This window comes from Staurois parvus, unplaced genomic scaffold (genome assembly GCF_062004578.1).
Source record: "Staurois parvus isolate SC_StPar_1 unplaced genomic scaffold, SC_StPar_1.0 ptg001495l, whole genome shotgun sequence".
Lineage (NCBI taxonomy): Eukaryota > Metazoa > Chordata > Amphibia > Anura > Ranidae > Staurois > Staurois parvus.
In genome coordinates this window covers 381,636-516,969 of record NW_028319291.1, presented here as the reverse complement: position 1 = coordinate 516,969, position 135,334 = coordinate 381,636, and the positions used below count along the sequence as shown (strand labels likewise).

Genomic DNA, 135,334 nt, shown 5'->3' with positions numbered 1-135,334 from the left:
TTAGTGGCCCACAGCAACAGTCGATTTATGAGTGACCATCGAATTTGAGTGATCGGGAATTCTGGAAATTTTTTGAAAAAGGAACGAATTTCTAATAAATGATGGGGGAATCGTGCTAGAAGTGTAATCAAAAAAGAAATGAGCGGGAGCGGTGACCTGGAAATAAAACAAAATTCTTGGCCACGAAAATTCTTTTCTGTAGCCACATGAGGTGAAATGAAAAGCTGGCCACACACGGGTCGAATTCCGAATGAATATTCTTTCAAAAATCTTTTCTAAAAATTTTCATTCCAATTTCACACCATTAGTGGGTCACAGAAATGGCCAATTTTCGTGTGACCATCGAATTTGAGTGATCGGGAATGTTGGAAATTTTTTGAAAAAGGAACAAATTTTGAATCAATGATGGGAGAATCGTGCGAGAAATATAAAGCTGTGACTTGGAAAGAAAACAAAATTCTTGGCCACGAAAATTATTTTCTGTAGCAACATGAAGAGAAATTGAAGACTTGGTTGCTTCAATTTTGAAATCAATGGTGGCACCATCGCATAACAAAACGCACTAAATTTCCGATTTTCTAAAGAAAAGTTGTTCGGAATTCGACCCGTGTATGTCCTTCATTAGTGGCCCACAGCAACGGATGATTTATGAGTGACCATCCAATTTGAGTGATTGGGATTGTTGGAAATTTTTTGAAAAAGGAATGAATTTTGAATCAATGATGGGAGAATCGTGCAAGAAATATAAAGCTGTGACTTGGAAAGAAAACAAAACTCTCGGTCACGAAAATTCTTTTCTGTAGCAACACGAGGTGAAATGAAAAGCCGGCCACACACGGGTCGAATTCCGAATGAATATTCTTTCGAAAATCTTTTCTAAAAATTTTTGTTCCAATTTCGCACCATTAGTGGGTCACAGAAATGGCCGATTTTCGTGTGACCATCAAATTTGAGTGATCGGGCATGTTGGAAATTTTTTGAAAAAGGAATGAATTTTGAATCAATGATGGAAGAATCGTGCGAGAAATATAAAGCTGTGACCTGGAAAGAAAAGAAAATTCTTGGCCACGAAAATTATTTTCTGTAGCATCACGAGGTGAAATGAAAGGCTTGATCGAATTTTGAAATCAATGGTGGCGCCATCGCATTACAAAATGCACAAAATTTCGGATTTTCTAAAGAAAATTTGTTAGGAATTCGACCCATGTATGGCCTGCATAAGAATGGATTTGATAAGTAGGAGGAGGGGAACCTGTGTGAACGTCAAACATAACCGAGGAGCCCTGAGAGGGGGCGGAACGCGTCGAGGAAGGAGGATCCGAGCTTGGGAAGTCATGTCGCCGCCATCTAGTGGAGCGGAGAGCTGGATGTGAACTGATTTTATGTGATTTTTATATCTGTAAGTGTATTTTTGATACATTTTTGTTACATGAGACTCTCCCTGCTGGATGTCTGAGCAGAAAGAGGGCGAGAGGAGCGAAGAGGAAGATTTGGATCTGAATTCGGAGAGGCTGAGAGCAGGGGCGGCCTTATTATTTGAGCACTTAGGCACTGCCCGAGGGCCCGGGGTCAGTAGGGGTCCCCAAGAGATGCCCCTGGTACCTTTCATTGGCTTTTTCATAGGCTTTTTTTGGTGTGGGCGAGGACACAGGGGCCCCATGATCCCCTATTGCCTGGGGGCCCCATGAGTTGTCAGTCCACCCCTGGCTGAGAGTATCCTGATGGGCACATATTACTGATCTCTGAGCTGAGCAGGTTTTTCACTGAACATTGGAAAAGAAGAAGATTCACCTAGAGGCACTTCTAGGACCCCATTGGGTGGATTTACGGGACTATACGATCAAGATTGGTATTATTTAGAACTGTCAAACTTTGAGGAATATACATATAGGGAGAGTGAGGTGTGATGCGCTTTATTGGTGTTCAGCAAGCGACAAGGGGGTTGGTTGATGTTCAAGTTGGCCATACACGTGTAGATTTTCGGACGAGAATATTCGTAAAGTGGTACGAAAATTCTTTGAACATTCGAAAATCGTCTTTTGCGTTTAACATTCGACTTTAACCGCAGATACACTGCTACAGGGCGGCACGGGTGTGCAAAATCACTTATATATGTGATTTTGCAGATCCAAGTAGGGGGTGTGCGCAAAGTGCGTGCACGCCCTACCCGCGCCACCATTCGTGGCTGCCAATCACGGTGATTACTCGCCGGCGCCCAGTGATTGCTGAGTATCTCTGCCGGAGGGAAGAACTGTTAGTTCTCCTCCCTGTCAGCTCCTGCACTCTGCTTTGCATGGCTCTGCCTTAGATGATCTCACACTGCGGGTACACATCTCCGAGGCTACAGAACAGGAGTGCTCAGATTCACTGCTTTCTTCCAGGTGGAATTACATTGTATTTATTTTATATTAGATGATCTCATTGCTTAGGCACAGTTAAGATGGGACACAGGCTCAGCTGCCGCTCCTGGCTCCAGATCCTGACATCATCCAGAGGAGCTGCTGCTGGACAGGTAAGAGCTTGGAGGACAGGCGCTTCCTCCCTTCTGTCATGCTGCCCCCCCTCATGCTGCCCCTTGCCTGTCCTGCTGCCCCCCTCCTGTCCCACTGCCCCTCTCCTGTCCTGTTGCTCCCCTCCTGTCCAACTGTCCCTCGCCTGTCATGACACCCCCCTCCTGTCCCGCTGCTCCTCTCCTGTCCTGCTGCCCCCCACCTGTCCTGTTGCCTTCCTCCAGTCCCGCTGCCCCTCACCTTTCCTGACACCCCCCTCCTGTCCCGCTGCCCCCACCTTTCCTGTTGCCCCCCCACCTTTCCTGTTGCCCCTCTCCTGTCCTGTTGCCCCTCTCCTGTCCTGTTGCCCCCTTCCTGTCCTGCTGCTCCCCTCCTGTCCCGCTGCCCCTCTGCTTTCCTGCTGCCCCTCTCCTGTCCTGCTACCCCCCACCTCCCACCTGTCCTGTTGCCCCCCTCCTGTCCTGCTGCCCCTCGCCTTTCCTGACACCCCCCTCCTGTCTCGCTGCCCCTCTCCTATCCAGCTGCCCCCCAACTGTCCTGCTGCCCCTCGCCTATCCTGACACCCCCCTCCTGTCTCGCTGCCCCCCACCTGTTCTGTTGCCCCCCTCCTGTCCTGCTGCCCCCCACCTGTCCTGTTTCCCCCTCCTGTTCCTCTGCCACACACTGTCATGCTGCCCCCTCCTGTCCCAATGCCCCCCACCTGTGCCGCAGCCCCCCGCCTTTCCCACTGCCCCCCTTCTGTCCCGCTGCCCTTCACTTATCCCGCTGCCCCCCCTCCCCATCACGCCTGTCCTGAAGGGGTGGATCTTAAACAGGAAGAGGTTGGACACATTTAGATGGGGGCAGCACAAAACCTGGGTGCCACCACATTGGGTGCTGCACCGCCATCTTGGTCCTCTTCAGCTAGCCGCCTCTTCCAGGTTTAGGCAGCCAGCTCCAATGACACGGTGGGCCCACCCCTGGCCTGCCCTGCCCTTTGGACCACCTCTGAATGCTTTGTGTGTAAATCCTGAGAGATGTGACATGGGTAGCCCAGGTACATGTCATCCTGGCCTAGGCTGGAGGGGGAGTGGGGCGGGGGTTGGGGCTAACAATTAAAAAATTTTTGAAAAACCAAGAGGGAAAAAAATTCTGCTCTGACAAATAAAAGCAATGCTACTGATGAACATTGGTCTATCTATACAAAGTGTGAGACTTAGAATTCAGGAAAAAAGTTGAATTAAAGCCAAATGCCGGGCTAAATATTTCATTTCATAAAAAGGTACACCAGATGTAGGTCAATCCAGAGCTGTCCTCCGCAGTACTACGTCTTCACCACAAGATGTCCTCAGCCACTCTGAGCTGAATGACTCCCAGTGTTACCCAACCAGGCAGACTGAGCACATTCAGTGAGTACGGGGTGCCAGGCCTGAGGGGGGGGGGGGGGTAACACAGGACCCCTCTGCAACATTATACTGGTGCAGAAAGTGGAGGTTGGCAAAGCCCCCGAATCACGCCTTTTTTACTCCCATGATAAATAACCAGGTGGCCAGTACAGGCAGGAGCTTGTTGTGGAAGAAGGACCCTGGGGTGCACTAGAGTCTTGGGGTGCACAGGAGTCAGTAGATGATACTGGATACTGTGGGGTGCGCTTGAGTCATGGGGTGCACTGAGGTCAGTAGATGGCACAGGATGCTCTGGGGAGCAATTAAGTCTCAGGACAGACTGGGGTCAGTAGGTGACACAGGATGCTCTGGGATGCATTAGAGTCTTGGGGCTCAGAGGAGTCAGTAGATGACACAGGATGCTCTGGGGGCACTGGAGTCTTGGGTCACTAGATGACACTGGATACTTTGGGGTGCACTGGAGTCTTGGGGTGCACTGTGATCAACAGATGACACAAGACGTTCTAGGGTGCACTTGAGTCTCAGAGTGCACTGGAGTCATGGGACAAACTCGGGTCACTGGATGACACAGGATGCTCTGGGGTGCGCTGGAGTCTTGGGGTGTGCAAGGGTCAGTAGAAGACACAGAATACTTTGGGGTGCAATGGAGTCTTGGGGAGCAATAAGATCAGTAGTTGACACTGGATGCTCTGTCGTGTACTGAAGTCTTGGATCACTAGATGACACTGGATACTTTGGGGTGCACTGGAGTCTTGGGGTGCACTGTGATCAATAGATGACACAAGATGTTCTAGAAAGCACTTGAGTCTTGGAGAGCAATAAGATCAGTAGATGACACTGGATGCTCTGTCATGTACTGAAGTCTTGGGACACACTTTGGTCACTAGATGACGCTAGATACTTTGGGGTGCACTGGAGTCTTGGGGTGCACTTTGATCAATAGATGACACAAGATGTTCTGGGGTGCACTTGAGTCTCAGAGTGCACTGGAGTCATGGGACAAACTCGGGTCACTGGATGACACGGGATGCTCTGGGGTGCGCTAGAGTCTTGGGGTGTGCAAGGGTCAGTAGATAACACAGAATACTTTGGGGTGCAATGGAGTCTTGGAGAGCAATAAGATCAGTAGAAGACACTAGATGCTCTGCCGTGTACTGAAGTGTTGGGACACAGTTGGGTCACTAGATGACACTGGATACTTTGGGGTGCACTGAAGTCTTTTTGTGCCATTCAAACTCGTGTGGCTCTAAATTCATTTATATCTTACTATATGTTTTTTGTGTAATGCAAACAGTGTAACTACCTGAATTTGACCTGGTATCAGCCTCCCAAAGTTTATAGCAGGGCTGAGAGGGAAAGAATTAAGCAGCACAAGGAGCCAATCAGTTCATGTACTGGCAAGGACCTGTGCTGCTTCTCCTTTCACTGTCCAGTCACAGGCTGGGGGTGTGTCCAGGATAACAAGAAGCATGATAGAAGGAAAAAGCAGAGTGATAGAGGGATGAGTCCATCACTGTGCTGCTTCTCCTTTCACTGTCCAGTCAAAGGCTGGGGGTGAGTCCAGGATGACAAGAAGCACACTGATAGAAGGAAAGAGCGGAGTGACAGAGAGATGAGTCCATCACTGCGCTGCTTCTCCTTTCACTGTCCAGTCACAAGCTGGGGGTGGGTCCAGGATGACAAGAAGCATGATAGAAGGAAAGCGCAGAGTGACAGAGAGATGAGTCCATCAGTGTGCTGCTTCTCCTTTCACTGTCCAGTCACAAGCTGGGGGTGGGTCCAGGATGACAAGAAGCATACTGATAGAAGGAAAGAGCAAAGTGACGCAGGGATGAGCCCATCATTGTGCTGCTTCTCCTTTCACTGTCCAGTCCCAGGCTGGGGGTGGGTCCAGGATGACAAGAAGCATACTGATAGAAGGAAAGAGCAGAGTGACAGAGAGATGAGCCCATCAGTGTGCTGCTTCTCCTTTCACTGTCCAGTCGCAAGCTGGGGGTGGGTCCAGGATGACTAGAAGCATGCTGACAGGAAGAAAGAGCAGGGTGACAGAGAGAAGAGCCCATCACTGTGCTGTTTCTCCTTTCACTGTAAAGTCAAAAGCTGAGGCGGGTCCAGGATGACTAGAAGCATGCTGATAGGAGGAAAGAGCAGAGTAACAAAGAGATGAGCCCATCACTGTGCTGCTTCTCCTTTCACTGTCCAGTCACAGGCTGGGGGCAGGTCCAGGATGTCAAGAAGCATGCTGATAGGAGGAAAGAGAAGAGTAACAAAGAGATGAGCCCATCAGTGTGCTTCTTCTCCTTTCACTGTCCAGTCACAGGCTGGGAGTTCAGAGAAACTGGCTGTCATTCAACACAGAAGACTGAGGACATCTGGTGGCAGAAAAGAAGTACTGCGGTAAACAGAGAATTTTAGATATGGTGGCTGCATTAGTTTTATTTTTTAGGCATTTATCCACCTTTTATCACTTGGTGATCTGGCCAGTAACACATCAGCTGTATTAGAATGCCTCCACTCTGGATGAAGGAGCACAGGAGGCACAGCAGACAGCAACACTGTCAGTCTGTGTTAAGATGTACTAGCAGATTTAGATACACTAACAAATTGAATCCAAACTCCAGCTCACACTTTTAATCAGTTACAGTGGCTAGGGATGTCAATCACCAGCATTTTCCCACCAGCACTTGGCAATCGTCGGACAAAGCTGACAGGGGAGACCTGTGTATAAACAACACAGGTCTCTCTCCTGTCAGCAAGGACATACTGCTGTGTATCTCACTGCACAGCATGTCTCCCTAGTAAAATGGCACACAGTTAACCCTTTGATCGCCCCAGATGTTAACCCCTTCCTGCCCAGTGCCATTAGTACAGTGTCAGTGCTTTTTATTAGCACCGATCACTGTATTAGTGTCACTGGGATGTCAGTGGCAGTTAGTTTATTCCCCCTCCAGTGTCAGAATGCCCTCCGCAGTCCTGCTATAAGTCGCTGATCGCTGCCATTACTAGTGTAAATAAAAATCCCAGTATCTATACTGCCATTTATAGACGCTATAACTTTTTACATAAACCAATTAATTTACACGTATTGGGATTTTTTTTTAGCAAAGACACGGAGCAGAATACATTTTGGCCTAAATATATGGCGAAATTAGATTTTTTTAGCCACAGTGAAAAATTATTTTTTTTTTTCAAAATTGTCGGGCTTTTTTGTTTATAGTGCAAAAAATAAAAACCGCACAGGGGATCAAATACCACCGAAAGAAAGCTTTATTTGTGGGGGAAAAAATACATAAATTCCATTTATGTACAGCATTGCATTGCAGCGCTGTATCGCAAAAAATGGCCTGGTCAGGAAGGGGGGGATCCTCTGGAGGGCAAGTGGTAGCCAGTGCTGGGAGGAGGTCTCTTTTGTCTTCTCTTCTTGGACATAAACATTTTCTCATGGCCAGGGGCGGACTGACAACTCATGGGGCCCCCGGGCAATAGGGGATCATGGGGCCCCTGTGTCCTTGCCCACACTCAAAAAAGCCTATAAAAAGGTACCAGGGGCATTTCATGGGGCCCCCTACTGACCCCGGGCCCTCGGGCAGTGCCCGAGTGCTCGAATGGTCAGTCCGCCCCTGCTCATGGCCGATCTGTTTATGGACACACATTTAGGCATCTTCACTGGCAATTCTTGCTTTTCAAGTCCTGCAGCAGGTTACTTCCCACATTCTTGACATCTAGATTCTCAGCAATTAGGATCTCGGGGCCCCCCAAACTGTGATCTAAGCCATGTCTCTGCAAGAGGTTCTGCAGCAGCTTACCTCCTTCCCTGTCTTGTGGTATCAATCTCTCCAGAGGTTCTGCAGCAGCTGCATCCTTTTTCCGTTTTCAAGAGGTTCTGCAGCAGCTACATCCTTTTTCCGTTTTCAAGAGGTTCTGCAGCAGCTACATCCCTTTTCTCTTCACAAGAGGTTCTGCAGCAGCTGCATCCCTTTTCTCTTCCCAAGAGGTTCTGCAGCAGCTACATCCCTTTTCTCTTCACAAGAGGTTCTGCAGCAGCTGCATCCCTTTTCTCTTCCCAAGAGGTTCTGCAGCAGCTACATCCCTTTTCTCTTCCCAAGAGGTTCTGCAACAGCTACATCCCTTTTCTCTTCCCAAGAGGTTCTGCAGCAGCTACATCCCTTTTCCGTTTCCAAGAGGTTCTGCAGCAGCTACACCCCTTTTCTCTTCCCAAGAAGTTCTGCAACAGCTACATCCCTTTTCTCTTCCCAAGAGGTTCTGCAGCAGCTGCATCCCTTTTCTCTTCCCAAGAGGTTCTGCAGCAGCTGCATCCCTTTTCCGTTCCAGCTAAAAGTAAAGATATAAAAATAAATGCCTATAAGAGGTGAAATGAGAACCCAGTTGTTGTGGTAATGTTCAGCATCTAGTCACAGATGTTTCCTGCAATATTTTTTTCTGCCATTAGATCCACTAGAACCACCTTTCAACCCATTTCCTCTGAGCCCAGGTCATCCTGCACCTGCCACCAGCTTATGACCGAACGATAAAAGGAGAAGCAGCTTGGTAATTAGCTCATCCCCCTGCTGTCACTTTGCTCTCTCCTCCTGTCAGCATTCTCATTGGTTTGGTTCCTTGTGCTGCTTCCTCCTCTCACACTCCAACCCTGCTGTACAGGGACTACAACAGTAGCTTGCATTTAAAAATGATATTTGACAAAGATTCCCTCATTTCTTTGAGTATCTGTGATCCTCCATATATGATAGTCCGCACTTTGAAGGACAATGCCCGGTACACACCGGATTGGATCGTTTTGTCCAATTCTTTTTTGCCTTGATTGTATGGTTTTCCTTTTTGTTGTTTACTTATGTACTAAAAAAAATGAGTGCAAAAAAAAGAAGACGTTTAATCGCTTACAGCGCCCCATACAGGCATAGCGACATACCTGTACGTGGCCGGCCTCTTCTGGGTACAGGACAGGCATGCACGCCCCCACCTGCCGATTCCCAATGTGCATATCCACAGACACAAAGAGATCATTCCCTCTTTACAGAGCCCTGTGTTGATTGTCAACACAGAGCTCTGGGCTGTGAGTGCACACAGCTGATCAGCAGGTCCATGAATTCCCGGCCAAGGATTCATGGACCTGCTGATCGGCTGTGTCCAATCCAGGGGCAGACTGACAACTCATGGGGCCCCTGGGCAATAAGGGATCATGGGGCCCCTGTGTCCTTGCCAAAACTCAAAAAAGCCTATGAAAAAGGTACCAGGGGCATCTCAGGGGGCCCCCTACTGACCCCGGGCCCGAGTTTCCAAATGGTCAGTCCGCCCCGGTCCAATCACAGCCCAGAGCTCTGTGTTGACAATCAACACAGTGCTCTGTACAGAGGGAATGATCTCTTTGTTTCTTCTCCCTGCAAAGGGAAAAGAAACATAGAAATATTTAGTACAAAGCAGCACACATTACACATCTTAACTTTGATTACCCAAGATGCTAGAGCAGAGCGCCACCCAAAAGGGGAAGTTCCACTTTAAGGGCTTGCCCCCCCTGCTCCCAGCAAGTGGGGGCGGGTACCTGTTCCCACTTCTGCTGCAACCACCTAGGTGATTGGAAGCAGAGGTTGCCCCCCCCCCCCCCCCCCCGTAGTCTTCTGGGACACGTGACAGATCCCAGAAGACTACAGGACCATTCACAACAAGGCGCAGCACTTCTCACGCATGCGCAGTGAGCACCTGGCTGTGAATCCGCAAGCTGTCACAGCCGGCTGCCCACACTTAAGATGGCGGCACCAAGGAGAGAGGACAGCTGGTGACACCAGCTGTGGTGAGCACACTGCTGGATTGAGGGATACAGTTGCAAGAAAAAGTATGTGAACCCCTTGGGATTACATGGAGTTTTGCATGAATTGGGCATAAAATGTGCTCTGAACGTCATCTAAGTCACAACAATAGAAGAACACAGTCTGCTGAACATAATACTAATAATCCTGCAGCAGCTGAACCCCTCTTGTTCTACCAAGATGTCCTGCAGCAGCTGAACCCCTCTTGCTCTACCAAGATGTCCTGCAGCAGCTGAACCCCTCTTGTTCTACCAAGATGTCCTGCAGCAGCTGAACCCCTCTTGTTCTACCAAGATGTCCTGCAGCAGCTGAACCCCTCTTGCTCTACCAAGATGTCCTGCAGCAGCTGAACCCCTCTTGCTCTACCAAGATGTCCTGCAGCAGCTGAACCCCTCTTGTTCTACCAAGATGTCCTGCAGCAGCTGAACCCCTCTTGTTCTAACAAAATGTCCTGCAGCAGCTGAACCCCTCTTGCTCTACCAAGATGTCCTGCAGCAGCTGAACCCCTCTTGCTCTACCAAGATGTCCTGCAGCAGCTGAACCCCTCTTGCTCTACCAAGATGTCCTGCAGCAGCTGAACCCCTCTTGCTCTACCAAGATGTCCTGCAGCAGCTGAACCCCTCTTGTTCTACCAAGATGTCCTGCAGCAGCTGAACCCCTCTTGTTCTAACAAGATGTCCTGCAGCAGCTGAACCCCTCTTGTTCTAACAAGATGTGCTGCAGCAGCTGAACCCCTCTTGTTCTAACAAAATGTCCTGCAGCAGCTGAACCCCTCTTGTTCTACCAAGATGTCCTGCAGCAGCTGAACCCCTCTTGTTCTACCAAGATGTCCTGCAGCAGCTGAACCCCTCTTGCTCTACCAAGATGTCCTGCAGCAGCTGAAACCCTCTTGCTCTACCAAGATGCTCTGCAGCAGCTGAACCCCACTTGTTCTACCAAGGTGTTCTGCAGCAGCTGCTATATCTCAGTGTCTGTTTCTCTTCTGCTTATAAAGTCTTTTCCTTCCACAAGGGAATCCAAGATGTTCTGCAGCAGCCCCCCCCCCCCTTTACTAACCATCACTTGTTCTACCAAGATGTTCTGCAGTAGCGGCTATGACTACTATTCCAATAGGTTCTGCAGCTGTCGAGTCCCTTTTCTAACACAAAGCCGTGTACTCCCAAAATATTCTGCAGTAGCTAAAGCTCCTAAAAGACTCCAAAAAGTTCTGCAGCAGTTCTATTTTTAAACAATGTAAAACCATGAAGTTCTGCAGCAGCTGAGTCCCCTTCTTTTTTTTCATCCCTTGTTCTACCAGGATGTTCTGCAGCAGTTGAGACCCTCCCCTGTGCCCAAACATTTTAATCTCATTAAAAAGGTTCATCAGCAGTCGAATGTCTTCTCCATAATGGAGTTCTGCATTTCACAAAGAGGTTCTGCAGCAGCAGGCTGAAATCTTTTATTTTTAACTTTGCTATCCTAAAGAGTTCCTTGGCTGTTTCTTCCCAAAATGTTCTGCAGCAGCTGAACCTCCTCTTTTCTTACCAATCCTTGTTCTACCAAGATGTTCTGCAGCAGCTAAGCCCCTCCTCTATCCAAGCTTTTCTGTCTCTTTTCTGTTATAGAGCCTTTTTCTCCATCAGCTGGAACCATTATTTTATTCCAATCATAGTCAGAGCAAGATGTTCTGCAGCAGCTGATCCCTCTCTTTTCTTTCTGTCACTTGTTATAGCAAGATATTCTGCAGCAGCTCAGACCTCTTCCTTACCATAACTTGTTCTACCAAGATGTTCTGCAGCAGCTGAGACCCCCTCTTTACTTACCATAACTTGTTCTACCAAGATGTTCTGCAGCAGCTGAGACCCCCTGCTTTCCATAACTTATTCTACCAAGATGTTCTGCAGCAGCTGAGACCCCCTTCTTACCATAACTTGTTCTACCAAGATGTTCTGCAGCAGCTGAGACCTCCTCCTTACCATAACTTGTTCTACCAAGATGTTCTGCAGCAGCTGAGACCCCCTCTTTACTTACCATAACTTGTTCTACCAAGATGTTCTGCAGCAGCTGAGACCCCCTGCTTTCCATAACTTATTCTACCAAGATGTTCTGCAGCAGCTGAGACCCCCTCCTTACCATAACTTATTCTACCAAGATGTTCTGCAGCAGCTGAGACCCCCTCTTTACTTACCATAACTTGTTCTACCAAGATGTTCTGCAGCAGCTGAGACCCCCTCCTTACCATAACTTATTCTACCAAGATGTTCTGCAGCAGCTGAGACCCCCTCCTTACTTACCATAACTTGCTCTACCAAGATGTTCTGCAGCAGCTGAGCCTGTCCTGTATCTCAGTGTCTTTGTTTCTCTTTCATTATAGAGCCTCTTCTTTTCAAACTGGAACTCAAGATGTTCAGCAGCAGCTGAGCCCTTCACTAACCCAGCTTCTATGATTCTCCTCTGTTTTAGGGCCCTTTACTCCCATGATGGGGCTCAAGATGTTCTGCAGCAGCCCCCCATTCCCCATCTATTTACCATCGCTTGTTCAGCACGGAGCCCCTCCTCCTTCCCAGCTTCTTCTGCTATAGAGCCTTTTCCTCCCAAGAGGTTCTCCAGCAGCTGGAACACTTTTTTATTCCAAGGTTTATCAACCCAATTATTAATTGATTAATAATATTATTAATAATAATAATAATAATAATAATGGCAAGCATTGTCGGCCCAATATGTTCTGCAGCAGCTGAACCCTCTCCTTTCTTAGGGTCACTTATTATACTAAGATGTTCTGCAGCAGCTGACCCCCACCTATATCCTAGCTTCTGTTTCTCTTCTGCTATGGAGCCTTTGCTGAGTTCCAACCATTGTCAGCCCAAGAGGTTGGGCAGCAGCTGAATCCCCTCTTTACTTTTTATTTCTTGTTCCTCCAAGATGTTCTCCAGCAGCTGGGCCTCTCCTCTATCCCGGCATCTCTTCTGTTACAGAGCCTTTTCCTCCCAAAAGATGCTCCGGTAGCTGAAACCCTCCTTTATTTCCAAGCATTGTACACCCCAAGATGTTCTGCAGCAGCTGAACCCCTCTTGTTCTACCAAGATTTTCTGCAGCAGCGGAACCCCTCTTGTTCTACCAAGATGTGCTGCAGCAGCTGAGTCCCTCCTTAGCATCCATAGTTAACCCCAAGATGTCCTGCTGCAGCTGAACCCCTCTTGTTCTACCAAGATGTTCTGCAGCAGCTGAGTCGTTCCTTATCATCCATAGTTCTCCCAAGATGTCCTGCAGCAGCTGAACCCCTCTTGCTCTACCAAGATTTTCTGCAGCAGGGGAACCCCTCCTGTTCTACCAAGATGTGCTGCAGCAGCTGAGTCCCTCCTTAGCATCCATAGTTAACCCCAAGATGTCCTGCTGCAGCTGAACCCCTCTTGTTCTACCAAGATGTTCTGCAGCAGCTGAGTCCTTCCTTATCATTCATATTTCTCCCAAGATGTTCTGCAGCAGCTGAGCGCCTTCCTTATCATCCATAGTTCTCCCAAGATGTTCTGGAGCAGCTGAGCGCCTTCCTTATCATCCATAGTTCTCCCAAGATGTTCTGGAGCAGCTGAGCCCCCTCCTTACCATGCCCTGTTCTCCCAAGATGTTCTGCAGCAGCTGAGCCCCTCTTTATCATCCATAGTTCTTCCAAGAAGTTCTGCAGTAGCTGAGCCCCCTCCATCTCATGCCCTGTTCTCTCAAGATGTTCTGCAGCAGCTGAGCCCCTCCTCTATCCCAGCTTTGTTGTAGAGCTCTTTCCTCCAATCTGTTCTTCAGGTAGCTGGAACTCTTTTCTACTCTTACATATTGTCAGCCCAAGATGTTCTGCAGCAGCTGAGACCCCCTCCTCACTTACCATCCCTAGTTTTCCCAAGATGTTCTGCAGCAGCTGAAACCCCCTCCTCACTTACCATCCCTAGCTCTCCCAAGATGTTCTGCAGCAGCTGAGACCCCCTCCTCACTTATCATCCCTAGTTCTCCCAAGATGTTCTGCAGCAGCTGAGACCCCCTCCTCACTTATCATCCCTAGTTCTCCCAAGATGTTCTGCAGCAGCTGAAACCCCCTCCTCACTTATCATCCCTAGTTCTCCCAAGATGTTCTGCAGCAGCTGAGACCCCCTCCTCACTTACCATCCCTAGTTCTCCCAAGATGTTCTGCAGCAGCTGAGACCCCCTCCTCACTTACCATCCTTAGCTCTCCCAAGATGTTCTGGGGCAGCTGAGCCCCTCCTGTATCCCAGCCTCTCTTCTGTTATAGAGCCTTTTTCTTCTTAATAGTTTCTCCAGTAGCTGGAATCCCCTTTTTTCCAGCCCAAGATGTTCCGCAGCAGCTGAGCCCTATCTCTCTCCCAGCACAGCGCCCCCTCAGCCTGTAGCCGGTACAACACCACTACACCTGCGGACACGTCCGCCAGCGCAGCGCAGCGGCCCCCAGCGGGAGCGGGAGGTATCGCCGCTTTAATGGGGTCCCTTGAAACCGCCTCCGGGTTCCATGTTTGTATCGGATCAGAGCGGAGAACTCCATGTTGTAACAAAGTTTCCAGCAATCTCCCCTTTTTGTTTTTTTTTTTTTCCTTTTATTTTTTTTCCTCCCTTCCCCTCTCCCCCTCCCCAGCCCGGTGCGCGCCACCCCCCCTCCATGCCCCCCGCCCTGCCCCCTTCCCGGTCTGGATTCCCCACCATCGCCCCGTCCAGCCCGACACCCGGCGGGAGGAAGAAGTGAGCAGAGCCCGGCGGCAGGAGGACGAGGCTGGCCCGGGCCGGTGTGATGGACACCCCGTCCTCCATCTTCACCCAGGTCCAGAGAGAGGATGTCAGCTCCCCCCTGCAGGACAAGGGTGAGCCGGGGGGGCACACATGGGGGTCCGGGGAAGAGGGGGGGGGGGCACACATGGGGGGCACACGTCCAGCAGGTTCGGGGATCACATTTTGCTTTCTATGTCTTTGTGCATTATTATTTTTTTTTTTGGGGGGGGGGCACCTAGAAATCTCCCCCTGTACCCCCATATCGGTATTGAATATTGGGGTGTGTGCATGCTTTAGTGTCATTGGCTGACCTGCCCCCCCATCCAGTGTTGCAGGGGTTAATAGATGGAGGTGAAAGAGGGGTTTGACAGCTAGGGGGGCGGGGCACTCAGCGCTGTCACATTGCCTGGACCCCCCCCTGTCAGGCTTCTCCTGATTGGCCCTGTGACTATTATTATTTTTATTAATATGATTATTTTTATTGATTATTATTAATAATAATTGTTTTATTCACATTATTATTATTCAGGACTTTTATAGTGCCAACAGTTTGCACATCACTTTACAATATATTCTACATGATACACAATCCTCTAAAAAAAAAAAAAAGGGTTACATTACCTGGACCCCCCCCCATCAGGATTCATCTGATTGGCCCTGTGATCGTTATTATTAATAATAATTACAATAATTATTTTTTACATATTTGTATTTTAATTTGTTTTATGTTTTTATTATTATTATTCAGGATATTTATAGTGCCGATGGTTTGCACTTTACAATATATTATACATAACGCATATTCCTCTAAAAAAAATGGATCACATTGCCTGGACACCCCCCCCCCCTCCCCACATGTCAGGACTCATCTGATTGGCCTTGTGAATATTATTATTATGAGTATTTTTATTAATTATTCTTATTTGTGGTTTTATTCACATTATAATTATTCAGGACTTTTAAGGTGCCAACAGTTTGCACAGCACTTTACAATATATTCTATATGATGCACATTCCTCTAAAAAAGGGTCACATTACCTGGACTATCCCCCCCCCCCCCCCCCCCATGTCAGGATTCATCTGATTGGCCCTGTGATCATTATTATTAATAATGACTATGATATTTTTAAAATATTTTTATTTTAATTTTTATTATTAATATTATTCAGGATTTTTATAGTGCCGATGGTTTGAACAGCACTTCACAATATATTATACATGATGCATATTCCTCTAAAAAATAGGTCACATTGCCTGGACACTACCCCCCCCCCCCCCAAATGGCCCTGTGACTATTATTATTGGTTTTATTCACATCATTATTATTCAGAACTTTTAATGTTCCAACGGTTTGCACAGCACTTTACAATATATTCTACATGATGCATATTCCTCTAGCAAAGTGTCACATTGCTTGGACCTCCCCATGTCAGGCTTCATTTAATTGGTCCTGTGACTATTATTATTTTTTTTATTATTCAAATTATTTTTATTTATTTATTATTGTTATTGGTTTTATTAATATTATTATTCAGGATTTGTAATGTGCCAACAGTTTGCACAGCTCTTTACAATATATTCTACATGATGCATATTTCTCTATCAAAGGGTCTTATTGCCCCCCCCCCCCCCCCGTGTCAGACTTCATTTGATTGACCCTGTGACTATTTTTTTATTATTATTATAATTATTTTTATTTATTATAATTACTATTTTTATTTTTTATTATTATTATTTTTTATTATTATTATTGTTATTGGTTTTATTAATATTATTATTATTCAGGATTTGTAATGTGCCAACAGTTTGCACAGCTCTTTACAATATATTCTACATGATGCATATTCCTCTATCAAAGGGTCTTATTGCCTGAACCCCCCCCCCCCCCCATATGTCAGGCTTCATTTGATTGTGACTATTTTTTTTAAAAATTATTATAATTATTTTTGTTTTTTATTATTATTATTATTACTATTTTTAATTATTATTATTTTTTATTATTATTAGTGGTTTTATTAATATTATTATTCAGGACTTTTATTGTGCCAACAGTTTGCACAGCGCTTTACAATATATTCTACATGATGCATATATCTCTTACAAAGGGTCACATTGCTTGGACCCCCATGTCAGGCTTCATCTGATTGGCCCTGTGATCATTATTATTAATAATCTACTACTATTCAGGACTTTTAATGTGTCAATGGTTTGCACAGCTCTCTACAATATATTCTACATGATGCATATTCCTCTATCATAGGGTCATATTGCCTGAACCCCCCCCCCCAGTGTCAGGCTTCATCTAACTGGCCCTGTGACCATTATTTATGTATTTTTTTTTTTAAATTATTATTAATATTGTTATTCAGGATTTTTATAGTGCCAACAGTTTGCACAGCGCTTTACAATATATTCTACATGATTCACATTCCTCTAACAAAGTGTCACATTGCCTGTACCCCCCCCCCCATGTCAGCCTTCTCCTGATTGGCCATGTGGCTATTATTATTAATATTATGTTTTTATTTTATTATTATTATTATTATTATTATTATTATTAAGCATTTTTATAGTGCCAACAGTGTGCTTTGTACAATATATTCTACATGGTACACTCTAACAAAGGGACTGTCCCTAGTCCTGGACATTTGTCCCTGGAAATGGTCTCCAGTGCCAATCACCTACCTGATCGCCGTCATTCTGGCAGATGTCAACTGCCAGCCAATCGCAGGTGGTTGCTCTGTGTTGCAGCACATTGGCTGTCAGCATGCATAATGAATCCTTGGAGCCGTGGCTTCGGGGTGTATTCTATCCTGTACAGCAGTACGCCCCAATGCCCGGCCGGGAGTAACAACCCATGACTGTTTCTTAGGTGTGAATAGATGCTTAAAGGGGAACTCCAAGTATGGATTTTATATCATAGCTACATTGTTTCAGCTTGGGCCAATGTAACTATGTATATACCACTGGAACCACTGTAGTAGTCGCCGCTACTATAGTGATCACTGTTGTCTTCCAGAAGCAGTACTGAGAGGCTGTCCTGCCGCATAATGATCCCAGTGGGTCGCTCACTCGGCACAGGCTCCATTCACAGAACGCCTTGCATTTTTTTCAACTAATGCAAAGTGTTCTCTGACTGGATGGAGATGGTAATGTCACCACCCTGCCTGTCCACCTTTTCCAATCAGAGAACATTTTGCATTCATTACGAAAAATGCAAGGCGTTTTATGAATGGAGCCTGTGCCGAGTGAGTGACCCTCCTGTGTTCACCATGCAGCAGGGCAGCCAGCACCTGATTTATTGTAGTACCGCCAACTACTACAGTGATTCTCTTCTTCCACAGGGATCCCACAGGTACGGCATGTACATACTTACATTGGTCCAAGCTGGAACAATGTAACTGTGATATAAAATCCATATCTGGAAATCAGTTTAAACAGCTCAATCGTGCCGGGAGGTGCGTCCCTGCCCTATATTCCAGCAATGCGCAATTTTTTAAAATCACGCTTGCACCAAAACACATGGCACTGCAGGACCATGCCTTTGGGTGGGCACAAAATCCTGCACATTTGCCAGATGCATGAGGGTGTCATTAAGAATGGATATGCCCTGGCACCTGCGTGCGTCTACAAAAGGCAGTGCAGGAAAATGCGCCATATTGCGCTTGAGTATGAGCAAGCCCTAAAGAAAACCTCCATGAAAAGTAGAAATAAAAGTATATTCCAGATTTACAAACAAAGCAATATATATATATATACAGTTTTTCCCAGAAGTGTGTCCACCCCTCCCCCGGACTGTATACAATGTATATATATATATATCTCCCAGAAGTGTGTCCACCCCTCCCCCGGACTGTATACAATGTATATATATATATATATCTCCCAGAAGTGTGTCCACCCCTCCCCCGGACTGTATACAATATATATATATATATCTCCCAGAAGTGAGTCCACCCCTCCCCCGGACTGTATACAACATATATATATATATATATATATATATATATCTCCCAGAAGTGTGTCCACCCCTCCCCCGGACTGTATACAATGTATATATATATATATCTCCCAGAAGTGTGTCCACCCCTCCCCCGGGCTGTATAAAATGTATGTATGTATATATATATATATATATATATATATATATATATATATATATATAATCTACCAGAAATAAGTCCACCCCTCCCCCGACTGTATACAATGTGTGTATATATATATATATCTCCCAGAAGTGTGTCCACCCCTCCCCCGGACTGTATACAATGTACAGTTGTGGCCAAAATTATTCAACCCCCAATGCTGTAAAGGGGTTTAGGGACTATAGTGTACATTTGGAATTGTATTCAGAATCAAATCCTACAAGGACGTTGTAACTACCCAAATGCAACTAAAATGACATCAATTGTTTATGTAATACAGTAGTAAATGGTTCTTATGTGGTTTCTTCATTGCCACAATTATTCAACCCCTTAAAGACTACCACTCTGAAGAACAGAGGTTCATACAGGTGCTTTCCATCAGGTATTGAAAACACCTGTGGATGTCACCGAGCAGCAATCAAGCATAATAAGCACCAATTAGGCAGCTTTAAAATGACTGTGATACTCAGCTCCTTCTAGACATTTACTGGTGTGGTTACAAACATGGTGAAGGCAAGAGAATGGTCCAGGAAGACAAGAGAAGAGGTGATTTCTCTTCACAGGAAGGGCAATGGCTATAAGAAGATTGCAAAGATGTTAAACATACCAAGAGACACCTTAGGAAGCATCATTCGCAAATTCAAGGCAAAGGGCACTGTTGAAACGCTACCTGGTCGTGGCAGAAAGAAGATGCTGACTTCGACTGCTGTGCGCTACCTGAAGCGTAGAGTGGAGAGAAGTCCCCGTGTGACTGCTGAGGAACTGAGAAAAGATTTGTCAGATGTGGGTACAGAAGTTTCAGCCCAGACAATAAGACGCACACTGCGTAATGAAGGCCTCCGTGCCAGAACTCCCAGGCGTACCCCCTTGCTGTCTCCAAAGAATAAGAAGAGTCGACTGCAGTATGCCAAAAGCCATGTGGACAAACCACAAAAGTTGTGGGATAGTGTTCTGTGGACTGATGAAACAAAATTAGAACTGTTTGGGCCCATGGATCAACGCTATGTTTGGAGGAGGAAGAACAAGGCCTATGATGAAAAGAACACCTTGCCTACTGTGAAGCATGGTGGAGGGTCAATCATGCTTTGGGGCTGTTTTGCTTCTGCAGGTACAGGGAAGCTTCAGCGTGTGCAAGGTACCATGAATTCTCTTCAGTACCAGGAGATATTGGATGGAAACGTGATGCAGTCCGTCACACACCTGAGGCTTGGGAGACGTTGGACCTTTCAACAGGACAATGATCCCAAGCATACCTCCAAGTCCACTAGAGCATGGTTGCAGAGGAAAGGCTGGAACATTTTGGAGTGGCCATCGCAGTCACCAGACTTAAATCCGATTGAGAACCTCTGGTGGGACTTAAAGAAAGCAGTTGCAGTGCGCAAGCCTAAGAATGTGACTGAACTGGAGGCCTTTGCCCATGAAGAATGGGCGAAGATACCCGTAGATCGCTGCAAGACACTTGTGTCAAGCTATGCTTCACGTTTAAAAGCTGTTATAACTGTAAAAGGATGCTGTACTAAGTACTAAGATTGAATGTCACTTGGGGGTTGAATAAAACTGATAATGCTGTGAGCACAGAAAAGACATTTGTGGTTATTTCATTATAACTGTTATGTTATATTTGTCTGACCTACAAGTGCCTCTTTAATGTAAATGTAAGCAAGATGACTGAATGATCAAAAGCAATGTCAAACTGGCCAAAACACTCAATTTCAGTGGGGGTTGAATAATTTTGGCCACAACTGTATATATATCTCCCAGAAGTGTGTCCACCCCTCCCCCGGACTGTATACAATGTGTATATATATATATATATATCTCCCAGAAGTGAGTCCACCCCTCCCCCGGACTGTATACAATGTATATATATATATCTCCCAGAAGTGAGTCCACCCCTCCCCCGGACTGTATACAATGTGTATATATATATATATATATCTCCCAGAAGTGTGTCCACCCCTCCCCCGGACTGTATACAATGTATATATATATATATATATATATATATATATATATCTCTCCCAGAAATGAGTCCACCCCTCCCCCGGACTGTATACAATGTATATATATATATATCTCCCAGAAATGAGTCCACCCCTCCCCCAGACTGTATACAATGTATGTATATATATATATATATATATATATATCTCTCCCAGAAATGAGTCCACCCCTCCCCCGGACTGTATACAATGTATATATATATATATCTCCCAGAAGTGTGTCCACCCCTCCCCCAGACAGTATACAATGTATATATATATATATATATATATATATATCTCCCAGAAGTGAGTCCACCCCTCACATGTTTGTAAATAATGGATTCTATCTTTCATTGTGACAACACTGAAGAAATGACACTTTGATACAATGTGACGTAGTCACATTAGGCCCCCCCCCCATGTCAGGCTGATCCTGAGTGGCCCTGTGACCATTATTTTATTTATTATTATTATTATTAGTGGTTGTATTAATATTATTATTATTTAATTCAGGACTTTTAATGTGTCAACGGGTTGCACGTCGCTTTACAATATATTCTACATGATGCACATTCCTATAGCACAGGCCATGTGACCGTTATGGACAGGACTTGGTGGCACCAGCCCTTTAAACCTCTCCCCACCCGTGCATGCGGCCCAAGCTGGCCAAGGACACCCAGGGATCAGCCCTGACCTTTGAACCCTCGCTGTGCACAGAGGTAAAAAGAACAACTTCCAACCTTTCTTAAGAAAAAAAAAAAAAATGTCCTTTGAAAAGGTTGCCCCTTGACCTCTGATCACTCTGGGTGTGTAGACCTCATTAACCTGATCACTATGCATGCCTTGAGTGCCTGATCTGTGTAGGGGGGGGGGGAGCCACCCGGGTTGTGCGGCCCAACAAGAGGCTTCCTGTGCTCCACGCAAACTTGTTTTAACACCACAAATAAAGTCGCAGAGGAATCTCTGGCATGAGGGCCGGGACAGCTGCATCCGAAACTGCAAGTGGAATGGATTATTATATAAAAAAAAAAAAGAGAGAAAAAAGAAAACGCAGCAAAGAGAACCTTCTGCTGATTCGTTTTTGATTTCCTGGGTGGAAAATAGGAGACAAAACAGCAGCATGTGCTGAGGATCATATTGACATTTGTTTGGGAATGTGTAGAACTGATGTTGTCACCGGTTGTCACATGTTGTCATGGGTTGTCACGTGTCGCTTTTTCCCAAATTTAAACATCTTTGCACCAGTTCTTTGACTTTTTGCGTTTCTTTCCTTAAAGTATCTTTAAGTCCCTTTAAAAAAAAAACTTCTTTCATTTTGTTATTTATTTATTTATTGTACTTGTAAAGCGCCGTCGGTTTACGCAGCACTCGGCGTATTTTGTGCATTATTTATTGATTTCTTTCAGGTACTTATATAGCGCCATCAATTTACACAGCACTTTACATATATATTGTACATTCACATCAGTCCCTAACCCTCAAGGGGCGTACAGTCTAAGGTCCCTAACCCTCAAGGGGTGTACAATCTAAGGTCCCTAACCCTCAAGGGGGGTACAATCTAAGGTCCCTAACCCTCAAGGGGTGTACAATCTAAGGTCCCTAACCCTCAAGGGGGGTACAATCTAAGGTCCCTAACCCTCAAGGGGGGTACAATCTAAGGTCCCTAACCCTCAAGGGGGGTACAATCTAAGGTCCCTAACCCTCAAGGGGTGTACAATCTAAGGTCCCTAACTCACATTCATACATACACATACTAGGGCCAATTTAGACAGGAGACAATTCACCTACCAGGACTGTGGGAGGAAACCGGAGTACCCGGAGGAAACCCACGCAGGCACAGGGAGAACATGCAAACTCCAGGCAGGTGGTGCCATGGTTGGGATTTGAACCAACGACCCGAGTACTGCCAGGTGGAAGTGCTAACCATTTAGCCCGTGTGCTGCCCTCACTTCATTGCTTTGTAACGTTAAGGAGGAACTCCGGCTTTCCCTTCAGTCTTGCACAGTGGTACTGCCTCCCGTCCTGGACTGGAATGGCTTACTTTGGTTTCACTGCACACTGTGAGCTGCTCACAATGTGCATTAGAAGCTGCAGCAAGTCAGACAGGCTTGAAGGATATCCAGCATCATCTAGCTCATTCCTCCCCCGCCTGTCTGTTCCTGGCCCCGCCCCTTTTCTTTTGCTCTTGGAGATTCCGCATCACATGTGCAAACGCAGCCTGCCTAAGAACACCCACTTCTCCAGACTGACGCCCACCCATCAAGCCATTTTGATATTTGCAAAACTCCTCCTAAGGGCTGTGATGTTTACAAGAAGCTATGTACAGCACCCTGCCCAGCCCCTCCCACCATGATCTGATTGCATTGCCTAGAGAAGCACAGTGACCCAGTGATGACATCACTGGGTCTAAAATTACAGTTGTGCTCAAAAGTTTGCCTCCCCTTGGAGAATTATTTATTTATTCCAGGTGCCTATATAGCGGAAACCGGAGTACCCGGAGGAAACCCACGCAGGCACAGGGAGAACATGCAAACTCCAGGCAGGTGGTGCCATGGTTGGGATTTGAACCAACGACCCGAGTACTGCCAGGTGGAAGTGCTAACCATTTAGCCACTGTGCTGCCCTGCCTGTCTTTTTCCAGAGCAGCCAGTATTTCTTCTGAGGTGACCTGTGGGGTTTTCTTTGTATTCCGAACAATTCTTCTGGTAGCTGTGGCTGCAGTCGTTCTTGGTCTACCTGACCCTGGCTTGGTATGCAGAGATCCCCGAATTTTCTTGGTAAGTGATTGAACAGTACTGGCTGCCATATTCAAAGCTTTTGATATATATTTTATATCCTTTTCCACATTTGTTAAAGCTCCATTACCTTGTTACGCAGGTCATTTGACAGTTCTTTTCTGCTCCCCATGGCTCAGTATCTAGCCTAGTCAGTGCTTCCATGTAAGAGCTAACAAATTCATTGACTATTTATACACTGACACTAACTGCAATTTAAACAGCCACAGATGTGGGACATTAACCTGTAATTGCCATTTTAACCCATGTTGTCACCTTGTGTGTCTGTACCAAGGCCAAACATTCCAGGGGGCGGAGACTTCTGATCCAGGGGGCGGAGACTTCTGATCCAGGGGCGGAGACTTCTGATCCGGGCCATTTGGGTGATTTCTGTTATCATTATGGTTTCAGAAGTTGCCAAACAACTGTGTGATAATAAATGGCTTCATATGATCACTATCCTTAAAGTGTTACTAAACCCCCAACAGTACAATCAGTATGTATTTGCAGTAAAGCATGCTTGTTATACTCGCTGTGGAACCTAAGGTTTTAATCCTCTGCTTTGTGTAAAAACACTGTTTGATCCTGTCTTCTCTGATCCTCCCCTTCTTCCAGTGTCCCCCTCTTATCTCCTGATGAGACATATTGTGTGAAGACGCTCTGCACTTGCTCAGTTTGGTGTGTATTGCTAGAGAGTTTTTTTTTCTTGGGAGAGTGCATGTGATCAGCTCTGTCCAGACAGAGGTCAGGGGTCATGCAGCCTCGTTGGACAGTCAGAGGAGAATGAGAACTCCACCTACAAGCATTAACCAATGCTTAGCTGGACACTGATAGAAGTCACAAGACTGATCTAGACTGCTGATGAGAAAAGGTATTTAGCAATTTATATTTACTAAAATAATTGCACTTCCATGTTCTGTGTAATGTGGGAGAGCGGATATAGTGAATGCAGGATCCGGGGAGACCAGATATAGTGAATGCAGGGTCCGGGGAGACCAGATATAGTGAATGCAGGGTCCGGGGAGAGCGGATATAGTGAATGCAGGATCCGGGGAGACCAGATATAGTGAATGCAGGGTCCGGGGAGACCAGATATAGTGAATGCAGGGTCCGGGGAGAGCGGATATAGTGAATGCAGGGTCCGAGGAGACCAGATATAGTGAATGCAGGGTCTGGGGAGACCAGATATAGTGAATGCAGGGTCTGGGGAGACCAGATATAGTGAATGCAGGGTCTGGGGAGACCAGATATAGTGAATGCAGGGTCCGGGGAGACCAGATATAGTGAATGCAGGGTCCAGGGAGAGCGGATATAGTGAATGCAGGGTCCGGGGGAGAGCGGATATAGTGAGTGCAGGGTCCGGGGAGAGAGGATATAGTGAATGCAGGGTCCAGGGAGAGCGGATATAGTGAGTGCAGGGTCCCGGGAGAGAGGATATAGTGAATGCAGGGTCCAGGGAGAGCGGATATAGTGAGTGCAGGGTCCCGGGAGACCAGATATAGGGAATGCAGGGTCCAGGGAGACCAGATATAGGGAATGCAGGGTTTGGGGAGACCGGATATAGTGAATGCTGGGTCCGGGGAGACCAGATATAGGGAATGCGGGGTCCGGGGAGACCAGATATAGTGAATGCAGGGTCCAGGGAGACCGGATATAGTGAATGCAGGGTCCGGGGAGAGCGGATATAGGGAATGCAGGGTACTGGGAGACCAGATATAGGGAATGCAGGGTACTGGGAGACCAGATATAGTGAATGCAGGGTCCGGGGAGAGCGGATATGGTGAATGCAGGGTCTGGGGAGAGCGGATATGGTGAATGCAGGGTCCGGGGAGACAAGATATAGGGAATGCAGGGTACTGGGAGACCAGATATAGTGAATGCATTGTCCGGGGAGACCAGATATAGTGAATGCAGGGTCCGGGAAGACCAGATATAGTGAATGCGGGGTCCGGGGAGAGCGGATATGGTGAATGCAGGGTCCGGGGAGACCAGATATAGGGAATGCAGGGTCCGGGGAGACCGGATATAGGGAATGCGGGGTCCGGGGAGAGCGGATATGGTGAATGCAGGGTCCGGGGAGACCAGATATAGTGAAAACAGGGTCCGGGGAGACCAGATATAGTGAATGCAGGGTCCGGGGAGACCAGATATAGTGAATGCAGGGTCCGGGGAGACCAGATATAGTGAATGCGGGGTCCGGGGAGACCGGATATAGTGAATGCAGGGTCCGGGGAGACCGGATATAGTGAATGCAGGGTCCGAGGAGACCAGATATAGTGAATGCAGGGTCTGGGGAGACCAGATATAGTGAATGCAGGGTCTGGGGAGACCAGATATAGTGAATGCAGGGTCCAGGGAGAGAGGATATAGTGAATGCAGGGTCCAGGGAGAGAGGATATAGTGAATGCAGGGTCCAGGGAGAGCGGATATAGTGAATGCAGGGTCCAGGGAGAGCAGATATAGTGATTGCAGGGTCCCGGGAGACCAGATATAGTGAATGCAGGGTCCAGGGAGACCGGATATAGTGTATGCAGGGTCCGGGGAGACCAGATATAGGGAATGCAGGGTACTGGGAGACCAGATATAGTGAATGCAGGGTCCGGGGAGACCAGATATAGTGAATGCAGGGTCCGGGGAGACCGGATATAGTGAATGCAGGGTCCGGGGAGACCGGATATGGTGAATGCAGGGTCCGGGGAGAGCGGATATGGTGAATGCAGGGTCCGGGGAGAGCGGATATGGTGAATGCAGGGTTCGGGGAGACCAGATATAGTGAATGCAGGGTCCGGGGAGACCAGATATAGTGAATGCGGGGTCCGGGGAGAGCGGATATGGTGAATGCAGGGTCCGGGGAGACCGGATATAGGGAATGCGGGGTCCGGGGAGAGCGGATATGGTGAATGCAGGGTCCGGGGAGACCGGATATAGGGAATGCGGGGTCCGGGGAGATCAGATATAGTGAATGCAGGGTCCGGGGAGACCAGATATAGTGAATGCAGGGTCTGGGGAGACCAGATATAGTGAATGCAGGGTCTGGGGAGACCAGATATAGTGAATGCGGGGACCGGGGTTTAGAAACACTTTAAATGCTTATCCTTAAAAAAAAGTTTTTTGGCATGATCAGTCATATTTTCAATATTAATGCCAAAATGTCATGATTTCTGCCAGGGGATGCAAACTTTTGAACATAGCTGTAAGTATTTAATGAAAATGGAAAGTTTTTATGTAAATGATGATGAGGAAGGGGGGGGGGGTAAAACCTAAGTACTGCAAGTGTTAAGTGCTCGCTATGGGTAGAGGAAGTACAGTCCTCAGTCTCTGACCATCTACATACACTTTCATTGTACTCTGTTGTTTCTGGGAAGTTGTGGGCTATAATCTGTCAGTTGTGGCTTCTTAGTTCCCTATGAATTGTGGTCTCTCTAAGGCCGGCCATAGATGATACCATTTTCTTTCCTTCCACCACGGGTGGAAGGACAGAAAATCACTTGATTCCCCCATTGACACAGTCAGTGCTGGTGGGGGAATCCCTCCTGCGTTGCTGTATCATTCTCCCGGCAGGTTCAGCCTTCTCGGCTGGCAGAACGCAATGATCCCTGCTGGCAGCTATAGCCACCAGCGGTGATTGTATGCAAAATATCTGATAGGCTGGTTGCACTGAAGTCGATCAATGGATCAACTTCAGGACAAGCAGCCTGGCCATAGATGGATCAAATGTTGACCGGAATCCATCCATGACCGGCTTAAGGCAGCCCATAGATATTCATCTCGTGGGTTGAACAAAAAAAAAAACCCTGATTGCCCCATCCGCACATTTGATGTGGATGAGGGAATCCTTCCCGCTAAGTGATTGTATTCTGACCGCAGGAAGACTTCACAATATTTATTCCAGGTACTTATATAGCACCATCAATGTACGCAGCACTTTACATATATATTGTACATTCACATCAGTCCCGAACCCTCAAGGGGTGTACAATCTAAGGTCCCTAACTCACATTCATACATACACATACTAGGGACAATTTAGATAGGAGCCAATTCACCTACCAGCATGTCTGTGGAGGCGGGAGGAAACCGGAGTACCTGGAGGAAACCCACGCAGGCACAGGGAGAACATGCAAACTCCAGGCAGGGGGTGCTGTGGTTGGGATTCGTACCGACGACCCGAGTACTGCCAGGCGGAAGTGCTAACCATTTAGCCTGTGCTGATCAGTGCTGCAGGCCATAGCCAGCGGTGCTGATCGAACGAGGAAAAATCTGACAGGGTGGTTGTATAGAAATGAATTGGTAGTTCAGCTTCTGTATAGCCAGCATGCCCACACATGGATCGAAATCCGTCAGGTTCAGCAAGGACCGGCTCAGTTTTGATCCATGTATGGCAGGTTTAAGGCTGGCTAGGATCACAGAGGTGAATGTGCGTTTCTGAATGATTTTTTGCGCATGTTTATTTTTAATGGTCCGCCCTACACTCAACAAATACACCGGACCAGGGGCGGACTGACCATTTGGGAACTCGGGCACTGCCCGAGGGCCCGGGGTCAGTAGGGGGCCCCATGAGATGCCCCTGGTACCTTTTTCATAGGCTTTTTTGAGTTTGGGCAAGGACACAGGGGCCCCATGATCCCCTATTGCCCAGGGGCCCCATGAGTTGTCAGTCTGCCCCTGCACCAGACTAGCTTTATGTACCTTTTCTTGGGCATTGAGCTTCGTGCGGTTTTTAACCGCGTCTTTTGACCTACACAAAAAACCCACGTCTGCTCATGGCATCTGGGAGGCCACTAACGATGAATGGCACTGCGAGTGCGACATGCCGCTTCGTGAACAAAACGAGTCCCCATCATAATCCCAGCTTACACCGGAGTCCCCATTACATCAGGGTCTCCATCAGAATACCCCTTTAATCAGAATGTCCATCAGAGTCTCTTATTACATGAGGGTCCCCATCAGAGTCCTTGCTTACTTCGGAGTCCCCTTACATCAGAGTCCCTGTTTACATCAGGTTCTCCATCAGAATACCCCTGACATCAGTGTCCCCATCAGAGTCCTCCTTACATCTGAGTCCCCATAAGCGTCTCTGTTTAAATCAGGATCCCCATTGCAGCTTCGTGAACAAAACGAGTCCCCATCATAATCCCTGCTTACATCGGAGTCCCCCTTACATCGGAGTGTCCCCATCAGAGTCCCTGTTTACATAATGGTCCCAATCAGAATACCTCTTACATTGCAGTCCACATCAGAGTCTCCCCTTACATCAGGGTGCCCATCAGAGTCTCCCCTTACATCAGGGTGCCCATCAGAGTCTCCCCTTACATCAGGGTGCCCATCAGAGTCTCCCCTTACATCAGGGTGCCCATCAGAGTCTCCTCTTACATCAGGGTGCCCATCAGAGTCTCCCCATACATCAGGGTGCCCATCAAAGTCTCTCCTTGCATCTGGGTCCCCATCAGAGTCCCCCCTTACATCAGGGTGCCCATCAGAGTCCCCCCTTACATCAGGGTGCCCATCAGAGTCCCCCCTTACATCAGGGTGCCCATCAGAGTCCCCCCTTACATCAGGGTGCCCATCAGAGTCCCCACTTACATCAGGGTGCCCATCAGAGTCCCCCCTTACATCAGGGTGCCCATCAGAGTCTCCCCATACATCAGGGTGCCCATCAGAGTCTCTCCTTGCATCTGGGTCCCCATCAGAGTCCCCCCTTACATCAGGGTGCCCATCAGAGTCCCCCCTTACATCAGGGTGCCCATCAGAGTCCCCCCTTACATCAGGGTGCCCATCAGAGTCCCCCCTTACATCAGGGTGCCCATCAGAGTCCCCCCTTACATCAGGGTGCCCATCAAAGTCTCTTCTTACATCAGGGTCCCCATCAGAGTGTCTTGTTTTTTGGAAAGGGTCAGGGACTTTTTTAAACGCAAAATGTTGCGCTTTTGGTTCTATAGACTTCAATGGAGACGCTGCAGAAAAGCATGTAGTGTGTTTTTGATGTGTTTTTGATGCATTTTTGATGCATTTTTGATGCGTTTTGTGTTTTATTCTGCCCAGCAACAAGTTGAAAAAAGAAAAAAAAATGCGAAACACATCAAAAAACATATCAAAAACGCAAAACGCACTGCATAAACGGATCAAACGCAAACTGCATAGGTGTGAACCTACCCTAATGGCTTTCTGCACAATAATAGTTGCTGATCCATTCTCTGCGCCTTTGTGACTTACTAGCAATTACACCTGTCCTGTGTGAGCTCATGGGACGCGTTCCGGGACTTTTATCCTTTTAACATTCTAATAATGAAACAAACGAGCTTAGCGCTACCCCCAGGCTGTTGTCATCATACAGCGGTTGTCAGCCTCCCAGCTGGACTCCATCAGCCCCATTCACTTGCTTCTCGAAAAAGTCAACGCTGGCGTCCATACATAATCCGCAGATTTCATTTATTAAAGCGGTATTAAACCCAAAACCAAAAATGTCATATATTGCAACTTAGCAATCATTAGATATGGTGGCTGCATTATGCAGGCCATAGACAGGTCGAAAATCGGCCGAAAAAAAATTGGCCGATTTTCACACCATTAGTGGGTTAATTGGTCGACTGTTTTTTGGGGTTTTGGCACTTTTTTTATCGGTTATGTTGGAAATTTTGCGGCCGATTTTGACGATCGGTTGATTTCCCCGGCAATGATGGGCATGAGCCGTGATCTGCAAGAAGAAGAAGAAGAAGAAAAAAAAGAAGAAGAAGAATTCCAGTCCACTATTATATTTTATATGAAAAAGTCTTGCAGTTGCAACAATGTATCCATTTATATCCGAATAAAAACATCTGTATCCAAAATGGATACAAATGGATACATTGCTGCAACCACAAGACTTTTTCATATAAAGTATAATAGTGGAGCTCTCTGCAGGGACAGAAGTAATTATGGGGTTAAATGCCGGCCGTAGACTGGATGAAAATCGGCCGATTTTTTTTACCGTTGGTGATAACATCGGCCAATCGAATGACTGATTTTTATCTCTTTTTTTAAAAATTGGCCGGTTTTCGAACTGTCTATGGCCTGCATTAGTTCTCTTTTTTTAGGCTTCCCCCTCTGTTTTCACCTGGTGATCTGACCAGTAACACACCTCCTGTATTACAGCGCCCCCACTGAGCACAGCAGACAGCAGCATTGTCAGTCCGGGGGGAGGGGAGTGTTAGATGTACTAGCAGGTTTAGATACACTAGCAATTTGAAGCCAAATTCCAGCTAATACTTAAACCTGAGTTCCAGCTGAATACAAAAAGAAAAAAGTCAGTAGCTACAAAAACTGTGGCTGCTGACTTTTAAAATACAGACACTTACCTGTCCCTCAGTCCTGCGACGTCCTCACCACGGCTGGTTTCACCGGCTGTCTTCTCTTCCTGGTGCCGGCATCTTTAGTGTGGGCCCCCGGCTGTGACAGTTTGCGGCTTCACAGCCAGGTGCCCACTGCGCATGCGTGAGAAGCGCTGCGCTTTGTGAATGGCCCTGTAGTCTTCTGGGACCTGTCACGTGTCCCAAAAGACTATGGGGAGGGAGAGGGAGGACAAATTCCACTTCTGATTGCAGCGGAAGTGGGAGTGGGTACAACAACTGCAGTACAGACATGTTACAAAAGATGGTCAGAGATTTCAGACTTGTTACAATAAATGGTCAGAGACTGGGAACATGCTACAGGGGTTGTCGGAAACTGAGAAAGTACTTCACCAGACAGGCAGGGGTGCTCAACTAACATGATATAGGGGGCCCTGACATGACCAAAGGGCCACACATAATATTCAGTTAATATTATACTATAGAAAGATGCAGCTATGCTACAGGAGATGTTCGAAGACTGCAGGTATGCTGTATGAATTGTAGACTGGGGACATGCTTCAGAACACAATCTTAGACTGGGGGCATGCTTCAGGAGACCATAATAGTCGGACATGCTTCAGGAGACCATGATAGACTGGGGACATGCTTCAGAAGACCATGGTAGACTGGGGACATACTTCAGGAGACCATGATAGACTGGGGACATGCTTCAGGAGACCATGATAGACTGGGGACATGCTTCAGGAGACCATGATAGACTGAGGACATGCTTCAGGAGACCATGAGAGACTGGGGACATGCTTCAGGAGACCATGATAGACTGGGGACATGCTTCAGGAGACCATGATAGACTGGGGACATGCTTCAGGAGACCATGATAGACTGGGGACATGCTTCAGGAGACCATGATAGACTGGGGACATGCTTCAGGAGACCATGATAGACTGGGGACATGCTTCAGGAGACCATGATAGACTGGGGACATGCTTCAGGAGACTATGGTAGACTCGGGACATGCTTCAGGAGACCATCGTAGACTGGGAACATGCCTCAGGAGACCATCATAGACTGGCACATGCTTCTGGAGAACCTTATAGACTGGAGACATGCTTCTGGAGAACCTTATAGACTGGAGACATGCTTCAGAAGACAGTCATAAACTGGGGACATGCTGCAAGAGACCTTCATAGACTGGAGACATGATTCAGGAGACCATCATAGACTGGAGACATGTTTCAAGAGAACATTATAAACTGGAGACATTCTTCAAAGACAGTCATAGACTGGGGACATGCTGCAGGAGACCTTCATAGACTGGAGACATGATTCAAGAGACCATGATAGACTGGGGACATGCTTCAGGAGACCATGATAGACTTTGGACATGCTTCAGGAGACCATGATAGACTGGGGACATTCTTCAGAAGACTATGGTAGAATCAGGACATGCTTCAGGAGACCATCGTAGACTGGGAACATGCCTCAGGAGACCATCATAGACTGGCACATGCTTCTGGAGAACCTTATAGACTGGAGACATGCTTCAGAAGACAGTCATAAACTGGGGACATGCTGCAAGAGACCTTCATAGACTGGGGACATGCTTCAGGAGACCATGATAGGCTGGGGACATGCTTCAGGAGACCATGATAGACTGGGGACATGCTTCAGGAGACCATGATAGACTGGGGACATGATTCAGAAGACCATAATAGACTGGGGGCATGCTTCAACGGACCATCATTGACTGGAGACATGCTTCAGGAGACCATCATAGACTGGGGACATGCTTCAAAGGACCATCATAGACTGTAGAAATGCTTCAGGAGATCATCATAGATTGGAGACATGCTTCAACAGATCATCATGAATGGGGACATAAATCAGGAGACCAGCATAAACTGGGACATGATTCAGGAGACCATCATAAACTGGGGCATGATTCAGGAGATGATCATAGACTGGGGACATAATTCAGGAGGCCATCGTAGACTGGGGACATAATTCAGGAGGCCATCGTAGACTGGGGACATGATTCAGGAGGCCATCGTAGACTGGGGACATGATTCAGGAGGCCATTGTAGACTGGGGACATGCTTCAGGAGATCACTACTAAAGAATATTTTCCCTTCGCTGGTATGAGTAAGCACAAAAATACATATTTTTCAAGGACCCCAAGACCAAGCCGCACAATAATTGCCAAAGGGGCCACAGGTTGGACATCCGGGAGCTAGATGCATGCTGTCTCTGTATTGTAGCCCGGAAATGGTGACATGCTGCTTACTCACTGTATGTGACCTATCATTGTCTTATGAGCTATCATTCTCTATTCACTCTCTAGCAGACACTGAATATGGCCACGTCATGGTTGTCAATGGCAGGTTCACTTTAAAGAAGGTCTCATCCATTGCCCCTCCCCCACATTCCTGTAACATGTCTGAGATTCCCTCGGATTTTCCCAGGATATTGAAGATCCTGCTCCTGGAGGCAGTCTGACCCAAATTTTCTCTCTGCAAGTCTCTTCACTGGGTCTATGGAAGGGTTTACAACCACTTTAAGCCGGCAATAGATGGATCAAATCTTGGCCCGGTTCAAGCTGGAGTAGCCCGAGATTTGATCCATCTATGGCTGGTTGTACTGAAGTCTGTGGGATTTTTTTCATACGATCACTGCCAGTGATCGTATAGCCCCCCGCAGTGATCATTGTATTCTGCCAGTGGGGAAGACTCCCCTTCAGGAGAACACAATATTGCTATGGGAGGGATTCCTATATCAAAACTCAGGCTAGATTCACACATATGCAGGTTGCGTTTGAGCCATTTCTGCGTTGCGTTTTGCGTTTTTGCACCTGCTTTTTTGATGCTTTTTTTTTCTTGTTGCTAGGCAGATTTAAAACGCATCAAAAACGCGGCAAAAAAACAGCACATGCTTTTCTGCCACGGCTCCATTGAAGTCTATAGAACCAAAAAACGTAACTTTGTTTTGGTGGTATTTATTCACCACTGGCGTTTTTTTTTTTTTGCTATATAAATGAAAAAGTCCAAACATTTAAAAAAATTAAAAAAGTCCCTGACCCTTTCCAAAAAACGCACTGGGCGAAAACGTGAAATGTGTATGTGTTCCATAGGAAATCATGTTAAATGGACTGTACTGCGTTTCTGCAAAATGCTACTGAAAATGCTTAGGTGTGAACCTGGAGTAAGGCTGGCCATACATTATAAAATTGTCTTGTACGATTTTCCTTTTTAGATTTACTAAAACCACATAATCTGAGGCAGGGGCGGACTGACCATTTGGAAACTCGGGCACTGCCCGAGGGCCCGGGGTCAGTAGGGGACCCCATGAGATGCCCCTGGTACCTTTTTCATAGGCTTTTTTGAGTTTGGGCAAGGACACAGGGGCCCCATGATCCCCTATTGCCCGGGGGCCCCATGAGTTGTCAGTCCGCCCCTGATCTGAGGTCATACTGGAACACTTTCAATTTGTATGCAATCAGACAGGCCCTTGCACTACGTAGTTAAAGGTAAAGACAATTGAATAAGAAAATCGTATAATATATGGCCAGCTTGGCTGGGTTGATTGGGGGGAATCGAGCTCTTTTCTTTCCTTTGACCTCTATTGGAAGGAAAGCCAATTGCATAATCTATGGCCTGCATTAGAGTCCTCGATAACAGTGGAGGTGTGCAGAGGACACAGGAGAGAGCCGAATTTCTAACAAGATCAACTGGTATTTTTTTTCACACTCTCACTTTCAGTGGTTTAGTTAAGAGAACAAAAGGAAGCAAATAAGATACATTCCTTGTTGGGGTTGATATACACTTAACTACTTAAGCCCCAGAAGGTTTTGCCCCCTTCATGATCAGGACATTTTTTTTTTTGCTATTCAGCACTGTGCTACTTTTTTTGGTAATTGCAACGCTGTACCCAATATTTTTCACACAGAGAGCTTTCTTTTTGGTGGTAGTCGATCACCACTGTGTTTTTGATTTTTTGTGTTCTAAAAAAAAAGTCTGAAAATTTTTTAAAAATCCCAATATTTTTTACTTTGTTATAAAAACATATCAAATAATGTATAAAAAAAACAAAAATCAAATTTCATCATAAATTTTGGCTAAAATGTCTTTTGGTTAAAAAAAAAAAAAAAAAATCCCAATAAGTGTTTATAGATTGTTATGTGTGAAAGCTTCTTCAAACTACGGGATATATAGGATTTTTTTTTATACTACTAATAGCGGTGATCAATGACTAAAGGTAGGAATACACGATTAGAAAATCGACCGATCGGTCATCCGACGACCGAGAGGCGTTCGTTGGTTGGTCGAAATCGTGGCCCAGATTAACCAATCTAAAAAAATCGTTCGTCGGGCAATACGTAGTGTTGATGTCTTCGTACAAGTGGAGGTGATGCAGTGTGCGGGTGACCTTGTAGCCACGCCCTTCCGGCCAGAACGCGCGATATACACAACAATTACCAGCAATGAGTATAATATCGTTTATTCCATGACCTATATACATAAATAGTGAGACATAAAATATAATCTGCACAATTCTGGTTTCATGATCTCATTCGGCCAATCTACTTTTAACATTTGGATTTTTCGTTCGTGTTTATGAAGATTCCTTGGACACTAACATCCGGGTCATCTTCTGTTTCCGCTCATGCGTGATAGCGCTTGATAGATTTTTTTTCGTACGATCGTCATACCACCGCATAGAAAATCGGTCGTTCGTATGCAAAACGACAACATTTTTCACTGTTGTTCAATCAGATTTTTTCATTCACAATATCGTTTAAAACATCCCGCTTATCAACGAAGAGAAAATCGTTCGATCAGTGGTTCCGCAAAATTTTTCATACGATTTTCTTATCCTGTGTACAGGGCATAAGGCACTGAGCACACTGGCTTAACAAAATGCCGCTCCTAGAGGATTTTAGTGTTCTGTAGAAGCAACTAATGTTATCCTATGTGTCCATGCACACTGGGAAGTCTAGAGGTAATTTTTTTTTAAGCTCAGCGCTTAGAGGCAGCAAAAAATCCTTTCTGTTTTGCGCTTTTGAGAACCTGGCAGAGAAAAAAAAAACCCACCAAAAGCTCCTAAATGCCAAACGTTCAAAATTCGCTTTGTTTTCTGCCAAGAATACTGGTGTTTTTATAACTAGTGTGTATGGAGCCTTGCAATGGGACTGTGCTAGTGCGGTGGGCAATCTGACGCTAACTGCTGCTGGGGGGGTGGGTGGGGACTGACTAACTGCCACTGACATCACTAGTGACACTAATATACTGATAATACTGTACACTGTAATAATGACACTGGCTGGGAAGGGGTTAACGTCTAGGCAGGGGTGTCAAACTGGCGGCCCAGCAGCTGTTGCGAAACTACAAGTCCCATCATGCCATCCATTTTTTGTCCATTTAGATCAGTTTACATTCGTTTTTTTCCATTTAGATTAGTTTTTTATCCATTTACATCCAGTTCTTTTTCTGTTTACTTCCTTTTACATTTGTTTTTTGCCCGATTTCATCCATTTTCATCCATTTACATACGTTTATATGCATTTTTTGTCCATTTATATCCATTTACATAAATTTTTTCCATTTACATACGTTTTTTAACCATTTACATAATTTTTTTCCATTTACATCCATTTTCATCCATTTACATTCCTTTACATCTATATTTTTTGTCCATTTACATCCATTTATGTCCGTTTTTTTCTGTTTACATCAGGTTTTTGTCCATTTACATCAGTATACATCCATTTACATTACATCAGTTTACATCCATTTACATCTGTTTGTCCTTTTACAGCCGTTTTTCATCCATTTACATCCATTTTTTTGTTCAGTTTTTTTTTTGAATGGAAGAAAAATAGGGTTTTCTTCCGTTCAAAGAAACGGATGTTAACAGATATGGACATTAACGGATGTAAACGGATGATCATCTATTTACATCCGCTAGGCAGGGGTGTCAAACTGGCGGCTTTCCAGCTGTTGCGAAACTACAAGTCCCATCATGCCTCTGCCTTTGGGATTCGTGCTTGTAACTGTCAATCTTACAATGCCTCATGGGACTTGTAGTTTGGCAACAGCTGGAGGGCCGCCAGTTTGGCACCCATGGTCTAGGGTGTGCAAGGGGTTAAATGTGTGCCTAACACTGTAATATGTGTATTGTGTGCTGCTTTTACTAATAGATCTCTTAGTTTCTCAACCCTTATTTGCAGGGAGAAGACGCAGAGAGACCATTACCTCTGTACAGAGCTCTGTGTTGATTGCCAACACAGGGCTCTGGGCTGTGACTGGACACCGCAGGTCAGCTGGTCCCGGCCATGAGTCATTGGCTGGGACTTGCTGACAGGCTACTGATGTGTACATTCACAGCGGGTGTTGCGCGCGGGTAGAGCGGGGGTGTATGCACATGACCTGTATCCAAAAGCAGGCAGTGATGTACCGGTACGTCGCTGCGCCTGTACAGGCCGCCCGTCTGCAGTAACATTGTCTTTTTAGATTTTAACCACTTCCAGACCGGACACTTTCACCCCCTTCCTGCCCAGGCCAATTTTCAGCTTTCAGCGCTATCACACTTTGAATGACAATTGCGCGGTCATGCAACACTGTACCCATATGAATTTTTTTGCATTTTTTGTGACAGATAAAACTTTGAGTGGTATTTATTCAGCACTGGGATTTTTATTTTTTTGCTATGTAAATGAAAAAGTCCAAACATTTTGAGAAAAAAGTGTTTTTCTTATAAAATTTTGCAAATAATCTCTCTTCATAAATCTTGGCAAAAATGTATTCAGCTATCTTTTTAGTAAAAAAAAATAATAACCCAAATTAGTTTATAACCAAAAGTTATACATTTTCAAAAATTTTTTTTACATTTTTTTTTTCATATTATTTTTTTTTTTTTTTCAACATCAGAAGTGACATCTTGCTTACTCCTATTCATGTGATCACTGATTGGCCAATCAGGGATCACTTAATCGGGACCTCACACAGAGGTCACACAGAGGTCCCATACAGCGATCGGTGTTCTGCTGTGTCCTCTGGATTGTGGTGCCGCGCGCTCCCAGGGAGAGCGCACAAAAGGGCAGCGGCGGCAAGGGGTGGGGTTATTTTCGGCACTTATTTTCATACCGGCCAAAAACTGAGGGTGTTTTGGCCGAAATTTCGTTTTATTATATTTTTTCCTGAAGATTTGCATTTAATAAACAGCTGCACAAACAGCTGGAAAAAAGACCTTGAACCCGGGTTCACACTGATGCGGTGCAGAATTCCTAGCGTTTTGAATTCCGCACTGCATCAGAATCGCACCCAGTTCATGCGAACCACTGCGGGTGTGTATGTTAACACCCCTAAATCGGTCCGCAAACCGCGGTGTGATGTGCAGAATCAGATCACATAGGTGTGAATACCCATGCAATCCAATTCAAGTGCGGATCCAAAAAAGGGTCCTGCATGTTTTTGGTGCGGGTGCGGTGCGATTAGAGCCATACATAATGTACGGGTCCGATCACACTGCACGCAAATCGCATGTGATCTGCACAAGAATGCGGTGCGGTTCCTGTGCGAATCACATGTGATATACCGCACCGCATATATGTGAACCGAGGCTGAGGGCCGGTTCACACCAGAATGCGGTGCGGGTAAGGCACGTTCCTACACTGCGATCCAAATGTACTGCCTTTGCGACCTGCGGTGGGTGCCAATGCATTGTTAATGACATCCCAAATGCAGATTGTAAACGCCATGCATTTACGGGCACCAGATTGCATGGTACCGCAGTGCCATGCAATGTGGCGCAGCGCATTTTTTGAAAGTAGTGCAGGCATTACACTTTGCGCGGTCCGGTGTGATTTTAGCCCATTCGGGTTGAGAATCGCACTGCGCAGGAATGCTGTGATTCTAGTGTGAACAGGCCCTGAGGCCCCATTCATATTAGGCATTGCAGAATGTACATTCCCCGTTCTGTGCGTCACGCATAGGGCAGCCCATTAATTTGCATAGTCCAAATGCGCCAAAGAAGCTCCCAAACCTTTTTTTTCAGGCGTGACTGTTGCGCATTTGTACTGCGACAAAATGTGCGTCTCCTAGGCATACTTGGGGTGCCATTAACAATTAATGGCACCGCAAGTGCATTTTGTAGCACATTTTTTGTGTGTTTCCAAAATGTGCGCAAAAACTGGCATTTCTGCACGCGTTCCAGAAACGCACACTGGGGTTGATTTACTAAAACAGGAGAGTGCAAAATCTGGTGCAGCTGTGCATGGTAGCCAATCAGCTTCTAAGGCTAGGTTTACACCTATGAAGGTTGCGCTGGATGCGTTTCTGCATTGCGTTTTGTGTTTTTGCACTTGCATTTTTGGTGCGTTTTTGATGCGTTTTGCAGTTTGTTTGTTTCTTCATTTTTTTTTGTTTTCTTGTTGCTAGGCAGATTTTTAATGCAAAACGCATAAAAAACGCAGCAAAAACAGAATTCTGCAGCTTTCCAATTGAAGTCTATAGAACCAAAAATGCTACATTTTGCGTTTAAAAAAAATCCCTGACCCTTTCCAAAAAAAAATCCATAGGTATTCTGATGGGGACCCTGATGTAAGAGGAGACTCTGATGGGGACCCTGATGTAAGGGGAGACTCTGATGGGCACCCTGATGGAAGGGGAGACTCTGATGGGCACCCTGATGTAAGGAGAGACTTTGATGAGCAACCTGATGTAAGGGGAGACTCTGATGGGGACCATGATGTAAGGGGAGACTCTGATGGGGACCCTGATGTAAGGGGAGACTCTGATGGGCACCCTGATGTAAGGGGAGACTCTGATGGGCACCCTGATGTAAGGGGAGACCATGATGTAAGGGGAGACTCTGATGGGGACCATGATGTAAGGGGAGACTCTGATGGGGACCATGATGTAAAGGGAGACTCTGATGGGGACCATGATGTAAGGGGAGACTCTGATGGGGACCATGATGTAAGGGGAGACTCTGATGGGGACCCTGATGTAAAGGGAGACTCTGATGGGGACCCTGATGTAAAGGGAGACTCTGATGGGGACCATGATGTAAAGGGAGACTCTGATGGGGACCATGATGTAAAGGGAGACTCTGATGGGGACTATGATGTAAGGGGAGACTCTGATGTAAGGGGAGTCTCTGATGGGCACCCTGATGTAAGGGGAGTCTCTGATGGGTACCGTGATGTAAGGGGAGACTCTGATGGAGACCCTGATGTAAAAAGTCCCTGACCCTTTCCAAAAACACACCGGGTGAAAACGCTTAGATGTGAACCTGGGGTAAGGCCGGTCATGCATGGGTCGATTTTCCAACGATTTTTAATTCGAAAACCTTACCTAAGAATATTCGGCCGATTTTCGCTCTGTTAGTGGGGCAATGGCATCGGCTGATTTTTGTGGTTCCTCCCCATTTCCTTTATTGGGCATGCTGGAAAATTAGTGAAAAAAAGACCGATTTTCAAAATCATTGGTGGCACCAGAACGAATGATGATTTTGATTTTCGCTCAAAAAATCCTTCGGAATTCGACCCATGTATGGCCTGCTTAAATTTAGCTTGTTCAATTAAGCTTTAACAAAACCTGGAAGCTGATTGGTTACTGTGCACAGCTGCACCAGAGAGGCTCTGCTGAATTCTATCATCCAATCATGTGCAAGCAAAAATGCGCTTTTTTAATGCTCAGCATAAAGGAGAACACCCCAACAGATTTGTCAGAAAACCTTTACTTTCCTTTCAGAATCAACATTTTCTATGGGACACTGTACTACAAAATCCCCCCACAAATGTGAGGAGCCATTGATTGCAGACAAGATTTGTTCATTTGCACACAAAAAGTATTTTCCTAACAAATTTATTCAAGGCCATGTTGCAAAAAATGAATACACCCCAATGAAAGTCAAAGGAGCAAAGCTAAATTTATGCAACAAAATCTTAATTAACAAGAATTCATCTACAGGTGAGTCTAATTATTCATTAAACAGATGTCCAGCAGATGATTATAAAAGGGCGTTACTTAACAAAGTAAACCCCTCCCATTTCATGCTGTCAGCGATGGCACCACATGGAAGAGAAATGTCACAATGTCCATGACCTGAGAAAGAAAACAATTTCTTTACACAAGAAAGGAGAAGGCTTCAGGAAGATCAGCAATGCTTTACTTATCAGTCAGAATACTGTAGCAAAAATGATACAAAAATGTGACAAAGATGGAACTGCAACCATCTCACAGAGCTGTCCAGGCCGTCCATGGATGTTAACACCTTGACAGGAGCGTCTTCTGATGAGAAGGGTTGAAGAAAACCGCCATGCAAGTTCACTGCAGTTAGCTAAAGAAGTAGAAACCCAAACTGGGGTGATTGTTTCCCATGACACTGCAGAGGAATGGCATGTATGGGTGTCCTCCATGAAGGAAGTCTCTCCTAGAGCCCATGCACAAAAAAGCCAGCCTAGAATTTGCCAGGACCCATGCTGAAAAAGAAGAAGACTACTGGGACTCTGTACTCTGGAGTGATGAGACCAAGATCAATATTTTGGAACTGATGGATTCAAAACTGTATGGTGTCGTAAAGGTGAGGAGTACAAAGAAAAATGCATGGTGCCTACTGTGAAACATGGTGGCGCCAGTGTCCTTCTGTGGGGCTGCATGAGTGCTGCTGGTGTTGGGGAGCTGCATTTCGTTGATGGTATCATGAATTCACAGATGTACTGCTCTATATTGAAAGAGAAGATGCTCCCATCACTCCGTTCCCTCGGTCGTCGTGCACTTTTCCAACATGACAATGACCCAAAAACCACAACTAAGGCCACTGTTGAATGTCTGAAGAAGAACATGGTGAAGGTGATTCAGTGGCCAAGTATGTCTCCTGATCTGAACCCAATCGAACACCTATGGGGAATTCTGAAGAGACGAGTTGAGCATCACTCTCCATCCAGCATCCAGGCTCTAAAAGAAGTCGTTCTTGAAGAATGGAAAAAGATCGATGTTGCACTATGGCACCAACTTGTTCATTCCATGGCTAGAAGACTTGGTGATGTCCTTACAAATCATGGCGGTCATACCAGATACTAGATGGAGGAGTTTTTGTTGTGGGGTGGATTCATTTTTGCAGCAACTAATTTGAGAAAAAGTGAAGATTTTGTAATCTAAGTTCTATTATTCACCATGTAATGAGCCGAACAAACGTTCTATAAAACTCGGTTTTGTCAAAGTTTGTGAAATTGTTGTTGTGTTCATTGAGATATTGACTAAAATCTGACTTTTCGGAAGGGGTGGACTCATTGATGCTGAGCACGCTATTTATTTTCCTTGCACATGATTGGGTATTCATTGTAAAGTGACGCTTCACCTCATGTACTAAGCTCTGGAGCCACAAAGTGCGCAGTCGTTTTGTCTTTAGCAAATCAGCCCCATGGTGCCTCCTGCCTGTGTGACCCCAGCAGCATCAGAACAGCCCGGGGACTTGATAAGCTGCAATTTCCACTTTCCGGATTCGAGAGATCGTCCCTCGTTTCGGTAATTATAGAGCGTACTCCAAGGCTGCTCAGGATCTCCGGGCGCTCGCTGGCTGTATTCTGGTGATTGCCACAAGTTGTTATCTCTCTGTAGATAAATCTGCGCGGTTTGTAACTGTCAGCAACTGTGCGAGAGCGATCTGTTCCGGAGAGGGAGATGGCGATCACAGGGCGACTTATAGGGCGAGCGTGAGAGAGGATGTGGAGGGTGTGTGGGCGATGCAGCCTTCTAGGGTCCTGCCATGCTCCAGTTTCTTTCCTTTTTTTTTAATGCAGAGACCATTTGGACCTCCTCAGTCCATGCTTTGTATACACCGCTGTAATATATATATATATTTCCTGAAATATACCTGTACCTGTACTTATATAGCGCGGTCAATTTACGCAGCACTTTACATATATATTGTACATTCACATCAGTCCCTAATGCCCCGTACACACGATAAGAAAATCTTACAAAAATTTTTGCGGAACCACTGATCGAAGAAAAATCTGGTTGAACAACAGTGAAAAATGGATGTAAATGGAAAAAAATGGATGTAAATGGATATAAATGGACAAAAAATGAATATAAACGTATGTAAATGGATGAAAATGGATGAAAACGGGCAAAAAACAAATGTAAAAGGATGTAAACGGAAAAAGATCTGGATGTAAATGGATAAAAACTGATGTAAATGGACAAAAAAATGGATGGCATGATGGTAACTGTAATTTCGCAACAGCTACTGGGGTGCCAGTTTGACACCCCTGCCTAGACATTAACCCCTTCCCAGCCAGTGTCATTATTACAGTGTACAGTATTATCACTATATTAGTGTCACTGGTGATGTCAGTGGCACTTAGTCAGTCCTCACCCACCCCCCCAGCAGCAGTTAGTGTCAGATTGCCCACCGCACTAGCACAGTCCCATTGTAAGGCTCCATACACTCTAGTTATAAAAACACCAGTATTCTTGGCAGAAAAAAAAAAGCTAAATTTGAACGTTTGGCATTTAAGAGCGTTTGGCGGGGTTTTTTTTTCTCTGCCAGGCTCTCAAAAGCGCAAAATAGAAGGGATTTTTTGCTGCCTCTAAATGCCCCTAAATTAAAAAAAAAAAAATTACCTCTAGACTTCCCAGTGTGCATAGACACATAGGATGACATTAGTTGCTTCTACAGAACACTAACTTCCTCTAGGAGCGGCATTTTGTTAAGCCAGTGTGCTCAGTGCCTTATGCCCCGTACACACGTTGATGAGCGGGATGTTTTAAATGTTATTGTGAACGAAAAAATCTGGTTGAACAACAGTGAAAAATGTTGTCGTTTCGCATTCGAACAACCAATTTTCTATGCGGTGGTATGACGATCGTACGAAAAAAATCTATCAAGCGCTATCACGCATGAGCAGAAACAGACGATGACCCGGATGTTTATGTCCGAGGAATCTTCGTAAACACGAACGAAAAATCCAAATGTTAAAAGTAGATCGGCCGAATGAGATGATGAAACCAGAATTCTGCAGATTATATTTTATGTATCACTATTTATGTATATAGGTCATGTAATAAACGATAATATACTCATTGCTGGTAATCGTGTATATCGATCGTTCTGGCCGGAAGGGCGTGGCTACAAGGTCACACGCACACCGCATCACCTCCACTTGTATGGAAGATGTCAACACTACGTATTGCCTGTCGAACGATTTTTTTAGATTGGTTAATGTGGGCCACGATTTCGACCAACGAATGAATGCCTCTCGGTCGTCGGATGACTGATCGGTCAATTTTCTAATCGTGTATTCCCACCTTAACCCTCAAGGGGGGTACAATCTAAGGTCCCTAACCCTCAAGGGGGGTACAATCTAAGGTCCCTAACTCACATTCATACATACACATATTAGGGACAATTTAGAAAGGAGCCAATTATCCTACCAGCATGTCTTTGGAGGTGGGAGGAAACCGGAGTACCCGGAGGAAACCCACGCAGGCACAGGGAGAACATGCAAACTCAAGGCCGTGGTTGGGATTCGAACCAACAACCCAAGTACTGCCAGGTGGAAGTGCTAACCATTTAGCCACTGTGCTGCCCTATATATATTATAATTTTTTCATTTAATCACGAGTTCACATTTGCAGTAATATTTGATTGTGCAGTGTTTATATTTAAAACAAGGCTAAATTTACACTTGTGGAGGGGGAATACCACCCCCAATCAATCTCCACCCCTTAAGCTGCAGAGGAAGCTGGACAGGGATGTACACATGCTGCTGCACGAATTATACCCTGTCGCGTTCCGGTGATTGGGGCCACGCTGCCTTGCGTTGCATGCAGTTGCAGCGGGTTCACTTGGGCTTTTAGGGGTTAAAACAGGAAGTGAGGAGGTGATATAATGACTCCCTGCAGCCTGTCATATGTGTTCCACCATAGATTACCCTTCCGGGGGCAATGTACGTCTAAGGCAGGCCATAGACGAGCTGTTTATCGGCCAAATTTTTGGCCGATAAATGAAAAATCGGTCAGCCCTGTTGCTGATGCTGCCACCCATGTCCATGAAAAACGGCCGTTTGTCGTGGATTTTCCAGCATGACCAATAAAAAAAAATGATCAATGAAAAACGGCCGACAGGCTGGTTCCACTAACGGCGTGAATATCGGCCGATTTTTCGTGCGGACGAAAATTCGGCCGATAAACGACCCGTCTATGGCCTGCATAAAAGAACCTTGTTTGTCATTAAAAAATGTAGTTACACTCCTAGTAAGGCTAGGCACAGGGGCGGACTGACCATTTGGAAACTCAGGCACTGCCTGAGGGCCCGGGGTCAGTAGGGGGCTCCATGAGATGCCACTGGTACCTTTTCCATAGGCTTTTTTGAGTTTGGGCAAGGACACAGGGGCCATGATCCCCTATTGCCCGGGGGCTCCATGAGTTGTCAGTCTGCCCCTGGCTAGGCAGTACCCATCCTGATAGGCGCCCTTAAGGCTCGGTTCACAGCTATGCAGCTTGGGTTTGATCCTTTTCTGCAGTGCTTTTTTTGTGCGGTCTGCATTTTTGCACATGCGTTTTTATGCATTTTTGCGTATTTTATGATTTTTACTTTGACCAACCTGTTGCTGGTCGGATTAAAAATGCAAAGCGCGTAAAAAATGCATCGAAAATGCACTACACGCATTTCTGCAGCGTCTCCATTGAACCAAAACACATTTTACATTTTAAAAACTCCCTGACCCTTTCCAAAAATCGCACCGGGTGAAAATGCGGAGATGTGTCCCATATCATGGTAAATGAACTGTAGTGCAGTAATGCAAAATGCACGCAAACCGCTTAGGTGTGATCCGAGCCTCACAATAAGTTCACATTTGTGTGTTGCAGGATTGCGCATGAAAATTGCACGTATTCCTGCAACGCATAAAAAAACACGTCTCCCTTTTGCAGGTTTTCAGCAGTGCCGTTAATTCTTGAAGGCACCCCAGTGCGCTTTGTTAGCAGGCATTTTGGCGCATATGTTCGCAAAGGACCACGCCTGTTGATGGGACGCAATTTAAAAAAAAAAAAAGTCATGTACTTCTTTTGTGTGATTATTTTAGCACAGGGCAGCCTATTGAAATGAATAGGTTACCCTAAATGCAGCACACAGAATTGCGTACAAACGCATATGCACCTGGATAGGTGTTGATGGAGCCTGAAGTTGGTAATACACATAACAAGACGGTCTTTCCATAAGGCTGCATTCACATCTGAGCAGAGCTCCTTTCAGGCGCATTTTTTTGGGGGCGTTTTTGTGCGTCTATATGAGAAGTTTAGAAGTGCATTATAAGTGTTCACACTAAGGGGGAGGAGATCAATTCCTATTGGTGGAAAAATATGTAAAACCGCTGAATTCATGTGCTTTCAGGCATTCCCAGTCTATGAGGTCAAAAATGCCCAATTCTGCCTCCAAAGTAGCTCATGTAGCTTTTGGAGCGTCTAGCATCAAGTTAAAGCTACAAAATGCTCAGGAGTGAATGGGGTCGAAGGCTGGCCATATAATATACAATTTTCTTGCATAATTTTCCTTTAGATTTACCCAGGGCTTTTTATCACGGAGAATAGGTTCAGAAACTCCCCCTTTCTGAATCCCCCCTTTGTCCCTGCCCCCTACCTCCTCTGAGCACCTTCCCATGGTTCCACCCCGCACCCTCCTCTGAGCACCGTCCCTTGGTTCCACCCCTACCCTCCTCTGAGCACCGTCCCTTGTTCCACCCCCTACCCTCCTCTGAGCGCCGTCCCTTGGTTCCACCCCGCACCCTCCTCTGAGCACCGTCCCTTGGTTCCACCCCGCACCCTCCTCTGAGCACCGTCCCTTGGTTCCACCCCGCACCCTCTTCTGAGCACCATCCCTTGGTTCCACCCCGCACCCTCCTCTGAGCGCCGTCCCTTGGTTCCACCCCCTACCCTCCTCTGAGCACCGTCCATTGGTTCCACCCCGCACCCTCCTCTGAGCACCGTCCCTTGGTTCCACCCCCTACCTTAATCTGAACACCATCCCTTGGTTCCACCCCCTACCCTCCTCTGAGCACCGTCCCTTGTTCCACCCCCTACCCCCCTCTGAGCGCCGTCCCTTGGTTCCACCACCTACCCTCCTCTGAGCGCCGTCCCTTAGTTCCACCCCCTACCCTCCTTTGAGCGCCGTCCCTTGGTTCCACCCCCTACCCTCCTCTGAGCACCGTCCATTGGTTCCACCCCGCACCCTCCTCTGAGCACCGTCCCTTGGTTCCACCCCGCACCCTCTTCTGAGCACCGTCCCTTGGTTCCACCCCGCACCCTCTTCTGAGCACCATCCCTTGGTTCCACCCCGCACCCTCCTCTGAGCACCGTCCCTTGGTTCCACACCGCACCCTCCTCTGAGCGCCGTCCCTTGGTTCCACCCCCTACCCTCCTCTGAGCACCGTCCATTGGTTCCACCCCGCATCCTCCTCTGAGCACCGTCCCTTGGTTCCACCCCCTACCTTAATCTGAGCACCGTCCCTTGGTTCCACCCCCTACCCTCCTCAGAGCACCGTCCCTTGTTCCACCCCCTACCCTCCTCTGAGCGCCGTCCCTTGTTCCACCCCCTACCGTCCTCTGAGCGCCGTTACTTGGTTCCACCACCTACCCTCCTCTGAGCGCCGTCCCTTGGTTCCACCTCGCACCTTCCTCTGAGCACCGTCCCTTGGTTCCACCCTCTACCCTCCTCTGAGCACCGTCCCTTGGTTCCACCCTCTACCCTCCTCTGAGCACCATCCCTTGGTTCCAGCCCGCACCCTCCTCTGAGCACCGTCCCTTGGTTCCACCCCTACCCTCCTCTGAGCACCGTCCCTTGGTTCCAGCCCTCACCCTCCTCTGAGCACCGTCCCCTGGTTCCACCCTCCTCTGAGCAACAGTGCTAACCATTTAGCTACTGTGCTGCACTTGCCACTTTGCACAGGCCAGCATATGGAATGCACAGAGTCATTTGCAGGCATTGAGCTGACTTTATTATTATTATACAGGATTTATATGGCGCCAACAGTTTGCTCAGCGCTTTACAAAATGAAGTTAGACAATACAGTTCAGTACAAGAGGGTTAGGAGGGCCTGATCCATGGAGCTTACAATCTAAGAGACTTAACATGGTAATCTCTCCCCGGAGGTATTAACGTTTTATCCTCACTTTCATTTCTCGGCGGCTGATCTCTGTTTGTGGAGCTCCAGGATTATTGTGCAATTTCCTGTCGCCATCGATCACCGGTGGCCTGCAGGAGGGACGATTGGAAGGTGGCAGCGAGTGTTCTGCTGGCAGGGTAGATGGGTGGGGCTCTGGTTTGTAGATCCTCTGCTGCCCACGCAGGTAGGTGTAACCTGCACAGCTGAGGCTCCGTTTCCCCTCCTCGTTTCTTTCTCTGACTGAGCAAAAACCAGTTCCCAAATCCAACCCCGAGAAAACGCCAAATCCATCTCCAGCGCCAAAATGCGTATTCCATAACCAGCGCCATTCGTATGGCTGAGCGCGCACCGCCATCTTGGATTAAAACACAATGGCGCTTATGTATTGTTTTCAAATTTTTAACCCTTTCCAATCGGCCATACGCGTATGTGTGCTGCCGCTGAGCATGCTCAGTCACACTCCCCCCAACACTGTGACAGCGCTGGCACCATTAGCTCTTGGACAGGAGCTGGCTGCCAATCAGGTGATCGCTGTGATAGCCAATCAGGATTGGGAAGCCCAAAATGCACAGCTTTGTTTCAGGGCCATACGGCAGTACATACAACCAATGATGCACATCTGTGGTATCCTTGTGCACAGCAGGAGTAGGAGACATATTTTGTTGCTGATTGATGGTAACGACAAGAAATATACAGATAAATATATATATTTCACAATTACTGAACAGTTTTTCTTTGATAATAAAACAAAATGAGGAAATAACCTTTAAGTGTTACTCAGCTGCAACAGGGAGAAATCAGGTCTTCTGCCCTACCAGACAGGGCTTTGTAAATCTCAAAGAGTTGGAGAAGAATGGCGAAGAGAAGGAGGAAAACGGTAATGAGCAGGAGGAGCGGGGCATAGAGTTGGAGGAGCAGGGCAAAAAGGAGGAGGAGGAGAAGGGAGAAGAGGAAGAGGAGAAGGGCAAAGAGGGGGAGCAGGGCACAGAGAAGGAGGAGCAGGGCACAGAGGAGGAGGAGCAGGGAGAAGAGGAGGAGGAGCAGGTTGGAGAGAAGAAGGAGCAGGGCGAAGAGGAGGAAAAGAGAAGGGGGAGCAGGGCAAAGAGGAGCAGGAGCAGGGCGAAGAGGAGGAAAAGAGAAGGGGGAGCAGGGCAAAGAGGAGCAGGAGCAGGGCAAAGAGGAGGGGGAGCAGAGCACAAAGAAGGAGGAGCAGGGCAAAGAGAAGGAGGAGCAGGGCAAAGAGAAGGAGGAGCAGGGCAAAGAGAAGGAGGAGCAGGGCAAAGAGAAGGAGGAGCAGGGCAAAGAGAAGGAGGAGCAGGGCAAAGAGAATGAGGAGCAGGGCAAAGAGAATGAGGAGCAGGGCAAAGAGAAGGGAGAGCAGGGCAAAGAAGAGGAGGAGCAGGGCAAAGAAGAGGGGGAGCGGAGCACAAAGAAGGAGGAGCAGGGCAAAGAGAAGGAGGAGCAGGGTGAAAAGGAGAAGGAGGAGTGAGGCAGAGAGAAGGAGGAGCAGAGCACAAAAAAGGAGTAGCAAGGTGAAATGAAGGAGGAGCAGTGCAAAGAGGAGGAGGTGTTAGGCAAAGAATGAGGAGCAGAGCGCAAAGGAGGAGGAGTAAAAGTGAGAAGAGGAGGGGGAGAAGTGGAGGAGCAGGGCAAATATGAGGAAGAGCGAGGCAAAGAGAAGGAGTAGAGCACAAAGAAGGAGGAGCAGGGCAAAGAGGAAGAGGAGGAGGAGCGGGGCAAAGAGAAGAAGGAGCAGGGTGAAGGGCAGGAGGAATAGGAAGAAGAGAAGGTGGTGACCATGGGTCTCCAATATATGGCCGACGGGCCACATCCAGCCTCTGCCACAAGATTTGATTTGGCCCGCAGGGCCCCAGGGTCAGTGGCGTAGACTCAGAGTGCACTGATTGAGGACTAGGGTTAGCAGGGGCTGCCCATGATCTCCGCTTCGAATGTAAAGTTGAACTGTGATCGGAACCCTGATGTAAGGGGGGGGGGACTCTGAATGGGAGAACATTTGGAAGACTCTGGTGTATGCTAAATCCCAAAAAAGGTCGTTAAATGTGCTACCAGGAAACTATAACACCACGCATCATTTTAAAGATTTTAACTATTAATACGTATTTATTGTTCAGCTTACTAAAAAAGAACTCCTATACTTTGCAGACATCTGTTTGGAAATAAACATAAAAACAAAAAATACAATACAATGGAATAATGATGTTCACATGCACCCCCCCCTCCCCAAGGGTCAACGCGTTTCACAGATATGCTGCTTCCTCGCGACCAGGAGAATATTGTATTTGGCTGTAGTCAAATTGTATCATCTAAGAGGAGATACAGTAATGTATGCTGCACATCTTCTTAAAAAAAGTCCAAAAACATCAGTTTGCGGCATTTTACCGCGCTTTGCTGCATTTTTCAGCGTTAGAGCGTTTTTACAGCTAAAAAACTCCTCTAGAAACCCTAGTTCTGGAGTGGACACATAGGATAACACGCCGGGGATGGACACGTAGGATAACACGCCGGGGATGGACACGTAGGATAACATGCCGGGGATGGACACGTAGGATAACACGCCGGGGATGGACACGTAGGATAACACGCGGGGGATGGACACGTAGGATAACACGCGGGGGATGGACACGTAGGATAACACGCCGGGGATGGACACGTAGGATAACACGCCGGGATGGACACGTAGGATAACATGTTGGGGGGTTTACTGGCTGTAGAAAAAAATGCCAAAAACAGGCGCTTTAAGAACGTCCCGTGTGCAGGAGGACTAAAACATCAGCCCCGGATAGTATCAGATTGTGCAGACTGGTTAGAGCAGATCCTTCTATTGTGGAATTCATGTATAATGCAAAGAAAACAACACAAACAGACCGCAATGCCGGCAGCATAAAAGCCGCTACAATCTTCTGCTAATAAAAAGACTATTATGCAAATATATCCAGTAAAAGGGCAATAAAACAAATCAGATGAACAATACTGCCAGTGTTGGGCCTGTCATTTGATTTGTGATTATTTTTGCTTTTATTTGCAATGCGGTTAATCTGAATATCACTTAAAGTGTTACCAACCCACAGCAGTAAAATCAGTCTGTGTAGTAAAGCATGCTTGTTATACTCACTGTGGAACCTAAGGGGTTAATTGTGTAAAAAACGCTGTTTGATCCTGTCTTCTCTGATCCTTGCCTACTTATGTTGTTCCCAATCCATCTGCTGATAGAACAGCGCCTTGTGGGCAAGCTGCACATGCTCAGTTTGGTGTGTATTGCTAGAATGTTTTGGGGGTTTTTTTTGTCTTTGGGGGGTGCATGTGATCAGCACAGGGCCAATCAGCACTGTCCAGACAGAGGATTAGGGATCATGCAGCCACATAGGACAGTCAGGGAAGAATGAAAACTTCTCCGACAAGCTGTAACCAGTGCTTTGCTGGACACTGAAAGAAGTCACAAGACTGCTATATACTGCTGATGGAAAGAGGTATTTAGCAGTTTATATTTACTACTATAATTGCATTTCCATGTTCTGTGTACTGTGGGAGACCGGATATAGTGAATTCAGGGTCCGGGGAGACCGGATATAGTGAATGCAGGATCCGGGGAGAGCGGATATAGTGAATGCAGGGTCCGGGGAGAGCGGATATAGGGAATGCAGGGTCCGGGGAAGACCAGATATAGTGAATGCAGGGTCCGGGGAGACTGGATATAGTGAATGCAGGGTCCAGGGAGACCTGATATAGTGAATGCAGGGTCCGGGGAGAGCGGATATAGTGAATGCAGGGACCAGGGAGACCAGATATAGTGAATGCAGGGTATGGAGAGACCAGATATAGTGAATGCAGGGTCCAGGGAGACCAGATATAGTGAATACAGGGTCCTGGGGGACCAGATATAGTGAATGCTGGGTCTGGGGAGACCGGATATAGTGAATGCAGGGTCCTGGAAGAGCAGCTATAGTGAATGTAGGGTCCTGGGAGAGCAGCTATAGTGAATGCAGGGCTCGGGGAGACCGGATATAGTGAATGCGGGGTCCTGGGAGACTGGATATAGTGAATGCGGGGTCCGGGGAGACTGGATATAGTGAATGCGGGGTCCGGGGAGACTGGATATAGTTAATGCGGGGTCCGGGGAGACTGGATATAGTGAATGCGGGGTCCGGGGAGACTGGATATAGTGAATGCGGGGTCCTGGGAGAGCGGTTATAGTGAATGCAGGGTCCAGGGAGACCAGATATAGTGAATGCAGGGTCCAGGGAGAGCAGATATAGTGAATGCAGGGTCCTGGGAGACCAGATATAGTGAATGCAGGGTCCGAGGAGAGCGGATATAGTGAATGCAGGGTCCGGGGAGACCGGATATAGTGAATGCAGGGTCCGGGGAGAGCGGATATAGTGAATGCAGGGTCCGGGGAGAGCGGATATAGTGAATGCAGGGTCCGGAGAGAGTGGACCAATCAACAACCCTGTTCAGTCTTCTAAGGCCTTCTGCTGTAAGAGGTCACATTGGGGGGGGCATTCCTTACAGCTTGGGTCAGGCATTCGGCTTAGAATAATGTGATAATGTGTAAATAAAGTTACATGCAATTGCTTTTATATGGCCAATAACTGTAAAGGAAAAAGCTGTATGTAGCCCACTTAAAGGAAAACTCCACTGCATAAGCAGTTTTGTAAAAAAAAAAGGAAAATACATTGCCCCATTAAGTTCATTTCTCTGTAACTGCGACAACCAGGGATTTCCTCACTTTGAAGGGATTTCCTCTCACTTCCTGTTTGGCTGTGGGACAGGAAATGAAGGAAAATCTCTCCAATGGGGCACAAATTGCAGGAAACAAAAAAAAAAATCAGACAGGGGTTTTAACCCTTTTTTACTCTATCCAAAATCGAAAATAATGTTGCCTTTAGTTACACTTTAATTTATCTTTGTTCTAAGAAATTTATTTTTGAATGTTTTGTTTTCATCTTTTTTGAAAGACGTTTTTTTTTTTGTTTTTTTTTATTGGTCAATGAAACTTTTTTGGCTGTGTTTGGATATTCTTTTTGGACATTTTTTTTAATCTTTTTTAAAATAATTTTTTTTTTTCAAAGAAAGTTTTTTTGGATTTTTATCCTTTTCATATTTTATCCCCAATGCACAATTTGTTATATCTGAGCAGAAGAAGCTTTCTGGCCCGGTGTAAACTTTTCTGCCATGGTGAGGCCAGCGAGCGTCTGTGTGTAGCATTCCCCGGGCCGCGGTCGCTGTCGCTGTGTATTCTGGCAGAGCTGCGAAGGCCGGATGTGGAGGCTGAATGAGGCCGGGATTTGCAATTCTCTTCTTTTATTCCTGTGCCGGCAGCGGGGCATCCTGGGAGCAAAGGTTGATCTATAACTGGAGAAAGGAAAAGGGACGGAGGATAAACAGGGGGACGTCATGGAAACGGCACACAGAAGGGCCCGGAGGACACACTGAGGGGTCTGTTGTAGACCCTGGAGGGAGGATGAAGGAAGTCTGTGAGAACCGTTACCGCGGCGTATTCCTGTGCCGATCCTCTCTTTTATTTTACATTTTTAAGATTGAAAAAAAAATTTAAATATGTCATTTGGATATGAACTTCTGAATCGCAAAGATCCTCTTTCTACTCTGTTAGGATGTAAGGGGGGATTCTGATGGGGACCCTAATGTAAAGGGGATTCTGATGGGGACCCTAATGTAAGGGGGGATTCTGATGGGGACCCTAATGTAAGGGGGATTCTGATGGGGACCCTAATGTAAAGGGGATTCTGATGGGGACCCTAATGTAAGGGGGATTCTGATGGGGACCCTAATGTAAGGGGGATTCTGATGGGGACCCTAATGTAAGGGGGATTCTGATGGGGACCCTAATGTAAGGGGGATTCTGATGGTTAGCCTAATGTAAGGGGGATTCTGATGGGGACCTTAATGTAAGGGGGATTCTGATGGGGACCCTAATGTAAGGGGGATTCTGATGGGGACCCTGATGTAAGGGGGATTCTGATGGTGACCCTGATGTAAGGGGGATTCTGATGGGGACCCTAATGTAAAGGAGATTCTGATGGGGACCCTAATGTAAGGGGGATTCTCATGGGGACCCTAATGTAAAGGAGATTCTGATGGGGACCCTAATGTAAGGGGGATTCTGATGGGGACCCTAATGTAAGGGGGATTCTGATGGTTAGCCTAATGTAAGGGGGGATTCTGATGGGTACCCTGATGTAAGGGGGATTCTGATGGGGACCCTAATGTAAAGGAGATTCTGATGGGGACCCTAATGTAAAGGAGATTCTGATGGGTACCCTAATGTAAGGGGGATTCTGATGGGGACCCTAATGTAAGGGGGATTCTGATGGGGACCCTAATGTAAGGGGGGATTCTGATGGGGACCCTAATGTAAGGGGGATTCTGATGGGGACCCTAATGTAAGGGGGGATTCTGATGGGGACCCTAATGTAAGGGGGATTCTGATGGGTACCCTAATGTAAGGGGGATTCTGATGGGGACCCTGATGTAAGGGGGGATTCTGATGGGGACCCTAATGCAAGAGGGGACTTTGGTAAGCAACCTGATGTAAGGGAGACTTTGCTGGGGACTTTGATATAGGGGGACTCTGATGGTTACCATGATGTAAGAGGGATTCCTGATGCAATGGGGGACTCTGGAAGGGAACCTAATGTAAGGAGAATTTTGCTGAGGATCCTAATGTATAGGGGACTCTGATAGGGAAATTATTATTACAGTATTATGCTTATTATACAGGATTTATATGGCGCCAACAGTTTGCTCAGCACTTTACAATATAACGGGAGACAATACAGCAACAATACAGTTCAATACAAGAGGGATAGGAGGGCCCTGATCCAGGGAGCTTACAATCTAGGAGGGAGGGGCTAGTGGTACAAAGAGTAGTAACTGTGGGGTATGGACTGGTAGGAGGAGTAGAAGATTCCATTATTAGCTGAGGGCAGGATAGGCTTCCCTGGAGAGAGAGGTTTTCAGAGATCGCCTAAAAGTGAGCAGAGTAGGCGATAGTCTGATAAATTGGGGTAGAGAGTTCCAGAGGATGGGGGAAGCTCTGGAGAAGTCCTGGAGACGAGCATGGGAGGAGGAGACAAGGGAGCTAGAGAGTAGGAGGTCGTGGGAGGAGCGGAGAGGACGGTTTGGGTGATATTTTGAGACAAGATTAGTGATGTAATTTGGGGCGGAGTTATAAATGGCTTTATATGTGATTGTTAATGTTTTGAATTTTATCCGTTGGGCAATGGGAAGGGGACTTTGCTGGGGATCCTAATGTAGGGGGACTCTGATGGGTACTGTGATGCAAGAGGGATTTTGATGGGGATCCTGATGCAAGGGGGGGACTTTGGAAGGTAACCTGATGTAGGAGAACTTTTCTGGGGACCCTGATGGGTACGCTAATTCAAGGGGGGACTCTGGTAGGTAACCTGATGTAGGGGGACACTAATAGGTACCGTGATGTAAGAGGGATTCCGATGGGGATCCTGATACAAGTGGAGACTCTGGAAGGGAACCTGAAGTAAGGGAAACTCTGCTGGGGATCCTAATGTAAGAGGTGGGGGCTCTGGTTGGTAACCTGATGTAAGGGGGTATTATGATGGGTACCCTAATGTAAGAGGGAGTCCGATGGGGATCTTGATGCAAGGGGGGGCTCTGGTTGGGAACCTGATGTAAAGGGTGCTCTTCTGGAAATCCTAATGTAAGGGGGGACTCTGGTTCATAACCTGATGTAAGGGGGGATTCTGATGGGTATCCTAATGTAAGAGGGATTCCGATGGGGATCTTGATGCTGGGGGGGCTCTGGTTGGGAACCTGATGTAAGGGGGGATTCTGATGGGTACCCTAATGTAAGAGGGATTTCGATGGGGATCTTGATGCAGGGGGGGGGGGGGGGCTCTGCTTGGGAACCTGATGTAAAGGGTGTTCTTCTGAAAATCCTAATGTAAGGGGGGACTCTGGTTCATAACCTGATGTAAGGGGGGATTCTGATGGGTATCCTAATGTAAGAGGGATTCCGATGGGGATCTTGATGCTGGGGGGGCTCTGGTTGGGAACCTGATGTAAGAGGGGATTCTGATGGGTACCCTAATGTAAGAGGGATTCCGATGGGGATCTTGATGCAAGGGAGGGCTCTGGTTTGGAACCTGATAAAAAGGGTGCTCTTCTGAAAATCCTAATGTAAGGGGGAACTCTGGTTCATATCCTAATGTAAGGGGGGATTCTGATGGGTACCCTAATGGAAGAGGGATTCCAAAGGAGATCTTGATGCAGGGGGGGGGTTCTGGTTGGGAACCTGATGTGAGGGGTGCTCTTCTGGAGATCCTAATGTAAGGGGGGACTCTGGTTCATAACCTGATGTAAGGGGGGATTCTGATGGGTATCCTAATGTAAGAGGGATTCCGATGGGGATCTTGATGCTGGGGGGGCTCTGGTTGGGAACCTGATGTAAGAGGGATTCCGATGGGGATCTTGATGCAAGGGGGGGGGGCGGGGGGCTCTGGTTGGGAGCCTGATGTAAGAGGGATTCTGATGGGGATCTTGATGCTGGGGGGGCTCTGGTTGGGAACCTGATGTAAGGGGGGATTCTGATGGGTACCCTAATGTAAGAGGGATTCCGATGGGGATATTGATGCAAGGGGGGGGGGGGCTCTGGTTGGGAACCTGATGTAAGAGGGATTCTGATGGGGATCTTGATGCTGGGGGGGCTCTGGTTGGGAACCTGATGTAAGAGGGATTCCGATGGGGATCTTGATGCAAGGGGGGGGGCGGGGGGCTCTGGTTGGGAACCTGATGTAAGAGGGATTCTGATGGGGATCTTGATGCAAGGGGGGGGGGCTCTGGTTGGGAACCTGATGTAAGAGGGATTCCGATGGGGATCTTGATGCAAGGGGGGGGCGGGGGGCTCTGGTTGGGAACCTGATGTAAGAGGGATTCTGATGGGGATCTTGATGCAAGGGGGGGGGGGCTCTGGTTGGGAACCTGATGTAAGAGGGATTCCGATGGGGATCTTGATGCAAAGGGGGGGGGGGCGGGGGGCTCTGGTTGGGAACCTGATGTAAGAGGGATTCTGATGGGGATCTTGATGCTGGGGGGGGGCTCTGGTTGGGAACCTGATGTAAGAGGGATTCTGATGGGGATCTTGATGCTGGGGGGGGGCTCTGGTTGGGAACCTGATGTAAGAGGGATTCTGATGGGGATCTTGATGCTGGGGGGGGCTCTGGTTGGGAACCTGATGTAAGAGGGATTCTGATGGGGATCTTGATGCTGGGGGGGGCTCTGGTTGGGAACCTGATGTAAGAGGGATTCTGATGGGGATCTTGATGCTGGGGGGGGCTCTGGTTGGGAACCTGATGTAAGATAGCATAATGCTGCACTGGGTTCGCAACGAAAAAAATAAAAAATGGAACAGAGCTGCACCCAGGGCCGTATTTGGACTTTATAACAAGCTGTACACATGTAAATGTTTGTGCCAACCTTAAAGGGTAACTCCACTTTTGAGGGGAAAAAATGGCAAATAAAATAAACAATAATAGTAAAGTAAATTTGTTATTAAAAATGACCTTTCCTGTTCAGTCTGCAGAGCTGACATTTTCTGTAAAGTACAATATGGCAGCCTGGAGGCGTTGTGTACACAGAAGGTAGACAGAACCCCCCCCCCCCCAAGTCTGCTCTAAGATACAAGTCAGATTTTAGGCATCCTCTGCAACAAAAATGTCTTTTTGTTGAGAAAAAAAAACTCCCTCCCCTCTGGGTGTTCTATGTACATTGCAGGGACTGTGTTGCAGATTCCTGCCCTTTGTTATTCTGAAGAAAGAGCTGTTTGTGTGTCTTGTGTCCATGATTTTATAATTGTCAATCAGCTGCTGATCCAGCAGGTCTCTAATGAGGAAAGTGGCAGGGTCTGCATCCTTTTTAGATTTGATTTCCCTTTGGGAGTTTCTCTTTTAAAATAACTTTTTTTGTTGCAGGGGATGCCCAAAATCTGACTTCCAAAAAATCAGTAAGCCAATCACAAGCAGCAAATGACATTTCTGGAGGGACCTCTGTGCACCATCTATGTACAGAATGACTCATATGGAATTTAAAGTAAATTACAGTGCTGCCGATTGAAAAGGAAAAGTAATTTAATAACATTTAAAGTGTTACTAAACCCACAACAGTCCAATCAGTCTGTAGATGCAGTAAAGCATGCTTGTTATACTCACTGTGGAACCTAAGGGGTTAATCCTCTGCATTGTGTAAAAAGGCTGTTTGATCCTGTCTTCTCTGATCCTCCCCATCTTCTACCATCCGCAATCCATCCGATGATAGTACAGAGCCCTAGGATTTACTCTGCACATGCTCAGTTTGGTGTGTATTGCTAGAGAGTTTTTTCTTTTTTTGGGGGGGAGAGTGCATGCGATCAGCACAGGGCCAATCAGACAGAGGGTCAGGGGTCAAGCAGCCTCATAGGACAGTCAGAGCAGAATGAAAACTCCTCCTACAAGCGGTAATCAGTGCTGAGCTGGACACTGATATAAGTCACAAGACTGCTATATACTGCTGATGAGAAAAGGTATTTAGCAGTTTATATTTACTAAAATAATTGCATTTCCATGTTCTGTGTACTGTGGGAGACCAAATATAGTGAATTCGGGGTTCGGGGAGAGCGGATATAGTGAATGCAGGGTCCAGGGAGAGCGGATATAGTGAATGCAGGGTCCGGGGAGAGCGGATATAGTGAATGCAGGGTCCGGGGAGACCGGAGATAGTGAATGCAGGGTCCGGGGAGAGCGGATATAATGAATGCAGGGTCCGGGGAGAGCGGATATAGTGAATGCAGGATCCGGGGAGAGCGGATATAGTGAATGCAGGGTCCGGGGAGAGCGGATATAGTGAATGCAGGGTCCGGGGAGAGCGGATATAGCGAATGCAGGGACCGGGGAGACCGGATATAGTGAATGCGGGGTCCGGGGAGAGCGGATATAGTGAATGCAGGGTCCGGGGAGAGCGGATATAGTGAATGCAGGGTCCGGGGAGAGCGGATATAGTGAATGCAGGGTCCGGGGAGAGCGGATATAGTGAATGCAGGGTCCGGGGAGAGCGGATATAGTGAATGCAGGGTCCAGGGAGAGCAGATATAATGAATGCAGGGTCCGGGGAGAGCGGATATAGTGGATGTGGGGTCCGGGGAGAGCGGATATAGTGAATGCAGGGTCCGGGGAGAGCGGATATAGTGAATGCACGGTCCGGGGAGAGCGGATATAGTGAATACAGGGTCCGGGGAGAGCAGATATAATGAATGCAGGGTCCGGGGGAGAGCGGATATAGTGAATGGAGGGTCCGGGGAGAGCGGATATAGTGAATGCACGGTCCGGGGAGAGCGGATATAGTGAATGCACGGTCCGGGGAGAGCGGATATAGTGAATGCACGGTCCGGGGAGAGCGGATATAGTGAATGCAGGGTCCGGGGAGAGCGGATATAGTGAATGCAGGGGCCGGGGAGAGCGGATATAGTGAATGCAGGGTCCTGGGAGAGCGGATATAGTGAATGCAGGGTCCGGGGAGAGCGGATATAGTGAATGCAGGGTCCGGGGAGACCAGATATAGTGAATGCAGGGGCCGGGGAGAGCGGATATAGTGAATGCAGGGTCCTGGGAGAGCGGATATAGTGAATGCAGGGTCCGGGGAGAGCGGATATAGTGAATGCAGGGTCCGGGGTTTAGTAACACTTTAATTACAATATGACTTATGTTACAGTTGTGTGCATTATATATATATATTTATTTTTTTTGCCCACGAAAGTGGAGTTACCCTATAAATCCTCTTATTGGTCAGTTAATATGATTTGCATTATCTTTGGCTCCACCCCATCCTTAGCTACCCTGCAGGCGGAATTCTAATGCCTGCGTCTCCAACCGCCTTCGCAGCCCAATACCCGCCTTAAGCGCCTACAGAAGAGGAAGAAAACAAGGTGAAGTGTTTGTCAATGATAAATATAAACTTTAACCTTTCACTTAATGATTAATCGTTTGCTGTGTAACTGTTCACCTGCCGCAGAGAAACCGCCATCTGAACAGAAACGTTTGAAAAGTGTTTTCTGAGATCAAAAAAAAAAAAAAAAAATGCAACAAATTTCTGGAATTTCCCCATCCGCTTCCAGCAAACCTTCTCCTCCATCTTGTCCTGGCCCGGGCCCCGGGATTGTACTGAGCTTCGGAATGCCGGTCCTCTGCACAGCTGTCAGCTGCAGCGGTGTGCGCAAAAGCCGGGAAACGCAACAAAAACATTGGGGGGGGGGGGGGAGGGACAAAACAATACATGGAACGTAGAAGAGATGGGAATAAAAAGGAATTATTATAGCAAAGACCTGATTTATTAAATGGCTTTTACAAGGACTGTCTGAACTGTCCAACCGCAGCCAATGACATCCCAGCCTGCTCAGACAAATCTCACCAGGAGGATGAAAGCTTGAATTTGATTGGCTGCTACGAGGAAGTGGAGACAGCTTGTGTTAAAAGGCCTTTTGAAAATCTGGTAATATATCGATCTTCCAGTGGTCATCGTTCAGCCCTGTACAGCCTACAGCTCCACTTTATATATTTATTTCAGGTACTTATATAGCACCATCAATGTACGCAGCACTTTACATATATATTGTACATTCACATCAGTCCCTGACCCTCAAGGGGCGTACAATCTAAGGTCCCTAACTCACATTCATACATACACATACTAGGGACAATTTAGACAGGAGCCAATTAACCTACCAGCATGTCTGTGGAGTGTGGAAGGAAACCGGAGTATTTGGAGGAAACCCACGCAGGCACAGGGAGAATATACAGACTCCAGGCAGGTGGTGCCGTGGTTGGGATTTGAACCAACGAACCGAGTACTGCCAGGCGGAAGTGTTAACCATTTAGCCACTGTGCTGCTCCTCTTCATGCTGCCCATGCACTATTGGTCTCCATGGGTCCCTATGGGATGGCCATGCTCATGACTGTCTCTAGTGGTCTTGCAGAGTACTGCTGTACCATAAGAACGAATAGGGACACAGCACACGTGCAATATGAAGAGTAGGGGGGTGATAGAACCCCTGCCAGATTTTTATTGCTGTCTCTGTCCCCGCTGCGTAGATTTGCCCTCTCTATTTGTACTGGTGACCACTGAGCTCCTGGATGGGAAGTGAGTAAAAAGATACTCTGTTGGGGACCCTGTTCTAAGGGGGACTCTGATGCCAATCCTGATCTAAGGGGGTCTCTGATACGGAGCCTAATGTAAGGAGAAACTCTGATGGGCACCCTGATGTAAGGGGGAACTCTGAAGGGGACCCTGATCCAAGGAGAGGGGCTCTGATGGGGGGCTTGGTGTAAGAAGATACTCTGATGGGGACCATGATGTAAAGGGGGTACTCTGAAGGGGACACTAATCTAAGGAGGACTCTGATGGGGACCCTGATGTAAGGGATGGGGGCTCTGATGCCAATCCTGATGTAAGAGGGAACTCTGAATTAAAGGATCCTGATAAAATGGAGGATTCAGATGGGGACCCTGATCTAAAGAGGAGCTTGATGTAAGAAGATACTCTGATGGGGATCCTGATCTTAGGGGGGACTCTGATGGGTATCCTGATGGGGGGGAACTCTGATGGGTATTCTGATGTAAGGGGGGACTCTGATGGGTATTCTGAAGTAACAGGGGACTCTGATGGGTATCCTGATGTAAGGGGGGACTCTGATGAGGATCCTGATGTAAGGGGGGGACTGTGAGGGGGACTTAATTTGTAAAATGTATCTTTTTCTGTCTATGTTCTGACTAGGGCCATCTTTAATATTGATTGGACCCTGGGCAAACATTTTCTTGCCCCCACTCCCATGCAATTTCACTCTATACCTGCTCTGATCAGGCAGCGATTGCAGTTGGCTGCTGGAGGTTACCGCTCACTGACTGGTTGCTAGAGGTTACGGCACACATTAAGGCTCACTGATTAGTTGCTAGAGGTTACAGCACATGCTGATTGGTTACTAGAGGTTACTGCACATCCTTACTGCTCACTGATTGGTTGCTAGAGGATACTGCAGATCCTTATAGCTCACTGGTTGCTAAAGGTTACTACACATTATTACTGCTCACCCATTGGTTGCTAAAGGTTACTGCACATCTGTACCACTTACTGATTGGTTGCTAGAGGTTACTGCACATTGTTATTTCTCACTGATTGGCTGATAGAAGTTACTGCACATCATTACTGCTCACTGATTGGTTGCTAGAGATTACTGCACATCATTACTGCTAACTGGTTACTAGAGGTTACTGCTCATCATTATTGTTCACTGATTGGTTGCTAGAGATTGCAGCAGATCACTACTGTTCACTAATTGGTTGCTAGAAGTTACTGCACATCGTTACTGCTCACTGGTTGCTAGAGGTTACAGCAGTTAATTACATCTCACTGATTGGTTTCTGAAGGTTACAGCACATCATCTCCTTACTGCCTGCACGCCATGGACTGAGAAGGTGAGGAAACCCACCAATAGACAGAAAAACTCCCAGGGATCCTAAGACTGGGATCAGTGGCAGTGCTTGGGGGAGGATGTGATCAGTGGCATTGCTAGGTGGTTGATAGGATCAGTGGCAGTGGTGGGGGGGATGGGATGAATGACAGTGCTGGGGGGGATGGGATCAGTGGCAGTGTCTTGGCCTGGGATGGGATCAGTGGCTGTCCTTGGGGTGGATGGGATCAGTGGCAATGCTGGATGGGGTTGGGAAGTGACATTTCTGCATCGACCACCAATGTTAGGGGAGATTTACATTGACCACCAGCGTAAGGGCAATTCTGCTCTTACCATCAATGTTAAGGGGAATTTGCACTGACAACCAATGTAATGGGAGATTTTACACCAGCAACCAATACATTTCTACACTGGTCACCATTGTAAGGGGGAATATACACTGACCATCAATTTAAGGGTGGCTTCTACATGGACCACCATTGTAAGGGTGCAAGTTAAGATTTTTTTACCGACTACCTATATATAGGCCACCAATGTAAAGAAGGGGATTTACACTGACCACTAATGGAAACGGATCATTAACAGTGACCACCAATGTAAGGAGGGATTTACAATGACCACTAGTATGAATGAAAGGATTCTACACCATGCCCCTTTGTAATGAGAGGATTTACACTGACCACCAATATAATTGAGGCTTTTAGTGTATGCTCACATTTGTGCATTTCAGGAACGCATACAAAATCGCTTTCCTGACACCACAGAAACATGTTGCCCTTTAGCAGATCTATTAATTATTAATGACACCCTCACGCATCTGCTGACGTGCGTGTTTTCACATGCAGCAAAATTCACGGTGTGGCACTGTGTTACTTGTCATTCTGAAAAAGGGTCCGGGCCTTTTCCACATTTCTAGCGCATAGAGCAGCCCATTGAAATGAATGGGCTGCCCTACAGGGGGCGTACGTCTTTATTCCCCATGGCAGTACACCTTTGCATCCTAAATTTCCCAGCTAACCTCTGCACCCCAAACCTCTTCCATCCTCCCCAGTCTCCACAAGACCCCCCCCCCGTCCCCCATAAGCCCAGGTTCACACTAATGCAATGTGTTATATCACATGTGATCCGCACAAGAACCGCACCGCATTCCTGTACAAATCACATGCGATTTGTGTGCGGTGCGATCGGAGCCATACATTTTGTATGGCTCTATTCGCACCGCACCCGCACCAAAAATGTGCAGGACCCTTTTTTGGATCCGCACTAGAATCGGATCGCATGGGTATTCACACCTATGCGATCCGATTCTGTACATCGCACCGCGTTTTGCAGAACCACTTTCGGGGTGTTGTTAACATACACACTCGCAGCAGTTCGCATGAACGGGGAGCGATTCTGATGCGGTGCGGAATTCGCACTGAAAACGCTGCGAATTCCGCACCGCATCAGTGCTAACTCCACATACCTCCTCTGCTCCATCTTTGCACCCACCTTCCTTACCTCTGTACATCCCATCCTTGCTCACCTGTGCACCCCAAACTGTATCTTCCTTTTTTACCTACCCCTGCAACCCCCCCCCCCCTTTACTTATGTTTGTAGAACAGGTTGATGGTGGGCTCAGTGACCACAGTTCCAGGCAGGACTTTCAAGCATGCCCGTTTACCTCCCCAGTGGGCAGCATTCAGCAGGGGTGGCTTGAACCTCTGGGGGGCATAATATACATAATGTATGAATGTCGCCGCTATCTACATCTGAATGCCACATTGCACCACTATTTACATATGAATGCCAGTTACATGTGAATGCTGACATGGTCTGCACACGTGAGTCATCTGTACATGGCAATAGGGCAGAGATGGGCAGCATAAGTGACAGCACTATCAGGAAACAGCGCAGGACGAAGACTTCAAGGGACAAGGGAATGTAAACTGCGACAGATGGCAGGTATGGAACAGCTGCTTTGGGCCCCGCAGCAATGAATGGGTCCAGAGCAGCTGCCCCTTTGCCCCTTCTTAAAGGCAGCCCTGGTTCTGACCAGCGTGTTGGTTCCACATGGACAGTTAGAACTTGGGAGTTTCATGAAGGTCTGAGCAGCTGCCCAACTGTTATTGATTTTATCGAGCTGCCTGCAGGCGGCTACACGGGACACTTCTGCATCCCACGCAGATGAAGACGGATCTCTACACTCGTGTGAATAAGACTTAATGCATTTGTCAGACTTTTCACCATGAGCCAGTTTGTATTGGATGTGTCTGCAATGCATTTCCATTCGGTCACATGCCTTGATTGCATATCGGTTTGACCCAGCCAGTCTAAAACAAGTATTTGTTAGAACAATAGATCCACGCATTCGGATATTCTACTTTTTTGTTTTGTTTTCTTTTGTTTTTTTTATTGCCCGCTGTTTCCTGGGTGGGAAAGGGTTAAGAACTCTTGTTAGGCATTAACCAATGTTGCAATGACATTCCTGGGAGGGGTGAGATTGTTTTTGAGTTTTCTGTGTGTTCACACACTGCCTGAACTCTGTGACCTCAGAAGCGGCATATTTGTCCTGCTTTTCCCTTTTATTTCCTTTTTTGGCCCAATGTGAAATTCCTCTCACTGTCAGAGGACGGTGGACAGGCAAGAGTGTTGTGTAATCATCAGACTTGGGCGCATTCAAACAGCATTTTCGTTGTGCAAAGCATGCAACTGTTGGTTTGAAACCGAAACATGTACAGTGAGAATGTCACAGGCAGCGTACAGTAATGACTTTCAACACTGGTGTCAGTGATCGCAATATTTACCCCTAGCATTGGTGTCAGTTACCACAATAATACCCCTGATTTCAGTTGCTGCAATAAAAACCCCCAGCATTGGTGTCAGTGACCTCAATATTAACCCCCAGCATTGGTGTCAGTTGCTGCAATAATAACCCCTACCATTGGTATCAGTTACTGCAATAATAACCCACAGCATTGGTATCAGTTACTGCAATAATAACCCCCAGCATTGGTGTCAGTTGCTGCAATAATAACCCCTACCATTGGTATCAGTTACTGCAATAATAACCCACAGCATTGGTATCAGTTGCTGCAATAATAACCCCCAGCATTGGTGTCATTTACCACAGTAATAACCCTAGCATTGGGGTTGGTGACTTCATTAGTAATTCTAGCATTGGTGCTGGTTCAAGAAATAATAATCCCCAGCAATGGTGTCAGCTGCTGCAATAATAACCCCTATCATTGGTATCAGTTGCTTCAATAATAACCCCCAGCATTGGTGTAAGTTGTTGCAATAATAACCCCCAGCATTGGTGTCAGTTGTTGCAATTATAACCCCCAGCATTGGTGTCAGTTGCTGCAATAATAACCCCCAGCATTAGTGTAAGTTGCTGCAATAATAACCCCTGCATTGGTGTAAGTTGATGCAATAATAACCCCCAGCTTTGGTGTCAGTTACCACAATAATGACCCCCAGAATTGGTGTAATTTACCACAGTAATAACCCCAGTATTGGGGTTGGTGACTTCATTAGTAATCCTAGAAGTGGTGCCGGTTCAAGAAATAATAACCCCCAGCATTAGTGTAAGTTGCTGCAATAATAACCCCTGCATTGGTGTAAGTTGATGCAATAATAACCCCCAGCATTGGTGTCAGTTACCACAATAATGACCCCCAGCATTGATGTAATTTACCACAGTAATTACCCCAGTATCGGGGTTGGTGACTTCATTAGTAATCCTAGCAGTGGTGCCGGTTCAAGAAATAATAACCCCCAGCATTGGTGTCTGTGACTGCAATAATAACCTCCAGCAATGGTTTTGGTGGCCAAAGTAATAGTGCCCAACATTGGTACTGGTTCAAGCAATAACAACCCCCCGCATTGATGTTGGTGACAGTAATAATAACCCCCAACATTAATATTAGTTACCACAAAAATGACCCCCAGCATTTGTATCATTTACCCCAATAATAACCCCAGCATTGGGTTTGGTGATTGCATTAGTAATCCCAGCATTGGTGCCAATTCAAGAAATAATAACCCCCAACATTGGTGTCGATGACTGCAATAATAACCCCCAGCAATGGTTTCGGTGGCCACAATAATAGTGCTTAGTATTGGTACTGTTTCAAGCAATAATAACCCCCAGCATTGGTTTTTCTGTAATAGCGTTAATAACCCCCAGCATTGGTTTTGGTGACAGTAGTAATACCCCCCAGCATTGCATTTGGTGACAGTAATAATAACCCCCAGCATTGGTGTCAGTGGTTGCAGAAATAACACAAACATTGGTGGTCAGTGGTAAAGTTTTTAACCCTATCCCTACATTGATGGTCAGTAGCAGCACTGTTAAGCCCCACCCCCTGCATTGATGGTCAGGTGTCTTTGTAAGAAAACAAAGACGTGATTTTTTTTTTTATTTCTTTCAAGCTAATTTTGCCTATTCAGTCCACAAAACTTGAGACCAATGTTTATAAAATTTTAACAAAATGATGGCACCTATCCCCATCAGTAATAAACTACGCGGTGGTACACATATTAATTACACATTGTAAATAGTCTATAATAATAGCATTGCTTGCTGAAGATTGACCTGAGATCAGTTGTCCATTTTTTTTTTTTTTTGTTTTGTGTTTTTTTTTAGAATGATCGGGAGGCTATAGGATTTCTCATAGCCACTAAGTCTGTATCACTGTCCCCGGTGCTGGGACTGCTGCATTCTGGAATAGGGCACATAACCTGATATTATGTCATGATGCGGCTTATTTAAGTTTTCCCAATAAAAATAATATTTACGGGTGCCCCGCTCTGGAGTTGATTACGGAATTGTGCGACATCTGCCTGTCGGCTCAAATCACATCCATCTCCCTCCAAGATAATGAGATCTTGTTAACTGCAGGAGGATTAAGGTGTGATGATCCCCGCTGATCTCCTAAGAACACGCTAAGCTCTGGCTGGCCACGGTAATTTCACATACACAGGTGCAGCCTCTCATTGCATGGAGCTGCTATGTCAACAGAGGCTGTCATCTCCCCATATAATCAGTTTGGCGTGAAAACCTAAACATTGCCTACAGCAGCCAATCAGATCTCTGCTGAAAGTTCTCCGATGCATGTTAGGAAATGAAAGCAAACTTGTAATTGGTCCAGAGGTAGCAACTAGTGGATTAAGTGTAGCTCATGGTTTGCAAATTGTCCATAACTCAGCATCATACAAAGCGGGAGGGATCCCAGGAGCTTGCACTCTGTGCATGGGATTTTCAGACTTTCTGAGATTATGGGGACACTACTAACCCGGCCCACGTTAGATCTGCCCACTTTCTGGTTAGGTGTGTCCAGATCAAGCCCAGGGCTGATGTTAGAAACCACGGGGCCCCATACAGCCAACCTGACAGGCCTCCCCCCAAAAAAAACACAGTTTACTATGCTTCACTTATGAATGAACACAGTAACTGATTGGTACTGATCACACATTGTGTTCATTCAGGAAAGGCTGTAAAATGAGAAATAATCACTGGACGCTTCCTCCACTCTCCATCCAGAAGGATCCTACTGTGTGCTTGCAGTTGCTGGTGGGAAGGAGAGGAGGGAAGCTCGCAGCACTGCGGGGGTGGGGGCACACAGGGGGGCCTGGTATGAAACATATGGTGCACAGGCAGGGTGATGGGTGCAGCGGTGGGAACCGATCCCCTGTATGGCTCTCTCTGCAGCAGCTGAATGACAGCGGTAGGGAGGGGAGAAGAAGCCAGCTTTCAGCTTCTGCAGATAGACACAAGCAAGGGCTCGGTTCCAGTAATTTCCCCCCCCCGTCATACCGATCTCCCTCCCTGTCCACATCATATTTACCCAGCTGTCTGGGCCCCCCTGCTGGCCGGGGCTGGTGGTACCTCCTTATCCACGGCCCTGATCATGCCTACATTATATGTTGGTACCAACCGGACCCCGCCACTAAATATGGGAGGACCACCTATCATCTCCACTTTACTGATTGGTCTCGCCCAGACCCCATTTCTGAATATGAATAGACCACCCACTCAGCACAGATCCCTGTAATTCATGTGCTTGTGTCGTAGAAGATCCTATCACGTTCAAGGAAAATTAAAAAACAGCATTTTTGCTTGCACATGATTGGATGATGGAAGTCAACAGAGCTTCTGCTCTCTAGATTGTAAGCTCTAACGAGCCAGGCCCTCTGTCACCCCTTGAACCAATATGTATTGTAACTGTAATGTCTACCTTCATTTTGTAAAGCGCTGAGCAAACTGTTGGCGCTCTATAAATCCTGTATAATAATAACTTAAATAAGGTTGATGCTGTGATCCCGGGACATGGTCCAGGGCACTGCATTGGAGGGACAAAGGGTCAAGATGTGGGGCTGTGTCAGCAAATATAGGACATATGGTATTTATGTATTTTATAACTTATCCTTTGTGGTGTCAGTACTGGATTTTTATCACCAATAATACGGTTTGAATGGCTCCTCCACAACAGACATGGGAAATCCAGCAGTTCTGGGTAACCAGTTGTTATGTCCACTGATTGGTCCTTCCCAGTCCCCACCTATTAATATGAGGAGACCACCCATGCTGAGCACCAATCCTGGTAATGAATGTCCTTTTGAGTCCTTTGTGATCCCAGGATATAGCCACGGGCACAGCATTGGTGGGACAGAGGGTCAAGATGCAGGACTGTCCCAGCAAACCTAGGACAGTTGGCATGCATGAAATGTATGACTCCTCATTTGTGGTGTCAGTACCATATTATTATTATCAGTAGTATGCTTTGAATGGCTTCTCCATAACAGGCATGAGGAGTCCAGCAGTTCTGGGTAACCATCTGGCTGTCATGGAGGAGGAATAAGAACTGTAAGTCCCAGGGTGATCCCACTTTTTTGGTGCCATCATAGCTAAGAAAGTCTATGTTGCCTGATGTATGATATAAAAAGTTGATGTTACATTGAAATGAGATTACATTGTGTACTGTAAGAGTAATACCTTGTCTTTGCCCTCCAGGTGCTCACAACTCCACCTCTTCTAAGAAGCCTCGAAGCAGAAGCATCTTTCACTCCCTGTTCTGTTGTCTGTGTCAGGACGACACAGATCCCCTTCCTGTGAATAACAATGCTCCCCTCCTAGTGGAAGAAAATGGATCGGTCCCCAAGGTAAGCTGAGATCTAGCAAATCATTGAACACCCGAAGAGGGCAAGAAGATACATTGACATGACCAGGCTCTTGACTGTCTATGAAGGTTCTCAATGATCCAAGTCTTGGTATATCTCGTAGTAGTTGGTCAATTTCCGCTGGACTTGTTCTCTAATTTTGAAGACATTTCATTACTTCTTCAAGTCACTTTTTCAGTTCTAATAAGTTTCAAGGAACATACTCCAGCATTTATATCTACATGGGTAGCACCAGCACCTACACTTGTTTGTCAAGGCAGATGTTGACTGTCCAAGAGCAGGACTGGAGTTGTGGAAGTTGTAGAACCACCTGATCTAGTTATATAATCCTATCCATGGTGTCAGGACAAATGCATAGGTGTCAATCATTACATTCACATGATTAAAGGTGAGAATTGTTGCCAAGGTAGAGATGTTAAAATGACATACTGTATGTGGAAGCCAGATGGTGTTGAAGTCCCTCACCCCTGTGCAGGAATAGTTGTTCCAATGTGACATAGATGACCTCTTTCACACCTCTTGGGAGTCAGTTGTTCTCTTTCTTCAAAATGTGAAGAGGGAGATAAGTTACCATGACGTGACCAGGCTCTTGAATGTCTGTGAAGGCTCTCATTGATCCAGGTCATGGTATCTCTAGTAGTAGTTGGTGACATTCAGCTGAACTTGTTCCATAATGTTGAAGACATTTTGTATCTTCTTCAAGCCTCTTCTAATGAGTGTCAGGAAACATACCCCAATATTTATATCCACATTGGTAACACCTACACCTTCATCCAATCACCATGGAATAGGTCAGGTAGATATTGATTGATTGATTGCCCAAGAACAGGATGGAAGTTGTGGAGGTTGCAGAACCACCCGGATCTAGTTATATAATCCCATCCTATGTGTCAGGGAGTCTGCATAGGTGTCAATCACTGCATTCACGTGGCTGAAGGTGAGAATTGTTGCCGGGTAGAAATGAAAATGACATTATACGTATGTGGAAGACAGATGGTGTAGAAGGCCCTCATCGCTGTTCAGGGGTGGTTGTTCTGGTTTGAAATAGATGTCCTTTTTAACACCTATTGTGAACAAGTTGTCCTGTCTTTCCAAAATATGCTCTTCAGTGTCCTTAAAATGCTGAGTTATGTCCCTGACACTCATTGGAATCAAAGAAGTGGCTTGGAGAAGTTATGAAACGACTTCAACATCATGGAATAGGTCAAGGTAGATGTTAATTGTCTAAGCTCAGAATGAGAGGTGTGAAAGTTATAGAACCACCCTATTCTAGTTATATAATCCCCTTCCATAATGTCAGGGAGTCTGCATAGATGTCAATCATTGCATTCACACAGTTGAAGGTGAGAATTGTTCCCAGGGTAGAGATGGTAAAATCACATTATATGTGGAAGACAGATGGCGTAGAAGGCCCTTACCCCAGTTCAGGGATGGTTGTTCCAGTAAGACGTAGATGGCCTCTTCCACTCCTCTTTTGAACCAGTTGTTTAGTCTATCCAAAATGTGCTCCTCACTTTCCTCAATACTGGGGTCATGTTCTTGATACTCAGAACTGAAGAAGTGACTTGGAGAAGCTACGAAACTTCTTCAACATTTTGGAGCAAGTCCCGTTAAAAATGAATAACTACTACTAGCCAGCCAGGCAATCTAGTTCTAGTTCACATTGTTGGGGGTGAGGGGTTGGGCCGCCTGCATTTTTTAAAAAATTGCTTTAAAATGTTTTTTTCAAGTCCCCTTATGTTTCTATATCAACTAATGATAATTCCAAAAACTAATGCAGAAAAAAAGGCCTAAAAAGAAAACTATTTAAGGGGAATATTATGAGGCACTGTCCTCCAAAGAAAAAAAAAACTTCATATACAAACATAATCCAACCTGCACAATGCTATATTAAATACTAGTAGCCCCAGAAAGAAGGATTTACTTGGTTTTATTAGCATTTAGTAAAATATTGAGAATGTAGAAATTTGGATACAGTTATTATGTATACTTGAGGTTTTGTTGTAAGAACCAAAGTGCCACTTTAAGGAATACACTTTTGTCCAATTTCATTATCACTCTATGTCCTGTGAACATTGTCACCTTTATAGAAATTGAGGGGATGTCTCACTGAAAAAGGAGGTTAATGGAATCTCAATGACAAAGTTTGGACTTTCCCCCCACTTAAAACTGAACTCAGAAAAAAATTGCATTTCAATATTCTTCAAGAGCCCTAAAGGATATAAATCCACTTTGTGTGCACGAAACTAGAGGGGGGATTGTGGAGACAAGACCCTTCACCCTGCTTCAGCACATAGAGCATCAGTCTTTATTACAGGAAGCTCAATTTTTACTGTAGTTCTGCTGTAAGACAGAAACATTTTCATGTCACTGTAAAACCCTGGCTTAGCAGTACCTCCAACTCAGTAATACCTCCAGATCATTAGTACCCCCACTTAGCAGATCCCCAGTTTATTATTACCCTTGTTCAACAGATCCCTGGCTCAGTAGTACCCCCAGCTCTTCTGATCCCCTGCTCAGTAGTAACCTCAGCTCTTCTGATCCCCTGCTCAGTAGTAACCTCAGCTCTTCTGATCCCCTGCTCAGTAGTAACCTCAGCTCTTCTGATCCCCCACTCGGTAGTAACCCCCAGCTCTTCTGATCCCCCACTTGGTAGTAACCCCCAGCTCTTCTGATCCCCCACTCAGTAGTAACCCCCAGCTCTTCTGATCCCCCGCTCAGTAGTAATCCCCAACTCTGCTGATTCTCTGCTCAGTAGTAACCCCAAGCTCTCCTGATCCCCCACTCGGTAGTAACCTCCAGCTTTTCTGATCCCCTGCTCAGTAGTAATCCCCAACTCTGCTGCTCCTCCACTCAGTAGTAACTACGAGCTCTGCTGATCCCCTGCTCAGTAGTAATCCCCAACTCTGCTGCTCCTCCACTCAGTAGTAACTTCGAGCTCTGCTGATCCCCCGCTCAGTAGTAACTCTCAGCTCTACTGATTCTCTGCTCGGTAGTATCCCTCAGCTGTGCCGATCCCCCGCTCAGTAGTAATCCCCAACTCTGGTGATCCCCCGCTCAATTGTAACCCTCAGCTCTGCTGAACCCCTGCTCAGTAGTAACGTGCGTTCCTACATACAGTGGTACTAAGTCAGGGTGGCTACGTTCCTACATACAGATGTACTAAGGCAGGGTGGCTATGTTCCTACATGCAGTAGGAATAAGGAAGGGTGACTATGTTCCTACATGCAGTGGTACTAAGGCAGGGTGGCTATGTTCCTACATACAGTGGGATTAAGGCAGGGTGGATATGTTCCTACATACAGTGGGACTAAGGCAGGGTGGCTATGTTCCTACATACAGTGTTACCTTGGAGAATGAATAGCGACCCTCTTAACAAGAAGTCAGGTCACTGCAGCAAAGAAAATGGAATTTGGAGATAATCAGGGCACTGATCATGATCAGTGTAGAATAACAGTGAAGCTCCATCAGTGCCAATTCATGTCCAAGGCTGCCCATCAGTGCAGTCTCAACAGTGCCCATCAGTGCAGCCTTCCAATTCCCATCAATGCAGCCTATCAGTTCCCATCAATGCAGCCTATCAGTGCCACCTATCAGTGGCCATCAGTGCAGCCTCATCTGGCTCATCAGTGAAGAAGAAAATTAACTTATATGCAAATTTTTATAACAGAAACTTTTTTCGTTTATTTAGAAAAAATGGTGATGATATACCACCAATAGAAATCTCTATCTGTCTCAAATGATAATTTCATATGGGCACAGTGCTGCATGACCACACAATTGTCCTCCAAAGAGTGACAGCACTGAAAGCTGAAAATTGGCCTGTGCAGGAAGGGGAGGAAAGTGCCCGGTGTTGAAGTGGTTAAAAAGCTGCAGAGATTTTCCAGAATGCTGGAAGATTTCCTCTACCGATTCTGGCAATCTTCATCTCCGTGGTGGAACTCCCCCAGTTATTGCTGGCAAAGTTTAGATTGGCTGCAGGGCTCACAGTCGCTCAGATCTTTCAACCCAACTTCCACATTCCAGGGACGGGGACTTTTCTCCCAGACTGCCACTCCTGTCCATAACTCTGTCTCCAGTCTTGGCTGACAAGCTCCTAATTGGAGGGGGGAAGGGGGGAGTAGTTTGATCTAAAGGCACAGAGTTAAATGATATGCGATTGGAGTCTCCTTTTGAAAACTGGAAATGAGGGAAGCGGTAATGAAATCCTACCTGGAGCAGTAATTCATTTCTGGGCCGCAAAGGTATTTTGCAAGAGTAACTGTCTGCGCTCACATGCCTCTGGTGACATCTTGTGGACAATAACAAGTACTGCTCTTGTCATTTTGTTTGCAAGAGAAGACTTTTAGGCCTGACTCACACCAATGCGTTTTTTAGTGCATTTTGCAGAAACGCACTACAGTCCATTTAACACGGTTTCCTATGGGACACATTCACATCTATGCCTTTTTGGAAAGGGCCAGGGATTTTTGTTTAGACGTAACACGGTGCGTTTTTGGTTCAATAGACTTCAATGGACATGCAGCAGAAATGCATGTAGTGCATTTTTTATATGTTTTTTGCTTTTTTTTTTTGCTTATTAGAAAGTATTGACTTTGAGCACTGGTTCACACTGAATGCGTCTTCACTTAAACCAGCGTAATTTCAAAGATGAAGGTCTTATAGGTGCACCTGACATCTGTGCGACTTCATGCATAGATGTTCATTCAATTCGCACCTGAAATTGTTGAAAATAGTGCAGGAATTATTTTCAAAATTGGTGCGACTCCGATGGAGTTGGAGTCGCAGGATTTCATTCCATTGTGGCGTATTCTGTTACCAGTGGTTTGTTTTGGTGACTGTGGTCCCAACTGACTTGAGATCATTCACAAGCTCCTCCCGTGTAGTTCTGTGCTGATCCCTCACTTTTCTCATCATTCTTACCCCATGAGGCGAACTCTTGCATGGAGCTCCAGACCGAGGGCGATTATTATTTATTTATTATTTATTTCAGGTACTTATATAGCGCCGTCAATTTACGCAGCATTTTACATATATATTATACATTCACATCAGTCCCTAACCCTCAAGGGGCGTACAATCTAAGGTCCCTAACTCACATTCATACATACACATACTAGGGACAATTTAGACAGGAGCCAATTCACCTACCAGCATGTCTTTGGAGTGTGGGAGGAAATCAGAGTACCCGGAGGAAACCAACACAGGCACAGGGAGAACATGCAAACTCCAGGCAGGTGGTGCCATGGTTGGGATTTGAACCAACGACCTGAGTACTGCCAGGTGGAAGTGCTAACCATTTAGCCACTGTGCTGCTCCTCTTCATGCTGCCCATGCACTATTGGTCTCCATGGGTTCCTATGCGATGGCCATGCTCATGACTGCCTCTAGTGGTCTTGCAGAGTACTGCCATACCATATTTATTATTTTGTATTTCTTCCATTTGCGAATGATCATTCCAACAGTTGTCTCCTTCTCACCAAGCTTCTTGCTGAGGGCTGTTCATCCCTTGTGAAAGCAATAAATGAAAGTTTCAAATAAAATAAAAACTAAAAGTATAAAATAAAAAATGTAAAACGCACCCTTCCTTGCTTACACGCAAATGTGAACGCATACGTAAAGCCAGCACGCATATGTAAACGGTGATCGCACAACACTTGTGAGGTATGGTCACAAACGTCAGAGGTAGAGCAATACTTTAACATACGCAATTTTAAAGTGTGACATGTTCAGTATCTATTTACTTGGCATATCATCTTTTACATTTTTTTTAAAAAAAATAGGTATTCTATTGTGTTTGTGTACAATAATTCATTAAAGTGTATTTTTTTGCCCTAAAAATTGTGTTTGAAAAACAGCTACACAAATACTATGTAAAAAAAAAAAATTGCAACACCCACCATTTTATTCTCTAAGGCCTCTGAAAAAAATATATATAAAGCCACGCGGTTCTAAGTAATTTTCTAGCAAAAAAATGCAGATTTTTTATAAATTTGTATATATAGGAGAGAAGTGTAAGAATAGGCCTGGGCAGTAAGTGGTTAAATCTTCCACATGTGTATGACTGGTAGAGGCAGGGGAACCTATTAACAGCATTCCTCTTCTTTTTTTTCCTGGAATCGCATAGATGTTATGCTATGGCCAGTTTAAGGAGCAAACCGGGCTCATTAAAGTTATTGCTTGTTTTTGAAATATTTTTTAGGCGACTAAATTCCTTCTGCCAGAAGTGAAGCCGCAGGACACGGGCAAACTCTGTGTGGTCATTGACCTGGATGAAACGTTGGTTCACAGCTCATTCAAGGTAAGTTGTACAGTCTTCATCACCAACAACATTAACCTTTCAAATTTACATTTTGCCTCTCAGATTGCTTTGAATATTCCATTTTTAAAAACTGAAGTTCATCTAAACAAAATTCCCTACAGCTTTAGTCGCATCACTTACCTGTGTTGATAGATGTCCCATGGTGTGCAGGCAGCTGAATCCTGCAGAAGTCTTCTGGCAGGGATGCCCTGTCCTCTTCCTTACTCACAACTTGTGCACAACGCTGCAGTGGTTAACAGCTTCAGGTTTTTGGGCTCAACTGCCCCAAAGATGATCTGATGGGGGCACACCCCTTCCTTCTTCCACCTCCTCCACTGAGAAAAGTTCTTTCATTGATTACTCTGCCTGTAACTGTGAGTGAGGAAGAGTCTGATCAGTGACCGGATTCTCTCCCCCTTTCACAGATTGAGTTACATGCAGCGTAATCAGTGAAATAACTTTTCTAATTGGAGGAGAGGGAAGGAGGGGGCGTGTCTCCATCAGATTATCTGTACTGCTGTTCTGCCTGAAGACCCAAAGCTGTTAACAAATGCAGCACCAATCCTCATTGGAGAAGAGAGAATGGGGGCGTGTCCCCATCAGATCATCTGTACTGCTGTTCTGCTTGAAGACCCGAAGCTGTTAACCATTGCAGTACCAATCCTCACTGGAGGAGAGGGAAGGAGGGGGCATGTTTTCATTGGGTCATCTGTTCTGCCGTTTTGCCTGAAGACGCAACTGCTGTTCTGCCTGAAGACCTGATGCTATTAACCATTGCAGTACCAATCCTCATTGGAGCAGAGGGAAGGGGGGAGTGTCTCCATTGGATCATCTGTACTGCTGTTCTGCCTGAATATTTGAAGCTGTTAACAAATGCAGCACCAATCTTCATTGGAGGAGAGGGAAGGGGGGGCGTGTCCCCATTGGATCATCTGTACTGCTGTTCTGCCTGAAGACCCGATGCTCCTAACCATTGCAGTACCAATCCTCACTGGAGGAGAGGGAAGGCGGGGCTTGTCTCCAGTCTCCATTGGATCATCTGTATTGCGGTTTTGCCTGTAGACCCGATGCTATTAACCATTACAGTACTAATCCTCATTGGAGGAGAGGAAAGGGGAGGAGGCATGTCCCCATTGGATCATCTGTACTGCTGCTCTGCCTGAAGACCCGAAGCTATTAACCACCGTAGCACCAATACTCGTTGAAGCCGAGGGAAGGGGGGCATGTCTCCATCGGATCATCTGTTCTGCCTGAAGACTTGAAGCTGTTAACCATTGCAGCACCGAACCTCATTGGAGGAGAAGGAAGGGGGACGTGTCTCAAAAGGATCATCTATACTGCTGTTCTGCCTGAAGGCCCGAAGCTGTTAACCATTGCAGCACCAGAGGATCAGAGGAAGGAAGAGGACGGGGCATCACTTCAGTGAAGATGTCTCCAGAATCCAGCTACCTGCACAATGTGGTACATCCTGCATTACAGGAAAGTGATGGAACTAAAACTGTAGAGAATTAAAAAAAACAAATGTTAGCTAAGCTGCAGCTTTAATGGGGCAGATGCACCAGTTGGAATAAAGATATAAAACTTTCCACGGCTTAATAATTACATCACACAAAACAAAGGAAAAATTAATATTTTTACAGATGCCCACATATCTTGATGTTAGTAATTCACCACTATTTACTTTAATTTAGGTACTTATATAGCGCCAACAATTCTGGCAGCGGTTTACATATATATTGTTCATTCACATCAGTCTCTGCCCTCAAGGGGCGTACAGTCCAAATTCCCTAACTCCCTTTTATACATACACGTACTAGGGCCAGTTTAGACAGGAGCCAATTAATCTACCAGCATGTCTTTGAAGTGTGGGAGGAAAACGGCATATTTATGTGTTTTATTATTTATTTGTTATATATTTAATTTTGTGTGTGTATATATATATATATTGTATTTGAAAAAAAAATAAAATGATGTGTTATATGTTAAATAAGAACATTTCTAGAATATGTGTTGTGTGTGTGTGTGTATATATATATATATATATATATATATATATATATATATATATTTGTTACATTACACAATTCCCTCCAAAGTTTATATCAACATTCCACATCATAAGGCATCTTCAACTGTATATTAGAATTTTATCATCTTTTTATATCCAAAAGTGCCATCTATCAATATACTGTATTTGTTGCAACTGTTTATTTTTTTTTTCCTTTTGGGTTAAAATTTTTACAGCTGATCATTGTGAACTCCCCTGTCAGTGGTAAATGGTTTGTCTCAACCCTCAAACTGCCATTTTGCTGGAGGGCTTGTTCTGTTAGAGGAGGTTACATAGTTAGTCTGGCTGAAAAATGCCAAAAGTCCATCCAGTTCAACCAAAAAAAAACAAGTTATATACCCACAGTTGATCCAGAGGAAGGCAAAAAAAAACCCAGCAAACCATGATCCAATTTTCTGCTGCATGGGAAAAAAAATTCCTTCCTGATTCCCCGAGAGGCAATCCGATATTCCCTGGATCAACTTTACCTATAAATGTTATATCCAGTTATATTCTGTGTATCTAAGAAAGAATCCAGGACTTTCCTACAGCAATCCACTGAGCTGGCCACAACCAACTCTTGAGGGAGTCTATTCCACATTCTCACAGCTCTTACTGTGAAGAAACCTTTCTGTGTTTGGAGATTACATTTCTTTTCCTCCAGACGTAAAGAGCGCCCCCTTGTCCTCTGTGATGACCTCAGGGGGAATAGCTCTACACAGAGTTCACTATATGAACCACTGATGTATTTATACATGGAGATCATATCCCCCTTATGTATTATACATGGAGATCATATCCCCCTTATGTATTATACATGGAGATCATATCCCCCCTTATGTATTATACATGGAGATCATATCCCCCTTATGTATTATACATGGAGATCATATCCCCCTTATGTATTATACATGGTGATCATATCCCCCCCTTATGTATTATACATGGAGATCATATCCCCCCTTATGTATTATACATGGTGATCATATCCCCCCCTTATGTATTATACATAGAGATCATATCCCCCCTTATGTATTATACATGGAGATCATATCCCCCCTTATGTATTATACATGGTGATCATATCCCCCCTTATGTATTATACATGGAGATCATATCCCCCCTTATGTATTATACATGGTGATCATATCCCCCCTTATGTATTATACATGGAGATCATATCCCCCCCTTATGTATTTATACATGGAGATCATATCCCCCCTTATGTATTATACATGGAGATCATATCCCCCTTATGTATAATACATGGAGATCATATCCCCCCCTTATGTATTTATACATGGAGATCATATCCCCCCTTATGTATTATACATGGAGATCATATCCCCCTTATGTATTATACATGGAGATCATATCCCCCCTTATGTATTATACATGGAAATCATATCCCCCCTTATGTATTATACATGGTGATCATATCCCCCTTATGTATTATACATGGAGATCATATCCCCCTTATGTATTATACATGGAGATCATATCCCCCCATATGTATTATACATGGTGATCATATCCCCCCTTATGTATTATACATGGAGATCATATCCCCCCTTATGTATTATACATGGAGATCATATCCCCCCTTATGTATTCTACATGGAGATCATACCCCCCCCTTATGTATTATACATGGATATCATATCCCCCTTATGTATTATACATGGTGATCATATCCCCCCTTATGTATTATACATGGAGATCATATCCCCCCTTATGTATTATACATGGAGATCATATCCCCCCTTATGTATTATACATGGAGATCATATCCCCCTTATGTATTATACATGGAGATCATATCCCCCTTATGTATTATACATGGAGATCATATCCCCCCTTATGTATTATACATGGTGATCATATCCCCCCTTATGTATTATACATGGAGATCATATCCCCCCTTATGTATTATACATGGTGATCATATCCCCCCTTATGTATTATACATGGAGATCATATCCCCCCCCCCTTATGTATTATACATGGAGATCATATCCCCCCTTATGTATTATACATGGAGATCATATCCCCCCTTATGTATTATACATGGAGATCATATCCCCCCTTATGTATTATACATAGAGATCATATCCCCCCTTATGTATTATACATGGAGATCATATCCCCCCTTATGTATTATACATGGTGATCATATCCCCCCTTATGTATTATACATGGAGATCATATCCCCCCTTATGTATTATACATGGAGATCATATCCCCCCTTATGTATTATACATGGTGATCATATCCCCCCTTATGTATTATACATGGAGATCATATCCCCCCCCCCCTTATGTATTTATACATGGAGATCATATCCCCCCTTATGTATTATACATGGAGATCATATCCCCCTTATGTATAATACATGGAGATCATATCCCCCCTTATGTATTTATACATGGAGATCATATCCCCCCTTATGTATTATACATGGAGATCATATCCCCCTTATGTATTATACATGGAGATCATATCCCCCCTTATGTATTATACATGGAAATCATATCCCCCCTTATGTATTATACATGGTGATCATATCCCCCTTATGTATTATACATGGAGATCATATCCCCCCTTATGTATTATACATGGTGATCATATCCCCCCTTATGTATTATACATGGAGATCATATCCCCCCTTATGTATTATACATGGAGATCATATCCCCCCTTATGTATTCTACATGGAGATCATACCCCCCCCCCTTATGTATTATACATGGATATCATATCCCCCTTATGTATTATACATGGTGATCATATCCCCCTTATGTATTATACATGGAGATCATATCCCCCCTTATGTATTATACATGGAGATCATATCCCCCTTATGTATTATACATGGAGATCATATCCCCCCTTATGTATTATACATGGTGATCATATCCCCCCTTATGTATTATACATGGTGATCATATCCCCCCTTATGTATTATACATGGTGATCATATCCCCCCCTTATGTATTATACATGGTGATCATATCCCCCCCTTATGTATTATACATGGAGATCATATCCCCCCTTATGTATTATACATGGTGATCATATCCCCCCTTATGTATTATACATGGAGATCATATCCCCCCTTATGTATTATACATGGTGATCATATCCCCCCTTATGTATTATACATGGTGATCATATCCCCCCTTATGTATTATACATGGTGATCATATCCCCCCCTTATGTATTATACATGGTGATCATATCCCCCCCTTATGTATTATACATGGAGATCATATCCCCCCTTATGTATTATACATGGTGATCATATCCCCCCTTATGTATTATACATGGAGATCATATCCCTCCTTAATCTCCTCTTCCCAAGAGAGAATAAATTCAGTTCCTCTAATCTTTCCTTATTCCTAGATTGTAAGCTCCAAGGATCAGGCCCCTCCTATCCCTTTTGTATTGATCTGGATTGTTGCTGTATTGTCTCCCGTTATATTGTAAAGCGCTGAGCAAACTGTTGGTGCTATATAAATCCTGTATAATAATAATAATAATAATAATAATAATAGCTGATCTCCTCTATGCCTCTTATCAGTTGGGTTGTCCTTCTCTGTACTTTCTCCAGTTCCCCAATGTTCTTTTTGTGAATTGGTGCCCAAACCTCTCTGGATTCTATACCTCTGTTAATACAAGAGAGGATTTTGCTCGCTTTAGAACCTGCAGCTTGGCATTGCATGCCATTATTAAGCTTGTGATCTCCCAGAACCCCTAGATCCTTCTCCACCATTGACCCCCTAGTTTGCAAATAACCCACTTAGTGGCAGGATTACCAGGTGAAAATAAAAGCAAAAAAAACCTGTAAAAAAGAAAAATTTTACAGTCATCACATCTACGAATTGGTAAGCAGCAATTTATTACATTTCTGTTTGTGGGTTTAATGCGACTTTAATAGGGAGGACTGCAAAGTATAAAGTGAGTTAATGGCTTCTGCCTGTAAAATGAGCACTGCTGCCCCCTACAGGCCAATGTTAAGCATCACCTCTACTTGCTTTACTCTCCCATAACATCTAATTTCATTTTGCAGCCAGTCAACAATGCTGATTTTATCATTCCTGTAGAGATTGATGGAACAGTTCATCAGGTAAATATTTTTTTTTCTTTCTTCTCAGTTCGATTGCCAATTTCTCCATTTTTTTTCTCTCTGACTAGGTTTGGTACTTTAATCCAATACTGTTCAGTGGTTTCAGGATCCTCGGCCTGAGCACCGCCTTCCCCTCCAGGCTGGTGCTGGATTCAAGTAATCCAGGATAGGCTGTGACTTCCCCTTTCAGCCTAATCTCGATTACTTGCGGCCAGCGCCGACTCTAGACGTCAGGATTCGCTGTGAAGCTGGAATGCAGTTTGGAGACATAGCAGCATGTATTGCCACTGAATTCTTCAACTTAAAAAAAAAAATCTCATTGTTTTTGTTCTCTTGACATAGTCATTTGTGTCGGTTTAATTAATAGTTTTAGTTTTGGCTGCACACTAAGTCCATCTTATGAAGACAGAAAAGTAAGAATCCCACAAGGCCACATCATCTACTACGTACCTATGCATGTGCTTCCAGATAAGGCCAAGGACTGGTGGTGGTGTGGCTTCCACTCTCTGACCAGTCGGAGTAAAAATCCATCACAATCACAAAGCTCAGTCCCTCTGCTGCCTCTCACTCTTTCACTTTTGTGTGTAAAAGTCCATCACAATGTCACACAATTTAGCCCACAACCTTCCCCTTGTTTTCTGATGTTTGGGGACCTACCAGAACATTACACTGATCACTGGAGGATAGAAGACTGAGAAGACACTTCCTCATGTCTACAGGAAGCAGGTGCCATTCTTCTCCCAAGATGCTACTCTCAGGCTTACTTTGACAGACTGTGCTTAGGAAAAATGACTTGACTGGAGCTCATAGACTGCCTTTTAATGGTAAAGGATACTGTTTTATTGATTATTCTGCCACTGTATATTATATCATGGCAATACTTTATACATGTAGATATGTTAAGTGACTAATCAGTTCTTTAGCCAATAGCTTACCACGACCTTCATAATGGCCTCCCTTCTCCTCCACCAGGTGTATGTGTTGAAGAGGCCCCATGTGGATGAGTTTTTGAGAAGAATGGGGGAAATGTTTGAGTGTGTTCTCTTCACTGCCAGCCTGGCCAAGGTGAGCTGAACCCAATGGGTTGTCCAACCTGATAAACCAAGTGACTCCTAGACTGTGCGTATGTTAATTCTAGGGTGGTTACCTCACTACTAGACGCATTTTCTCACATGCACAAATTTTCCAAGATTTGGAAGGTTTCTGTATGATTAGCCAACATTATTCCCCATCTAGTCTAGGCTTCACTGAAACCAGGCAGATTGTCCTCATTCTGTTGTTGGTAGACTCTGTTGGTTTACTTGCATGAGTCCTTGCTCATAACCCACTGTGCCAGTTCAACGTGAGAAGTGAGACCACCACCATAACATGCACTTACCAGATGCATAGACCGGACAGTTACGAAGAGTTCAAAAGCACTTCTACAGTCAATAGCTGCAGAGGAACTTTTCCAATGAGAAACAAGACTGGTGGTGTCCTCTTTTCATCTGGTGGCTTCTCAAGCCCAACTCCTCACATAAGGATTCATGGGAGAAAACAAAGTAAAAAAAACAAAAAAAAACAAAAAAGCCATCTGTCTGTCTTCTTTATCCAGGTTATGGTATAGCTACTAATAGTTGGCCAAATTTAACTGGACTTAAAAGACAGACATTCTGTAACTTCTCCAAGGCACTTCCCCAGTTCTACAAGTTCAGAAACTTTAGTTTCTCGACACTCATTAGAATAAAAGAAGGATTGGAGAAGCTGCAAAACATCTTCAACATAACAGAACAAGTCCAACTGAATGTGAAAAACTACTACCTGACAAATAGATAATCACACTCTTAATTTTTACTTTGTTTTCTCATGTGAATCTTTGAGTTTGGAGTTGAGCTTGAGAAGCCCACAGATTAAAGAGGCCACCACCAGGTTCATTTCTCATCTGCGTAGAAGCTCTTCTGGCCTCTAACTCTATGCATCCAGAGAACATATTGTATTACCTTTGGTCAGCCTTTCTCAACCTTTTCAACACAGGAACCCTTGAAATAACTTTCTAGTCTTGTTGAACCCCTGCTAAATATTACTATATCTACAACTCATGATACATTAGTGTGATGGTCAGTGAGAAGAATGCTCCTTACACTTGTGGTCATTGGGAAGAATTACCCCCTTACAGATAGCTAAAAAGATCAATTATGTCAGTGAGAGCTTACCTGAGAGGCAGAAATTGCTCATGAAACCCCTAGCAACCCCTGGAGGAACTCTCGGGTTCCACGTAACCCTGGTTGAGAAACCCTACCTTTGATTGTGGTCTTGCTTCTCTTCTTGAATTGCTACAATGGGTTATGAGCAAGAAATCCATGCAAGCGTCGCAGCTAGATCCTTAGGTCAATGGGAATGTAAAAGCAGGTTTGAATCAGCCTAGAATAGCCTTTTTTCAACCAGGGTGCCTTGAGGTTTCTTCAGGGGTGCCTTGGCAAAATGTCTAAAAATTGCCCAAAAATTGCATACAAGCCAGCGGGTGGAACAAGCCGGCCTTTTAGTTACACAAAGCCAAAGGTTTTCATTGTGTACCATTAAGACCTTCTAACCGCCGGCGTCCTAACAACCAATCACATCAGTTGTTAAGGAGGATGTCAGCTGCCTGCACAGCATCCTAGTTTGACCCTCCCCTGTCCCTCTCCATCAGCGCTGAGGTTACACTAGCTTAGTGATGGAGAAAAACTGAGAGAGAGGAGAAACATTGGAATACTAGTCAGTACCAGTGTACAAAAGTGTATTTGCTTTCGAAGAATACATTTTAACTTTAATGGATGCCTCAGGACTGTCCATAATTTTAAAGGGTGCCTCAGGACAGTCCATAATGTTAAAGGGTGCCTCAAGACTGTCCATAATGTTAAAGGGTGCCTCAGGACTGTCCATAATTTTAAAAGGTGCCTCAGGACAGTCCATAATGTTAAAGTATGCCTCGGGACTGTCCATAAATTTAAAGGGTGCCTCAGGACTGTCCATAATTTTAGAGGGTGCCTCAGGACTGTCCATAATTTTTAACCCCCCTGGCGGTATTCCCGAGTGTAGCTCGGGGTAAAGTTTCAGTACCACAAGCGGTAACCCCGAGCTACACTCGGGAATACACTGCAGCACTGCTCCGGGATCTCTTCTTCACTTACCTTGTCCTGCGCTCCCGCGATGTCCCTCCTGCAGTGTCCCCTGTAATGTCCTCCGGCAGATGCCAGCATCTGTCTTCCGGGTTCCGTTCCCAGAACGTACGTGACGTACGGGGGACGGAACTAGCGGGAAATTCTAAAATTTTAAAAGTGACATTCACTAAAATCACATAGTATAACATTCCTGTATCAAACCATTTCACATACATTTTGTCCCGAGTGCTTTGTCCGGCGCCCTGTCTGCCTTTTTACTGTTCTTTCTGCCTGGAAACTGAGAAACGTCCATGGCGTCCAAAAAGTATCCCTTTAGGTCAAAAGCGGTTTTAGACCAACTAGAGAACAGTGATAGTAAATCAGAACCACTTGCAGAATTGAGTGATAATGATTCGTGGGGGAAATTCCTCATCAGACACTGAAAACGATTCCGCGACTTTGCTCAGTGATGTGCGAACTTGGCGCTATATTTCAAATTTCAGTGTTTTTGGTTTGATTATATTATTGAATTACATTTATTATTATATTATTTTTTATGATTATTTATTAAATTATAATTTATGATTTCGTGTTTCAAATTTTATCCTACCCGGGATGTTTACTAGACTCTTGTTCGGACAGATTTCAGTGAGTTATTCCTAAGAATTACAGGCCTACAATAAAAAAAAATACATATTTCCATGCAAAAAAAGTACCGCTTTGAGCACAGAAATATAGACATAATCAGACCGCCAGGGAGGTTAAAGGGTGTCTCAGAACTGTTCATAATTTTAAAGGGTGCCTTAGGAATGTCCATAATTTTAAAGGGTGCCTCGGGACTGTTCATAATTTTTAAAGGGTGCCTCAGGACTGTCCATAATTTTAAAGGGTGCCTCAGGACTGTCCATAATTTTAAAGGGTGCCTCGGGACTGTTCATAATTTTTAAAGGGTGCCTCAGGACTGTTCATAATTTTTAAAGGGTTCCTCTTGACTGTCCATAATTTTAAAGGGTGCCTCAAGACTGTCCATAATTTTAAAGGGTGCCTCCGGACTGTCCATAATTTTTAAAGGGTGGCTCAGGACTGACCATAATTTTAAAGGGTGCCTCGGGACTGTCCATAATTTTAAAGGGTGCCTCCGGACTGTCCATAATTTTTAAAGGGTGCCTCAGGACTGTTCATAATTTTTAAAGGGTGCCTCAGGACTGTTCATAATGCACTTGTAAGTGAACTCTAAATTATCTCAGAAGTCCCTCAAACTCATCTCCAATGCAAGTAGAATCCACCTGAATACAAGTTGCATTCGCCCATCGACGGGCCCTTAGGACAATGTCAGATGACATATTCAGCAACAGAACTGTTAAATGACCACTTACCTATCCTAGTAGGTAGATCTGCTCCTTTGAGATTACACAGAAACAGAGCAGAGGAGACAGGACAGTTCTGAATTCCTGACCAGATCAGAAGGTTTTATTTGCACATATCAGATATAAGAACAGACCAAAAGGGGGCAAATAAAAGACGGTAATTGTTGGAGTTTAAATACACTTTAATCTCTTCTCAATATCTCTCAATCACAGTACGCTGACCCCGTGGCGGATCTGCTTGACAAATGGGGAGCGTTCCGGGCCCGCCTGTTCCGGGAATCTTGTGCCTTCCATCGAGGGAATTACGTCAAGGATCTGAGCCGACTGGGGAGGGACCTGAATAAGCTGATCATCATTGACAATTCTCCTGCCTCCTATATATTCCACCCAGACAATGCGGTATGAGAAACCCAGACAGTTGTACTCCCAGAACCAGACAGTTGTACTCCCAGAACCAGACAGTTGTACTCCCAGAACCAGACAGTTGTACTCCCAGAACCAGAGAGTTGTACTCCCAGAACCAGAGAGTTGTACTCCCAGAACCAGACAGTTGTACTCCCAGAACCAGACAGTTGTACTCCCAGAACCAGACAGTTGTACTCCCAGAACCAGACAGTTGTACTCCCAGAACCAGACAGTTGTACTCCCAGAACCAGACAGTTGTACTCCCAGAACCAGACAGTTGTACTCCCAGAACCAGACAGTTGTACTCCCAGAACCAGAGAGTTGTACTCCCAGAACCAGACAGTTGTACTCCCAGAACCAGACAGTTGTACTCCCAGAACCAGACAGTTGTACTCCCAGAACCAGACAGTTGTACTCCCAGAACCAGACAGTTGTACTCCCAGAACCAGACAGTTGTACTCCCAGAACCAGACAGTTGTACTCCCAGAACCAGACAGTTGTACTCCCAGAACCAGACAGTTGTACTCCCAGAACCAGACAGTTGTACTCCCAGAACCAGACAGTTGTACTCCCAGAACCAGACAGTTGTACTCCCAGAACCAGACAGTTGTACTCCCAGAACCAGACAGTTGTACTCCCAGAACCAGACAGTTGTACTCCCAGAACCAGACAGTTGTACTCCCAGAACCAGACAGTTGTACTCCCAGAACCAGACAGTTGTACTCCCAGAACCAGACAGTTGTACTCCCAGAACCAGACAGTTGTACTCCCAGAACCAGACAGTTGTACTCCCAGAACCAGACAGTTCCACTCCCAGAACCAGACAGTTCCACTCCCAGAACCGTACAGTTCTACTCCCAGAACCGTACAGTTCTAATCCCAGAACCAGACAGTTGTACTCCCAGAACCAGACAGTTGTACTCCCAGAACCAGACAGTTGTACTCCCAGAACCAGACAGTTGTACTCCCAGAACCAGACAGTTGTACTCCCAGAACCAGACAGTTGTACTCCCAGAACCAGACAGTTGTACTCCCAGAACCAGACAGTTGTACTCCCAGAACCGTACAGTTGTACTCCCAGAACCGTACAGTTGTACTCCCAGAACCGTACAGTTGTACTCCCAGAACCGTACAGTTGTACTCCCAGAACCGTACAATTATACTCCCAGAACCGTACAATTATACTCCCGGAACCCTACAGTTATACTCCCGGAACGCTACAGTTATACTCCCGGAACGCTACAGTTATACTCCCGGAACGCTACAGTTATACTCCCGGAACTCTACAATTATACTCCCGGAACTCTACAGTTATACTCCCAGATCCCTATAGTTATACTCCCAGATCCCTATAGTTATACTCCCAAAACCATACAGTTATTTTACCAGAGCCATACTGTTATGCTCCCAGAATTATGCAGCTATACTGCCAGTACTATTTCCATTAGTTAATCCCCTGAAAACTTGCATCTCCTCAATGTAACCATTCGAAGATGCAACAACTGTCTTGAGCCTGCCTTCTTTTCCTCCCTGAACAACTTTTCATCAATCCCCTCTCCCTCTCTATAATGTTGTTGCCCTCCTCTCACAGCTTTTCTCTGCTATCAATTATTTTGTTCCTAAGCATTATATGAAAGAACACATCCCTGTAGATGTGCATACTCCCTGGGTGGTGCAGACTTTAGCTGTGCAATCTGTTGATCAGTTGCTTGATTACAAATCAAGCAACTGATTAGCAGATTGCACAATTAAAGTTTGAAGCACCTATTACCCAGCAAGGAAAAACATGCTAGGGATGTTTTTTTTTTTGTATAACCCTCTTAGATGAAGATCTGAGGCAGGGTGCTGTGCTGTTTACCTTAGCTTTCTGGCCCCTCCAACCAAACTCAAAGCAAAGACCTAGTGATAATGTCACTCTGTTTCAAAAGAGGTTTTTTTAAAAAAAAAAAAAAAGTATTTTGATTGAAAAATTATATTTGCATGTTGGTCACGAAAGGGGAAGTGGGGGGATGGCGGGACAAGGGAAGATATTTTATGTGTATATTAGACATTACATGTTGATTTTAATTGTTTGGGTTTTTTTTTTTTTTTTTTGCTTTGCAGGTTCCAGTGATATCTTGGTTTGACGACATGTCTGACACTGAGCTCCTAGACCTTATACCCTTCTTTGAGAGAATAAGCAAGGTGGACGATGTATACAGCGTCCTAAAACAGCGCAGAACTGCCAGCTAATGACGTCAAATCGGGACGGGTTTCTGTAGGAATGGCAGGCACTCCGGTTAACAATGCTGCTGGTCTGCAGAAGGGCAGGAGATTCACCTTGGCCTCTTCACCTTTTGGCCTGAGCACACGGGCCCCAATTTTCTCTGATCCGGCCCTCCTGTTCCCCCCCCCTCCCCCCCACCTGCATTTTTTATTGTTTTAAAGCTGCATAAAGCCACAGCACCAGTATGGTTTGTGGGTTTTCAATTGGCTGTTTCGATACCAAAATCACAAGTATTCTGAACTAATATTTCTTTTTTTTTTTGAACGTTTCAGTCTGTATTCGCCTGGGTTAGAGAGCGAAAGCCCTTAACTCCTTGACATACACCCCAAACCCACAAACTAACGAGGAATGGTTATCTGAACTTACAGAAGACGAGGAACTGAAACTTTTTATGAAAAAACGCTTTTGAAATCACACAACTTTGATTTTTATGTTTCTCCAGAAGACTTTTCTTAGTGATAAAAGGACTTTTCAATGGAAGAATACCTTAAACTTGAAGCTGCTCTTGTTGTATTTCATGGCCAATTAAAGCGACGGAAGTGGATGAAGCTATTTCGCCTTCGCAAAGGTCCTCCAAAAACTCTTGCGGTTTTGACAAAACCTTAAAAAAAATTTTTGTTGATATAATTTGGATTAGAAAAATGAGACTTAATCTTTTTTTTTTGCCACCCAGTCCGCGATTATTGGTGTTTTTTTTTTTTTTTGCTGTTTTGGTATTGTCTGCGATTTGTAGCGGAGTGTTCGGAGGCCGGTACGTGCGTTTAGGTGACGGAGTAAGTGCAGGAGATGAAACACTGGTAGGCGCCCCTTAGGTGCCGGTCACAATTTGGGAACGGATTGGCAGCTGCGGAGGCCTTGGATGGTAGTGTTGGTGAAAAATTATGGAGGCTTGCAGGTGGAAATTTTTTTTGGAAGTCTTGGTTTGTGTTTGTTTCAGTCAGCAAAATGAAAAAAAAAAAGCACATTATTTGGCATTCATTTCCATTACGCCTATACACTATGAATCATTTAGGTTTTATTTTGTTGCAGAAAATTTAGATTTTTACTTATGCAAAAAAAAAAAAAAAAAAAAAGCTCTATCTATTTTGTGCAGATTTCACATAGAAATATATTTCACATATTGTTCTTCAATACGTTGTTGTTGTAAAAATAAAAATCGGACAGTATAGGGGACCATTAGAAGCGATGGAAGCGCATTTTTAAAGTTCAGTTCCTGTAAAGACTTGAAAGTATTGCAAATTGTTAGGAAGCCACCAAAATTCAAGGTGTGAATGTATAGACATAGGACCGGGTTTAAGACGCGGTGTGTGCGTTTAGTACCTTAGTTGGCTTTAAAATGATGTATTGAGCTAGGCTGCGACTCAGGTTATGAAACACAATAATAGTGGAAATTTCTTGGGTTTAGAGAGATGTTAAGTGCCTTTTAATCTGATTTCCACGTATTGTACACACAGGAAGGGTGCTGAATTTTTCACCATAGGCTATTTAACTTGTACGTCCCCCCTACCAGTCACAGTCAGCCATGTTAAAGTGGTCCTGTATCCAGTCTGTAGACAGTAAATGAGCTTTAAAGCAGATCTCCAGCCCCCAGCCACTCTGTCCCCCCACCCCACTCCCCGAGCCCCCTCTGTTCCTGCTTTCAAAAAAAAAAAAATTCCTTACATGCATATCTTTAACTCCATCTATCCTCCTTTCTGCTGACGTCATGAGTTCTTCCTCTTGTTGTCTGGCTCGGGCTCCTGCAGGACTGTGAGCCCAGGCCAGCATGAACACGTGCCCCAGGGGGAATTCAGAGTGATGTCATTCAGCTCAGCAACAAGCGGCAGTGGAGGGGGACAGTGCTGTATTTTGGAGGTGATGAATAGTGCAGGAATGGGGGGGGGGGGGGAATACAAATGTTCTGCTTAGAAACAAGCTCCCATTGACCTCTGTAGCTGCATGCATGGTGGAGTGATTTATCCTCAGAGATCACAATAGGGCAGACTTTCTCAACATTTGTACCTTGGAGGAACTCCTTGATAAAAATGGGGGGGGGGGTATAAAAATGTTCTGCTTAGAAACAAGCTCCCATTGGCCTCTGTAGCTGCATGCTTGGTGGAGTAATTTATCCTCAGAGATCACAATAGAGCAGACTTTCTCGACATTTGTACCTTGGAGGAACACCTTGATAAAAATGGGGGGGGGGGGGGGTAAATATGTTCTGCTTAGAAACAAGCTCCCATTGACCTCTGTAGCTGCATGCATGGTGGAGTAATTTATCCTCAGAGATCACAACAGAGCAGACTTTCTCATCATTTGTACCTTGGAGGAACACCTTGAAAAAATTCTCAGATCTCTGAGAACCACTGAAATAGTTTTTTGATCTACAGGTCATGGGACATTAGTGCCAATATTGAGTCATAGATATAACAACAAACAAAAGCTGTAAATGCGCTGTGGAGTAATTCATCTTCAGAAATTACAACACAGCAGAGTTACCAAACTTTTTCTCCTGGATTAGAATTTTGAAAACATTCTCAGATCTCAGAGTACCCCTGAAATGATGTTTTGATCTTCAGCTCACGTAACATTAGTGCCAATATTGAGTTTTAGATCTAACAACAAATAAAAGATATAGATGCACTATGGAGTAATTCATCTCCAGAAATTACAACACAGCAGAATTCCCAAACCTTTGATCCTGTAAGGGACCCTTGAAAAAATTCTCAGATCTCAGAGAACCCCTGAAATAGTTTTTTTTATCTACAGCTCACAGAGCATTAATGTGATTGTTGAGTTGTTAATATAATACAAAAATGAAAGATGTGGATGCACGGTGGAGTAATTAATTCTCAGAAATTACCCCTGAAATAGTTTTTTGATCTACAGCTCACAAAACATTAGTGTGATTGCTGATTTGTAAATTTAACAACAAATATAATATGTAGATGCTCTGTGGAATAATTCATCTTCAGACATTACAACAGAGTAGAGTTCCCAAACTTTGTATCCTGGAAGGAGACCCTTGAATAAATCCTCAGATCTCGGAGAATCCCTAAAATAATTTTTGATGTACAACTGACCAAACATCAGTGCAACTATTGAGTTGTAGATAGAACAACAAATAAAAGATGTCAATGAACTATGGTGTAATTCCTCTTCAAAGATTACAACAGAACAGAGTTCCCAAACTTTTTATCCTGAAAGGAACCATTGAAAAAAATTCTCAGATCTCGTAGAACCCCTGAAATAGTTTTTCCTCTACAGCCTACTAAAAGAACATTAGGGTGAATATTGAGTTAAGATAGATCAACAAATAAAAGATGTAGATGCAGTATGGAGTAATTCATCCTCACAAATTACAACAGAGCAGAGTTTTTTGATCTGCAGCTCATAGAACATTAGCGTGGTTTATTGAGTTGTAGATAGAACAAAAAATAAAAGAGTAAATATTAAATTTTTCTACTTGCGCTCCATGTAAAACCCGGAAGTTAGCCAATGAGCTGCGGCCGGGAGATTCCCCACCCCACTGCCGACGTACACAGGGGAGGGGATGCTCATGACATCATTGACCTTATATAGACACATGGCTTTTTTATGTCCATGTCATTGACCTAATGTGACCGTGTGGCCATATCAGGTCAAAGATGTCATAGGCATCCCTTTTCATTTGTATGTGTAGCTGCTGGATGGGGAATCTCCAGTTCATTGGCCCAGCAGTGACAGCTAACTTCCCGGTTCAAGTCGAACAAATGCTCATACTTACCAGTCTATTCAGTTAATGCGCCCAATAGTCACTTCTTACCAGGGGCGGACTGACCATTTGGAAACTTGGGCACTGCCCGAGGGCCCGGGGTCAGTAGGGGGCCCCATGAGATGCCCCTGGGACCTTTTTCATAGGCTTTTTTGAGTTTGGGCAAGGACACAGGGGCCCTATGATCCCCTATTGCCCGGGGGCCCCATGAGTTGTCAGTCCACCCCTGCTTCTTACTCAGTTCCACATACAGATCTGATGACTCCCAAGGGTTACCTTCATTGTTCAGACCCCGTTCCTCCAGCGTTCTCAGTAGCACATACAGCTGCAGATGCTCCTCCTGCTCATTCCATTCTTCCCATGCTTTGCTGTCGCTATGAAAATCGCGCCTCTCGTCCCGCACTGCTACCTTGTGGCAACGTCATGAGCCAGAGGTCCAAGAGTACTGCTGGGCTGATATCAATCTGGCGGTCAATATTCAGTGAAACCATGGGGTTGATTTACTAAAGACAAATAGACAGTGCACTTTGCAAAGTGCAATTGCTCCAGAGCTTAGTAAATGAGGTGAAGCTTTGCTTTGCCAAGAATACCCAATCACATGCAGGGGAAAAAAAAAACAGAATTTTTGCTTGCATGTGATTGGATGATGGGAATCATCAGAGCTTCTGCTCATTTACTAAGCTCTGGAGCAATTTCTTTGCAGAGTGCACAGTCTATTTGTCTTTAGTAAATCAACCCCTATGTCTTAGGGCAATACAGCTACCAATGAGCCAATGTAAATCGAATGCAATGGCGGAATCAAAATGGAACCCTGTTTGACAAACCTTGCAATAGAGAGGCCGTAGCCTGTTCTTACAGCGGAGTTCCACTCACCCTGTCAAAAAATAAAAGTCAGCAGCTACAAAAACTGTAGCTGCTGACTTTTAAAAAACAGCCACTTACCTGTCCCTCGGTCCCACGGTGTGTCCCCTGCAGCCCATTTCACCGGCCGTCCTGTATTCCTGGCATCTTCAGTGTGGGCACCCGGCTGTGACAGCTTGCGGCTTCACAGCCAGGTGCCCACTGCGCATGTGCGAGTAGCGCTGCGCTTCATGAATGGTCCTGTAGACTTCTGGGACCTGTCACGTGTCCCAAAAGACTATAGGGAGGGGGGAGGACACCTTCCGTTTCCAATCGCCTAGGCGATCGGACCGGAAGTGGGAGCGGGTACCTGTCAAATTCGGGTACCCGTCCCCCAAAGGTGCCAATCCTTAATGGGGAGCGGGGGAGAAGTCCTTAAAGCGGAACTTCCCCTTTTGGGTGGAACTCCGCTTTAAACCTATTAGATCACGTGCTGATGGTCTACATCAGAAAGCTGGCAGGCTGCCAAGTCTCTGGTGCCATAGGAAGCAACAGGAAGCAAAGATGAGATTTCAGTGCCTTTGTTGCAAATTTTGAGGATTCATTTCTCCACAGTTCTCGCAGCTACAGAGGTCAGTGAAGCTTTATTTTAAATCTTCTTTACAGGTTGTTGGGAATGCATTGAATATTTGAATGTTCATACCCTGGCTACAGATCCACTTTATACTTGATTCAAAAGTCGTTATCCTTGCTGTCACTGGTGACTTGGTAAGCTGTAATCTTGGAACATTCTGCATTTTGCATGGACGACTGGTTCTCTTTAAGGCTTGAAAACAAACATGTGCCTTCTTCCCCACTGTTACAAGGTATATCAGCGATCGTAAACTGACCATTCTGCCTTTTTAAAGCTCTAGAACAGTGCCTTTTATATATCTACAAACCTTACTTAAAGGGACTATATTTCAGAACTCACATTGAGAAGGACTTCACATTTTTTATACGAGGTAATTGGCAAATGAGTATTGAGCATCGCTCCCTGTCCATTCTCGCTTGCGTAGCTCCACCAGAAAGTTGCTGCACTTTGGTGAAGGGGAGCCACTCGCCTCCACTCCTGTCAGGACTACAGGGGACCCCCCCACCCGCCAGAAGACAGTTCTGTGCACAGAATGTAACCACATTCGTGGTCCAGGCTACAGGACGTCTAGAATAAAGTGTTCATTTTACTAGTTATTTCTTGTAAGTGGCAACTTTTTATATCAAGTGTTGTGAAGCAATTGCTTTGTTGCAGTGTGTGGAGTCTCCACTGAGGGGCAGTGAAGAGATTTAAAAAAAAAATAAAGTTTTAATGATTGTTTTAGTTATTCTTTATCATTCTATAAATATGTATATCTGTATATATGATTTTAGAGCGTTAGTAACATGAATAGAAATACTGGCATGCCTCTAGATCTTGTGCTTCCTTGTAGATGTACAAAGTGTACCTGTCACCCATTTCCCTGCTCAGCCACGCAGCTTGCTAGCACCGGCCCCTAGCGGAAAAGGCGTTATTCTTTGAAATATTTCTCGGGCATTCACGAGTTCTCCGTCATGCCGCCTGGCTTATGCAGGCCATACATGGTTCGAATTCCGAACGATTTTTCGTCTGAAAATCAGAAACGTCGTTCGCTCGGTAATCCGATGGTGCCATCAATGATTTCGAAAATCGGTTGACCGAGTCATAAAGTTCACCCCATATAACAGGTTAAACTTCTGTTCCTTCCAGGTCATGGCTCATGCGCATATTCTTTTCGGAAAAATGATCGTACGATTTGACCATCACTGTGTTGAAAATCTGTAGTTTTTTACAAATTTTCCAATCACTGAAAAGGGGAGGAACCATGAAAATTGGCCGGTGCCATTGACCCACTAACAGAATGAAAATCGGCCGATTATTTTTAGGTCCGATTTTCAGATGAAAAATCGGTCGAATTTCGACCCATGTATGGCCGGCCTTAGTCTCTGGCCACCTTAGATCAATGTGTCAGGTTCCCCTTTTAATGGCTGAGGACCCTATTATCCTCCAAGGAATACAAGAAACCATTAGGATATTTAACTCTAAAAATTTTAATAATTTAGGTGGAATGATCCTTTAAATTTTTGCATTGAAATAGATTCGGCAATTCATTTTTATTTTTTTGGAACTCTGCTCCCAGGTCCAACGACCTTGAGCCCGGGTTCACACTGATGCGGTGCGAATTCTGCACCGCAGAAAAGCCACACCCCGTTCATGCGAAATGCTGCGGGTGTATATGTTAAGTTAACAACACCCTGAAATCGGTTCGCAAAACGCAGTGCGATGTGCAGAATCGGATCGCATGGGTGTGAATACCGTGTGATCCAATACTAGTGTGGACAGAAAAAGTGTCTTGCACTACTTTGGTGCAAATGCGTTGCGATGTGAGCCATACAAAATGTACCGCACAGAATTCGCATGTGATTTGCACAGGAATGCGGTGCGGTTCCTATGCAAATCACATGCGATGCACCACACCACAGAAGTGTGAACCCAGGCTAAGGCTCAATTTGAGCTAATGTAAGAATATATAGGACCATTAGTGGTCCTATAAATATAGGAATATATATACATTATATATATATATATATATATATATATATATATATATATATATATATATATACACACTGTGTCTATATATATATATATATATATAAATATATATATGTGTATATATATATTCCATTAATGATTTTTTCTCATTTTAGAACTAAAGCAACATCCTACTCACTTTCATCACATGATTTACTGGGTGCTGCTTTCCCAAGGTGTCCATTTTTCCTTTTAATCACCATAAATTAGTAATAATACGTTTTTTATATATATTATTTTCCTTTACAACAATCTTAACACCTTTGTTTTTTGTATATTTTAATTTTTTTTTTTTTGGGCTGGGGGCCACAAATTAGTCCCATTGAGAGATATAAACGATGAGATGAGATTAGAGCTCAGAATTCACACAGCCCCCAACTGTTTTGTGAAGTTAATGAGCTGCATAATTATTGTACAATATTTTTCTTTTACTATAGTTAGTTGAGCAAATGATCAATAAACTGCATTGGACGTGCAAAATTATAAAGAGAAACTACTAAAAAAAATATAACTACCATATGTCCTTGCATAGCTGTGCCTTCTCATTATGCATGAACAATGATTTAAAAATAAAAAAAACTTTTTCCCATCATGCAATGGGAATTTTTCCTGTGCTGCCAATCAGCATGATGTACTTAAGGTGGGCACAGACCCAAAGTTGAGTGGGTGTCAGGTGCTTCATTGCTCATTAGCTCCTCCCCCATTCTGTAAAATGCAGTTCCATCTTTTTTTTTTTTTTAATCTGGTTTTCATATTATCTGCCGGTATTTTATAATCGCTATTAATGTCACATAGTTAGTCTGGCTGAAAAAAGAAACGCGTTCATTCAGTTCAACCAATAGGAAAAAAATAGAATAATTGTATTTTAGGTTTGTAAGTTTTGGTTTCCCTACATCTTCTGATCTGGTCATCCATGATGCTGTTTTACAATCACGTAAGATGCGATGCTCTGCAGGGCTTTGCCGCTGGCAGCCAATCAGATTGCTCTATTCTTGCCCTCTGAACGAAGCTTGCCATGGAGGAAATAACCCTCCGAATCTTCTACAGGAAATGGCACATCTTGGAGAACGGCTGCCGGTATTTCTAAAGTTATTTTTTTATGATATTATATATTTTTATTGTAAATCTGTCTTCTGAAAGAATGGGATCTAATCCATTTAACTTCTTCGGGGGAGGGGGGGAAACAACTATTTTTAAGTGCCTTTTTTTGTGTGTGATTAAAAAAAAAATACTGTAATCTTTAAATCAACAAGAAAAAAAACTAAAGAAGAAAAAATGAATCTGAGTCAAGAATTTTTATTTCTGTGTGTACTGTGATTTGTATGGGTTGCATTTCAGTGCCTTCTGTGTATGTACGTGTGCGTGTGCGTGTGTGTGTGCTGCATGCACATACCTGATACTATAATGATGGTAAAATGTATCAAATTTTTTTTTTTATTGAATTCAGTGGTGAGGTGTCAGGTTTTTATGGCGGATTTGTTGGTTTCTATTTGTCCTGGTGGTCATTGACACTAGGACAGAAAATTATGTGAAATTCTTAAACTTGGGTTGTCATCAGAACAGGAACAACGATAAATGTCTAAGAGAGGAGTTCCTCCATTTTGGAAAAACTCCTTCTCATCTCCTGTTGTGCCTACAGGGCAGGAAGTAAGAAGAATATGATACAAAAAAAAGAAAAAAAAAACACTAGACAGGGGTTGTAACCCTCTTTATTAAAAATGAAAAAAAAAAGGTTTAATTTTAAATATATATATAAACAGGCATGCCTCGATTAACATAATTTTTGGTTTACGAATGAAAATCCATTGAAAATAACGCCTTGCCTTGGTTTACGAATTTGTTTCGCAATACGAAGCAAGTTTCCCCAGCATGCATTGCACCTGGGAGGTTTATAGCGGCGGCCCATGCCTTTAAAGTGCACTTTATAAAGAGTTTTGAACAGATAAGTCTTTTTTTTTTACTTTTTTTTGACCTCTGGAACGGATTAATTGGTTTTGAATGCATTTACGAATTTTTTTCGCAATACGAAGCAAGTTTCCCCAGCATGCATTGCACCTGGGAGGTTTATAGCGCCGGCCCGTGCCTTTAAAGTACACTTTATAAAGCGTTTTGAACAGATAAGTCTTTTTTTTTTTTTACTTTTTTTTTACCTCCGGGAACGGATTAATTGGTTTTCAATGCAATTACAATTTTTTTTCGCAATACGAAGCAAGTTTCCCCAGGATGAATTGTACCTGGGAGGTTTATAGCGCCGGCCCCATGCATGCAGGAGTCTGTGGGAAGCGCGTGGCATTGAGTGTGGTGCAGTTTTTGCATTGAGTTTTGGAGCCATTCTGGAAATTTTTAATCATGTCCCTGTACAGTATTTTTGCCTTTAAAGTTCACTTTCTAAAGAGTTTTGAACAGATAAAAGACTTTATTAAAACTTTTTTCTGACCTACGGAACGGATTAATTGGTTTTCAATGCATTCCTATGGGAAACCGCATTTCAGTTTACGAATTTTTGGCAATACGAAACATCCCGGAGAACGCATCAAATTCATAAACCGAGGTACGCCCATATATATATGTATGTGTGTATGTGTGTGTGTATATATATATATATATATATATATATATATAAAAATTAAGATTTATTTATTCATCAAGCAGCCATTTTCTTCCACAAATACTCATTCCGGTTTCACATGCTACTGAACATGTAACAGGATTATCCACCATTTTTAAATTTAATTTTCTTACCTTTTCTTCTTTTACACTTCCCGGTTCCCCAGCAATAGCCCCAGCCGCACCAATGTCCCATCACCACTGCCTTCCTGGGTGATCTCTTTTCAAAGCTGCAAGATCTCGTGAAAAAAAAGACGATTGCTACACATGCGTGAGATTTTGCATGCGTGTCTTCAGTGGGCTGGCAAAGAGAACCTGGAAAAAGATGCTGGCCTTCAATTCCGTAATTTTTTAAAGTGGGCGCAGGCAGTGTGTGAACCCAGGAGCCAGGACACAATTTCTAGTTACTATGATGATCTGGTGCATGGGATTTTTTGAGCCCTGTGTGTGTACATATATATATATATATTGATTAGCCATAAAATTATGACCACTGTCTTGTGACAATGACATCTGAAAGAGGGTGGGATATATTAGGCTGCAAGAGAACATGTTGTCTCTGAAGTTCATGTGTTGAAAGCAGAAAAAATGGGCGTAAAGAACTGAGTGACTCTGACAAGGGCCAAATTGTAATGACTAGACGACTGCAGGTCTTGTGGGATATTCCCATTCTGAAGTGGTCAGGACCAACCAAAAGTAGTCCAAGGAAGGCAAACAGTGAACCAGTGACAGGGTCATGGGAGTCCAACACTCTTTGATGCACATGGAAGCAAAGGCTGGCCATGTAGTTTGATCGCATAGAAGAGCTACTGTCATTCAAATGGCTGAAAAATGTAATGCTGGTTCCAAAGTAAAGGTGATGGAGCACACAGGGAATCGCAATTTGTTGTGTATGGGCCTATGTACCCGCAGACCAGCCAGGGTCCCCATGCTGACTCGTGTCCACAGCTAAAAGTGCCTACAATGGACATGTGAGCATTAGAACTGAACCAGGGAACAATGAAAGAAGGCGGCCTGGTCTGATGAGTTCAAGAATGGTGTGAGGAACACAACAACGAGTTTGAGGTGTTGAATTGGTCTCCAAATTCTCCAAATCTCTATCCAATCGAGCCTCTGTGGGATGTGCTGGAAAAAACAAGTCTGGTCCATGGAAGCCACACCTTAGAACTTACAGGAAGGATCTTCAGAGGTCTAGTGGAGTCCATGCCTTGATGGGTCAGGGGTCTTGGTGGCAAAAGGGGGACCTATTCAATTTTAGACATACACAGTGGGTAAAATAAGTAATGAACCCATCACCATTTATATAGGTAAATATATTTCTAAAGCCGCTATTCACATGTAATTTTCCCCACATGTCGTTAACAACCCGTGCAATCCATACATACAAAGAAACCAAAACAAATACGTTCAGAAATTATCTTATGTGTAATAAAATGGAATGGCACAGGGAAAAAGTACCGAACACATGAAAAAAGGGAGGTGCAAAAAGTATTGAACACATTAACTGTCATGTATTTAATACATCGTACAAAATCCTTTGTTGGTAACGACGGCTCCAAGACGCCTCCTGTATGGAGGAACTAGTGGCATGAGTGGCTCAGGTGTGATTTTGGCCCATTCTTCCACACAAACAGTCTTCAAATCCTGACGGTTCCGTGGGCCTCGTCTATGAACTCTGATCTTTAGTTCTTTCCATAGATTTTCTGTCAGATTCCAGTCAGGTGATTGGCTGGGCTGTTCTAGCAGCTTTATTTTCTTTCTTTGTAACCAACTGAGAGTTTCCTCGGCTTTGTGTTTGGGATCATTGTCTTGCTGAAATGTCCGCCCTCGTTTCATCTTCATCATCCTGGTAGATGGCTGCAGATTTTTATCAAGAATGTCTCGGTACATTTCTCCATACATCCTTCATTCAATGTCATGAAGTTTGCCAGGACAGTATGCTGAAATACAGCTCCACACCATGATGTTCCCACCACCATGCTTCACTGTTGGGATGGTGTTTTTGGGGTGATGTGCAGTGCCATGTGACCTCCATACATGGTGTGTATTATAGCATCCAAAGAGTTCCATTTTGGTCTCATCTGACCGGAATATATTCTCCCAGTATTTCACAGGCTTGTCTAAATGTTGTGCAGTACACTTTAAACAAGCTTCAACAAGCTTTTACTTCAGCAATGGAGTCTGGCGTGGTGACGTGTGTACAGGCCATGGCGGCTCAGTGCATTACTTATTGTTTTCTTTGAAACAATTGTACCTGCTAATTCCAGGTCTTCCTGAAGCACTCCACAAGTGGTCCTTCGCTCTTGGACAACTTCTCTGATAATACTTTTCACTCCTATGTCAGAAATCTTCTCAGGAGCACCTGGTCGTGGCTGGTTTATGGTAAAACGATGTTTCACTTCCAGATTATGGCCCCAACAGTGCTCACCAGAACATTCATAAGTTTAGAAATCCTTCTGTAACCAATACCATCAGTATGTTTTGCAACAGTAAGGTTACAAAGATCTTGAGAGAGCTTTTTGTTTTCTTTGAAACAATTGTACCTGCTACCTCCAGGGCTTTCTGAAGCTCTCCTTGGCTGTTGGACAACTCTTCTGATAATTCTTTTCACTCCTCTGTCAGAAATCTTGCGAGGAGCCCCTGGTCTTGGCCGGTTTATGGTGAAATGATGTTCTTTCCACTTCCGGTTTATGGCCCCAACAGTGTTCACGGGAACATTCAGAATTTTAGAAATCCTTCTACACCCAATGCTGTCAGTATGTTTTGCAACAGTAAAGTTGCGAAGGTCTTGAGAGAGCTTTCTGCTTTTACCCATCATGAGATGTTTCTTGTGTGACACCTCGGTAATGAGACATCTTTTTATAGGCCATTAGTTGAGACTGAATCGGCTAATATTAATTCGCACTGACAAGTGGCAGGATTGCTTTCTAAATACTGACAGATTTCAGCTGCTGTCTTGGCTTTCCAGGCTTTTTTGCTCCTCCCTTTCTTCATGTGTTCAATACTTTTTCCCTGTGTCATTCCATTTTACTACACATACCCTAATTTCTGAAATTATATGTTTTGGTTTCTTTGTATGTATGGATTGCATGGGGTTGTTACTGACGTGGTGAAACTTTCATGTCAGTAGCACCTGTAGAAATATATTTACTGAGAAAAATGGTGATGTGTTCAATTTTTCTTTTACCCGCTGTGTATATACTGACATACCCGTTCTCATGACCTATTCAGTGCTACCTTGGGATTCTGGGAAACCTCAGACCTTGAATCCTATTGGGCTGACATAAATTGAGGACTAACATTCATTGTTTTGGAGCTGCTAATGAGGAGATCTTTGTGTCCGGTCGCAGTAATTGTCATCATTTCCCTTATTAGCAAACATAAAATATGTACTGGTTGGTGAAGCAGAATTAACATGTATCCAATGGGTTCCGCTCTGATGCTTCTTCTTAGTCGGATGGCATTTTTGGGTTCTCAGTAAGCAGATTCCACTGCAGTGAAGGGAGAGGTCAGAGAGAGCTCTGCGGAGACACCAAGCCACAGACCCAACATACACCGCGCATGACGCACGCCTGCGACAGGTAAGACCTGATGTGCGTTCTTATTATGTCACCCAGGCATGCTGCTTCCTCTTATGCATATTAACTATTATGCCGGCCATAGACGGGTCGAAAACCGGACGTTGTTAAAAAAAAATGAAAAATCGGTCGTTCAGTAGGCTGACATTACCACCAATGGTAAAAAAATCGTCCGATTTTCGTCCCGTCTACGGCCGGCATTTAATTACTTCTGTCCCTGCAGAGAGCTCCGCTATTATATTTGACATGAAACAGTATTGCGGTTGCAACAATGTATCCATTTATATCCATTTTGGATACAGATGGTTTTATTCGGATACAAATAGATACATTGTTGCAACCGTAATACTTTTTCATGTCAAATATAATAGCGGACTGGAATTCTTCTTTTTCTTCTTCGTTTTCTTTTTCTTCTTCTTTTTCTTCTTCTTGCAGGTCACGGCTCATGCGCAGATTTTCTATCGGTAAAACGATTTGCTGATTTGCTGGGAAAATCGGCCGATCGGCAAACTCGGACGATTTTTTCCAACTTTACCGATAAAAAAAATGTGCCAAACCCCCGAAAAACGGCCAACCAATTAACCCACTAACGGTGCGAAAATCAGCCAATTTTTTTTTCGGCCAAAAAATCAGCCGATTTCTGACCCGTCTATGGCCTGCATTAGGCTCCACGTACACGGGACACATCTGAATGATAGAAACTGACTGCTGGAAAACATAGGTTAAAAAACGTCTGTTTAGCCGTGTTTGTATAATGCATTTATACACATTTGCGTTTAGAATCATTTTTTAAAGATAAGCACAGGAGAACCTCCAAATGCCCAGAATGCACTGAAAAGTGGTAAATGATTAACTATATCAGACTGTTTCAGAGAAATACATAGAGTAGAAGCAGAGACAGCAGTATGTGTGGAGATTAGCTTAGGTGTGAGTTGCTCATTAACATTTCTTTTGTTTCCAAGGGTGGGAAAGGTGTCTGGTGGAGGGAGTCATTAAGGTCACCTGGCAGGGGGTCCACATGAGGAATTTGAGTTGTGAATGGTCATTAACATATCTTTTGTTTCCAAGGGTGGGAGAGGTCTGAGGTGTGAATTGGTCATTACAATGTGTGACAAGCTTGGGAGGAACATCCAGTGTTCAGTGTTTTGTCCATCTGAGCACCTTGAAAACGCTTTGCATGCATTTTTCATGATGAAAAAAAGGCTCTGGACAGCATCGGGAACTGGAAGAGTTAAAAAAAAAATTCAAACGCAAATGCTTATAAATGCGATTTGCGATGTTTACAAGCGACTTGCATTTGAAACGCTGATAAAATCGACTGCTGAACGCAAGTTTTCTGCATTCAAACAAAACAACTGTAAACTCAACTGCCTGCAAATGACTGTAAACGACGATGTGTACATGGAGACATAGGAGAACATTAGGGAGAGTTCAGGGGCTGCTGAAAAAAAAATGCAGAAAAGCTCCTAAACGTGAGTTTATCAGCTGCAGTGTACATGAGTCCTTAAAAAAAAAAAAAATCCTCCATGTTCATTTATGCTTTTTCAGATTTTTGTTTGTTTTTTTTTTCTTCTGTTCTTTAGATTTTTAATAACTATATATACTAACATTGGTCCGTGTTTTCTTATTTTCTTATTTTCTTATTTGTTATTTGTTGTCACCCTAGGTTCATTTAAAAAAAAAAGAAACAAAACTTGACATTTTTTGCTCGGTTCACACTGCTGCGACCTGAAAGTTGCGTGACTTACGGTGTGACTTTGCCAGGCGACTTGCTGGCATAATGATGCGACTCGATGCCACTTTGAAGCGACTTTTTTTTTCTTTTTTTTTTACAGTGTAAAAACACAGCATTTAATACAACGACTTGCATGCTACATTTTAAATGAATATAAATGCACAGCTAAGGCCAACTGAAATAAACAGATATGCAAGTCTTTTTTTCCCTTTTTTTTTGACAAACAAACAATATTTTTTACTTTTTGCTATAAAACATATCCAACAAAATAAATAAATACAAGTTCCTTATAAATCCAGGCCAAAATGCTACATGTCCCTACCAAAAAAATCCCAATAAGTGTATATCAATCGGTCCAAGCGAAAGGCACAGCATCCACAAATGACGGCACCCGCACTGGAATTTTTCCACCCATTTTCTATACTAGTAATTAGAGATGAGCGAATTATTCAAAATTCGATTCGGCTGATTCGCCGAATTTGCGGAATAAATTCGATTCGATGCGAATTTATTCGCTGCGAATTTAACTTATTAAAAGGGTTTCTAGGCTTCAGAGAGCCTTTATATTAGTGCAGAACACTGTACCTTTAATTTAAATGCCCTTGGAGTCTGCTGGGGAAGAGAAATAATACTGTCAGTCAGTATGACATGCAGATGAGTGCCGTCGATCTTAGAATCACCGCACACTTCACTCATTTGGGCAGTCACGGGGCACGACGAAGAAGAAGATGAAGAAAAGGAAGAAGATGAAGAAGAAGAAGAAGATGAAGAAGATGATGAAGAAGAAGAAGAAGAAGATGATGAAGAAGATGATGATGATGAAGAAGAAGAAGGAAAAGAAGAAGGAGAAGAAGAATGAAAATAAGAAGAAGAAGAAGGAGAAGAAGAATGAAAATAAGAAGAAGAAGAAGGAGAAGAAGAATGAAAATAAGAAGAAGAAGAAGAATGAAAATAAGAAGAATTCCAGTCCAGCAAAAAGTGTATCTGCAGAGAGTTCCGCTATTTCTGACAGTTCTCTGACAGTTCCTTCACATTTACAGCGGTTGAAACATTGTATCTATTTGTTTCCGAATAAAAACATCTGTATCCTAAATGGAAACAAATAGATACAATGTTTCAACCGCTGTAAATGTGAAGGAACTGTCAGAGAACTGTCAGAAATAGCGGAGCTCTCTGCAGGGACACTTTTTGCCGGCTGTAGAAGGGATGAAAATCGGCCGATCGGGAAAAATTCGATTCGTGCATCCGAAGTTTGCTAATTTTCGGATTCGATGCGAATCGAATTTTTCCTAATATTCGAAACGAATTCCACTTCGCCAAGTTCGATTCGCTCATCTCTACTAGTAATAGCAGCGATCAATAACTTATCTTTTTATTTCGTAATTATACAAACAGCATTAAAACATTTCATCTTCCAACGTGTACTTTTCTTCTTTTTTTTTTTTTTCCTTTCTCTTTTTTCTTCTCCCCCAATCCTTCCCTAAATAAATATCGTTCTATGACCCCCCCCCCCCTTCACCCACCCGCAATCGTTATCTTTCTCTATCTATATCCATTTCTCCATAACTTGTTGTTCCGACCAATCTCATACTAATTTCTGTAGGCTGCCTCCTTTAATTAGTTCTATATAAGATTCTGATGTTTTAAAGTTCCATCAAGTACTCCATAATCTTTTAAATATCCCCATATTGTCCTCTTCTAAACTTCTCAGTTCTTCCATTCTAAAGATGCCTTCCACTCTATCTATCCAGTCCCCCACCCTCGGGACCTCTACCACTAGCCAGAATTTTGGTATCAAACCCTTTGCTGCACTGATTAAATGGTACAATACTTTATTCCTCTTTATTTGAAGCGACTTTCATGCCGTGTGACTTTGCCTGGGTAATCCTCCTGTCGGATCCAAATCACATCAATATAGATGAGGATCCAACTTGGAGGCGACTTCCATTAAAGTCTATGGGCACAAGTCGGGTAGAAGTCGCCTTGAAGTAGTACAGGGACCTTTCCTGAAGTTGGAGCGACTTCAGTAGTGCTGATTAGGAGGGTTCTCATTGACTAACATGAGGTTTCACGTATCATGAGAATTGGGGTCTCACAAGTTGTGCTCAGTGGGGCCTTCAAAACAATATTTAATGACAGGAATTTTTGGTAATAAATAAAACGGATGCAGAGATGGGGGGGAATCTCCAATATAAAATATATATTAAAAATATTAATAAAAAAAAAAAAGACTATCTATCTATCTATCTGCCTATCTTTCCTATCCATCCATCCATCCTTTCCCATTCAACCATCCATTTATCGTTCCCATCCATCCATCTTTCTCATCCATCCTTCCATCTTTCCCATCCATCCATCTTTCCCATCCATCCATCCTTCTATCTTTCCCATCCATCCATCTTTCCCATCCATCCATCCTTCTATCTTTCCCATCCATCCATCCATCCATCCATCTTTCCCATCCATCCTATTCATCCATCCCATCCATCCATCCATCCATTTTTCCCATCCATCCATCCATCTTTTCCATCCATCTTTCCCATCCATCCATCCATCCATTTTTCCCATCCATCCATCTTTCCCATCCATCCATCCATCCATCCATCCATTTTTCCCATCCATCCTATCCATCCATCCATCCTTCTATCTTTCCCATCCATCCATCTTTCCCATCCATCCATCTATCTTTCCCATCCATCCATCCATCTTTCCCATCCATCCATCCATCCATCCATCTATCCATCCATCCATCTTTCTCATCCATCCATCCATCTTTCCCATCCATCCATTCATCTTTCCCATCCATCCATCCATCTTTCCCATCCATCCATCCATCTTTCCCATCCATCCCATCCATCCATCCCTCCATCCATCCATCCTTCTTTCCCATCCATCCATCCATCTATCTATCTTTCCCATCCATCCATCTATCTTTCCCATCCATCCATCTATCTTTCCCATCCATCCATCCCATCCATCCATCCATCCCATCCATCCATCCATTTATCTTTCCCATCCATCCATCTTTCCCATCCATCCCATCCATCCATCCTTCTTTCCCATCCATCCATCTTTCCTATCCATCCCTCCATCCATCTTTCCCATCCATCCCTCCATCCATCCATCTTTCTTTCCCATCCATCCATCCATCTATCTTTCTCATCCATCCATCCTTCCATCTTTCCCATCCACCCCATCCATCCATCCATCCATCTTTTCCATCCATCTTTCCCATCCATCCATCCATCCATTTTTCCCATCCATCCATCTTTCCCATCCATCCATCCATCCATCCATCCATCCATTTTTCCCATCCATCCTATCCATCCATCCATCCTTCTATCTTTCCCATCCATCCATCTTTCCCATCCATCCATCCATCCATCTATCTTTCCCATCCATCCATCCATCTTTCCCATCCATCCATCCATCCATCCATCTATCCATCCATCCATCTTTCTCATCCATCCATCCATCTTTCCCATCCATCCATTCATCTTTCCCATCCATCCATCCATCTTTCCCATCCATCCCATCCATCCATCCCTCCATCCATCCATCCTTCTTTCCCATCCATCCATCCATCTATCTATCTTTCCCATCCATCCATCTATCTTTCCCATCCATCCATCTATCTTTCCCATCCATCCATCCCATCCATCCATCCATCCCATCCATCCATCCATTTATCTTTCCCATCCATCCATCTTTCCCATCCATCCCATCCATCCATCCATCCTTCTTTCCCATCCATCCATCTTTCCTATCCATCCCTCCATCCATCTTTCCCATCCATCCCTCCATCCATCCATCTTTCTTTCCCATCCATCCATCCATCCATCTATCTTTCTCATCCATCCATCCTTCCATCTTTCCCATCCACCCCATCCATCCATCCATCCTTCTTTTCCATCCATCCGTCTATCTTTCCTATCCATCTATCCATCCTATCCATCCATCCATCCATCCATCCATCTTTCCCATCCATCTATCTTTCCTATCTATCCATCTTTCCCATCCATCCATCTATCTTTCCCATTCACCCATCCATCCATCCATATATCTTTCCCATCCATTCATCCATCCATCCATCTATCTTTCCCATCCATCCATCTTTTCCATCTTTCCCATCCATCCATCCATCTTTCCCATCCATCCATCCATCTATCGTTCCCATCCATCCATCTTTCCCATCCATTTATCTTTCCTATTCATACATCCATCTATCTTTCCCATCCATCCATCCTTCTATCTTTCCCATCCATCCATGCATGTTTCCCATCCATCCTTCTTTCCCATCCATCCATCTTTTCCATCCATCTTTCCACCCATCCGTCTATCTTTCCCATCCATCCATCCATTCATCCATCTATCTTTCCAATCCATCCATCCATCCATCTTTCCCATCCATCCATCTTTCCTATCTATCCATCTTTCCCATCCATCCAGCTATCTTTCCCATCCACCCATCCATATATCTTTCCCATCCATCCATCTATCTTTCCCATCCATCCATCCATCTTTCCCATCCATCCATCTATCTTTCCCATTCATCCATCCATCCATCCATCCATATATCTTTCCCATCCATCCATATATCTTTCCCATCTATCCATCCATCCATCCCATTCATCCATCCATCTTTCCCATCCATCCATCCATCCATCTATCTTTCCCATCCATCCATCCATCTTTCCCATCCATCTATCTTTCCCATCCATCTTTCCCATCCATCCATCCATCCATCTTTCCCATCCATCTTTCCCATCCATCCATCCATCCATCCATCTTTCCCATCCATTCATCCATCCATCTTTCCCATCCATCCATTCATCTTTCCCATTCATACATCCATCTATCTTTCCCATCCATCCATTCATCCATCCATCCATCCATCCATTCAATCAATCATCCATCCATCCATCTTTCCCATCCATCTATCTTTCCCATCCATCCATCCTTCTATCTTTCCCATCCATCCATCCATGCATGTTTCCCATCCATCCATCCATCTTCCCTATCTATCTATCTATCTATCTATCTATCTATCTATCTATCTATCTATCTATCTATCTATCTATCGTATGCAAATTATCTATCTTGATATATGTTTTTCTTCTCTATCTCATTCTATGAGCAGTAAGTAAATGTGAAGACGTGTAATATGTTCTGTATATCCCCAGATAAAGGCAGACTAAGGGGCCCGGGATGCCATCACTGACCTCTTCCATATCTGACACCAATAACACTCTTACATTCCGATAACTATAGATAGAACACAACGTTTACAATAACGTTTACTACTCTGTGTGCCAAGAAATATAATTGTGTTCCAAAGGTTGCATTTCAATGGTTCTCTGATACATTGCCTGGAAAAAGTATTCACCCCTCTTGAAATGTCCCCACGTTGTCATGTTACAATGTATTCTCCCCTGAAATGTCCCCCATGTTGTCATGTTACAATGTATTCTTCCCTGAAATGTCCCCATGTTGTCAAGTTACAATGTATTCTCCCCTGAAATGTCCCCATGTTGTCATGTTACAATGTATTCTCCCCTGAAATGTCCCCATGTTGTCACGTTACAATGTATTCTCCCCTGAAATGTCCCCATGTTGTCACGTTACAATGTATTCTCCCCTGAAATGTCCCCATGTTGTCACGTTACAATGTATTCTCCCCTGAAATGTCCCCCATGTTGTCATGTTACAATGTATTTTATTGGGATTGGATGTGATAGACCAACACAAAGGGGCACATCACTGTGAAGTGGAAAGAAAATGAGAAATGGTTTTCAATATTTTTTACAGAGTATTTGGACATTTCAAAAGAACTCTAATTTGAAGTGAGGATGTTCCTGGACTTCCTGACCCCCGCACCTCAATACCCCCCCTAGACTCTGCTCTCTATCTCTCACTTGATCTGGCCAACTGTTGTGAAGGGTGTTTTCTTCACCAGGGAAAGAATTCTTCGGTCATCCACCACAGTTGTTTTCCGTGGTCTTCCGGGTCTTTTGGTGTTGCTGAGCTCACCGGTGCGTTCCTTCTTTTTAAGAATCTTCCAAACAGTTGTTTTGGCCACGCCTAATGTTTTTGCTATCTCTCTGATGGGTTTGTTTTGTTTTTTCAGCCTAATGATGGCTTGCTTCACTGATAGTGACAGCTCTCTGGATCTCATCTTGAGAGTTGACAGCAACAGATTCCAAATGCAAATAGCACACTTGAAATGAACTCTGGACCTTTTATCTGCTCATTGTAATTAGGATAATGAGGGAATAACACACACCTGGCCATGGAACAGCTGGGAAGCCAATTGTCCCATTACTTTTTATCCCTTAACAAGTGGGAGGCACATATGCAAACTGTTGTAATTCCTACACCGTTCACCTGATTTGGATGTAAATACCCTCAAATTAAAGCTGACAGTCTGCAGTTAAAGCACATCTTGTTCGTTTCATTTAAAATCCATTGTGGTGGTGCATAGAGCCAAAAATGTTAGAATTGTGTCGATGTTCCAATATTTATGGACCTGACTGTACATCCAGATAATCATGGTAAACAACAGGAACGAGTTTCATTGTCTCGGGATCAGGGTGGATACTTAGAAGAGGAGTTGCTGCGCTTGGCTCTTTAGGAATGCAGTGATTCAGACAGTATTCAGAAGGGAAAAGGATCTCTCCAGACAACCAATTGATGGATGGGTTGTGTGCTTTTACCCAGGGCATGCCGAGAATAACCGGAAATATTGAAGAAGTAATATTATCCAGACAAAGAAATTCCTGGTGTCCCGAGGAGGAGTGGTATAAAAGTGGCATTGTCTCTTGTGTCACAGGACCAGGACTGATACTGGACCCATCCGCTAGATGAACTGAAAGTCTTTGTGCCTTAGTACGGAGAGGAATCTTATTTTGGGTAGCGAAGCTTGCATCCATGAAACAACTACAGGCACCAGAGTCTATAATGGCCGGGACCGTAATCGTCCTTTCGGCCAGTTGTAATTGAAGGTGGAAGGAGAGGTGCGTTCGGTTTGCTCCTTGGGGATGCATCATATAGAACCAGCTAGGAGAGGGCTTATGAGGTCTTACTGGACACGTCAATACATAGTGACCTGCATCACCACAGTAGAGACAGAGATTGAACTTCTGTCATCGAAGACGTTCTGCAGAGGACAGCGGTGGTCTCCAAAAGCTCCTTTTAGAAGAATTAAGGTGTTCTCCTTTATTGATAAGGAACTCTGATGGGACAGCAGTAGTAAAGGGCACAGGAGTCCCCATTTCTGAACATATCAAGATCTCCCAGTTAGTCTTCTCATCCTGTCTCTCCCGGATCCGACGATCAATGTGGATAGCCAAGTCTATCAGGTTCTCTAGCCGGATAGGTACCCCCACTTGGGCAAGCTCATCTTTCAGGGTGTCAGGCCAAGACGAAACTGGCAGCGGAGAGCAGACTCATTCCATTGAGTGTCAGAACTCCATATGCGGAAATTGGTAACATATTCCTCAATAGGCCTTTTGCCCTGCTGTAGCTTGCTAAGCAAAGATTCAGTAGTCTGACGCAGGAAAGGATCAGCATAGAGTTGTGCCATTGCTGTGAAAGAAGAGTCCACCGAAGTTAGAGCTGGATCTTGTTGCTCAGGAAGGTGATGTGCCCAGGATTGGGGTTCATTCTTAAGGAATGAAATAATGAACCCCACTTTGGTGCTTGGTGATATAAAGGTTGTTGGAAGCAGGGAAAAATATAGCTCGCAGGAGTTGCGAAAAGTTCGGAACTTCTTGCAGTCTCCCGTGAAAACCTCAGGCGTAGGCACACGGGGTTCCGGTAGGGGAGGAGTTCCATGAATCATACTGAACTCTGTTTGTGTAGTTACATCTGAGACTGCAGAGAGGTCCATGGCTTTGGGGTCATTAGATTCAGGTAGTAGTTGACTCTCCAGTTGCTTAAGGTTTCTTTGCAAATCTTGCACCAAGTAAAACAAAGCAGATACTGATTGACAAATGTCCCCCAATGCAGAGGCCTCCCTTTCAGACTCCATCATTGGCTGACTGGTACTGTCACGTACCTGATGGGAGACTGAAATGACGAGGTCGGCCTCACTTGTGTCACTAGCCCTGACCCCACTGGAGTTGGAACAGAGGGAGTCTAGGACCCAAGGGAACAAGAGCGCCAGTAGTTGTTGTTTGCAGCTCTTGCAGATGATAACCTTGGAAGGCCGATGATCTTCTGATCCAGGCACAGTAGTAACAAGCAGTGCGGGTCTTGTAGATTGCCAGGCATGCACCAGAGCAAAGCAGGTAGTGAGGGTAAGAGACAGGAGCAGTGTCATAGGAATAGCCAGGGTCATCAACAGGCTCATTACACGTATCAGGATAGATATGACCAAAAGCACCATGTATGCCCTCAGATGAGCTAGGATGGCACCTTCGAGTGCCCACAGATGCTAACACGTTTTGACGGTGGTCTCTCTTCCTCAGAGCTCTCTCAGTTCTTTCTGTTATGCAGTGTTTGTGGATCATTCCTGTCTGAGGAGGGCAACAAGGTTAGTGAATTTCCATGAGCTGTCGCTACTGCCATGGATTCGTGATGACTGAAGCAGAAAGTATCCTCCTCGGTTACTTGTCCCATGCTTGAGCGCAGAAGAGGTTTTTTGCATTTTTCAGTATGTTTGACATCAGGACTTTCTCTATACAGTTCCATACATTCCAGATACATCAACAGAAAGAGGTGCGCAAAGGCTTGCAGTTTGGTTTAAAGAGCAGCCACAGCTGAGTAAAGCAGCCTGTCCCCTGCCTTCATACTGTAGAAAATGACCTATACTTTCAGTGGTCTGACACGCCCCTTTGTGCGTCAGAGCTTTCCATTCAGCAGGGGGCTTGAACTTTGCGTACTGCAGAGCTATTGGTCTGATTCAGTAGGGGCGTGCTGGACATCTGCAGAGAGAGAGACCATTGTTCTCCACTGACAGCAAAGGTCCCATTCTACAACTGCTGGCAGGAAACGGGCTTTTCAACTCCAGGCTGTGGCTGCATAGAACACCTTTTGCTTTGCCACACCTAGAATATTCACTTCACCTCCAGCGCTGAACCCGTACATCACTGGAGTCTGAGCCGTTGTACTGGGACGATGTAGCTTTTTTGAGACAGTGGTCAGTTGTCTTGTAATAGCAAATGGGGGAATGGCTAACTCACCACTTAACTACTATTACAAGTACCAGGAGGGGACCCCCCTCCCCCCCCACGCCGCCTTTCTGTGGCTTTAACCCATTGCACTGGAAGTCCTGATTGACCATCCAACACTTCCGCCGGCTGATCATGGAGCCCAGCGAACACTGGATCGGCTTTGTTGGGCTCTATGATATAGTAACCTGGAAGCGATGACCTGACATCACTTCCGGTTTACTCAGAAATACACGGCGCCATTTTAAAAAAACAAAACAATCTTGGTGCGATTAAATGCTTTTAAGGGCAGAGGAGGGATTTGGGGTCTTAATGACCCCAGAACTCTTAGACTGTACACCCCTTGAGGGTTAGGGACTGATGTGAATGTACAATATATATGTAAAGCGCTGCGTAAATTGATGGCGCTAATAAGTACCTGAACTAAATAAATAAAATCTCTATAAAGAGTATCTGTCATATGCCCATTGCTGTTTGCATTCCTTGTGCCAGCAATAAAAGTGATTAACAAAAAAAAGTTTAAAGCAACAGTGTAAAAAAAAAAAAAAGAATAAATTAAAAAAAAAATTAAAGTGCCCTGCCCCCCATGCTTGCATGCAAAGGGGAACGCATGCACTGGTCCCGCACGCACGTAAACACATGTAAGGTATCACCGTGAACATCAGATCATGGGCAGTAATTCCAGAACCAGACCTCTTCTGTAGCGATAACCTGTAAAGGCTTTTAAAGCATCGGCTATGGACAGTAAATTTATATATTTCCAAGGATCAGCGCCCTCCTATCCCTCTTTTATTGAACTGTAATGTTGCTGTATTGTCTCCCGTTATATTGTAAAGCGCTGAGCAAACTGTTGGCGTAATATAAATCCTGTATAATAATAATAATATAAATCCTGTATAATAATAATAATAATATAAATCCTGTATATTAATAATAATATCCTGTATAATAATAATAATAATAATATAAATCCTGTATAATAATAATAATATAAATCCTGTATAATAATAATAATATCCTGTATAATAATAATAATAATAATAATAATAATAAATCCTGTATATTAATAATAATATCCTGTATAATAATAATAATATAAATCCTGTATAATAATAATAATAATATTAATATAAATCCTGAATAATAATAATATAAATCCTGTATAATAATAATAATATATAAATCCTGAATAATAATAATAATAATAATATAAATCCTGAATAATAATAATAATAATATAAATCCTGTATAATAATAATAATAATAATATATTTGTAAAGCATGACATATTTAGTATCTGTTAACTCGACATAACATCGTCTTTTATATTTCACAATAAAATGGGTTATGTTTTGTGTTTTTATGCATTAAAGTTCAAAAAAGTGAATTTTTTTTAAAATTGCGTTTGAAAATTTGCTGCGTAAATACCATGTGACATAAAAAATTGCAAAACCCATCAATTTATTCTCTAGAGCAGGGGTGTCAAACTGGCGGCCCTCCAGCTGTTGCCAAACTACAAGTCCCATGAGGCATTGCAAGATTGACAGTTACAAGCACGAATCCCAAAGGCAGAGGCATGATGGGACTTGTAGTTTGGCAACAGCCTTAGGGCCTCTGCGTTAAAATGACTGATTGTGACATGTAAAAAAAAAAAAGGAGCCAGAAAAGGCGTGGTCATCAAGTAGTGAAAGTAGTTTAAAGTGAGCGTTCAGTTGGACCTTTAGCCTGCTTTATGTGAATCTATTGCAGTTTATCGGAAGATCCTGCCAGTAACAGCGCTTCCCGTTGCAGGATGACAATGCACAGCCATAGCCTTCCAATTAGCAGCAGAGTGCTTTTTCCAATGGCCGTTGGGTTCCCCTATCAGGCCTGCACGTAGCATGCACAGACCTGTCTATTGTCTTCAAGGCAGAAAGTGAAGGGAAATGCGGTTGGGGAGAGATTACTTTCCAAGAGTAACATGGACAGGAAGAGGGGATAAATCTTTCCAACGGATCTGTGGATGGCAGTAAGACCCGTCAGAAGTTCTACTCTTTCCTCAGTCTGTCCAAACCTGGAAGAATAGTTTTTGGCTTGGCAATGGTAACATGATGTACCCTGGGTTAGCCATTGGGTGACCAGGTTAGCTGTCTTGGCTGTGCCTGGTTGGGAAGGGTGGGGCTTTCATACTACTTGCAAACTTTCAGTCCATAGGTTACAGTTGTATTTGAAATGTCAGATAACAAGCTCATAAATTGTCAGGGTAATAGGATGCAATGTGGTTAATATTTTCCCAGATACTCATCAGTTGACCTGGCTTTTATTACCGAGAGATCTGAGCCTGGAGTAGGTTTCATCAGTCCTAGTGTAGTGACATTGCCTCCATTACACCAAGTACTTTATACAGTTGTGTCCAAAATTATTCAACCCCCACTGAAATTGAGTGTTTTGGCCAGTTTGACATTGCTTTTGATCATTCAGTCATCTTGCTTACATTTACATTAAAGAGGCACTTGTAGGTCAGACAAATATAACATAACAGTTATAATGAAATAACCACAAATGTCTTTTCTGTGCTCACAGCATTATCAGTTTTATTCAACCCCCAAGTGACATTCAATCTTAGTACTTAGTACAGCATCCTTTTACAGTTATAACAGCTTTTAAACGTGAAGCATAGCTTGACACAAGTGTCTTGCAGCGATCTACGGGTATCTTCGCCCATTCTTCATGGGCAAAGGCCTCCAGTTCAGTCACATTCTTAGGCTTGCGCACTGCAACTGCTTTCTTTAAGTCCCACCAGAGGTTCTCAATCGGATTTAAGTCTGGTGACTGCGATGGCCACTCCAAAATGTTCCAGCCTTTCCTCTGCAACCATGCTCTAGTGGACTTGGAGGTATGCTTGGGATCATTGTCCTGTTGAAAGGTCCAACGTCTCCCAAGCCTCAGGTGTGTGACGGACTGCATCACGTTTCCATCCAATATCTCCTGGTACTGAAGAGAATTCATGGTACCTTGCACACGCTGAAGCTTCCCTGTACCTGCAGAAGCAAAACAGCCCCAAAGCATGATTGACCCTCCACCATGCTTCACAGTAGGCAAGGTGTTCTTTTCATCATAGGCCTTGTTCTTCCTCCTCCAAACATAGCGTTGATCCATGGGCCCAAACAGTTCTAATTTTGTTTCATCAGTCCACAGAACACTATCCCACAACTTTTGTGGTTTGTCCACATGGCTTTTGGCATACTGCAGTCGACTCTTCTTATTCTTTGGAGACAGCAAGGGGGTACGCCTGGGAGTTCTGGCACGGAGGCCTTCATTACGCAGTGTGCGTCTTATTGTCTGGGCTGAAACTTCTGTACCCACATCTGACAAATCTTTTCTCAGTTCCTCAGCAGTCACACGGGGACTTCTCTCCACTCTACGCTTCAGGTAGCGCACAGCAGTCGAAGTCAGCATCTTCTTTCTGCCACGACCAGGTAGCGTTTCAACAGTGCCCTTTGCCTTGAATTTGCGAATGATGCTTCCTAAGGTGTCTCTTGGTATGTTTAACATCTTTGCAATCTTCTTATAGCCATTGCCCTTCCTGTGAAGAGAAATCACCTCTTCTCTTGTCTTCCTGGACCATTCTCTTGCCTTCACCATGTTTGTAACCACACCAGTAAATGTCTAGAAGGAGCTGAGTATCACAGTCATTTTAAAGCTGCCTAATTGGTGCTTATTATGCTTGATTGCTGCTCGGTGACATCCACAGGTGTTTTCAATACCTGATGGAAAGCACCTGTATGAACCTCTGTTCTTCAGAGTGGTAGTCTTTAAGGGGTTGAATAATTGTGGCAATGAAGAAACCACATAAGAACCATTTACTACTGTATTACATAAACAATTGATGTCATTTTAGTTGCATTTGGGTAGTTACAACGTCCTTGTAGGATTTGATTCTGAATACAATTCCAAATGTACACTATAGTCCCTAAACCCCTTTACAGCATTGGGGGTTGAATAATTTTGGACACAACTGTATGTATGAACTGAGACTACATAATAACCACCCCATAGATAACTCCCAGTATTAGTGGGAACTGGACAGGAGAGATATATGGGCGCTGCCATCGATGACTTGATTTAAAATTACAAGCTGCAGTGCTGTCATCTTTAGGCCCCATGTACACAGAACACTTGTGAACGATGGAAAACGTAGGTTAGAAAATGTCTGTTTAGCCGCGTTTGCATAACGTGTTTATGCGTGTTTGCGTTTAGAAGCGGTTTTTAAAGATAAGCACAGGAGAACCTCCCAAATGCCCAGAATGCACTGAAAAGTGGTAAATTATTAACTATTTCAGACTGTTTCAGAGAAATACAGAGAGTAGAAGCAGAGACAGCAGTATGTGGTGAGATTAGCTTAGGTGTGAGTTGCTCATTAACATTTCTTTTGTTTCCAAAGGTGGGAAAGGTGTCCGGTGGAGGGAATCATTAAGGTCACCTGGCAGGGGGTCTTCATGAGGACTTTGAGGTGTGAATGGTCATTATCTTTTGTTTCCAAGGGTGGGAGAGGTTTGAGGTGTGAATTGGTCATTACACTGTGGGGCAAGCTTGGTAGGAACATCCTGTGTTCAGTGTTTTGTCCATTTGAGTACCTTGAAAACACTTTGCATGCATTTTTCATGATGAAAAAAGGCTCTGGACAGCATTGTGAACTGGAAGAGTTAAAAAAAAATTTCAAACACAAACGCTTATAAATGCGATTTACCGCATTTAGCCACATTTTGCATTTGAAATGCTGATAAAATTGACTGCTGAATGCAAGTTTTCTGCGTTCAAAAAAACGGCTGTAAACTCAACTGCCTGTAAACGACTGTAAATGAAGCTGTGTACATGGACACATAGGAAAACATTAGGGAGAGTTCAGGGGCTGCTGAATAAAACGATGAACAGCTCCTAAATGTCAGTTTATCAGCTGCAGTGTACATGAGCCCTTATTCTTACGTCAATACTTAGTGAACCCTTTCATGACCAGACAATAACGCTATGACTTACATACCTAAATCATTCATAAATGTATTTCTGAAAACATATCGGGCTTTTAGTTGGTGCAGTGCTTTAATAAATTCCCCACCGTCGTTTTCAACTATAGGCTGAAAAATGGACAGAAATGTTCAAAAATGCATGAAGATGGCAGCTCAACGAGAAACCGATCCAACTCTAGCTTGGACAAAACTTCACATTCTAGCCCTGACCACTGGGCACACCACAGGGCATTAAAATGTGGCAGGCAGACTTCCTCAGTCATCAACATATGGATTCCAGACAATGGTCTCTTCACCGAGGGCATTTCAAGCTCTCTGTCACAGATGGGGGGGGGGGGGGGGGGCTACTAGACATGGGTCTCCTGACTTCCAGGTTCAACAACAAACTGGGCAGATTTTACGCCAGGGCCTTTGCAGTGGACACTCTGTAGAATCAGTTAAACCTAATCTGTCCTTTCACCCCCTTAAAGCTCCAGGGATCCTCATTGCACTCAACTAACCCAGGAGAACATTGTACTTGGATCTCCCTCTTCAAGCCCATGGCAGACTGTGACGAGAGTCACTTTGGGTGGTGGGCCCATTGAACTCAGCTCACTTTGGAGAGGTGGGGAGACCCCTGTCTCAGCTCCCTATATCCCAATTATGTGTAAGTCACCCTGTGCCTGTTAGGGGTACAGGGTGATCTGTCCTAATATTGTGTAGACATATCTAGGAGATAGGTGGGGTGCTATCTTGCTTGGGAGCAACCTAATAGGGGATGTATGTGTTTATGTGTATTAGTTTAGTGTGTGTGTGGGGTGGGGGGGGGGGGTCTCCAGCAGCCCTCCCTCCTGATGGGACTGTCTGCTGGTGTGAAGTTTGAATACCTGTGTGTCTCTTGTTACTAAATGTAGATTGCCCTGCCCTGTGTAATTATGCAGGGAGGGGGGACTGTCCCCTGAGTGTATATATCTTGTATCTGTGTTCAAATAAACTAGTCTACCTCCTGGCTTACTTCAAGTGTTCGGACGAGGAAGTGGTATTCTAAAGGAAGTACTCAGTGCAGGCTGGGTCGGTTCCGTTACACAGACTCTTAGTGGGCCCTCCAGGATAATCCAAATCTTCTGTCCCAGGGGCTGGTTTACAACTCTCCTTCTAAGTCATTGGCTTTAACAGCTTGGCTGTTGGCTCAGGTTCTGAGGGAGAAGGGCCTATAGAATTTGGTCATCTCTACTCTCTTAGAGGCTATTACACCAGGTTCTCTAATAAAAAGTCTACCATCATCTAACACCACACTTTGAAGGCATACTTGGTGCAATTCTAGGAAATTTCATCCCAGGAAGTAGTCCATACATTGGCCTTGGGTACCATTAAGGGTCATACCTCAGCCTTAGTTCTTTTTCAGAGATTGCTTGCCTCTCACTCTTTAATGAAGGCCTTTGTACGGTGTATTGCTCACATTGTTCCTCCTGTGCGCTTCCCAGTGAAATCTCAACCTAGTCCTGATGGTTCTTCAGAGACTGCCCTTTGAACCTGTTAGGGATATTCCTCTATCTACCCTTATTTGCAAGGTTGCTTCCTCATTGTCATCACTTCTGCAAAGCAAGTTTCTGAGTTGGGGCATTGACCTGTAAAGAACCCTTTCTTTTATTACACAAAGATAAAGATGTTTTGAGGCCTTTCCTCCCCAAGGTGGTTTCTTCCTTCCACCTTAAGCAGGACATTGTAGTGAGTGGCCGACCTCCTGTGTTCACTATGCATGAGACCAGCCACTCAGCACAGGACCCAAAAGCTGGTGGAGATCACTGAAGTAGTGGTCTCTATTACAGTGATTTCCAGCTTCCAGTGGCATTGGTCAGGTATGGTATACACATAGTTACATTGATCCAAGCTGGACTAATACTGTATATCCTTGGAAAAATGTACCATTCCTGTATATAATTAAAAAAAAATAAAATAAGATGTAACAAATCTCATCTCATATGAAGAGATTCAGGAACCTCCTGAGGATACCCATTGGTGAAACGCGTTGGTGTGGGTCCTGTTGGCACTGACATCAATTCCAGTCTGTGGGATATCTAGATTAACCAAGGCGGAGCACATGCCAGCTCCTTGCTCCTTGCTCCTTGCTCCTGGGGGCGGCTCCCAACAAGTGTTCATGCTATTTAGATATGCTAAAATTTACAGGGCACCTACAAATGTGAGTGCAAGGTTTTATATTATTAAATAAAGTATTTTTGGCTTAGCGCTGTTTTTTTCCTCACATTTTATATTCCTATCTAGCAGTCACATTACAATGTCATGAGTAGCACAACATTTATAAACTTGAAGATTAGTATTGTTCCTTGTCATAGCCCAGTGGGAAATAAAAATCCCTAATTTGTAAAAAGAAAAAAAAAAAGTAAATTTTTCATGCTGTCATACCTGTCCATGGCAAACAGTTGGTAATAAAAATTGTAGCTGTCAACAATTTTTGATAAGGAATTCAGGCTGTGGGTTGGCCATCAGTTTGTGAGTGGGAGTCTCCGCGGTGGAGATATGAAACTTTACAACTACAAATATCTCCTGCCACCATTACTGATATAGTGAAATACCTCAGATAGCTGAAGTTCACAGTCCGAGGACTCATCTAATGGTTTACCAGCCATACAGAAACCTACACTCTGTCACTTCATAAAGATAGGCGTGTGTCGTAATTCTAGTTCCTAAGGAGAGGACTGGGAACCCTTAGCCTGGTGGGTAAATGCACTCAAGTAGGCATTTCATGGAAGGGTCATGTTTTAAAGGATGAGGAAATTGTAGAGCAGGGGCGGACTGACCATTTGGAAACTCGGGCACTGGGTCAGTAGGGGGCCCCATGAGATGCCCCTCGGTACCTTTTTCATAGTCTTTTTTGAGTTCGGGCAAGGACACAGGGGCCCCATGATCCCCTATTGCCCGGGGGCCCCATGAGTTATCAGTCCGCCCCTGTTGTAGAGTGTGCTTTGGTGTCGCAGATTGCTTGATGGGCATTGAAAGTTGAGCATTCCTAATGGATTTATTGTGACACATCTTTTTTTTACATCTTCCAGACTCCGCCTACCTTGTGGTTCTTGCCATTGAGTCACATGATGTCTCAGAGTCACAAATGAAAAAGATACTGGAGGGTTCCCTTCCCAGACGGTGTGATCACAGGTCTGAACAGGGAGCTAATAGTTATACGAGGGTAGTCTGAATAGTATAGAAAGAACAAAGAAATTACCGCTCAGGTAAAAGATCCACATCAAACCAAGCAGGGGCTTCCCTAGGGTTGGTGTCCCCCGGTGCGGTACCACTTGCTGACACCCCCTCCGGCGATCCCCGCAGAATGGATCGGATCTGCGGATTGAGCATAATGGATCGGACTCCGATCCATTATTCTCCTCAATCCGCAGATCCGATCCATTCTGCGGGGATCGTCGGCTTTCTTTACAACTTACCTTTTCATGGAGCGGGTCCGGTGTCACCCCGTATAGGTTGCATGCCGACGATCCCCGCAGGATGGTTCGGATCTGCGGATTGAACATTATGGATCGGACTCCGATCCATTATTCTCCTCAATCCGCAGATCCGATCCATCCTGCGGGGATCTTCAGCTTTCTTTACAACTTACCTTTTCGTGGAGCGGGTCCGGTGTCACCCCCAGGGGCGGACTGACAATTCATGGGGCCCCCGGGCAATAGGGGATCATGGGGCCCCTGTGTCCTTCCCTTAACTAAAAAAAGCCTATGAAAAAGGTACCAGGGGCATCTCATGGGGCCCCCTACTGACCCCGGGCCCTCAGGCAGTGCCTGAGTTTCCAAATGGTCAGTCCGCCCCTGATCACCCAGTATAGGTTGCATGCCGATGATCCCCGCAGAATGGATCGGATCTGCGGATTGAGCATAATGGATCGGACTCTGATCCATTATTCTCCTCAATCCGCAGATCCGATCCATCCTGCGGGGATCTTCGGCTTTCTTTACAACTTACCTTTTCGTGGAGCGGGTCCGGTGTCACCCCGTATAGGTTGCATGCCGATGATCCCCGCAGGATGGTTCGGATCTGCGGATTGAGCATAATGGATCGGAGTCTGATCCATTAAGCTCCCCAATCCGCAGATCCCATCCATCCTGCGGGGATCCCTATGATTAAGTCAGGATATGATGAAAAAAGGCCAGGGTGTGACAGTGCAGCGGACCGGAAGTGACGCAGATCTGTAACCGGAAGTGACGTGACGGCGTTCTGTCCGGCAGATCCGGAGGTGGTGAGAGCACCAGCGGTATCTGTCTCACTAAAAGGCTTAACTATTTTTGGAATGTTGTAAGTGCAATATTTTGGCTTATTAAAGTTGTTTACCTTTGGTAATACACAATTGTAGACATTTTTTTTTCTCTTCCTATGTATCTATGGAGAGGAGCAGGGGCGGACTGACCATTTGGAAACTCGGGGGCCCGGGGTCAGTAGGGGGCCCCATGAGATGCCCCTGGTACCTTTTTCATAGGCTTTTTTGAGTTTGGGCAAGGACACAGGGGCCCCATGTTCCCCTTTTGCCTAGGGGCCCCATGAGTTATCAGTCCGCCCCTGGAGAGGAGTAAATATTATGATCTTAGGTACCATTCATATCATGGGGGATTTTCGGAGGAACCCCCCGAGTCTCAATATTTTGGAATCAATATTTTGGTATCTATATAACAAGGTGGAATAAAGGCCGTGTTCTGGTGATCCTGATATCTGGAATGTATGCAGTAAGGCTAATTAAAGGCTATGCTCTGGTGAGTGCACACCTGGGAGGGGGGGTATGAAAGGCACAGCACGTGGTTTATTTATTTTTTCACTAGGAGCCACAGAGGATTCACATTGTGGAAGATTCTTTGGACTTTTTTTAATTTATTATTAATTATAGTTTTTCACGGGACTTGTTTTATGATCATTTTATTTAAATTTTTTTGTCACATATATTTTTTATGGCACATATAATTTATGTTACTTATGATTGATGTAATATTTTTTATTAATATGTTTGCATTGTGGGAATAAGCAATGAAGACAATTAATTATATATAGAGATTGTCCGCTCCTCACAAGACCTCCTTCTCTCTAGTTCCCTGGTCTCCTCCTCCCATGCCTGCCTCCAGGACTTCTCCAGGGTGTCACCCATCCTCTGGAACTCCCTGCCCCAACCCATCAGATTATCCCCTACTCTCCTCTCCTTTAGGCGCACCCTGAAAACCCATCTCTTCAGGGAAGCCTACCCCACCCCCTGCTAACCTGCCGACCTCCTCCACTCATCCTACCACCCCATCCCCCACAGCTATCTCCTCCTGTGCCACCATCCCCTCCCTCCTAGATTGTAAGCTCGAAAGAGCAGGGCCCTCGATCCCCTCATGTTTTGCATTGTATTGGTATTGTTCTGTCACATGTTCTGTCCCCCTGTGTAATGTACAGCGCTGAGCGAACTATTGGCGCTTTATAAATACTGTAATAATAATAATAACAATAATTGTCAAAAGGATTTAGTGTATCACAGACACATAATGCGTCACTAATTTGCTCCTTCATATCTGGAAGTGCTGGGTATTCTCAGTGGCTGCAGAGGAGCAAGGAGTTCCTGCTTGTAATTCTACATATCATCCAATGAATGTTCAATTTTCTTTAAATTTGATGATTTGTTAATGGAGATATCATAGTTTTTTAAAATCACTCCAGTACGTCATTGCTCACTTCTAGAGTGTTGACGTGATACCGGTGACCAGGGGCGGACTGACCATTCGGAAACCCGGGCACTGCCCTAGGGCCCAGGGTCAGTAGGGGGCCCCATGAGATGCCCCTGGTACCTTTTTCATAGGCTTTTTTTGAGTTGGGCAAGGACACAGGGGCCCCATAATCCCCTATTGCCTGGGGGCCCCATGAGTTGTCAGTCCGCCCCTGTCTGGTACCTTTTTCATAGGCTTTTTTGAGTTCGGGCAAGGACACAGGGGCCCCATAAACCCCTATTGCCTGGGGGCCCCATGAGTTGTCAGTCCGCCCCTGCCTGGTACCTTTTTCATAGGCTTTTTTGAGTTTGGGCAAGGACACAGGGGCCCCATAAATCCCTATTGCCCGGGGGCCCCATGAGTTGTCAGTCTGCCCCTGCCCGTGACCAGGGCCGTGGATAAGGGGGTACCACCAGTCCTCCCCCGAGGGCCCAGGGTCAGTAGGGGGCCCCATGAGATGCCCCTGGTACCTTTTTCATAGGCTTTTTTTGAGTTTGGGCAAGGACACAGGGGCCCCATAATCCCCTATTGCCTGGGGGCCCCATGAGTTGTCAGTCCGCCCCTGCCTGGTACCTTTTTCATAGGCTTTTTTGAGTTTGGGCAAGGACACAGGGGCCCCATAAACCCCTATTGCCCGGGGGCCCCATGAGTTGTCAGTCCACCCCTGCCCGTGACCAGGGCCATGGATAAGGGGGTACCACCAGTCCTCCTGTATGGGGCCCAGGCCAGCAAGGGGGGCCCAGGCAGCTATGTGAATTGGATGTGGGCAGGGAAGGTGATCGCCACAGCAGGGAAGGGAGGCATTTACTGGAACAGATCCCCTGTATAGCTCTCTCCTTAGCAGCTGAAAGCCGGCTTCTACTCCTCCCCCTCCCACTGGCTTTTAGCTGCTGAAGAGAAATCCATACAGAGGATCGGCTCCAGGAACTGCCCCCTTGCCGCATCCACCACCCTCCCTGTGCAACATACGTTTCCCCCTGCTTCCCAGGCACCCCTATGTGCCCCCACAGTGCTGCCGCTTCCCTCCTCTCCATTCTGGCAGCTGCAAGCACACAATAGAATCCTTCATGTCAAATTTACCAGCCGCTTCCTTTCCTGAATGAACACAATGAGTGATCGGTACTGATCACTCACTGTGTTCATTCATAACTGTAGATGGGGGCACAGTCACAGATGGGGTGCTGCTTTTGCGTAAATGTGCTAACGATCCTGCCCTCACCTAATAATGGAATCTTCTACTCTTCCAACCAGTCCATCCCCCACAGTTACTACCTTTTGTACCACCAGCCCCTCCCTCCTAGATTGTAAGCTCCCAGGATCAGGGCCCTCCTATCCCTCTTGAATTGAACTGTATTGTTGCTGTATTGTCTCCCGTTATATTGTAAAGGGCTGAGTAAACTGTTGACCCTATATAAATCCTGTATAATAATAATAGTATACTAAACTGTGTTTTTTTGGGGGGAGGGGCCCTGTCAGGTTGGCTGTATGGGGCCCCATGGTTTCTAACAGCAGCCCTGCCCGTGACATTGCTTCATAGAGTCAGAAATCTGAGGAGGTGTCAGTAGAAGGCTACGTTCACACTGGCTTTATAAGCAGGCGTTTTTCAGTTGTTTGAAGGGTGTTTTTAACGCTCCTCAAACGCCTCTGAAAATTATACACACTGTTCACACTGAAGCGTTAGCATCACATCGCGGCAAAATTGGTGCCTCATGTCGAGTCAGGAGGAGTTGAAGCCTTTCAACGCCTCCCATTCAAGTCTATGGACCAATCTTGTCTCCAAATATCACCCAAACCGTACTCTCTGCTCCTCGCACGACCTCCTGCTCTCTAGCTCTCTCGTCTCCTCCTCCCATGCTCATCTCCAGGACTTCTCCAGAGCTTCCCCCATCCTCTGGAACTCTCTACCCCAATTTATCAGACTATCGCCTACTCTGCTCACTTTTAGGCGATCTCTGAAAATCTATCTCTTCAGGGAAGCCTATCCTGCCCTCAGCTAATAATGGAATCTTCTACTCCTCCTACCAGTCCATCCCCCACAGTTATTACCTTTTGTATCACTAGCCCCTCCCTCTTAGATTGTAAGCTCCAAGGATCAGGGCCCTCCTAACCCTCTTGTATTGAACTGTATTGTTGCTGTATTGTCACCCATTATATTGTAAAGCGCTGAGCAAACTGTTGGCGCTATATAAATCCTGTATAATAATAATAATATAAATCCTGTATAATAATAATAATAATATATAAATCCTGTATAATAATAATATAAATCCTGTATAATAATAATAATAATATATAAATTCTGTATAATAATAATATATATATAAATCCTGTATAATAATAATATATATATAAATCCTGTATAATAATAATAATATAAATCCTGTATAATAATAATAATAATATATAAATCCTGTATAATAATAATATAAATCCTGTATAATAATAATAATATAAATCCTGTATAATAATAATAATATAAATCCTGTATAATAATAATATATATATAAATCCTGTATAATAATATATAAATCCTGTATAATAATAATAATAATGGTGACGCTCCTCAAACCCCAGGCAGGCGTTTGCAGGGCGTTAATACCATTAACTTCATTATAGGCGTTTGTGGTGCTTCAAAAATGCGCATAGGGCGTTTGGGGAGCATTAAAAACATTTCCAAAACGCCTGTCTAATGCTATAAGGGCATTTGGGAAGGAGTCAAGTGTGAACAAGCCCTAAGAATTAAAGTTTTGACCATTTGGGAGCTGTGGTGTGTAGCTGGAGTCCAGGAGAGACACCTGAAGGAACTCGGCACAGAAACGGTTAACAAGATCACAAATTCCTCCTGGATGCTGTCCCTGAGGTCCTGCAACAATTACAAGCATGGAGCTACATTTACCACGCAATTGTTGCAGCTGTGAACACCGCAGTCTTACCAATCTCATTTTTAAAACCACAGGAAAAAAAAATCTATATTATAATATATACAGTATTACCGTATTTGCCGGCGTATAAGACGACTTTTTGACCCTTGAAAATCTTCTCAAAAGTCGGGGGTCGTCTTATACGCCGGTACACATGTTAGGGGGGCTGCGGCATTAAGTACAGGGGTTTGCAGGGGCTGATGTCTCTTACCTGGATCCAGTCCCACGACGATCCGGTCCAGGAAGCGCGGCGTCTCCTTCAGTTCGGCCACTGGATGTTCGTGCGGCTGCTCGGCTCCGCCTCCTCACCGGTGATTGGCCGCCAGAACTGTAGCTCAGGAAAGGCACACAGGCGGCCAATCACCGGCGAGGGGGCGGAGCCGAGCGGCCCCGCGAAAATTGAGTGCCAGGGCAGCAGGTAAGTGTTCTGTGTAGAGGTGCTGCTGCAACCACATATGCTGGCTGCAGCAGCACCATACGAGAACAGGGTCAGCAAGTCTCAGTGGGAGGAATAGTGCCCCATCATTGGTGTCACTGATACCAATGATGGGACACTATTCCTCCCACTGATACCAACGATGGGGCACTATTCCTCCCACTGACACCAACGATGGGGCACTATTCCTCCCCCCCACTGACACCAACGATGGGGCACTATTCCCCCCCCCACTGACACCAACGATGGGGCACTATTCCACCCCCCACTGACACCAATGATGGGGCACTATTCCTCCCACTGACATCAATGATGGGGCACTATTCCTCCCACTGACACCAATGATGGGGCACTATTCCCCCCACTGATACCAATGATGGGACACTATTCCTCCCACTGATACCAATGATGGGGCACTATTCCTCCCACTGATACCAATGATGGGGCACTATTCCTCCCACTGACACCAATGATGGGGCACTATTCCTCCCACTGACATCAATGATGGGGCACTATTACTCCCACTGACATCAATGATGGGGCACTATTCCTCCCACTGACATCAATGATGGGGCACTATTCCTCCCACTGGTTGGCATTGGAAGAGGGGTAGTCTTATACGGCGAGTATAGCCCAAACACTACATTTTAGCAGGAAAAGTAGGGGGGTCGTCTTATACGCCCAGTCGTCTTATACGCCGGCAAATACGGTATATAATACATATTATTAAGCATCTAAAAACTGAACTCAAGGCAGACATAAAAAAACAAAAACAAAAAAAACACACAAAGCACTGCATTTGTTAAAGTGATATTAAAGCAGCATTAAACTAAAAAGGAAACATTTATTATATTGCGGTATACCAATCATTAGATATGATGGCTGCATTCGTCTTCATTTTTTTTTAGGCACAGAAAAAAAAATCTAAATTTTTAATATATACAGTATTATATAATACATATTATTAAGCATCTTAAAAATGAACTCAAGGCAGACAGAAAAAAAGCACAAATTAATGCAGCACTGCATTTGTTAAAGTGATATTAAAGTGACATTAAACCAAAAAGTAAACATTGATTATATTGCAGTATATCAATCAATAGATATGATGGCAGCATTCGTTTTCTTTTTTTTTTAGGCACAGAAAAAAAAATTCTATATTATAATATATACAGTATTATATAATACATATTATTAAGCATCTAAAAACTGAACTCAAGGCAGACATAAAAAAACAAAAACAAAAAAAACACACAAATGAATGCAGCACTGCATTTGTTAAAGTGACATTAAACCAAAAAGTAAACATTTATTATATTGCAGTATATCAATCATTAGATATGACGGCCGCATTCATTTTCTTTTTTCTTTAGGCACAGAAAAAAAAATCTATATTATAATATATACAGTATATATAATACATATTATTAAGAATCTTAAAACTGAACTCAAGGCAGACATAAAAAAAAACAAAAAAACACACATTAATGCAGCACTGCATTTGTTAAAGTGATATTAAAGTGGCATTAAACCAAAAAGTAAACATTGATTATATTGCAGTATATCAATCATTAGATATGATGGCCGCATTCGTTTTCTTTTTTATTTAGGCACAGAAAAAAGAATTCTATATTATAATATATACAGTATTATATAATACATATTATTAAGCATCTAAAAACTGAACTCAAGGCAGACATAAAAAAACAAAAACAAAAAAACCCCACAAATGAATGCAGCACTGCATTTGTTAAAGTGATATTAAAGTGAAATTAAACCAAAAAGTAAACATTTATTATATTGCAGTATACCAATCATTAGATATGATGGCTGCATTCGTCTTCTTTTTTTTTTTTTTAGGCACAGAAAAAAAAATTCTATATTATAATATATACAGTATATATAATACATATTATTAAGAATCTTAAAACTGAACTCAAGGCAGACATAAAAAAAAACACAAATGAATGCAGCACTGCATTTGTTAAAGTGATATTAAAGTGACATTAAACCAAAAAGTAAACATTTATTATATTGCAGTATACCAATCATTAGATATGATGGCCGCATTAGTTTTCTTCTTTTTTTTTTAGGCATGTTTAAAAAATGGTGATAATTCTTCAAAAGCAAATAATCTAAATGCCAATAAAATATAAAAATAATAAATGACCAAAAATATTGGCACCCCTGCATTTGTGTCAGATAATGCACCACTTCGCCCAGAAAATTGTTGCAATTACATTCTTCTATGTTCATCTGGTGATCTATAGTATATAAAGCCAACTACTCAATGAACTCTCTTGGCAAAAATCCCTTTCTTGGCTACATAGAAAAAGAAACAGCATCAAAAATGCAACACGTTTTGGCTTACACAGCCTTCCTCAGAGCATTCTCGCTATGAGGAAGGCTGTGTGAGCCGAAATGCGTTGCATTTTTTGATGCGGTGTCATTTTACACATATCCCATAAAGAGATTTTTGCCAAGAGTACACCAAGTAGCCGGCTTTATACACTATGTTTTGGGAGTTGAATGCCCCGGCCAAGAGCATCGATCTCCAGCATTTGAATCTTGCACATAGCAGTTGAGCTTGGGTAAGGTCTCCTAATTCATCTGGTGATCTGGCCTTTAAGTCTGTTGTTTTGTAAAGAACCAGCTTTCCTCCAGATCTAGCATTGAAAGGAATGAGACAAACCATTTAACACTGACAGGGGTGCTTACAATGACCAGCTTTTATTTATTTATGTAAAGCCTTTATCTCCAAAAAAAAAAACTGCTTTACGGGTTATAGTGTGAGCTGGAGTTCTGCTTCAATTTGTTAGTGTGTCTAAATCTGCTAATAAATCAAACACTCTCCTCCCTCCCCCTTTTCCGACTGACAATGCTGCTGTGCCCCCTGTGCTACTTCATCTAGAGTGGGGGCGCTCTAATACAGGAGGTGTGTTACTGACTAGATTACCAGGTGAAAAGAGATAGTAAAAAGCCTAAAAAAAAGAAAACTAATGCAGCCATGACAGCTAATGGTTGGTAAGTGACAATATATTACATTTTGGTTTTGGGTTTAATACAGCTTTAACTGGTTCCCTCCTGGCCTTTTGTACAATGATGACCGGGCAGGACCGCTCTTGTCCTGGAAGGATCGAAGGTGAGCTGTGTCCCTCGGACACAGCCAGGGGCGGACTGACCATTCGAGCACTTGGGCAGTGCCCGAGGACCCAGGGTCAGTAGGGGGCCCCATGAAATGCCCCTGGTACCTTTTTTATAGGCTTTTTTGGTGTGCTTTGAGTGTGGGCAAGGACACAGGGGCCCCATGATCCCCTATTGCCCAGGGGCCCCATGCGTTGTCAGTCCGCCCCTGGACACAGCACATCACCGATCAGCGTAAAGAGCCAATGGCGTTGGCTCTTTACCGTGTGATCAACTGTGTCCAATCACAGCTGATCACATGTAAACAAATGATATCTGCATTTCTTTTCCTCAGCGCTGTCACGGCTTTCCTGCGACAGAGGACGTTTACACTGATCGTGTAAACAGTGAAGCATCATTTTTTTTGGATAAATGAGATCCTTTTGACTTGGGTCCCGCCTCTTTCTGGGGAAGGGAAAAGCAGCACAAGGGACCAATCACTTCTGCTGCAGTACTCATGTACTGACAAAGAATACGCTGACAGGAGGAGAGATCAGAGAGATGAGGTAATCAGTCTGCTGCTTCTCCTTTCACTGCCCAGTCACTGTCTGGAGGAGGTACAATTCCTTTAAGTGTTACTGAACTTCAGCAGAAGAAAAAAAAATCATTTCTTCTGCCTTGTCAGACAGGGCTGTGCGGCAGAGCTGTGTAGGTCTCAGGACTGGATGGACAGAAATACAACTCCTTTAGCAGGTAAAACAGCTCATGTTTGCATTTGTGTCTGCCTGCAGTTCACCTTTTTAGGCCTCAGGAGCCCGAGCGTTTAGCAGTTGTTATGTAAAATCTGTGGCTCTCTGGGTGGCCACCTGGATGGCCGCACCTGCCGCATACAGTCACCAATACAAGTGAATAGCTGTGCATTGCCATACTTGGGGAAATGCTGATGGCTTCTTACCTTTACCTGCACATGTACATACGGCGCTTCTCTCCGATTCTGCCACAAAAACAGCCCCTTTTGCCACCTTAAGAGCCCCGACCCATTGAGGCATGGTGGACTCCACTAGACCTCTGACGGTATGTTGTGGTGTCGGACGGCAAGCTGTCTGTAGCAGATCCTTGGAGTCCTGTAAGTTATGGGGTGCGGTCTCCATGGATCAGACTAGTTCATAAAGCACATCCCACAGAAACTTGATGTGATTGAGATCTGGAGGATTTGGAGGCCAAGTCAAACTCATGCTACATAGTTAGTCTGGCTGAAAAAAAAGACAAAAGTCCATACAGTTCAACCATAAAAAAAAAGTTATAATCCAATACCCACAATTGATTCAGAGACAGCAGAAAAACCCAGCAAAGCATGATCCAATCTGCTCCTGCAGGGGAAGAAATTCCTTCCTGATCCCCCGAGAGGCAATCGGATATTCCCTGGATCAACTTTACCCATAAATGTTATATCCAGTTATATTCTGTGTATCCAAGAAAGAATCCAGGACTTTCCTACAGCAATCCACTGAGCTGGCCACAACCAACTCTTGAGGGAGTCTATTCCACATTTTCACAGCTCTCACTGTGAAGAAACCTTTCTGTGTTTGGAGATTACATTTCTTTTCCTCCAGATGTAAAGAGCGCCCCCTTGTCCTCTGTGATGACCTCAGGGGGAATAACTCTACACCGAGTTCACTATATGAACCACTGATGTATTTATACATGGAGATCATATCCCCCCTTATGTATTATACATGCAGATCATATCCCCTCTTATGTATTATACATGGAGATCATATCCCCCCCTTATGTATTATACATGGAGATCATATCCCCCCTTATGTATTATACATAGAGATCATATCCCCCCTTATGTATTATACATGCAGATCATATCCCCTCTTATGTATTATACATGGTGATCATATCCCCCCCTTATGTATTATACATGGAGATCATATCCCCCCTTATGTATTATACATGGAGATCATATCCCCCCTTATGTATTATACATGAAGATCATATCCCCCCTTATGTATTTTACGTGGAGATCATATCCCCCTTATGTATTATACGTGGAGATCATATCCCCCCTTATGTATTTTACGTGGAGATCATATCCCCCTTATGTATTATACGTGGAGATCATATCCCCTCTATGTATTTTACATATTGATCATATCCCCCCTTATGTATTATACATGGAGATCATATCCCCCCTTATGTATTATACATGGTGATCATATCCCCCCTTATGTATTATACATGGTGATCATATCCCCCCTTATGTATTATACATGGAGATCATATCCCCCCTTATGTATTATACATGGAGATCATATCCCCCCTTATGTATTATACATGGAGATCATATCCCCCCTTATATATTATACATGGAGATCATATCCCCCCTTATGTATTATACATAGAGATCATATCCCCCCTTATGTATTATACATGGAGATCATATCTCCCTTATGTATTATACATGGAGATCACATCCCCCCTTATGTATTATACATGAAGATCATATCCCCCCTTATGTATTTTACGTGGAGATCATATCCCCCTTATGTATTATACGTGGAGATCATATCCCCTCTATGTATTTTACATATTGATCATATCCCCCCTTATGTATTATACATGGTGATCATATCCCCCCCTTATGTATTATACATGGAGATCATATCCCCCCTTATGTGTTATACATGGAGATCATATGCCCCCTTATGTATTATACATGGAGATCATATCCCCCCTTATGTGTTATACATGGAGATCATATCCCCCCTTATGTATTATACATGGAGATCATATCCCCCCTTATGTATTATACATGGTGATCATATCCCCCTTTATGTATTATACATGGAGATCATATCCCCCTTATGTATTATACATGGAGGTCATATCCCCCCTTATGTATTATACATGGAGATCATATCCCCCCTTATGTATTATACATGGAGAGCATATCCCCCCTTATGTATTATACATGGAGATCATATCCCCCCTTATGTATTATACATGGAGATCATACCCCCCCCTTATGTGTTATACATGGAGATCATATCCCCCATTATGTGTTATACATGGAGATCATATGCCCCCTTATGTATTATACATGGAGATCATATTCCCCCTTATGTATTATACATGGAGATCATATCCCCCCTTATGTATTATACATGGAGATCATATCCCCCCTTATGTATTATACATGGAGATCATATCCCCCCTTATATATTATACATGGAGATCATATCCCCCCTTATGTATTATACATAGAGATCATATCCCCCCTTATGTATTATACATGGAGATCATATCTCCCTTATGTATTATACATGGAGATCATATCCCCCCTTATGTATTATACATGAAGATCATATCCCCCCTTATGTATTTTACGTGGAGATCATATCCCCCTTATGTATTATACGTGGAGATCATATCCCCTCTATGTATTTTACATATTGATCATATCCCCCCTTATGTATTATACATGGTGATCATATCCCCCCCTTATGTATTATACATGGAGATCATATCCCCCCTTATGTGTTATACATGGAGATCATATGCCCCCTTATGTATTATACATGGAGATCATATCCCCCCTTATGTGTTATACATGGAGATCATATCCCCCCTTATGTATTATACATGGTGATCATATCCCCCTTTATGTATTATACATGGAGATCATATCCCCCTTATGTATTATACATGGAGATCATATCCCCCCTTATGTATTATACATGGAGATCATATCCCCCCTTATGTATTATACATGGAGATCATACCCCCCCTTATGTGTTATACATGGAGATCATATCCCCCTTATGTATTATACATGGAGATCATACCCCCCCTTATGTATTATACATGGAGATCATATCCCCCCTTATGTATTATACATGGTGATCATATCCCCCCTTAATCTCCTCTTCTCAAGAGAGAATAAATTCACTTCCTCTAATCTTTCCTCATAGCTGATCTCCTCCATGCCTCTTATCAGTTTGGTTGCCCTTCTCTGTACTTTCTCCAGTTCCCCAATGTTCTTTTTGTGAATTGGTGCCCAAAACTGAACTGCATATTCCAGATGAGGTTTTACTAATGATTTGTACCGGGGGGGGGGGGGGGTGATGATATCTCTCTCTCTGGAGTCTATACCTCTTTTAATACAAGAGAGGATTCTGCTCGCTTTAGAACCCACATTGCTGCCATTATTGAGCTTGTGATCTACCAGAACCCCCAGATCCTTCTCCACCACTGACCCCCCCAGTTGTACCCCCCTAGTATGTATGATACATGCATATTCTTAGCCCCCAAGTGCAGAACCTTACATTTATCAACATTAAACCTCAGTGGCCACATAGTTGGACAATTACACAGAGCATTGAGGTTGGCTTGTAAGTTGGAGACATCTTGTAAGGACGTTATTTCCCAGCACAGCTTGGTGTCATCTGCAAAGACTGAAATGGGATTTATAATATCAGACCCTATATTGTTTATAAATATATTAAACTGTACATAAACATTGACAGTGCAGGCCCACTGTGCTAGATCACATACAGTGCATGTAAGTGATCCAGCATTTCCGGGTAGGAGGCCCCGCATTCACTATATCCGGTCTCCCCGGACCCTGCATTCAC

The 135,334-nt window shown here is 44.5% G+C and overlaps 1 protein-coding gene across 1 annotated transcript; it reads left to right on the top strand.

Annotated features, from left to right (window-relative positions):
* The first annotated feature begins 14,173 nt into the window (after positions 1–14,173).
* Positions 14,174–97,663, top strand: CTDSP1 (CTD small phosphatase 1). Its single transcript, XM_089662595.1, has 7 exons — positions 14,174–14,552; positions 69,366–69,514; positions 75,735–75,833; positions 81,950–82,006; positions 82,979–83,071; positions 86,706–86,891; positions 89,001–97,663. The coding sequence occupies exons 1-7, from the start codon at positions 14,483–14,485 to the stop codon at positions 89,127–89,129; spliced, it is 783 nt and encodes a 260-aa protein (XP_089518721.1). The 5' UTR covers positions 14,174–14,482; the 3' UTR covers positions 89,130–97,663.
* Positions 97,664–135,334: the final 37,671 nt, after the last annotated feature.

What these genes read in the sequence shown, in the direction of transcription:
- CTDSP1 (XM_089662595.1), top strand. Translation starts at nt 14,483, where the DNA reads ATGGACACCCCGTCCTCCATCTTCACCCAGGTCCAGAGAGAGGATGTC. An exon ending in CTCCCCCCTGCAGGACAAGG is followed by an intron (nt 14,553 to 69,365) that starts GTGAGCCGGGGG and finishes TTTGCCCTCCAG; the next exon opens with GTGCTCACAACTCCACCTCT. An exon ending in TCACTGCCAGCCTGGCCAAG is followed by an intron (nt 83,072 to 86,705) that starts GTGAGCTGAACC and finishes TCTCAATCACAG; the next exon opens with TACGCTGACCCCGTGGCGGA.